At 35.2% G+C, this 121,896-nt stretch overlaps 4 protein-coding genes, 1 long non-coding RNA gene and 1 pseudogene across 11 annotated transcripts in view; 3 read left to right on the forward strand and 3 right to left on the reverse strand.

Moving 5' to 3' along the window:
- Positions 1-494, reverse strand: part of LOC18437470 (uncharacterized) — a 4,511-nt gene extending 4,017 nt beyond the window's left edge. Inside the window, exon 1 of the mRNA XM_006847678.4 lies at positions 426-494. Coding sequence (XP_006847741.2) covers positions 426-459 — 34 coding nt within the window. The 5' untranslated portion in view covers positions 460-494. The remainder of the gene's footprint in view (positions 1-425) is intronic.
- A 30,746-nt stretch (positions 495-31,240) lies between these two features.
- Positions 31,241-32,008, forward strand: LOC148778932 (uncharacterized). The gene has a single exon (XM_088855312.1). The coding sequence runs from the start codon at positions 31,241-31,243 to the stop codon at positions 32,006-32,008; it is 768 nt and encodes a 255-aa protein (XP_088711438.1).
- A 4,130-nt stretch (positions 32,009-36,138) lies between these two features.
- Positions 36,139-94,862, forward strand: GSL8 (glucan synthase-like 8). Of its 2 annotated transcripts, none has more exons than XM_011622908.3 (52): positions 36,139-36,379; positions 37,894-38,143; positions 42,463-42,560; positions 42,697-42,872; positions 45,252-45,375; positions 46,624-46,734; positions 46,934-47,059; positions 47,322-47,411; positions 50,125-50,222; positions 50,491-50,608; positions 51,649-51,777; positions 54,336-54,412; positions 54,496-54,574; positions 60,313-60,405; positions 60,549-60,651; positions 60,789-60,912; positions 61,055-61,244; positions 61,373-61,425; positions 63,343-63,403; positions 63,545-63,626; positions 65,397-65,446; positions 65,616-65,702; positions 65,850-65,935; positions 66,077-66,104; positions 72,632-72,729; positions 72,851-72,932; positions 73,056-73,225; positions 73,372-73,492; positions 74,109-74,206; positions 74,297-74,387; positions 74,515-74,675; positions 74,765-74,874; positions 81,070-81,204; positions 81,349-81,417; positions 81,525-81,699; positions 81,909-82,014; positions 82,977-83,096; positions 83,531-83,646; positions 83,731-83,814; positions 85,012-85,124; positions 85,516-85,568; positions 85,641-85,817; positions 85,923-85,970; positions 86,516-86,674; positions 86,883-86,996; positions 87,094-87,182; positions 87,339-87,497; positions 87,851-87,953; positions 92,907-93,026; positions 93,636-93,686; positions 93,825-94,007; positions 94,395-94,862. In XM_011622908.3, exons 2-52 carry the CDS (start codon positions 37,936-37,938, stop codon positions 94,629-94,631), a joined length of 5,733 nt encoding a protein of 1,910 aa, XP_011621210.1. In that variant the 5' UTR covers positions 36,139-36,379; positions 37,894-37,935; the 3' UTR covers positions 94,632-94,862. The 2 variants fall into 2 exon arrangements, with proteins under 2 accessions (XP_011621210.1, XP_088712241.1); XM_088856115.1 differs by lacking the exon at positions 36,139-36,379 and adding an exon at positions 36,429-36,525.
- A 2,021-nt stretch (positions 94,863-96,883) lies between these two features.
- On the reverse strand, positions 96,884-104,679 carry LOC105420198 (diacylglycerol O-acyltransferase 2D-like; annotated as a pseudogene). The gene is made up of 7 exons (XR_016047200.1): positions 104,670-104,679; positions 100,471-100,677; positions 99,343-99,449; positions 99,062-99,237; positions 98,759-98,851; positions 97,709-97,780; positions 96,884-97,045 (listed from the first exon to the last, which is right to left on the reverse strand). The product of XR_016047200.1 is annotated as a diacylglycerol O-acyltransferase 2D-like (transcript).
- A 1,943-nt stretch (positions 104,680-106,622) lies between these two features.
- LOC110006742 (uncharacterized) lies at positions 106,623-112,155 on the forward strand. 3 transcript variants are annotated; one of them, XR_002279978.2, is made up of 3 exons: positions 106,623-107,076; positions 107,826-107,943; positions 111,723-112,155. It is a non-coding gene; the product is annotated as an uncharacterized LOC110006742 (long non-coding RNA). The 3 variants fall into 3 exon arrangements; XR_016047859.1 differs by having other exon boundaries at positions 106,707-107,076; positions 107,881-107,943; XR_016047860.1 differs by lacking the exon at positions 106,623-107,076 and adding an exon at positions 107,395-107,503 and having other exon boundaries at positions 111,723-112,107.
- A 3,067-nt stretch (positions 112,156-115,222) lies between these two features.
- On the reverse strand, positions 115,223-120,989 carry LOC18428317 (diacylglycerol O-acyltransferase 2D). Of its 3 annotated transcripts, none has more exons than XM_006837352.4 (9): positions 120,463-120,989; positions 119,890-119,964; positions 118,247-118,332; positions 117,260-117,366; positions 116,980-117,135; positions 116,674-116,760; positions 116,439-116,536; positions 115,869-115,956; positions 115,223-115,589 (listed from the first exon to the last, which is right to left on the reverse strand). In XM_006837352.4, exons 1-9 carry the CDS (start codon positions 120,642-120,644, stop codon positions 115,488-115,490), a joined length of 981 nt encoding a protein of 326 aa, XP_006837415.1. In that variant the 5' UTR covers positions 120,645-120,989; the 3' UTR covers positions 115,223-115,487. The 3 variants fall into 3 exon arrangements, with proteins under 3 accessions (XP_006837415.1, XP_020519356.1, XP_020519353.1); XM_020663697.2 differs by having other exon boundaries at positions 119,890-119,969; positions 120,463-120,857; XM_020663694.2 differs by lacking the exon at positions 119,890-119,964 and having other exon boundaries at positions 120,463-120,739.
- Positions 120,990-121,896: the final 907 nt, after the last annotated feature.

A 121,896-nucleotide genomic window follows, 5' to 3' on the forward strand; every position in this document is an offset into this window, starting at 1 on the left:
AATCACAGGAATCCCAATTCTTTGTTTTTTTTAGTCTTACAAAAATCCCAGTTCTCAAGTAAAATTGCTCTAAATATGTATCATAACATCTTTTTTGACGTATAATGATCACAGCAACTTAAAAGGGACTTAATCTACAACAAAAAATCGCATGAGATTGCAGTGAAGCAATAACTTTGAAATATTAAACGAAAAAGCTAAAATTTTCAGCAAATATCAACATTAATAATGTATTAAAACCTTATATTTCAGATTCTAGAGCGCGTAAGATATGTAAAACCGTATAGAAAGAGCAATCAATCGAAGCCCCAGAGATGTGATAGTGCTCTGAAACACCATAATCAACATTGATAACATGCATTAGAAACCTTAGAAAATATGGTACAGCTTTGAAACCCTAGAAAATTAGGCCAAACTTGTCATACCAGAGTATGGAAGAGCAAGAAAGCAAGTAGCCATGAAAGCAGGCAACGAGTTTCAGACGAGCACCGGCTGAGAAAACAAGAATAAAAAACGAGGCCATTAAATATACAGAGCATTAAAAACTAACCCTTAATTTAGTAATAAATATCTATTTTAATCCTCATTTTCTTTTCTTTTTTTTATTTTTTTATTTTTTCGGTGGCGGGTGTTGAGGATTATACAAGGTGCTCTTCCTGTACAACTAAGGCACTCCTTAAAATGTCTTTTCTTTTTTGACAATATTTTTTACTTTATTAAACAAATCTACTCAACAGAAATTACATCATAAGAAATGGCTAAAGCGGGCAATAAAGCCCCTCCTTTAACAAGAGAGCCAGTCAAGAAATTCATCTAATGATAAACATGGCGAAACGAAATTGAGAGTGGAGCCACCACATCCATAATTTGCGGTCACCTAGACATCAGTTTCCAAGGAGTACGCAACTCCTTCTTGACCATCTAATTACATTTAAAGAGTCTTACTCAATAATGCAGTTACTCTCAAGGTTTCTAGAGATAAAAATTTTAATTCATTTGAGCAAAGCCAATAAGTCCGATTGGTTAGCCGTGGCTAAACCAATATGGCCAATATATGAGAAGATGACATCTCCAAAACAGTCACGCCATACACCCCCAATGCCCGTCAAACTTGGATTACCCAAATAACTCTCGTCAAAATTTATCTTAAAACCCCCCACTCTCTAGTGCCACCCAAATACTCCTTGGTCTCATCTTGACTCTACCCATCAAAACAGATTTGGAAAATTCAACATAACATCTGGTTATGAAATCCTCCAACACCCCACTTTAGTAACCAAGAACCATGACCAAATAGACAATTTGATTTTACTGAGCAATCTATCAAAAGATAGACTCTCTCCCTCAAAAGTCTGCCTATTTTTTTCATTCCAAATTTCCCATAACATTGCCCCTCTCAATATTTTCCAAACCAAAATGCCCACGGAAGATAAATGATTAAAGGCTAACTATGACACTATACCCATCACGGAATGGGACAATGAAGCATGAACCCCAAGTAAACTAAATAACCAATACCAAATTCTAGAAGCAGCGTGGCCGTAGATGAATAGATGATCTTCGGTTTCCTCATCCGCTTTGCACATCAAACAAATATTAAGTAAAACATTACCCCTCTTAATCAAATTATCTATTGTCAAAGTTTTATTTTAGATAGCTAACCATAAAAATACCTCCACCTTATGAGGAACATGCCATTTTCACACTTTGGCTGTAGTAAGTAAAGACTATCTCCATCTATCGTGGAAGAATAGCCTATAACAAGACTTGACCTAGAAAACCCCATCACATTCAACTTCCCAAATCACTTCATCCATAGCCCCCTGGGAAATATAGACCAAATCCAATATACCCATCTGTAGACATGAGGGTACATCCCTAGTATGAGGGAACACCCAAGTGGACCATGTTTGACTTACAATATGAAGGGATGTGGGGAAAGGTTACACCTCTTCATGTGTGGGTTACACCTCTTCATGAGGGTACACCTATTTATGAGGTTACACTTCTTCACGAGAAGGTAATTTCTCTCATTATAAAAAGTGGAGGGGTGGAGGTTTACAAAAAGATTACAATACATACAAGAATGGTGTGAGAGCTCCTCTTGAGAGATAGAGAAAAGTGTGAGAGAGAGTACAATCCCCTGTCATTTGAGATCTAAGTAGAGATCCGACCCTGAGTGATAAATAGTTGTGCATGAGAGTCGAGTTTTGACTGCTCTTATCGCATCTGTTGGAGTGTGCGTGAGTTTCCACCTCGTTCGGGATTTGCGGTGTGGAATTGATTTCGACAACTCTAGTAGTTATCGAACGTGCCTACGTGAGTTGATCATTCCTCTCCACATTTGTTCACCAAAATTGTTGTGCGAGCACTTAGGTATGATACCTGATTTTTTGTTATTTTATTTTGCTTCCACTTCGATCGTTGGACCGTATGTTTCCAACATTAGTATCAGAGACATCGTGAAGCCAGGTTCTTGATTGTGCTCGCGTAACCATTCCCGCATTACTTATGAAGGCTTGGCTGTGGTTGGCCTATGATGTTGCAAAGTGCACATAATGATTATATTAAAACCATAGGCATGTGCATTTTGCAATCTTCATAGTCGTATTGGCTTTATGCATGGGTTATGCAAGTTGAGGATCATGGCTAAGTAATCTTGATAGGCCCCATATGTTAAGTCGTGCATGGTGGGCTTTACTCTTTTTTTTTTGTATGTCAAGGCCGCATAAAAATAGCATTGTTTTTTAGTGGGAGTGCATCTAGAAAGGTGTACCGCTTACAAATTGTGAGGTATTTGAGATACTAGATCCAAGAAAGAAACTTGGTATTGATTACAAGTAAGAGTTCAATGTGGCCATACGAAATTTTCATATCAAGACTTTCAAAGGTCAAGTTTTTTCAAGTAGCTAGACAATTCACAAGCGTAAAAATGATAATCTAAGTGCCATCATGTATCAAAAAAACCATGTGATATCCATATTAATTAGTGCAATTTTGTTGTTTTGATTTAATTAGTGCAATTTTGTGGATTTCACTAAAGGTGAAAAGTTGAATGGGAGCAATTTTCCTATGTGGCATAGGAAAATACAGTACCTTCTAAATGAATACTGTACACTTGAACACCTAACTACCATTAAGCAAAAACTGAACAAGGTGCCGCTGAAGAACTTATCCGTGAATATGAGGCATGGGATAATGTTGACCGTAACACTTGCTTTACTTTATTAAGTGCTATGGTTGATGACCTCATTCGTAAATTCGAGGGATTCACCACAGCAAAGGCCATGTGGGTTGCGCTTCAGCAGAACTATGTTGGCACTTCTGCTGCTCGGTTACAAGTCTTATCTATGGCTTTGAGACATACAAAATGCCTCCAAATGTGTCGATGGCGGACCATATCCGAAAAATGTCTCAAATGATACATGACCTAAAGGCAACTGGAAACAAACTCAGTCACGAGCAACATATGCTCAGATTGCTTAGGTCTCTTCCAGAATATTGGAAAATATAAAGTCATTGATGCTACATAATGAAGTTGTAACAACTTTTTCCCAACTTTCTCATCACCTTGAGATAAAGGCTGAGTTCCGCTCATCTTCTGGAGTTAAAACCGCTCTAATTGCCCAATCCAGCAGGCCTCGAGGCCGTAAACCTTGAGGTAAGTTTAGAAATGGGGCACCTCAAAGGAATGAGTAACCTAAGAAAGAGACTAAGGAAAAGAAAAAGGTCGGGCATAGACGCGGGAGACGTACAAAGGACAAATTTGAAATAGCTTGCTACAATTGCGAGAAGAAGGGCCACTATGCACGTGAATGTCCCAAACCTAGAAAGGTACGAACTAATTTCCTTGGCTATGCAAATATTTGCACTCAAGTGCTTGTTGCTCATTCACAATTTACTGGGTGGATTATAAATTCAGGAGCGACAAGGCATATAGCAAGGGATCGATAAGGGTTCGTTGAGCTCCAAACTTTACCGGTTGGAAGTCAGAAGATCTTCATGGGGAATTGTGCATCAAAGGATGTGCTAGGGGTTGGAACTTACCAACTCTAATTCCAAAGTAGACGGACCCTTTTGCTCCATGACGTCCTTTATGTTCTCGGAATGAGAAAAAGTTTGCTTTCAGTTCTATGTTTAGTTAGAGACGGTTGCTTAATCAGTTTCATGCTTAATTATGTTACCTTTACATTTCCATATGATTTTCACTGTTATGGCCAAATATTTAATGATTTATTTATTTTGGATAATAATGATATTAATTTTTCCCTTCCTTCTACCTATATGACATCATCATCATTTTCCACCTCTTCTATTACATACAACTCCATAATGTGGCATGTTAGGCTTGCTCATATGGGAAAAGATAGGATGATCAAGTTAGCCAAAGAAAGATTGTTGCCTTTATCCAAAATATATTTCCCTATCTATGAATCATGTATAGCTGGAAAATCAACTAGAAAGTCATTTATTAAAGCAAAAAGAGCAATCGGTCTTTTAAACATAATACATTTCTGACATTTGTGGTCCATTTAATGAGATGGCCTGTGACGGTTCCCGTTATTTTATTACATTTATCAATGATTATTCTCTCTATGAATATGTATACCTAATCTCGCATAAATCGTAAGCAATAGATTGCTTTAGTCGTTTTATGCTATAGGTTGAAAATCAGTTGAGCAGGAGAATTAAGGTTCTCCGTACTGATCGAGGGCAAGAATAATTATCTGATCAATTTAAAAAGCTTTGTGAAAATAAGGGAACCCGAAGACAAGAGATGATGTCCTAAACTCCGCAACAAAATGGTGCTACAGAAAGAAATAATCGTACTCTGTTGGATATGATGAGGTTTATGATGGCTCACGTTAACCTCCCAATATCATTTTGAGGAGATGCATTCCTCATTGTGATATGTCTTAAATAGAGTGTCATCAAAATCCGTTCCCAATACCCCTTATGAGTTATGAACAGGTAGAAAGCCAGATCTTTCTTATTTACATCCTTATGGGTCAGCTGCATATGTTAACATCCCTTCTCAATTGATAGAAAAACTAGATAGGTGATCTCTCGAATGCATTTTTATTAGATATTCTGAGCACTCAAAGGGATATATATTTTGTCAAGAACATGATGGTGGTGGGATGAACGTAATAGAATCTTGCGATGTAGATTTTATAAATACAAAATTCCCTAATAAGAAGCGGTCTCGTATGTCTAAAGAGCTCTATGAAGAGGCTGAATCTTATACTGACGTTGAGATAGTTCCTTCACTTAAAGATAATAGTGGGAGTCTTCCCATGATTGTCAATGATAGTGGGAGTGAGCCAATGATTGAGAGAGCATATGACCCATATTGAGTCACTGACCTTGCTAGAGACACTTATTGAGAGTGGATCGGGGGTTAAACTTCAAAAAAGTCAACATGGGAAAGTTCCTCGTAGACACTTCGAAGTAGAGGGTCTCACGTGCATTTCACTTGATGCTGATGAGCCTAGCTCATTCCAAGAGGCCTTGAATTCTCCTGTTGTGGATCAGTGGATGTCTGCTATGAAAGATGAGCTTAGTTTTATGGAGCAGAATCAAGTCTGAGAACTTGTGGATCTGACGCCTAATAGAAGATCGATTAGAAACAAGTGGGCCTTGAAAATCAAGATAAAGGCATATGGAACTATAGATAAGAATAAAACTCGTTTAGTGGTGAAAGAGTTCACCTAAGTTGAGGGAGTGGACTACGATGAGACATTCTCCTCGGTGGTGAGAATGACATCAATTCGCCTAATCCTAGCAATCATCACATATATAGACTTGGAACTCTTCCAAATGGATGTATATACTGCTTTTCTAAATGGTGACTTAATGGAATAGATCTATATGGAGCAACTTAAAGGTTTTATAGCCCCTGACCTTGAGCACAAAGTGTGCAAGCTCAAGAAGTCTATATATGGTCTCAAACAGCATCAAGACAGTGGTATATCAAATTTCATAGGGCTATAATGACTTATAGTTTTGAAATTCTTCAAGAAGACCATTGTGTATATATTAAGAAGTATAAGAACAACATCCAGATATTGTCTTTGTATGTTGACGATATTTTATTAGCTGGGAATGATCTAGAGCAACTTGTTGCTACGAAGGAGTGGTTGTCCTCCAAATTTGAGATGAAGGATATGGGTGAAACGAGTTACATACTCAGTATTAAGATCCATCGAAATTGCTCTCAAAGGTTTCTTACTATGTCACAAGAAACATATATCTAAAATATTATTGAGCGATTCTGTATGCAAGACTCGAAACCCATAGATGCTCCAATTGAGAAACAGCATACTATAAGTCTTGACATGTGTCCATAGACAGAAGCTAAGAGGAGCAAAATGTATCGTGTTCCATATGCAAGTGCAGTTGGTAGTTTGATGTACACGATGCTCTGCGCGCATCCAAATATTACCTATATAATTTTAGCCGATATCAGAGTAACCCAAGACAAGGTCATTGGCAAGTAGTGAAAACCTCAAGTTAGATGTTATGTTTTCAAGGAACAAATTTGTGGTTACAGGAATACAGTGATGTTGATTGGGCCGCAGATCTAGATGAACATAAATCGACTTCAGGTTATGTCTTCTTGCTAGAAAGTGGTACAGTCTTATGGTGTAGCAAGAAACAGTCCTGTGTCACCCTCCCCACTATGAAGTCTGAATACATTGCTTGTAGTGGAACAGTATAAGAAGCCGTATGGTTGAAAAGATTCATAAGGAACTTAGGTGTCATCGCAACTAGTAATGAGTCTGTCACTGTATTTTGTGACAATACAGCAGCACTGCTTTTGCAAAAGATCCAAAGTACCATAGAAATTCAAAACATATTGATGTTAGACATCATTATATTCGAGATATTATTACATATGGACATTTGGTACTAACTCATATTCCTATAACTAAAATAGTGGCGTATCCTATGACTAAGGCAATTATCAGGACCGCACATCAGACTCATGTAAGAACTATAGGACTCAAGACCCTATGAGTTTATGTTACACTTTGTACCCGGTTATAATTGAATGTGGATGTTATTTTATTGATGGTTTGTGCACTTTAATACACACGGGAGCACAATAGTGTGATATCATCATTTAATTTGTCGGTAGGTCAAAGCTCACTACTCGCATGAGCTACCCTCAATTTTTGGGATATTGGAGGATGAGATATACACTTGATGTATTTATCCCCTCAACCAAAGGTTTGAGATGAGATTTCATAAGGGAATTGACATGATTAGTTCAAATTGACATCCTAAAGATCATGTAGCTTATAAGTAGCCAGAGATGAACATCAAGGATGTTCAAGTGGAGCGCTAGGTAGCGACCAGTTGCATGGCTGTAAAAATATTATAAACTGCATGGTGTTGATTCTGACACATATTTGATGTGATCCACCATGACGTGTGATTTATACCACATGTGTTATATAAGTGACCAAAACACCTACTCATGTGGAAAAAGAAAATCATGTTCCTTTTTTTTTTTGTGCCACTATGCGAGGCTAATAAGTAAGTGACCTGTGATGCCCTTATGAACCTTAGACTGCATTAGAAAACTTTACTTCAATTATTTACTTTGGCATATACTCCTTAGGATCAAGTATGAGACTCATCTGGGACGTTGTTGAGACAATGGTCGGAGTCAAACTAGAATAATGTATGATTGAAGGGAAGACCATTTGATATTACACTCTGTTTTGGTACCACAAGCAAACAGTATACATTACAAGCACATTGGCAGTGATTGTGTATGAATGGGCTAAGTAATCTTTTGAGCTGGGCTCATGAGGGATTAGTTGAGAACTTAGTCCGGTATGGTCAAATCGGGTCTAGGGCAAGTGGAACAGTTGTTTTTTTTTTTTTTTTTGCAGGTATTGGAGAGATGAGGTGTTCCATGTCAGCTGCTTGGAAACTTGGTATGGTTCTCTCTAACAGAATGTTCGCTCCAGTAGGTCGCACACCACATTTTTCCCTTTGTTTGAAAGAATACTAATGATGCGATAATGAGCGACAACTCTTAATTGGGCATATAAACCTCTCACATATTGGATGAGTGGGAGATGTAGACATGATGGTGCATCTCTAGTGTGAGGGAACACTCAAGTGGACCACACTTCCTTCACGTTTGACTTACAACATGAAGGGAGGTGGGAAAAGGTTACACCTCTTCATGAGGTTACACCTTTTCATGAAGGCTTTACACCTCTTCATAAGGGGGTTACACCTATTCATAAGGTTACACCTCTTAATGAGAGAGCACTTTCTCTCATTATAAAAGGGGGAGGGGTGCAGGTCTACAAAAAGACTACAACACACATAAGAAATATGTGAGAGCTCCTCTTGAGAGATAGAGAAAAAGTATGAGAGAGAGAGTACAATCCCCCTCCCATTTGAGATCTAAGTAGAGATCCGGCCCTGATTGATAAAGAGTTGTGCGTAAAAGTCGAGTTTGGACTGCTCATATCGTATCTATTGGAGTATTCGTGAGTTTGCACCTCGCTAGGGATTTACGGTGTGGAATTGATTTCGACAACTGTAGTAGTTGTCGAACGTGCCTACGTGAGTTGATCATTCATCTCTACATTTGTTCACCAAAATTGTTGTGTGAGCACTCAAGTATGATACTCGATTTTCGGTTATTTTATTTTGCTTTCGCTTCGGCCGTTGGGCTGTTTTTTTTCCAACACCATCAAATCTTTTTATTGAAGATAAATATCTTCACTCAGCCTATTATACGGGAAATTAATACTCCAAGCAGCACGGAAAACCACTCAGTTTAACCATATCATAAACTTTAGCATTAGGTTGTGAAACCTTAGTAAAAAGTTCCAGGTAAGTAAGCTTCAAAGGGGCATCACCTATCCACTTATGGTGCCAAAAAGAAATATTATCACCACAACCAATATTCCAACGAAAGTAACTCGCAATCATCAGTCTGCACCTGTAAATAGGCTTCCATAGAGAAAGAACTCCTTTAAATTTTGTTTTGAGATATTGTAGAATGTAGAATGAAGGTGCACCTCTAAAGTACTTTGAAACAACATGGTCATCTCGATATCAAGAGGTCTAGATATGGACGAAAAAAAACTCTCCAAGTCTTAAAAATAGTATATCTTGCAACACATTTTCAGGAGTGTCCATTTTCAAAATTTTCATGTATTTATATATCTTCTTGTTTTGAACTATTTTTTGGAGTTTAAAATTTTATAATTAGAGATAAATCCACCATCCAGAGAACTTTTTATTCCAAAATTTTATCTCGTAATAAAGTTTAGGGGTGCACCTTAATTTGTTTGCTTGAGGTTACAACCTTATGCAAACCACACCCATCTAATAGTGCAATGACCCTTTTCTTTTAAATATTTATATGCAATGCTCTTACGCAAATTACAATTTTTTTAAGTAAATTATATTAAATTTTAAAACACTGTGTAAATTTTTTGATGCGGTTTTCGTAAAGCCCTAGTTTATGAGAATTCGTAGAGCTGCACCTCAAAAATCTGTATGGGAAAAAAATGAATCCAACACCAAAAAATGTTTTGATGCTCTACAAATTCATATCCACACTAGATTATAGAATTTGAAACCCCAAAAATAATGCAATGTAAATTTGGTAGATCTATGACACTTGAGATGGATGGTCTAGATAAGAGTACGACGATATGGGTTGAAATTTATCATTTTCAGATTCAGGATTCTTGAAGTGTAAATTATCCATTTGCTAATTTTCTGGCGTCAAAACTGCATTTTCCAATAAGATTTGGGTAGGGCTAAAAATGGGTTGGGCGACTAGCCCTATGTGGTCCGAGGGCAAGGCCTGGGCCTATCCAACCTGGCCCGACCCTAGCAGGGCTAAATCCGGTTCTATGGAGATAGGGGGTGGGCTACGACCAAGGTTGGCCATGCCCAATGCTGGTTTGTTGCCACCCTTAGATTTTGAGGGGGCTTTGGGAAATACTTGTTCTTTTAGGGCAACGGTTTCATGCAATCGTTGTATAGTAATATGAAGCAACAATATTAAAAAACCATCTTTTGGCCATTTGTTTGATCTAATTTTGAAATATACACTCTTTTCATTATAATGAACAATCACAAAAAAAATAAAAAATTGAAAACACAAGTATTTTTTTAGCCCAATTAATATAGGCAGTTCATTTTGGTGAGATGCTTAGATCTAGGCCTTAGAAGGATTTTTTCATTTTTAATTTTTTTTGGATGGCTTTATTATTATTAGATGAACAATGTTAAAAAAGAAAAAAATGATTTTGAGTTTATAAATGCCAAGATCTTGAAATTCACAAAATAAATGGTCTAGATTCATTTTTGGAGATGACTCATTTTGACCATATTTAGGGTTCAAATTGAACTTTTTTTTTGAGGGGGGGTTGATTATTGAGATGAAGAGAGTGTGTGTACAAAATTTGGGTTTTATACAAATACCACAAACATGATTTTCTATAAATGTCGTTGCATTACTATGATACAACCGTTGCATTGGATCATTGCTCTTTCAAATAAAATAAAAAATTAAGATAGCTGAAATGGAAAATTAGATAAAATGAAGGAAATAAAAAAGAGTGACATCAACTCGAAATATTTAATGCAATGTTAGTTTGTATTGATGTTTGGTGATGTAAAATTACATTGTAATGAACTCCTTAAAAAGCCTTGTACATACGGGCTTTTAGGGACATAAAAGATAAAAGGTTCTATTGGGAAGTTAAAAGATGTATATAATTTTAACTCAACGAAAAATAAAATATGATCGCATGAACTCGTCGAAGAAATAAGGGTTTGAATTTTTCAAATACATATATGCCAAATAAATTGTCAAATTCTTGAATTTTCTTAAAGACTATATTTTTTGGAGTACAAGAAAGCATGCATTGTTCTATGCTTTGTGATCACATTAGATTAATAATTCCAAACTACCCTCAATCTTCTCCATAGTTCCTGTCAGTGCTTCAAAATTCGATGGGGTGGATTGTTCACCATATAGATCCACTTAGAATTGTCAGATTAATGATCCAGGTTGGTTCCAATATATGATTTGCATGTGTGTGCGCTCCAGGTGATGTTTTTTAGGATGGGACCAAGCTCAGACATGTACAATCCATAATAGGTTCAGTCCCAATTGATTTTTTATCCAAGTTAGCTATCCAGATCGGAAATCGTCGAGTCTTAAAACATATATTCCTATAAAAATCAATTTAATGACTCATTTTTAGAGTTTAAGGCTTAGGGGTGGCAAAGGCCGGTTCTGGGCCAACCCTAGTCGTAGCCTGGCCTTAGTCTCTACAAGATTAGCTTACGTGTGGCCAAATCAGACGAGGTCGAAGAGGCCCTAGGTCGAGCCCGATTGGGCCAAGGATGGGCTGGGCCAAATGCAATAAAAGTATTTATTTTTTTTTTACCTCGCCAGGGTTGGGCTGGGCCAGGGATGGACCACCATGGTTGGGCCATGTCAGCCACAAGGTCGGCGTGATTCAACTCAGCCCGGTTCGTTTTTCCCCTTTTTAGCGAGGTCAAAATATGTGGCTTTTCTAATCATTTTTACATGTTATGATCCGTCCTCTTGAAACCCACGATGAACATCATGGGGAAAAAGGGGTTTGGAGCACTGAAATTGTCTCATCTCGAATGCCATTTCATCATGTAGTTTGATCATCTATTTCGATGGACCATAGATCAATCACATTTACAATATTTCAAGTAGAGTTGGTCGACCATAGCTGGGTCCAGCTTTAGATTGTTTTTTTTTTTTGATAGATCAGTAGAGAAAGGGTTATCTAATCTGGGTAGAAATATAACTCAAGGCGTCACGTTATTACACCCATCAGCCTGATCTCCTATAACTCGAGTCCATTTTTAAAGGTCCAAATTTAAACATACGCCTCAAAACAAGCAAGTTTGTGTCAAGTATAGGGGTTGGCACCTGACCATGTCCAGGTTCAGCCTAAGACGTTCTCAAGTCAGGGTGTGTTGGGGCCTACATTGCCTAGGCGGTTCTAATGTTACCGAGGTATGGTTTTGGGTCCACCACCTGAAGACAGTGGCCCCGCCCGCTCAATTCAGGGTCCAAGGCACCTTGACCTAAAAAGTACTTGGGTTGGGTTCCGAATGCTACCAAATCGGCCGGAACCGACCCAATTACAACCCTAATTTTAGAGCTCCAAACACTTTTTTCCATGGCGAAAATAGCTTTGCAGTGTATATAATGGTTTTGAGTCCCATAAAAAATAATAAACTTTTAGATTGTGGGAGGGGGTGATGGGATTCATTATGCAAAAACTGTACCCTTAATTAATACCTCGTTAGTCATAGTTAAATCCAATTATTTCCATTGGTCTCCTTGTCTTCGAGTTGGCGCTACTCTCCCCATACCCACCATTCCAAAAAGAATTGCAAGGTATACCCTGGGCTATAAAAATGTTCTAGAATACTTTTAAGCCTGTCCGTCAGATATATAAAATTGTTATTGGAGTGCAGGGCTGTAAACTTATTGGGCTAAGACCAGGACGGTTCTGGTCTGATTGGGTCCTAATTAGACTTAGATATGGGTCGGGTCTAAGTCAATTGGAACCTGATTTGACCCACTAAGTTGATTTGAACCCAGACTTCACCCAACCTGACAATATTAGGGATGGACCATGACTAGACCCAGGTGGGGACCAAGTCATATGGACATGAACCTAACCTCTTGGGTTTGGTATTTGGATCTAGACACAGACCTAGGTCGGGTTGACTGGTTGGCCAGCAGATTGACCCAATCTGGTTGGCACCTCTAGAGAATGTATGTACCATGTACAAATGATATTATGGTGGAACAATATTGCTTATGGAACCTCTCTTGCCATTACAAATATGACATTCCAAGTGATGCCAAAAAGTTATACATGCTCCAGCTAGAGTATACTGAACATTTAGTCCCTTGGGTAAAACTCTCTGTATTAGTACGTTTAAGGTCCTTAATTTGGGGATGTAACCTACTCAACTTAGCCACTCACTTTCATACGGGCCCTATGTGTTCCTAAAAAATAATATATTGAGATTAAATAGAGAACATCCAATAGGAATTTTTTGTTTTGTATACTCTATTTGGACCAATAAAATCAACAAAATAGAGTAGAACAAATTTTTTTATAATATATTTCAAAAGTTAAATTTGTGATTTGTATATATTTTTATATTTTTAAATCTAATCGAATTTATTCAACGAGTGGTCAGACTGATTTTGACAATATCTGATTCATTAGATATTTGATAACTGGTCCAATATCAATAATACATGTTTCAGATTTAACTTTTACTTTCTAGAGCTATCATTGCTCTCTAGCATTCCTCTTTTGAAATAACATTTCCTCTATCCACATGCTTGTGGATCATTGGGGATCCTTCAATTTTCACTGTTATCTTTTGCTCAATATTCTATTGGGTGAGGCTTATATAAGCTGTCAACCTTATACTATTGAAGTAAGGTGTACTTCAAAACTATGCCAAAAATTACAATTTTGGTGCTTCAAATCCTTGCAATGATATGAAAATCTATTGTTTCCCTCAATTATGAAATTTAAAGTTCCAAAAATGATGACAATCGAGCAAATCTATAAACACGTTAAAATCTTGAAAATTGACGGTCTAGATAATGTGTTAGAAGATGAACTATTTTTTGGACTAGAAATCCTTTTTTTTTTTTATGTCCATGAATCTCGAAGTCGAAATGACCGATTTGAAAGTTTTCCAACATAGAAACAACTTTCTTTGGTGGATTTTTTAGGTTCACCTTACTTGTACTGTATAAGGTTGACACCTTATATAAACTTTTTCCATATTTTATTATACGAAGAGAAAGGTTATTTTATAATAAGATAAGGAGGCTTGGTCAATTAAACAAATAAAAAAAAGGGCTTCCCTTTCGTTATGTCCTCTTTAACTTTTTCAAAACTAAGCCGAGGATTCATTAATTTTTATAAATAAAGATTGTATACGAGATTATTTATCTTTGATACAAAGAGATCACAAATATCTCTAGCCATCTAATTTTAAATTGGACAGCTTATGACAGAGTTATGCTCTATCAATCCCATTCTTTTACTCCTTTACGTGAATCCCATTCTTTCACTCGTAAAGAATTTCGAGTAGGGTTTTATGTGCCATGTGAACGAGTCGGAGGTTTATGTAATTTATGAGATAATTTTATAGTTTAAACCAGGATTTGAAAACTCGTCGAGTCGAGACGGACTCGTCCGGTTCGACTCGAGAATCGTCTGCAACCGAGCCGGCCCTACAAAAAAACCGGGAATCGCCCTTGCCCAGAGAGAATCGGGCGATTCCCAATAGTGAATCGCGAGTCTTACACGTGGCCGTGGGAGAACCGGGCGATTCTCAATAGTGAATCGCGAGTCTTACACGTGGCCGTAGGCTATTCACTATTAGAATCACGAGTTTTACACGTGGCCACCTCACGGGAGCAACACGTGGCACTTAAAAAACCTCCACACGTGGTAACTCACCTCACATGTCGGCCCCATCGCTTTCTACACGTGCAATGTATTATCTATTACACATGAATATATAGAGAACAAAGCAACACTCATCCTTCAATGTGGGATAATTCTCAGAAAAAATCATTAAAGCAAGACGATTGAATATATATTATTATAGAAGCTAATATATTCACATTAGGCGACGTGGCGGTGTTGCTTGATATCTTTGCTTTTAAGGGGGAGGTCTAGAGTTCGAACCCCTTAGCGCCCGAGTCCTCATTTTTTGTTGTCAAAAAAATAAACAAAGGCAGAAAATACTGTTATAAAAAAATAGAAAAAACAAAAAATAAAAGGCTTTTCAAGATAAAGATAAAAAAGATAATACAACATTTTTTTATTTTTCTTGTAAAAAAAATACAAAGTAATATAACAAGTAGTTCTTGCAAAAAAATTAAACAAAAGGCATAAAAAAATAAAATGTACTTTGGCAACATCATTTTTTTATTTTTCTTGTAAAAAAAAATAAAAAGTAATACAACAAGAAAAAAAAATGTAGTACAACATCTTCTTCTTTTGTCAAAAAAAAAAAAAAAAAAGATAATTAACAAGTATCATATCTTTCTTGTAAAAAAATAAAAATATAACACAATAAGTATTTATTGTAAAAAAAATAAAAGGTATTTTTTAATACAACCTAGGAATAAATGGTCTGATTATATTTTTTATTTTTATAACATGATGGTCTTTAACATAAATTTAGTAATATTAATTTAAAGATAGGATTCATACAATGAGGCCATTTGAAATCTCTCTCTTTCTACTAAGTAGTACTAACAATCTCTTCTACTAATTTATTCTACAAACCTAAAAAATAAAAAAAAATTGGTACGCATTCTAATAATTTAGACATTGATAACCAAATCTTTTATTTTATTTATTAATTTTTGTATTATAAATCATGTAGTGTACTATTTTTATTACAGTTGTCAATAATACATTTTAAATTAGATGATATTATAAAATATTTTGGATTTGTTATTATTTATATAATAAAATAATTATAAAATATTGTTGGTATATAATATTATAGTTAGTTAGGTTGTAATAATTTGGGTTTTTTTAGCGGATTAGGGTTTTCCGCCAATTCGAGATTTTAGTGGCCAATTTTTCATCGATTTAGTCAACTCTTTATTGTAGTCCATATATGATTATATACTTAATCCATGATAATTCTATGATTTCTTTTGTGCGACGTAAATTTAATGGTCAACATAAGTTCATATAGGGAAAGAACATCTCAATATTTATAAATTGATGAAAACAATGGAAGTTAATAATGTAGTACCCCCATTTCTTATTGGATTCCTAAAAAACAACATTTATAAATTTTAATAATTTTTTTGAATTTTTTTAAAGCTTAATCCTAGCGATTCGGCCCGATTCCCGATCCGAATCGGTGTTTGGGATGTCCGATCCGGGTTATTGATCCGTTTTTTAAACCACTGGTTTAAACCAAGAACCGAATCATCGAGTCAAAGAAACATGCCTAAGATAACTCATGAAAATGGTATCAAGTCTTTCCATGTGTCTTTTAATAACATTAAAACCAATATTTCTTAGGAATTAGAATTGGGCTTTGGTTTCTCAAGTTCGCTTTTTGCCACTAAACTACAAACAAAAAAATAATAAGGACTATCTACAAATAAACCATTTAGTTTTTTATATAAGGAGGTCACAATCATTTTTGTCCTTTAAATTTCAAATTGGGTGATTGTAAGAGTGTCATGGAATATACACAAAGTTCCAAAAAATATATCAAACTTCGGGACTCACCCAAAGCGACCCAATTTGCCATCTAACGAAATATTTCCCATGGTTTTTTGAGTTTAATCAAGGTCTTGTCCAATTTTTTTGAAAAATTTACTCAGATTTCCCTTTTTATTTTTATTTTTATTTTTTAAATAGACCATTCTCACAGGTTCTATGTTGCAAATATGTGACTCTTTTTTATTTTATTTTATTTTATTATGTTTTATGTTTATAGGGTTCTCTGATGCCTCAACTATTGGATTGATCCATTTTGGGGATGGTTCAACATTGGAAACATTGAATGACCTATTACCTAGTATATATATTTTTTTATTGCTATGATATTTCCAACATCGGATGACACTAGAAAAAAAGGGTGCGGTTTGTATAGAGCCTAGGCTCTAAACAAACAAATTAGAGCCTACCTTCAAATAATGTAGAGAAATGTGGTCTCAATATCAGATATCTTTGTGATAGCCTTAAAATATAGTTTCATATTTATTGACTGTCCAAAAATGAGGTACAAAATACACTATTTCTAAAAATTAAAATCCATTATTTTCTCATGTCCATGCATCTTGATGTCAAGATGATCAATTTGAAGATATTTGGGCATCAAAACAACCTCTTCCAGTGAAATTTTTTAGGTAGGCTCAAATTTGATTGTTTAGAGCCTCAGCTCTATATAAACTTTTCCAAAAAAAAAGAGGGTGCAGTTTATATAGATCGTAGGCTCTAAACAATCAAATTAGAGCCTACCTTTAAAAAGTGTACATAAATGTGGTTTCAATATTGAAAATCTTTGTGATAGCTTTAAAATATATTTTTATTTTTATTTATAAAGTTTAAAGCTTAAAAAATAGTGTAGATCGACATATCTATAAAAACTTGAAAATCGTGAAAATTGACAGTAAAAAAATACATTATTTCCACAACTTGAAATTCATTTTAACTCCATATCTTTAACAACGTAACATCTAATGCAATAATATCTAATTAATATCTAGTGTAATATCCAACGACTTTGTGTTTGTCCACCCGACGACAAAGGCCTGTAATCTTGTTTTACATGCAAAAGGCCAATAATTTTCAACGCCCAGAAAGGCCCACAAATATTCAATGACATTATGGACCTTCGTGGCTAGGGAGAGAGCACAAGGTCATTGAATATTACCACATGAGAACTTTGTTGGGCTAGCCTAATGTTAGAGATCTAGGACTAGAATTTTTATTTTTTTAAAATGCAGTCTCATGTTAGAGACATTAGACTTACATATTTCCTAATAAATATAATGTATAGGGGTGGTTTAGACCATCCTATAAATGTGTCGGATTGACATCTAGGGCACCAGACAACCCCAAAAAAACAATAAATAAAAAATATAGGGGAATAATATCATACCACAATGACATTGTAATTTAATGAAACTACACTCTAAAAAACAATATTTTGTGCATTTGTATGACCCTGTATTTTGCACATACATTATCTTCATCTCAATAATCAATCATAAAAAAATAAAAGTCAATTTGCATTCTAGATATTGTCAAAATGAGTCCCCTCAAAAAATGAATCGAAACATTTGGTCAAGATCTAGCATTTTTATAAATTGAAAAACATTTTTACAAAATTTATCATTTAATGATAACAAAATAATGCAAATGAAAATTGGAGTTTATCTTTTATTTTTATTTTTTAATTAGGAATATGAAGATAGCTAGGATAAGGATAAAGTTAAGTAGGAGGAGAGAGGATTTTTAGTACATATTGTTAAGTGGGAGATTTAAGGGAGAATAAATTATGATAAAGATATAGGAGGTTAGTTAGATAAATGAACATTTAAGGGAGATTTAAATATGAGAAAGATATGAGAGATTAGTTAGACAAAGGATAAAGGGAGTACGTGAAATGGGGGAGTTTCCTTCATTCAATGGATTCCACGTGATGGGTGAAAGATAGACTAATGTAATCTTGTCGGGGAATTTTTTTTTCTTTTCACGCCTTTTCTTTTACTTTTTTTTTCTTTTGGCAAAAGTCACTTACAAGTAGCCTTATTATAATAACTCTTGCTTCAAATAAAATTAAACTAAAAATTTCAAGATATTAAAAACCTTGATGTCATTAAACCAATTTTCTTAAAGCAAATTAGAATTACACAATTCTTATGCTTGGGAATATAAAACTAATATAATTAAATATAACAATAAACAAAAAGATAGTGTCGGAGATTACCTCAACTGGGCTTATTACACTCTACACCGAGCCATCCGATGGTGCAGGATCAATGGTCAACTTTTAATCTCAACCAAGAAAACACGTTTAAGCCAGGCTACACTAATTAAACAATAACCCTTTTGATCACAAACTCAAGCCCTAGAAGAATTCCCTTAGTAACTTAATTTGAGAAAACCCCTTTGATCACAAACTCAAGCCCTAGATGAATTCCCTTAGCAACCTAATTTGATAGAGATAGATTCTCTTTTTGCTATGCTCATAAATCTATAGTTGAGAGATAAGAGAGATAATAACTCCATAGCCTAAACCTTTTAGATATTTCATAATGTGTGAGAGAGAGATCAAATATAAGAGAGTGGGGCATGCCCCCTTTGGGTTTTCATGAGAGAGAAACTTTATTAGGAGAGAGATATAAATATAAGGTGCAGAGATTTTTGGGTAAAGACAATCCATTTTTATAGGCTTTAAACAATATTAGGGTTTTTTATAGTTTTCCTTGGGTTGTCTCTTTTTGTGAGATTGAATATGAACCATTAATCTTGGGTGACTTGTGGAGTGAGAGATTTGAGCAATCCATTCAATAGATGAACCATCAACATTATGGAATATGCTTTATTTTACCATTACTCCATCAATATAAATCAAATAAAATAATACTAATCATAATGTTGTGTTTTATCTAAGCCTTATCAAAAGATTCGTGCAAACCTTCTTTAACCACTTATCCCATGAAAGAGAGGCGGGCCACCACATGTGAATAGGAAACCCCAAAATTTGGGGTGTGCCACCTAGTGGTGGATTTGTTGCCCCCACAAATTTAAGGCATGGTGGGCCCATGTGCACAGTGGCTCCCCAATGTTATTTTTAAATATTTAAATATTAATAAATGATTTTAGAATTAATTGAATATTTAAAACATTAAAAATCAATATCTCCATTTTTTATAAATCTAAATTTTATAAATAAAATATCCAGAGATCTAGAAAAATTCAAATAATAATTTTAAAATCATATCATCATAAAATAAACATAATTAAAATCATTAGATGGGATAAAGATCCATATGATCTAGTAATAAATAATTAGGGGCACTTCACCTTCAACTGTAGACTATAGTCCACACTTGCTTTATCAACCGACTTAGTGTTTTTCATGACCCACAGTCCATACAGGGGCTCATTAGTGGGTCACCAAAGTCTGGCCGATGAGCCAAAGGGCAATCTTAGTCTGTGGATTTCAAGTTATCCCTTAAAGACGTGTCAATGTCACTTAGACCTGATGCGACCACAACTCCTACGACACATAGGGATATCTCTCGTACAGGCATAAGCTTTCTGAAAGATGGTTCGCTTTTTCGAAACGGTCTATCATTATACATGTCGTGTAATGGTATATGGATGAGGCTTTGACCCCCGTATCTGAAGGTCATCATCACATAATCCCTCGGCTTACTCATCCGGGTATACTCCGACCTTATCAAGGGATGATTCATTAGAATCCTTATTGGTTAATTTTTTATGCCTAAGTAACATAGGTTTTTCCCAATCGACTGGCCTAGACCGTCAAACACAATTCGGTATCAACAAACATCGTTTGCTTAATATGGTATACGAGGGACCACACTCCCACTGAATTCATGTTTCACTATATCATTTCATTTTATAAGCACTCATAAGGCTTTTAATGGCCACACTAATCTAACAATGGGTAGAGAGAAATTTAAATGAACTAAAAAAATGATGAAGAGAGAAAATAAACAGATGAAGAGATATAAAATAGGGAGCTTGGGAAAAATGTGGAAGTTAGAGACATATAGTTTTATGAGTTCTTTTATTTCTTTTGGTATATTTAAGGGAAGTTAAAGAGAGTTTTATGGGTTTTTTTTATTTCTTATCTTGTATTTAAGGGAATAAAGTCCCTCATTGTAAAGATCAAGATTGAAATTGCCTAAAGCTTGGTATTGTGAAAAAATTGTTTTTATGGATGGATTCCCTTGCAGACTTTGAAAGAGGGTATATTTTCTCAACCATTTTTTTTTTTTTTTTTTATTATTCCAATTTTATTTTCACCCTGCATCGCAAAGCTATCTACAAATTTTGGAAAGGAAAAACGCCTTCTAAGGCCTAGATCTAAACATCTCACTAAAATAAATAACTTATATTAATTGGGCTAAAAAAAACTTTCTAGGTTGTATTTTTAATCTTTGCTTTTTTGTAACAGTTCATTAAATAAAAATAATATATATCTAAAAATTGAAGTCAAACAAATGACCATAAACGATTGCTTCATTGTATTACTATTATTGCATACAATCATTCCCCAAAAATATAATAAAAAAAAGGCCTTATGTTTGCAACACTAGACTGGTGGCAAAACTGAAAAAAGAAAAACAAAAGACCTCAGTGTAAAATTATCAAAAAAGTGGACCAAGCCATAATTGTGCTAAAAACCCCAGCCCGTAGTTATTATTTTTCTTTCTAGTTTTACCATTGGACCCAGTTTTTGCAGGGGCACGACATACATAATACATTGCATGCCTCATTTTTTTGTATTATGTCTTTAATTTGGATTGTGAGGATTTGTCTCAAAATTAAAGTTAGAGAGTAGAAATGATTTGCAAAATGTCGACCACAATTAAATGGCACACACGGCAACAAGTGCGGCTGAGATACTTTTCATTTGCAATTCGTTGCCTGATCGAAGTTATGAAAGAAATACCTATATAATCTTTTTGCCGAGGAAATACAAATTTTTTTTTTTAATAATAATCACCCCTTATAATTTTAGCAACAAGATCAGTCACAGATGATCTTATTACAAACAATAGAAATTTCAAAAATAAATAACACATCGATAAAATAAATCGCAACTACTTGATGTCATTCATACAACCTAATTCTGTGCTTGAGAATATAAAATAAAAGAACAAACAATTAAAAGAAAAGATGCCGGAGATTACCTCAACCGGGCTTTTTACACCTCACACTGAGTCATCACATCTAATGGCGCGAGATCAGCAGTCTAGCTTAAGTCTCGAACTGGGAAAGCTAATTTCGGCCAAACTAGATAACCACCCTTAAATCTCTACAAAACCCTAATTCCATAATAATTAGGCTCAAACTCTAATTTTTCAAACCCTTAGATTAGATCATGAGAGATAAAGAGAGTCTCTATGTTGGGGCGTGCCCCCTAGGGTCTTTTTAGGAGAGAGAAAGTAGAGAGAGAAAATATGAGAGTAGAGAGAGAGGCGAGGCCCCTAGGGAAGAGAGAGAGAGAGTTTATGGGAGAGAGAGAGGTGTGTTGAGATGGGGGAGAACACCCTTATTTATAATGAAATGTAAGTCTAGGGTTTCTTTAGGGTTTCCCATAGTTTGCCTATTTTTTGAGATTAAATATGGATTATTGATCAAGGTAACTTATAGAGTGAGAGATCTAAGCCATCCATTTCATAAATGAGCCATCAACATTATGGAAGGCGCATGAACCATTATCCCCCTTTCCTTAAACCATTTTCCCATCAATGTATTTTAATAAATTAAATCCATTAAAGATATAGTGCATACCATAAATTACATAGTCCATCTCATAATTTCCATAAGAATATTTCAATAATATTAAGTCAAGATATTCCTTCAATAATCAAGATAAGATATGATCAATATTTCCTTAATCAATATTTAACCATGTGCTACAAGATATAGTTACCATATTTAATAAACTTGAAGACAAAGCAACAAAAGAAGGTATCCAAGGGTGGCGCGTGCCACCCATGTATGGTATGTGGGGCCCCACCTAATACCCACATTGTGGGCTCATGTGCATTATGGGCCCCACGTATTTTTTTTTAATATTTTAAAATTAAACAAAATGAATTTTAAAACATTATAACTTTGTAAATTAAACATTATAACTTTGTAAATTAATAAGTCAAAAAATAAGAAATAAAATATTAAATGACTTATAAAAATTCAAATAATAAATCTAAAATAATTTAATAATAAAATGAACACAATTAAATTAATATGATGGGAAGTGGATCCATATGGTTCAGGAATTCAATCAACGATCACGAGATACTCCACTTTCAACTGTGGACTATTGACCACACTTGCTTTATCGAACCGACCCAGTGTTTTTCATGACCCACAGTTCAAGCAGGGGCTCATTAACGGGTCACCAAAATCTGGTTGATGAGCCAAAGAGTCGCAATCCCAGTCTGTGAATTACAGATCCTCCCCTAGAGACAAGTCAAGATCACCACGATCTGATGCGACCACAGCTCTATGGCGCATAGGGGTACCTCTCGCACATGCATATGCTTTACCCAAAGGTGGATATCTAACTTTCCCGAACGATCTATCTATATGCATGTTGTGTGATGAAACATGAACGAGGTTTTGACTCCCGTCTTTGTAGGTCTACCATCACACGGTCACACAGTCCATCAGCTCACTCATTTAGGCATAAGCTCTGACCTCATTAAGGGCTAATCCAAAAACCCTTCTCGGTTTATTTTTTATGTCCAGGTACCATGGGTTTTCCAACCGACTCGCCTAGATCATCAAGCACAGTCCGATATCCGTAAATATCGTTTAGTATGGTCTTCGAGGGACCACACTTCCACTGAGTTTTGTTCCACTATATAAATGTTTTTTATTACACACTTATAAGGCCTTTAAATGCCACATAAACCCAACATCTCCCACTTGGCCTTTGAAGGCCTTGCATTCTTTTTTCCTCACTTTCTCTTATCCCCATCTCTCTCACATGTTTTACAAAAACATTAAAGATAACTCCTTTAGTCAGAGGGTTTGCAATCATCAAATCTGTAGATATGTAGCTGATCTCGATCTCTTTCAACCTCACCTCATTTCTCAGATGATAGAAGTATAGCTTGATATGCTTTGAACTCTTGTGAAACTGAGGCTCCTTAGAGAAACAAATAGCCGTCGTGTTGTCGTAGAAAATTCGTACCGGCTCACAATGTACAGGATGGAAATAGTTGATTAAGAAACTTATTAATCCATACAGCCTCCTTGGCTGCTAGACAGCATGTCACATACTCGAATTCGTGGTGGACAAAGCCACAATATCTTGTTTATTTGACTTCCAAGAAACTACATCCCCTCCAAGCATAAACACATACCCGGATGTAGACTTCGCATCATCTGGATCGGTGAGATAGCTTGAATCTGAATATCCCTCTATTACTATTTCAGTTCTCTTTATATGTGAGCGCATAGTTCATGGTCCCCTTTCATTATCTAATAATTCTTTTTACTGCTTTCCAATGCTCCTCTCCTGGATTACTTTGAAAACGGCTCACCAGACTTATGACGAAGGACAAGTCAGGCCTTGTTCCCGTCATGGTGTACATAAAGGACTCAACTGCGCTCATGTATGACACTCTCTCCATGGCTCTTATATTTATGTCTTCGGTAGGACACATTTTATGACTAAGCTTCGTCTCTTTGTCAATTGGGGTTGACATGGGCTTACACATACTCATATCAAACATTTATAGTATCCTCTTACAGTACATTGCTTGGGAAAGTTTGATAGTCTTCTTTCTCCTGTTTCTTATTATCTTGATGTCCAACACATACGAAGCTTCTCCAAGATCTTTCATATCGAAGTGTTGTGCAAGAAAATTTTTTGTCTCTACTACTAAGGCAATTGAGCTACTAACAATTATCATATCATCTACATATAACGATATAAAGATCACATCACTGCCATTGACCTTTTGATATATGCAGTAATTCTCATTATTTGTAGAGAATTCTGCAAGAGCAAAGGTCTCTTGGAATTTTATGTATTACTGTCGCGATGCTTATTTTTGTTCATAAAAGGATTTATTAAGTTTGCATACAAGGTTCTCTTTCCCTTTCTCCTCAAATCCCTCAGGTTGGGTTATGTAAATTTATTCTTCTAAATCTCCATCTAGGAATGTTGTTTTTAACATCCATTTGATGAACCTCAAAGTCAAAATGGGCTGCTATAGCTATAAGGATTCGGATGGATGGAAATTTGACAACAGGGGTAAAAGTTTCTTCATAATCTATCTCTTCTTTCTAGGTGAAACCCTTTGCAACCAACCTAGCTTTGTATTTTTCTATTTTCCCTTCAGAGGTCAACTGTTTATTGAAAATCCACTTACAACCAATGGCCTTACGTTTTTCAGGTAGAGGTACTAATTCCTATACATGATTTTGATTAATAAAAGCATACTTATCTTTCATGACTTCTACCCAGTATTCCTTTTCAGGACAGGTCAAGGCTTCACGGTGAGTTTTAAGTCCTGAATATAGATTTTCCCCAATCTTATCAAAATGTTCTCCGAGGTAGACAAAATGTTATAGGTAAAGAGGTAGTCTACTTACTCGGTTACTTCGTCTTGGTTTAAGTAAAGATTTATTTTCTTTTGGGAGTTGAGAAAGAGGTTGGGTTGGTTTAGAAGTTTCAGGTTCAAGATCTCGAACTACATCATTGTTTTTTGCCTCCTCATAGAAGTTGGCTTGTTTTGAACTCTTCCTCAAAGAAGTGAGCATCGCGGCTTTCAATAACCGTATAAGTTTCAAGGTTGTAGAATCGATACCCCTTACCATGATCTGAGTAACCAATGAAAATGGATTTGACAGTTTTGAGTTGCAATTTGGTTCTATTTTGATGTGGGATAACGACATGGGCTGAACAACCCTAAACTTTCAGGTGTTCAGGGGAGGAAGTACGATCTGTGAAAATTTCGTGAGGAGTAAGTGGAGCAGCTTTTGTGGGAGTTTGGTTAAAGATGTAACATGCCGTTAATACGGTTTCTCCCCAAAACTCCAATGAGAGATTTGCATGCCCCATCATACTCCTTACCATTTTTATTAAGATCATATTCTTTCTCTCAGCTACACCATTTTGTTCAGGAGTATAAGACATGGTGTACAGATGGATGATACCATCTAATTCATTAGGGGACGAGGCATAAGCAATGTTCTCTTTTATTTCAATAGTAAATAGCTCGTCTACAAGTCGTTCAGTCATGATCACATTTTTTCCCTTCTTGACCACCACTTTCTCCCTAATGAAAGTGGTTATGAATCCAGCATAGATATCTTATGAATCGAAACTAAGCACTTCCTCATATCAGGAGCATAAAGTGCTTGTTTTAGGATCAAGGTACTCCCACTATTTAATTTCAGCTCAAAATCTCCAACTCCAAGTGCATCAGTTTCCTGATTTCCTCCCATATAAATATGCTGATATCCTAGCCCCAAGGGAGTGAAAGAATGGTAACATTCCTTGGTGTTAGTGACATGGGCCGTAGCTCCCGAGTCAAGACACCAAGAAGCTTCCTTGCGGTCAGCTAGCATGAACTCAAAAACCACACATGCCAATTCCTTGTTAGTTCTACCAGATTTGTTGAACCGGCAACTATTGACTATGTAACCCACCTTCTTACAAATAAAACAAGTTCGAGCCTCTCTCTTTGCTCTCTTATTTTCAAAATCTCTTTGTTTGAAATATCATTTCTTCTCAAAAGTATTTCTTCCATTTTCTTTCTTAAATTTAAAAGATGGTTGAGATTTTACCATATGCACAGCATCCCTTGGGGCTTGCCTTGAACTCCTCATTTCTTCTTCAAATTTGATGGTCGTGATGAGTTCCTCCAATTTTGGTACCTTTCTTCTAGTAGAGATAGAAGATATGAAAGTCTCCCATTAATTAGGAAGATAATTCATTAAATGAATCACTTGCATAGATTCATTGGGCTTCATGCCTGTAAATCTCACTTGTAGTATAGATTGACTCGTACTTAGAAGCATACAAGTCAGTCATGGCAAATAAAAGAATGTGCTTGCATCTCAAGTTCCTCCACTTTCAGTTGGCGTACTCATCTTTGATTATTTGAGATGAATCGTCAGTTGAACGTTGAGGTCGGTCCTCAAAGAGTACCTCATGCAAGTTTTCTTCATAGAGCACAATTTTGATTTTCCTTTTTCATGAAGCAAAGTTGGTCCCATCAAACCTTTCGGTTTTCAGGATTTCAGATATGAAGGTACGAGCAACCATTATATTTCCATTCTCAATCAAAAATAAGAAAATACTTATAATGACAATCAAGTAAAACTAGCTCTGATACTAATGAAAGAAAGACCTATGTAATCTTTTGTCAGGGAAATACAAATTTTTTTTTTAATAATAATCACCCCTTATAATTTTGGCAACAAGATCACTCACAGATGATCTTATTATAAACAATAGAAATTCCAAAAATAAATAACACATCAATAAAATAAATCTCAGCTATTTGATGTCATTCATAATACTTAATACTGTGCTTGAGAATATAAAATAAAAGAACAAACAATTAAAAGAAAAGAAGCCGGAGATTACCTCAACCGGGCTTTTTACACCCCACACCGAGTCACCACATCTAATGACGCGGGATCAGCGGTCTAGCTTCAATCTTGAACTGAAAAAGCTAATTTTGGCCAAACTAAATAACTACCCTTAAATCTCTACAAAACCTTAACTTCAAAATAATTAGGCTCAAACTCTAATTTTCCCAACCCTTATATTAGATAATGAGAGAGAGTCATGTTGGGGCTGCCCCCTAGGGTCTTTTTAGGAGAGAGAGTAGAGAGAGAAAATTTGAGAGTAGAGAGAGAGAGGCGTGGCCCTTAGGGAAGAGAGAGAAAGAGAGTTTATAGAAGAGATATGTGTGTTGAGATGGGGGAGAACACTCTTATTTATAGTGAAATTTAAGTCTAGGATTTCTTTAGGGTTTCTCATAGTTTGCCTTTTTCTTGAGATTGAATATGGACCGTTGATCAATGTGACTTCTGGAGTGAGAGATCTGAGTCATCCATCGATAGAGGAGCCATCAATATTATGGAATGTGCATGAACCATTATTCCTCTTTTCTTAAACCATTTTCCCATCAATATATTTAAATAAATTAAATCTATTAAAGATATAGTGCATACCATAAATTGCATATTTCAACTCATATTTCCTTAAGAATATTTCAATAATATCAAGTAAAGATATTCCTTCAATAATCAAGATAAGATATGGTCAATATTTCCTTAATCAATATTTGACCATATGCTACAAGATATAGTTACCATATTTAATAAACTTGAAGACAAAGCAACAAGAGAAGGTATCCAAGGGTGGGGCGTGCCACCTATGTATGGTATGTGGGGCCCTACCTAATGCCCACATGGTGGGCCCATGTGCACTATGGGCACTCGTGTATTTTTTTTAATAATTTAAAATTAAACAAAATGAATTTTAAAACATTATAACTTTGTAAATTAATAGCTTCATTTTTTTATAAACCCAAAAATAAGAAATAAATTATCAAATGACTTATAAAAATTTCAATAATAAATCTAAAATAATTTAATAATAAAATGAACACAATTAAATTAATGTGATGGGAAGTGGATCTATGTGGTTCAGGAATTCAATCAACGATCACGAGATACTTCACTTCAACAGTGGACTACGGATAACACTTGTTTTATCGAATCGATCCAGTATTTTTCATGACCCACAGTCCAAGCATGGGCTCATTAGCGGGTCACCAAAATTTGATTGATGAGCAAAGGAGTTGCAATCCCAGTCTGTGGATTACAGGTTCTCCCCTAAAGACAAGTCAAAGTCATCACAACCTGATGCGACCACAGCTCTGTGACGCATATGGGTATCTCTCGCACATGCATATGCTTTTAACAAGTTATCCATGCAAGCATAAGAAATTGCCAAGTATCCAAGAAACAACCCAAAGACTTCATGACCTAAGTTTCAACAAATTGGGAATTATGAAAATTTATGAAAGGCGAAAGAAATAAATACTTTTCAAATACAAACTTCTCAAGCAAAAATTAGGTGACCTGTTCAAAACTCCAACCCCCCTAAATAGAGACAGGGGTGTAGAAGGGTCGGGTTGGGTCCAGGTTAGACTTGACTCCGACAACTCTAAGGTCAGACCAAGCTAGGTGGGAAGGGTCGGGTCAAGGTTAAAATATACAAAAAAAAATTGAAATATCTAAAGTATGTGTCACAATATTAAATGTATATTTACATATGAAAAAGAAGGGGTCGGCTTGATTAGGTCATGGTTGGACCCGAACATGACCATACTCGACTCTTGGTCCATACCAATTAGCCGATCCCATAATCAAGCCTGAGAAGTTGGTCCCTTACTCAAGCCTAGGTTGGGTTGATGATCACGTTTGCAGCTTGACCTGACCCTATTGACACCCTAAGGGAGATATAAATGAGGGTACGGTTTTTGTAAAGTGGTGGTCTTACGAAATTTGGTAGCATGTACTTCAAAACTTGGTTGGAAGATGTACTTTTGTTGCAACCTCTGTGAGGAGATGCAAATGCATATGTGCTATTTCTTCTGCATTTGAAAGTGAACTCAAAGCCCATAAAATAGTAAAAGTAGTGCATATATGAATAGTAAACTTTCGAAAAAAATATTACAAGATGGACTATTTTTAATGCATTTTTGTTCTCTCTCTTTTTTTAGTCCATGATTATCTCTCTTTTTTTAGTCCATGATTACCGAGGTTGAGATTATTAATTTATGGATACTTAAATGACATTTTATAATTAAATTTACCGAGGTTGAGATTATTAATTTATGGATACTTAAGTGACATTTTATAACGAAATTTAAAGTGTAGATGCAACCTTACCAAAATACTTTTACATGAAAATTCCAACTGAAGTTCTAAACGCACTAGTCACCATCCATAAATCTACCTTCAAATCTTAAAACTTAGAGCATTACTTGTCCCATATTAACCCCCCTCTTTTGTTGACTCCACTATTTTTCTTTTTGATGCAATTTCTATAGGGCCTACGTTTTATAAAAACAAAGTAAAGCCCCACCTCAAAAAATGTTGTCATATTTGTTTCAGACTCTTTTTCGGTTTAGCCTAAAAAATTAAGCAATTCGGTACTTCGGTTTATTTGGGGAAGATTTATGTTTTTTTTTATATTTCAAAATAAATAAAAATATTTTTTAATTGTATAAAAAATTAAAAATTCAAAATAACAATATATAAATTTATTACTGGACTCAATAATAAATAAAATGATTATTGTAATACTTTTATTTTTAATTTAAATTGTTAATGCCTTTCGAGTTAAAAACATCATCATCATCATTTTAACATTTTTCCAATTAATTGGGATTGACTACATGAATCTTGATTTCTTCATAATTTATAATGGACTTTGACAAAATTTTACGTTGGCTGCCTATCTAATACAACCATACCTTTTTACCTGGGATGGGTTAAGGGAAAGTTTCGGGTCATCAACCTTCTCAAATCAAGTTGGGAGCATGATAATAGAAATTTAAAAGTACTTAAATTGTTCTTTCAAATTTAAAAATATCATTATCTTTTTTACTTTTGACTTTTTAGACATGTAAAACTAATGTGATATGGCTTGTTGCACTTCTCTTTGTAGTTTATACTTTATACGTATCAAAATAGGTCAGGTGCATTTTCCGCTTTGTAATTCTTTGGTGGCCATTTTAAGTTTTTTTGTCTCTGAAGATCTTAGGGGCGTTGCTGCCTTCTTGAGAAGAAACTTGTTGAAACAGGAGACCTCCATTTTGCGAGACGTGAACTATCGGACTACCACCATTGAGGCAGGGACATTTTTATGTGTGTGTGTGTGAGAGAGAGAGAGAGAGAGAGAGAGAGAGAGAGATGGCTAATATCTGTAGATCTTTTGCGAAGGTTGTTCGGGGCGATTCTTTAGTTAGTATTAATCGTGAAGGTGTGAATTTGGTGGAAAATTCTTATCAGATAGCTGATCAATGGTGGGTGAAGGTGGATGATGAAATCTGTAAAATCAGGAGATAGGGGTTGTGACCATCTCTTTTAGGCTCTTTTTCTCCTCCAATTCAAGATCTGAGAAGGCTAGATCATTGGGCCTGGAAAAATTGGAATCTGGCTTAAAAACCTGGATATGTGTTTTTCCTTAATAGTTTTGTTTTGTTCAATTTGTCTGATCATATTGTAAAGAAATAGCTCTTAAGGAAAAACATTGGAGATTCAGAGGCAGCCTGCTAACTTTGCAAGATTGGTCTAAATCTTTAAGTTTTTCAAATATTGTTAAAGAAAGATCTGGATTAGAGTTAAGAAAGAACGTCCATATTTGGTTTTGATTCAAGAGACCAAAATCTCTAATATTTTGTTTTACCATGTTATGTCTATTTGGGGTTTTAGACCTTTGCAATTATGTGTAAAAGAATCTGTTGGTGCTTCTGGGGGTATATGGATGTTATGGGCCCCTCTGTTTTGGTGTGTGAATGATCTTCTATCAATATATGGTCTATTTCGTATGTTTTTCTTCATGTTAATTATGGTTGCTGTTTGTTGATTACAAATGTGTATGGTCCTAATGAAGCTAGTTCAAGGCATGATTTTTGCAATGAACACTTTAATAAGATTGGGGGTTTAGTTTTTCTACCTTGGTGTATTGGGGGTGATTTTAATGTGATTAGATGGCCTTTTGAATCAAGTGTAGAGCACATGATTGACTCTTGTATGTAAGGTTTTCTGGTTTTATTTTTGATATGGAGTTGTTAGACATCCCTGCTACTGGGGCCAAATATACATGGTCAAATAATTGTTTGAGTCATCCTATAATGACTAGGTTAGATTGTTTTCTTGTTAATCAGGCTTGGGCAAAGCTATACATGAGGGGTTCAGCTCGTGCTCTTCCTAGAATGTTTTCAGATCACTGTCCTCTGTTGTGGGAAAGTGATGTTATTGTCTGTGGTAGGGGCTATTTCAAGTTTGAAATGGCTTGGATTAGGGATAATGCTATGGAAGGTCGGATTAAGAATGCTTGGAACAATAAACGTAGTCAGGGTTGGGTTGGATTTGTAGGGGCTAAGGAGGTACACAGTGCGGAGCAGGAAATATTGAAATGGAAAAATGATAATAAGGTGAATTATAAACTGAAAGCAGAGGAAACCATGAACAAAACTAGAGAGCTATATCTGAAGGAGTGGGAGTCTGGAGTGTTTGTTCCACAGGATTTGGTGTATATAGACTCTCTCAATAAAGAACTTCATGATTGGATTAGGATGGATGAAACATATTGGAGACAAAGATCTCGTGTTAAATGGCTAAAAGATGGAGATTTGAATACTAAGTTCTTTCATGCAATGGCAAGTGCAAGAAAGAGATCCAATAGTATTCAAGGGATTAAGTTGGAAGGTGTGGTAGAAGGTGATGTTTTAAGTATGGAAAATGCGATTGTTAACCATTTTCAACAGGCTTTTACTGCAGAGAAGATCCCTCTTACTGATTTAAGTCAAATTCACTTTTCCAAACTTGATGGGGTTTGGAGGGATTGGCTCGAAAGACCTTTTTGGGAATCAGAAATTAAAGAAGCAGTGTTTAGTTAATCAGGAGATCGTGCTCCTGACCCTGATGGTTGCCTTTTAGGTTTTTATCAACACTATTGGGATATTGTGAAAAATGATATATGTCATATGATTGCAGAATTTCATAAAGGTGTGGTTAGCTCTAATTTAAACTCGACTTTCATTGCCCTTATTCCTAAAAAGGGAATGATTGAGTGTTTAAATGACATTAGACCTATTAGTCTTCTTACTAGTCTTTATAAGATTCTTGCTAAATGTCTAGTTAGAAGGCTTAAGACTGCTCTCCCAATGGTGATTAAAGGGCCTCAATTTGCATTCATTCAAAATAGACAGATTACTGACAGTATATTGTGTGCTCAATAACTCATCAGTCCTAGATCTTCTCAAAAGAAAGAAGGTATTATTTGTAAGCCTATAATGAGGTAGATTAGAATATACTTTATAAACTTTTAATGTTATAGGTTTTGGGGACAAATGGATTGGTTGGATCAAAGGTTTTTTAGAAGCTACAAATTTTTTGATTCTTATAAATGAGAGACCGAAAGGATTTTTGAAAGCTTCTCGAGGGATTAGACAAGGGGATCCTCTATCCACTTTTATATTCACTACCATGGGTGAGATCTTCAATCTATTACTTTCTTCTATTGTTCAGAAAGGTTTGATAAGTGGTTTACAAGTTAAAAAAAATAGTTGTATGGTATCCTATTTACAGTACGCTGATGATACTTTAATTTTCAGTGGGGTTATTCTGAAATCTCAAATCTTAAGATGTTTCTGAGGGTGTTTGAGGTAGTAACGGGTTAGAAAGTGAATTTGAAGAAAATTAGTATTATTGGGGTGGCTTGTGAAGAACAGAAGGTGAAACAGTGTGCTAAGCTATTGAAATGTGAAGTGGGTAAGTTCCCTGTTAAATACTTCGGCTTTCCTCTTTCTGGTATTAATAGGGTTTGGCTCTTTGGGATCCTTTTATCCAAAGTATGAAATATAAGTTAGATTCTTGGAAGTTCAAGTTGCTATCTTTGGGGGGTAGATTACCTTTACTCAAATCAGCTTTATCAAATTTACCAATAAATTTTATGTCAGTTTTTCTGATGCCTAAATCTGTTTCTAAAAAGATTGAATGTATCATGAGAAGATTCCTTTGGAGAGCATTTGATAATAAAAAGAAATATAATTTGGTGAAGTGGGAAAAAGTATTTAGATCGATTTATGTTGCTGGGATGGGGGTAAAAAATATAAAAGCCATGAATAAGGCTTTGTTAGCTAAATGGTGGTGGAGAATTGTGAATGATAAAGATCAGTTGTGGAGGCAAATTCAGGTGGAAAGTATGGAGAAGACTTAGAACATGGTATTGTTGTCAAAGGCCGCAATGATAAAGGTATTTCGATCATGTGGAAAGAGATATTGAACTATAGAGAATTCTTCATCAATAATATGAGATGGAGGGTTGGGAATGGAGATAATGTTCGATTTTGGCAAGGGAAATGGATTGGGGATAGGCTTTGAAGGAGTTGTTTCCAAATCGTTTTGCTAAAGTTAATTCTAAAAGCAAGATGGTTGGGGAATTAGTTTTTGGACGGTGTTTTTCTGCATAATGGAATATTAGTGTTTCTTATAGAAGGGTATCAAATGAGGCATCAGAGGAATTTATTCAAGGTATGAGTCTTTTACAACAGTTTTATTACTGCCTAAATTTGAATGATAAAGCAATATGGGAATTGGAAAGATCTGGTCTATATTATGTGAAGTCTGCATATCATTCGTTTGCTATGGATAATACTGCATGGTTTGAGAGATAAGTAGGTAAAATCTGGAAATGGCACATCCCTTTAAAGGTTAGAGCATTCTTAGGGTTGCTTAAGATGCGTAGAATACTTTAGATATATCAAGGAAAAGAGGAGTCGTTGTGGTTAACTACTGTATTATATGTAAAAATAATGAAGAAAATATTGAACATCTGTTTATAGAATGTAAATATGTTCAATCTGTTTGGAAATGGGCGATGGATGAAATTGTTTTTTGTGAACTTGTTCCTGTGCACACGAATGATTTGTTTGGAGACTGGATGGTTGGTGGTTTGAGTAAGAAGGGTAGAATAATATGGAAAATTATTAAAGCAACTGTTTGTTGGGAAGTACGGAAGGAAAGAAATAGGTGTTGTTTTGATAGTAAAAGGAAAACAGAGGCTGAGCTGATTGATGATATTAGAAATATGGTGGCTGATTGATTGTCCATTAAAGAGGAATGGAGGGGTGTCTCTCAGGTGGACTTAATGTATAATCTTTATATGCTTATTAAGGAAAAGACAAATATGAAAATCATGATGGGTTTATGGTCTAAACCTGAAGAATGGTCGATTAAGTTGAACTTTAATGGAAGTTCACTTAGTAATCCTGGTCTAGTAGGGATTGGTGGTATAGTAAGAGATGATAACGATATTGTTTTACTTGAATTCTTTGGTCCAATTGGTGTTGCTACTTCTAATGAAGTTGAATTAATTGCTGTCTTGGCTGGTGTTAAATTGATTAGCAGATTTGAGAAACCAATTATAATAGAAGGAGATTCATTGAATATTATTCATTGGATATTGGAGAAAACTGAGTACCCATGGAGATTTCGTTATTTGTATAGTTGAATGGTTGGATTGCTGTGAGAATTTGAATTGTAGATTTGTCTATGTGTTTAGGGAGTGTAATATGGAAGCATATGGTTTAGCAAAGAATGGGGTGCACACTACAAAATGGATTGTACTGTAATGTGCTTCATAACATGATTGGGTGTGGTTTTATTTTGTTTTTTTAAGTCTCTTGTTTTTTGTTTTTATTTGTTTTCTGGGTCTGTTGTACTTTGACTATTTGAGTCTTGGAATGAAATTTTGGGAATGTTTATCAAAAAAGAAATTTATTTGTATACGTCGTACTCATATGGAAAGTTTTAATAGAAACGAATGAAGAAAACTCTTCCTTTTTGGTTTGCTTCGTTGGTGAGGCAAAACCCCAAGACTTCTTCTCTTCGCCCGAAGAGAAGCAAACCTAACAACATTGACTTTGAAACTTCCATTAGGAAAGCACTTTGGGCATCGAAAATCTTTATAACAGTTCTAAAATAAAAAATTGACACTGACTATAAAATTAGAAGTTCAAAATATGGTATAAATCTTGTGGATTCGGGGATACTTATTTTTAGGGTGAAAAGGACGGTATAGATAATATGTTACAATATATTTTTAAGGCTTGAAATTCTAATTTTTTTCACGACCATAGTAATCAAGCCCTCTAGATAATCGATTTGAAGATTTTCTGATACCAAAATTGCATCATTCAATAACTTTTGAAGTGAGGCTTTACTTTTTCTTAACAAGGTGCAACCCTATCTAACTATTTCGGCAAAATAAATCTCCTTTATGGCTCTAAATCCTCATTGGAAAAGCAATTTCGGAAAAAAAATCTCCACTATGGTTCTAAAATCAATTTCTAACACAAAAATTAAAAATGGAACTAAAATAAGTATACATTTTGCGAATATGTGAACAATTATTTTTAGGGCGAAATGAACGGTTTTGACCTTTTGCTAAAATTTACATTACTTTTAGGGTTTGAAATTGTAATTTTTTTTCACAACCATAATGTTCAAGATGAGATGATCAATGTAAAGGTTTTTCAATGTTTGAATTGTAATTTTTGATGCGTTATTTTGATAGGGCTACCATTTTCTTTTTTCTTTTATTTTAAATGTATACTTTTGTAAAAAAAATTGTTTCATGTGGGTTGGACCGCATTTCTACAATATGCGGTCTAGACATATAAAGCATCCATCTTAAAGAAGCTGCAAATAGGTGGTCCATCTAAAACAAGTGTAACTAATGGTCCAAATATTTTTTTAATATAATTATTATTTCTAAATTATATTTATTTATTTTCATATTCACAATCTTCATGTTAAAAATTATATATTCTTTAAAAATTAAAATCAAATTATATTTAAAAACTATGTTTATTGCCAAGCCCGTATTTCTACAATACGCGGGCCGGCCGCATAGAAACCGTATCCCTATTAGAAAGGGTCGTTGGAATTTGATTGAGTTTGTTTTTCTAAACGTTTGAAAAAAGAACATAAAAAAGCCTTATGTAGGCCCATGGATATATTCTTTGAATAATAATTGCCCTGATAAAATACTTTAATTTCGGATACTACTCCTCGATAAATACTTCCCCGTATTCTCCACGCGGTTTTTCATTTTCCATTTTCCGCCACTGTTTTTCGCCCTCTGATCCCCGCTGTTTCCTCCGATCTTACCTCATTTGTGCCTTAATTTTCACTCTGTTTCTTTTGATTAAGGGGTTTCTACGAAAGCTCTAAATTTTCCTGTTTTTTTCTCGGCAAAAGCTAAGGTGAGCCCATTTGTGCCCTATTTCTTCTTCTTTTTTTCTTCGCATGTTTACTTTATTTGTTTGTTCTTCTTTTCTATGGGTTCTCGGGTATTTCATGAGATTCGTGTTCATCTGATGTAATTTGAGTTCATAGGGTGATTGCTACAGTTGCGTTTCCTGATGCAGTTTTAAGTTCATTTAGCTGATGCCATGGTTTACTATCTCCGATTTTTCGTCATTTTTCGTCGTAATTTAGTTACAACTATTCTATTGAACTTCATTTGTCTATTTTTTAGTGAGTTAGAAGTCTTGATGTTTAAGCAGAATTTGTTTTTCTGGTGGTTATTCTGCGATTTTGTGTGGTTGTAGGGAATGCTTGTGGTTTTTATCTGGTTCATTTTATTGCTGAGATTTTTTTTTCTTTTTATATCTTTCTTCTTATCTAGGTTGTAGTTCTTATGAGATACGAGGAGTTTAGGGAAAAAATTGGCTTTTGTGCTTTTCGTGACAGATCTAGTTTTGGCCATGACTTTTTTTTTTTTTTTTTTGCAAATGATTTTTTTTTCTGAATTATTTTATTTTGGTTGTATTTTTCTGCTATAGTGAATATTCATTTAATTTTCCAATTTCCATGATAATCATTTATTTATAGAAAGACGATTATAGCAGCGTAATATGTTTTTTTTGGTTGTTCTAGCTTCTTCTTTTCTTATTCTCTCTTTCCCTTCTTGTATTTGCTACTTTTCTATCAGCTGTACTATTTTTATGTCCATTTCTCTGAAGAGTTTATACCATGAGCTGGTATTTCTTTTCCATTGAGTTTTATCACCTGTTTTGCATTTATTAACATCTATGTGCTAAATTTATTTTGTGGAGACATTTCACATGTTCAGTTGCTTATGACAGTTTAAAGTTCAAAGTGTAATGTGTTTTGGTTTATTTTCATCTATCAGAAGAATCTTTGCTTTATTAATCAAGTCCTTTTTGTAGCAATTATTCTTTGTTTTACATTGTTGGTGTACTCGTGTTTTTGTTTCTCATCATCATTTTTATTTTTTATTGGCTCCAACATTGCTCAAAAGGATGGTTGTGACAGTTTAATGGGTTTTGTTCTCCTCAGTTTAGACACTGAATGAAAGAAAGATTTCCCTATGCTTTAAGTTTGGATTATATTCGCTGGTCATTTTTGTTTTTCACTGTCACCCCAAACTCTTGGATTCCCTTCCTATTTTCTCTTCCATTCTATAATTTTTTTAATAAGTAGTTCATTTTGTTGCGTACTCCATTGTTGGAGCTCCTGCCTTTATTTCGGCCATTTAGTACTCATCTTCAGTCTTTCTCTAGCTCTCACTCACTCACTGACTCATGCACTCATTCATTCACTCACTCACTCACTCACTCATTCTCTCTCTCTCTCTCTGTTATTTTGATTGGGATGACTCCCTCTCTTCTCTATTTGGATAAGCCATTTTCATTCTCTCTCAATCTAATATTTTTATGCTATTTTTTTCTGACATTTGAATGTCTTGGTCAAGGTCCTCTTCATTCAGATGAACTCCTAGTTCAGGAATTTAGGCATGGAGAGGGTACAATCAAACTGGGAGCGCCTTGTCCGGGCAACCTTGCAGAGGGAGCAGCTGCATGGATCTCAACAAGGGCTTGAAAGGCCTTCTAGCGGGCTTGCTGCTGCTGTGCCGCCTTCTCTTGTGAAGACGACCAACATCGATGCAATCCTTCATGCTGCTGATGAAATCGAAGATGAAGCTCCTAATGTTGCTAGAATCCGTAAGTGTTGCACGGTATATGTGTTCATTGTTTTATTATGTTTTATTTATAAGATTGGTTTATGCCTTCATGAACATGTATTTTGTGCCTACACGCTTTTAGTTGTAATGAGATTTATCAAAAGAAGAAAAGCCCGAACATTAGTGAGATCCCAGTTGTACAATGGATTACGGTGTGCTCATATATTTTTCCTTCATTTTTTTTGTACACAGAAGCATTCTCACACACACGTGCATGCCACATCGCATGCACATGCACACTCATGAGATGTACTAACCTGTAAACTCGATGTTAGCTTGGTTATTCATCTATGAGTTTTTATTTTCTGCAGAAAAATTAAGCATCTATGTTCCGCTTTATATACGTGAGTAATAGGGGTTTAGGAAGGGGGGAGAAACCATGGAAGTGCACATACAAATCTTTTACAATCTTAGAGGGCATTTGGGTTTTGGTATAACGCAATCCTACATTTCTCCCCTTTCAAACCTCCTCATTTATGTAATCATGAAAAGGGGTCTGAATACAAAATAGTGAAGGAAAGGGCATGGGGTGATCTAGTTTTAGATTGTTCTCAGTGAGGATAATGTCTTGGAATGTATACACAACACATTGTTGGGCAATTGGGTCGGAGACCGCCCTCATTCAGGTGATTTTATCATGTAACTGGATAGCAAAGGCGTAAGAGAAGGAGAGGAAAACTGTGGTTGAGGATTTTTCAATATTTAGTCACCCAAATCGTTTGAAGAGTGTTTTCCCTGAACTTATGATAAATGTCTGTGGAGCAATGCCCTTGCATTGGCAAGAGGATTTCTGTGCTGAACTCAAGGGTGCTGGAAATAATTGGTCAAATCCATGGGGCATGGTTGTCTGTGGTTGACTTTTGTGTCATTCGGGATATTACTTGGTTTCGGCTCTCTCTGGAGCTTAATCAGTTAATTATTGCTTGTAGAAATATAAAAACTAAGATAATTGAGCTGATAATGAAGTCATGGTGCTTTAGTGTGGCATGGGGTTTGTGGTGGCTCTCCTCATAACGATTTATTGTGATAAACAAGCTGCTATGTGCAGTTGCAAATTCCATCCCCTGTAGAAGTAAAAAATAGATAGAAGTGGGCCATCACTTTTTTAGAGAAAAGGTGGTGGAGCTGGAAGTGAGACATCCATGACATGGGAAATAAATTGTCTAACATTTGATGAATTGGATTAACTTCTTTACAACCTTAATGTAATAGATATCCATGCACCAGCCTGAAGGGATATTTATGTCCATGACATGTTCAGATGGCAAGATTCTTTGTCCTCTTACCTTTTTATTTGATATTTGATCCCAAAACAGAAGGGTATTTTGGTCCTTTTGTGTCTTTATATATATATATATATATATATATATATATATATATATATATATATATATATATATATATATCATATCAGAGGCCCTTGGATTTCATAAAAATATTGCTTTCTTCTTAACTCTGTGGTTTCTTAGAATTTTTGTATCATAGCCTATATGTGAGATTCAAACTTCTGAACCAACAATCAAATACTGACACCAGATGGTAAGGTATAACTCATGTTCTGTGGCACGACGAAGAACACCATAGTATTCTCTAAGCCTATTAGAATGTTTTCTTTGTCTATGGCCAGAGTCCACACCTATGTAACTTATGTTCGTCCAAGAAATATGTTCCTAAACAAACAAAACTTGAGTTCTCCTTGGGAAAATTTCATATAGACCCCTAAAAAAATTCAATTTCGTAATAACTCATCTCGCATTTTCCCTCTCCCACAGCATTAAACTTTAGGAGTATATTTCACCCCACCCTCTCCTCACTTCCCTCCCCTTTCTTCGTTATGTTTACCACAATAACTGGCCCAAACAAAACACAATTTTTTCCCAATCCAATGACTCTCTTGCTCTTGTCCCTTAAAAAAGCAAGTGATGAAAAAGAGAGTTATTGAGTTGGGGATGGCTAGCAAGGTAAAAATAAAGAGGGAAGAGGAGATATGTGAGGAGGGGGTGGGATGATACATCATCATCATCAAAGCCTTTTTCCAATTAATTGGGGTCGGCTGCACGAGTCTTGGTCCGCCATTATGGTCTTTTAAAGGCTATACCCTCAATGACGGCATAAGTCCCCATATCTTTTTGGATTATTCAAACCATGTCCTTTTGGGCCTAACCCTTGCAAATTTCAGTCCTTCCACTTGAACTAATTCACACCTCCCCTCTTAACATGCGTTGTACTTGGTTGGTGCCACACATGGCCAATCCACTTAAGTCTACTCTCTCTCATATTATCTCCTATTGGTGCCACACCCAATTTATTATTAAAAAAATTTTAAAATCACCAGACTGATGTCATATGCCGTCACAGTTCATTGGTCCCGACGTCAGATATCATTGTCCATTACCATTTGATTATTAAAATTCCATTAAACAAACATGCTGATGTCACGTGATGTCATCAGAATTTAATTGGGTGGACTTGCACGTCACCCCACTACCCAACGATCAATTGCTATCAATGTTGTTACAGGTCCTTTTATATGGCTTTTGCGTCCCACATCTCTTCGATGTGGGACAATTTTCATAGCCCAATTGTCACATTGAATGAGCATATAGATTAATACTTAGGTAGGGATGGCTGGGCATCAATAAGAGGGGTGTGCACCTGGCATTAAATTACATGATAAAAAAAGAAATAAAATTATTGAAAATAATAATTGGGTGATAGCGCCCACCACCCCTATCTTTCACCAAAAAAATTTAAATTTACTTGCTAAAAAATCAAAATAAAGAGACTAATACTATTAGGCTATTATCTCATGGGATATTAATAAAAGCAAAAAATAATACTAATATTAGTTTATTGAATATTAAAAAAATATTAGTTTATGAGATATTTTAAGAGGGAAAAATAACACTAACTTATACCACTTAAGAATTATTTTTAAGTTACTTTATCAATTACCCTACATTGCAAGTAATTAATTAATTTATTTTTTAATTGTATTAAAATATAATTGTAAATTTATATTTTTGAATTCTATATTTCTATCCACACTAATTATTATATATTAGATTTATTTATTTGTGAGGGTCATACCCTTGTTTTTTGAATTACGTTTATTATAATATTGTAATTAATAATTATACTAATTACAATGATAACCAAGCCTTATATTTTATTTATTAATTTATTTACATTATAAATTATTCAATGTATTATTTTTTGTTATAGTTGTAAATTAGATTTTTTAAATTAGATGATGTTATTAGACAAATTTCAATTTTGTTCTTATTTGTATAGTAAAATGATGATAAAATAATAAAATACAAACCAATAATTATAATTTCAATGTATAATATTGTATTTAGTTAGGTTTTAATAAATGTTTGATGATAATCTTCATATAGGGAAAGAACATCTCAATATTCGCATATTGTTGAAAAAAATAAAAGTTATTAATGTAGTATCCTCATTTCTTATTGGATTCCTAAAAAACAACATTTATAATGATTTTTAATAATTTTTTTTAATTTTTTTAAGGCCGAATTCAACCGATTTGGTCGATTTCCTATCCGAAATGCAGATTCAACGGTCCGGATGGGTTTTTGGGATGCCCGATCCGGGGCACCAATCCGTTTTTTAAACCATTGGGTAACTTATGGTTTTTGGTTTTGATGGATGGTGTTACATACTTGTACATTTTGATCTTTATTCTGTGAAAGGGTTAATCTCCTTAGAAAAAAAAAAGAAAAATGGAAAAATGAAGAAGAAGAGAGTGTTTCCCAGTTGATTTTTAGGATATAGTAAAGAAGCTGGTCTGTATTTTGGTGCTCGTTGTTCCAAATTATCATCTATTTCTTTTCCAAAGGGGCTATGTAAGACTGGGTTATTAGTCCAGCATGTTAAGTGGTGAAATTCAGTGACACATGTGTTCATAATGTTGGTGTTGTCCCTACCTAACAAGTTTGTATGCTATATTTGAACAATATTCATATTGTTTTGTCTAATGTCATATTTGTTTCATCAAAACCAAAGCATGTTTTGTTTTGTCTAAACGAACACATTGATACTTCACTGCAGAATCATATTTACAACTTGTCGGTCTGTTGGCTCTGTATAACTGTACTTTTAGGCTGATTTGATTTTGTACTATCTGTATATCATATATTACAATGACTTGCCCGTTTTTTTTTTGATTATCCTTCACTAGGGAAGGAATTTGAATATTTTCCCTCATAATATTTGAATATTTTCACCCATAAGATTTTCATTTCGTTCCTGAGAGATCTCCCTTCTCTTCCACAGTTTGTGAGCAAGCTTATTCAATGGCTCAAAATTTGGACCCGAACAGTGATGGAAGAGGTGTACTACAATTCAAAACTGGGTTGCAGTCTTTAATTAAGGTATTTTCCATAGCACAAATAACCGTAGTTTCTGTGTCAATAAGATGAAATTATTTTCTTTTGTATTACCATGGATTCTTTTGTAGCATTCCATTTGGTCTTATCAGTTGTCAACTTCCTTTTGGATTTTATGCAGCAAAAACTTTCAAAGAAGGATGGTGAAAAAATTGATAGGAGTAGAGATATACAACTCCTATGGGAATTCTACACTAAATACAAAGAGAGACATCGAGTAGAGGAGATCCAGAAAGAGGAGCAAAGATTGAGGGAGTCTGGTGTATTTAGTGGTGTATTTAGCAGTAACTTGGGAGAGTATGTACTATTCTTGGTCCATTATATAATTTTGCATAAAAATCTGTTATCTGATGGGCATTTTTGGTTACCACATTCTTTCATTGCGGATAGTAAGTCTTGTTAAATGTCATTTTGTCCTCTAGCATCAGCAAATGCCTGTGAGGGAAGATGCATTAGCTCAATGAACCTTTGCAGGCATTGTCAAATTCGATAGTAAAAGTTGTATATCTCTTGTTTACGCACCTCTCATGAGTAATGCTTGTTTAGCATGTACGAATTTCTGGAAAATTGTAGAAATATATTCGAGTACTTTAATAGATACATTTATTTATTTGGTATGTGGTTGGCCAAAACTGGTCATTCTCATTCTTGAGCTGTAGAGTTATTTCTTTGTTTGAAATTTTGTTATAGACACTAAGACGGAGGTGTAGCATGTGTCCTTTAAGAGCATGCATCTCAATGAGTCTGTTTATGCCTTCACAATATATGATAAATAAACTATTCTAACATCCAATTTTTGAAGTTCTATTATATTTAAAAACAAAATGAAACATTTGGTTATTGAATTTGGTATTGGGGGGCAAATGAAATTTGGGCCGCCAGCATCTGCAATTCCTCCAATGTGGTTGTCATTGGCGTCACTTTAGCATTAATTACGGTCTTGTGTAGCGTGAGTCCTTTAGGAACTTGTATCTCAGTGAGTCTGGTTATGCCTTCACAATATATGGTAAAATAAACTTATCTAACATCCAATTTTGATGTTTTATTATATATAAAAAATGAAATGAAACATTTGGTTATTGAATTTGGTATTGGGGGGCATTTCACTGGCATTAGCCGCCATATGTAACTCGAAATCCCTTTTGGCAATGCCTTCTAATGATTCCAAGAAGAGACAATCACAAGAACCATGATGCATCTTCGTCAAAATGTTCTCCCAACTAATTGGGGTCGGCTACACGAATCGTTGTCCTCCATTCTGTTCTATTAAAGGCCATATCCTCAGTGAGGCCATAAGTTTCCATATCTTTTCTTCTTATTTCCAACCATGTCCTTTTGGGCCTATTTCTTGCCTTGTTTGAGCCTTCCACTTGAACTAACTTGCACCTCCTAACAGGTGTTGTACTGGATCTTTGCCACATATGGCCAGCCAACCTAAGTCTGCTCGCTCTCATTTTATCAACCCACCTAAGTCTACTCTCTCTCATCTTATCGCTTATTGGTGTCGCACCAAAATTTTTTCGATTGTATTCATTTCAAATTCTATCCCTCTTGTCTTGCCACTCATCGATCTCAACATCCTCATCTCCGCTACACTCATTCTATGTTCTATAGGTATATTGTTTTTTTTTATTAGTTAACATTCTGCCTCATAGAGCAAAGCTGGTCTCACAGCTGTCTATAGAACTTGCCTTTCACCTTCATTGGCATGCGGCGATCACATAAAAATCTGGTTACACATCTCCACTTCTCCCACCCAGCTCTAATTTTATGTGCGGCATTTTTCTTCAATCTCTCTATTTTCTTAGATTATCGACCCAAGATTCGAAAGTGTACTCTTTTTGGTATTTTTTGGCTGTCAATCTTATTTACTTCCTAGTCTCTACTCCGATTATTACTAAACTTGCATTCCATATACTCTATCTTAGTCTAGCTATTTTAAAAACTTTAGATCTAGAGCATCCCTCTAGAGTTCTTTGTGTTGATGCTGTTTGGGTCTCATAGATCAAATGTCATTGAAAACTCACTCATCTCTTCACTAGTTGTTTGTACACTGATTAATGGTCCATCGTGCATATCTCTCACCAAGTCGATGTAGTAGACTCTTTTCTTTTTCTACACCCACCAATCAAATCTCGAGGTAATCTATCATAAGCTTTTTCTAGATCAATAAGGTCATGTGGAGGTCTTTTCCCTTCGCCCTAAACTTCTCAATCAGTTGTCTAAGTAGGAAAATAGCCTCGGTTGTTTACCTCCTTGGCATAAAACCGAATTGGTTTTCATAAGCACTCAGATTATGATACCAAAAGTGTTCTATTGACCAACTTCAAGGCACCATAAACCCTCTTTTCTTGGGAAAAATACTATTCGCTTTCATTGCTATAATAGTGCTACTGTGTGCGATTTTCGTGTGCATGGTTTTTTTTTCTGTGATATTTCCCTGAGCTAGTGTGCATGATGGTGCAGAAACTTAATATGTTGGCTGCTTTTGTGGAAGTCAAATATTGTGTTTCTTCTAATCTAGTGGTAACCATGCACGTGGTGTCTAAGGACATCTCTGTTTTTAAATTTTGAGACTTATATGCTTGAGTACTAGTTTTAGTTCTTCTATTATTCTTTGTACTATTTCAAAGAGATATTTCTTTGTGCTACTTCATGCTGCATTTCTTGTGCCAGGAGGGAACGTCGTTCTAAAGAAATGAAGAAGGTTTATGCTACTCTGAGGGCCTTGGTTGAGGTTATGGAAGCACTTTCCAAAGATGCGCACCCTGATGAAGTGGGCAGACTGGTTCATGAAGAGGTACTTTAAGCAATTACTTGTCCTTATTGTTTGCTCTGTTTTCATTATTATTACATGGTCAGTATTTTCGTTTCATGGCAAGTTCAATTACTTCAGATGTTTAGATGTTGGACACTGGAGCCAGAAAATTACCTGCTTTGAATCTGAAACCTTAACCGATGGGAAGAAATTTTCTGTAGGAACCATTGATTCAGTTGCATTACTCTTTGATGTATCTGGATAGATTTGTAATGAACATTGTGGCCATTATTAGCCAAAAGAATATCTATGGTTGCAGTCCCTCGGTTTTCTTGCTATGTTGTGCCCCTTTACTGTTCTTGCTCCTTAATATGTTGGTACTTTACCATCTCAATGGAAATTTGCTTGATTATATATTTCATATTTTTGAGAACCAAGCCCAAATAGTTTGGATCAATGTTCACGAAGGCGGAGGCGCCTGCCTAGGCAGTTTGGCCATCTTCGCCTCCCCCTTGGGATGGGGGCAGTTATCAGTTACACTTTGGCTATGGTCTATTTAGTTCGAAAATATTTATATTTTTTATTTTGTGTTATAGTCTATTTATTTCAAACAACAATATTCCAATAACTTCAAATGCACACATGAAGGAATACATAATGTTTTTTTACTTCTTCACACAAATTCTTTGTTGTGTAATTCTTCCATATATTGCACTGATCCATATAATTTCTTATAATTTTCTGTGGGTTTTAGCCATATTTGTTAATTTTCTTATAATAATCTCCCAGCTAACCAAACCATGAAACGAACCCTAATTTGTGAGGGTTCCTTGCACATGCAGTACCACATATCATCAAGATTGGTCCTTTAAATCATCAACCATCATTTCAAAATCATGTTTAAACAGTAAAAGAAGCCATCTTTACGAAATAATCAACGGAAATCACAACTCAATTCCTCAAATTAACCATTAATTGCTTATTTACCCTTGGCCGAGGGCACCCTAGGCCAAGTTCTTCCAAGGTTCCGCCTAACCAGATCAAGGACACCCAGGATGCTCGCCTAGGCGTTTTGACTCCGAATTTTGGAACAATGGTTAGGACAAGGCTCGAATGATGACGATGATGATATTTCATATTTTGGAGAGGTGTAAGCTCTTGTTAGGAGTTTGTTGTCATCTCACTCCAGAATTCAGATTTGCATGCTAATGGGTTTTATATCTTATTACTGAGCATATGAGCTCTTTTATGATGAATTTCCTTGTTACATACTTTCTGAACTTGTTGCAGTTAAAAAAGATAGAGCAATCTGATGCGACACTGAAGGATGAGCTCACTCCATATAACATTATCCCCTTAGATGCACCATCACTAACAAATGCGATTGGAATTTTCCCAGAAGTAAGTCTTCTGACTTCACTGTATTGGTGTTGCGTTTGCCAGTGAATATATGCTTCCTAAAGAGTTCCCCATTTGGAAGTTTTAAGAAACCACCAGTTGGTCTATTGGGAACTGTATATATTACACCTAGGTTTTTTTTGTATCTAGGATGCAAAATTTTTTTGTTCATCTAGATCTTATTTATTATTGTTGATTCCAGGTGAAGGCTGCAGTATCTGCGATACAGTATACAGTGGACTTCCCTCGGATTCCTGCTGGTTTTTCAGTTTCTCAGTTGCGAAGTTTAGATATGTTTGATCTCCTCCAGTATGCCTTTGGCTTTCAGGTTTAAGTATATGTATCACTTTTTGATTATGTTAATTATCCTAATATTTCTTGATAATCTCTGGCTGCACTTTGTCAGCTGATAAGGATATTTAGCTTGCCTTGGTTATTACTTTACCTCTTTATGTAAACCACTTGATAAAAGAATATGCCTTTCAATGTGCAGTATGTATGTCGGTTCTGTGATATTCAATGATTTCTCCTTCAAAAGCCATCCCCAGTTAGTTTTTTTCAGATGACTTAAATGTTTGGTTCTTCTGTAGAAAGACAACATCCGCAACCAACGAGAGAATGTGGTTCTTCATATAGCTAATGCGCAGACTCTTCTTGGCATTCCTGAAGGAAATGATCCAGTAAGTACCATTTCCATAATATTGTCATGACTGCTTCAATTGCTAATATGTGTGACAACAATGTTGTATGTAGATAATGCAGACCGATCCTTTTCAGTGGGATACTTTGTCCTATTTTGTACAAAATTTTCAGACAGCCCATGTTTGGGACATGTTTACATACTGAAGCCATATATCCTACTTCCACAGTCTTGTCATGACACAGTCATATAAACTTGCTGATGGTTTGTAGCACCATTTTGTTACTAATTTTCAAAATTACAAAAGTAATCGAATTTGCAGGCGCCAACAGAGATGCCTAGATGGCATCTCAATGGCCCTTAAAAGCTTCTTATTGCCATGATATACCTTAGGGCATGAAAAGTGCGGATTCTTGGATTGATATAAGCTTCCCATGGCAGTACTAGAAATGGATTACTGGAATGTCTTAGTGTATGGATCGGAAACGATTCAGTGAGGCAGCCATTTTGATTTACGGGAATCATGTTGGCATGTGTTATCCAGATGTTCATGGATATTGATGTGAAATGGATTACACATTTCTTATTCTGGCAAGCACGAGCAGATGAGAGAAATTCCATAGCAATGTGGAAACATGAGTAAGCACAGCAAAAACGTGAGGATCAAGCAAAAACGAAAAGAAAAGAAAACAACAAAAATGGTGTACAAGAAAAGAAAACAACAAAAATGGTGTACCTATATTTGTATTGGGTTACTGTTTTTTTTATAAATTGTTGAAGTTAAGCTTGTCCATTTCTGAAAGGCATTTGTGATAAAATGAGTTTCCATGTGCATTCCTTTTTCTTTCTAACCATGAGTTTAGCCTTTTGGATGTGGATGCAATTCATGCTGCATTGTAGAAATATGATTTTGGTTCCTACTATCAGGCTGCTTGGTGGTGTGCTACATTTGTGGCCATTATTGATTGGGCTCTAGAGGTGGTTGTTTTAGAATTTTGGGATGAAGTTTACAAGTGCATGTGCGTATGCCCATGTGCATGTGGATGCTTGTATGGGTTACTGTTTTTTTAAATAAATTGTTGAAGTTAAGCTTGTCCATTTCTGAAAGACATTTGTGATAAAATGAGTTTCCATGTGCATTCCTTTTTCTTTCTGATGATGTGTTTAGCCTTTTGGATGTGGATGCAATTAATGCTGCTATATGGAAACATCATTTTCGTTCCTGCTATCAGGCTGCTGGGTGGTGTACTATGTTTGTGGCCATTATTGATTGGGCTCTAGCCATTATTGATTGGGCTCTAGAGGTGGTTATTTTAGTATTTTGGGATGAGGTTTACAAGGGCAAGTGCATGTGTGTGTGCCCATGTGCATGTGCATGTGTGTGAGTGAGCCCTTGCATCTTTTTTTTTTTTTACACTGTATAGATTATGAGAGAGAGCATATGGACCCTGTAGGAGAGAGAGTTCTCACATCAAACACTTGGAGGACATGTTCATCTTTTTCTTCTTCTTATATGTAGAGAGAATATGATTTCTTGAGAGAGGGGGTCAAGTATTGAACACTTGGAGGTCGTCTTTTATTTCTTATTATATGTATAGAGAGAGAATATCAGATCTTGAGAGGCAAGAGAGAGCATATGGGTCAATGTGTGTGTATGTGGGCATGCGAGAGAGAGAGAGAGAGAGAGGGAGACCTCGTAACGAATACTTGGAGGCCAATTGCTTTTTCTTCTTCTTCTTTTATGAGAGAAAGTACATGGGTCCGTGAGCGAGAGAGAGAAGGGCCGTAATCATTTGTACAAACCTTGACTAGTTATTTATTTTTTAAGGGAACTTATGTGATAAGATGAGAGATAGTAGGCCTAGGTGGGCTGGCCATATGCAGTGCAGACCTAGTACAACACCTGTTAGGAGGTGCTAGTTGGTTCAAGTGGAAGGCTAAAAAAAGATTAAGAGGTAGGCCCAAAAGAACATATTTGAAAGTAGTGGGAAAAGATTTAACAAAATTTAGGGACTTATGGCCTCAGTGAGGGTATGGTCCTTGATAGAGTAGAATGATGGACCGGGATTCGTATACCTGATCCCAAATAGTTGGGAAAATGCTATGATGATGATGATGAAGGAGACTTATGTAATTTTTTCCTTTTTTATTTTTTATAGATGGTGATGATGATGAAGGGGACTTAATGTAATTTTTGCCTTTTTTATTTTTTATTCCAGGGATAGCACTAGGCGTATATGGTTATGGGGGGCTTAGAATGCCCTCCTAAACCCTTTTCCCCCTATTTATTGGGGAAAAAGGACCTTTTTTGACCTTGGCCTAGCGTATTTTTCTTCCCTCAGCCAAGTTGCATCTAGATGCCCTTCTGAAGGGGAGTGCCTAGGGAGCACCTTGGCGCCAGGAGCATGCCTTATGGCGAGGCCTTGGGCTCTCAAGAGCATACCTGCCTAGGGCACGCCTAGGCATTTTAAAGCAACCAGGCGGCCAAATTTTTCAACATTGTCCATATTAGGGGTTGGTGGGGGGTAAGAGCAGTCAATTTTTTGGTTTCTCGTACTTCATGTCGATTTGCGCATCATTTGATGTCTTGTCCCTCCTTGGCATGTGAGACACATGCGCACATGTACACAAGTCAGCATAAACATGTGTACATGAACTATTAAGTGGCATCAATATTATTTCATTCCAATTTATCTATGCTCTAAGGATGTAGAATTTCTTAAGTAACCTTTTTTCCATTTCTTTCTTTGCAGAAGATAGATGAGAAAGCGATCACTAATGTTTTCCGGAAAGTTCTTGATAACTATATCAAGTGGTGCGGATACTTGGGCCAACGTCCTGTATGGAATAGGTATATTCTTTACATTATCTTTGTTTCCTTGTTATCATTGTAAAAGGACTGATTGGACCACCCGGTCTGATCGAATTGAACTGGATATTTTTCCATGTTTTATAGTTTTTAGTGTGTTTTGAAGAGTTGTGGACTTTTTTCCTCTATTAGACTATCGATCAGTTTGGACCAGACCAGGCTAATCACCAATTGGACCTCCAGTCTGGTCCTTCTAATTTTGCTTGTTACTGTAATTAGTTTCTATTTTCTAACCATCACCACATTTTAGCTTGGAAGCTCTGAACAGGGAACGCAAGCTTATATTCCTTTCTTTGTATTTTCTCATCTGGGGAGAAGCAGCTAATATTCGATTCTTGCCGGAATGCATCTGTTATCTATTCCACAATGTGAGTGCTTTTCTTCCTTATCTGGGGATCACATACTGTTGCATTTGGATTCAGTTAATGAATTTATGCTGTCATTTTGTTTTTGTGTAAGCACAAACACACTTGCAGTTGTATGTTTTTGTTTGTATATTACTGCATTATGTATATAACTTTATATTTCTGCGCTATAACTTTCTAAATTAAATATATTTCTGTATTATGCTAAGAAGATCATGATGCACCCCTCTCTTATAAGAGATTGAGATGCCTAATCCTCCACAATCTGCATTGATTATGTTGTATACTTGTATCCATGTCATATAAATGATGTAGTCTTAGGAATCAGGGATGGGTTTGATTTGTGAAGGTGTTGACAAATGGAACTATACATTCCAAGTTCATAACCTACTGCTGAACTATCTTAAAAAAAGATATAATTTTGACAGTTTCTGATGAAAAGTTAAGTGCTAAGAAAATGATCTGAGCATGACAAAAGGTCTGAAGCCAAGAAACTGCTTCCTGGGAGTCACTTTGATGATGAGATCTGAATTACTCAGGCTGTTGACTTGAAAAGATTCTCCATAGTTCATAACTTCCAGGGTAAAGAGTGAGAAGGGCTAGGGTATTTTGCAGGATCTTGAGGAATAATTTGACATTCATTTTCATTCGAACTAATATGTTTGCATTTTTTTTTGCTTCTAAAATTATTTATTGCAGTTGAAAGGAATGCAGCAAGGTAAAAATCATACTTGGTAATTTGTTAGTGTTCCTTTATCACATACCTTAACATGGTACAAGTTGATCAATTGTGGAGCTTGACTTGCCTTTCTCTGCAACTATAAGATCATGAACAATTGCCTTGTACTGGATCTAAAGTGTTTCTTTCAGATTTGTGATGTTTATATGTCCCTTGTTTCACTGTTTTCATGTGAATTGTGGTTTATCATTCTCATTGATTTTGTGAGTTTATTTTCTGTTCTCTGAGATCAAATGATTTTCGAGTGTATTATTGATTTTACCATCTGGGTTACTTGGTTTGACGTGATACCTGAGTGCTGCAGCTGGCAAAGGATTTGGATGTGATATTAAACCAACCTGAAGCTCAACCAGCCATGAGTTGTACAAGTGAAGATGGAAAAGTGTCTTTTCTTAAGGAAATCGTCATCCCTATCTACGATACAATGGCAGCGGTAGTGTATCTCCTATCTTATGTGTATTCTTTTGTGATGCATGAAATTGATACCTCATGAGATTCTCTTGAAATCGAGAATCTCATGGGTATTGTTGTACTTATTGTTATTGTGGTTAATTGCAGCTGTTTGTGGGCACTGACTGACCTGTTGCTTTGGAATTTTAACTTGGTTAATTTGCATTTGTCCTATGGAAATTCATGTATGGAAGTGTGATACTTTGGTAATTGGACAATCCATTGTTGCATTGAAAGTTTCCATGGCCTTTCAAGGATGTGTTAACATTTTCCAAAGACCATTTTTGACAATTTTTATGAGGTGTAGCTTATTGTCCACCTTTCCGAAACATGACGTGTTGGTGACCTCTTATAAATTCTTTGTCCATTGCTTATTTAATTTCTGGAATTTCATTTTTGAGAAGGAATCCACATGTTCCATTGAAACTTAGGTATATTTTTAAGTGCTTACATAATGCTGAATGCAGACATTGTGAGTCTAATTACCAAAGAGTATAAAAAATGTGGCGGTGTTCCCCATTGACTAGAAGCCATAGTTGAGTGTACTGGGAGCACGAGGATCGACTCATGCAGGAACCTTCCTAGGTTGGGAGCACATTCTATACAAATTTTTAATTTATAAATAAATCTTTCAGAAAAATTAAAAATTTAATAAAAATTTTAAAATTCATTCATCGCACATAATACAATAAGAAATGGGCACACTAGAATTTTGCAATAAAAAAGTAATTATTTGAATTTTGTTTAGTTAATAATAATATTTTTATATCCCTTTTTGGTGTAGTTTATGTAACAATGATCCCACAAAATGCAATTAAAAAAAGTATCCTGATACACATCGGGATAACCAATAACGATACAACAGAGCTAAGTTTTTATTGATGAACATAGGCTTTGTTTACATTTTGACACTTTACGACATCCAAAAGCATAACAAGTTGCTTTATTTGCAAATTTACACTTTACAACATCCAAAACATTAGAGAGAGTAGAAGAACTTTCAAAAAAAAAAAGAAAGGAAAAACATTAGAGAGAGTGTAACATTCAAATGAATCATCTTCTTTCCCTCCTCTTGCCCTTTCGAGTAGCTTGGAGCGATCCTTGAAAAGTGGGGATCCAGATCCAAAAAGTTGGGAATAGAGATCCCTATCCATCAGGCAGATTGCCCCAAAATCTTGGAGCAGAATTGACACCTAAGTTATGCGATCCCTGTAACAATGCTAGAAACTATCTTAGAGTTCCCTTTGCCGGCTAATCCATGGTGAGCTTCTCTTCGCATGCTTAATGGATATTTGCTTATGTTAGTTGCTTCATCCTATCAATAATGGCTTTTGGCCTTTTTTTTTTTTTTTTGAAACTGTTGACTTTGTATTAAGAATAAAAGAGATTACATTATATGAAAAACGCAAACACTGAAGTGTTGTGCTGATCTCAACAAAAAAGAAGAACAAAGAGAACCATTTTCACTGCTTTTTCAATGCATATAATTTGGGAGAATGGCAGAAAAGAAACCTAGTTGAAACGGTTAAGTCGTAGGCAATGAGGCTCCTTGTTTAGCTAGGTTGTCAGCCGCTTGATTGGCCTTCCTCTAGATATGAGTCTATGAAACCCGAGTATACCTGCAAATGTTGAAAATCTCATAAAAAATGGACCAAGTCTCCAGGGGGGTGGTGCCTCTTGGGAGGCCCAGGAGAGTGCATTTTTGGAATCCCCTTCCACGGTCAAAACAGAGCTCCATTCAGGGTTGAAATTTTTCAAGCCTTCCAATAGGGCGCAGGCTTCTGCCATGGTGGAATCTGTTATGCCGATTTGGGACGAAAAGGGAAAGAGGGAGATGCCCAAATTGCTTTTGTAAATACCCCTGACACCTGCCGGGCCCATGTTGCCGAGGGAGCAACCATTGAAGTTTAATTTGGTCTGGCCTAGTTAAGGGGGTCTCCAGAGGGAGGGGCGAGTGGCCTGTCTTAGGCGATGGTAAAGAATGGTGTGCCAATTAAGGAGGAAGTGGCAGGCCGAGAACAGATTGAATTGTTTGCTGTTGGTTGCCCTAATGATAACCAGGGACTTGATAGATACTTTGGGCCTTTTGCTATCATACATGACCTGTTACTTCTCTATTATTACTGTAATTATTCCATGGAAGAGCTCCTCTTGTTACACTTCCCTCTCATCTCAACATATCTCCCCCCACCTTGCCAACCTCTCAACAATTGTGGTGTCATACCTGGCTTGATGTACTTGTGCTCTGACTCCCAATGAGTAAGATTATCTGTCAAGGGTCATTTCTAAACACAAATGGTACTTGCCATTAAAAGAACTACTAATCTGGATTTCAATATTTCTTAGTAGTTTTGGCTTTTGTCCTTTGGGAACTTCTATTTAAGATGGTTCAGATGTGATTGAGAGTGATTGTTTATTTATTTGTTTCCTTGAATTGTGCTTGTTCATTATAGGACAAAGCTAGAGCAAACTTAGATATTGTCTGTGTCATTTCCTAGTTATGTTTTTTTCTTTTGGCAACATATGCTATTAAATGTACAGGAGGCTTCAAGGAATAATAATGGAAAGGCAGCTCATTCAGAATGGAGGAACTATGATGACTTCAACGAATATTTCTGGTTAGGCTCTGCAATGTTGAAAACTTATTTAGTGGTTTGTTGTCCTATAACCTTTCCTTTAATTCTTTATTTCTATCTTGTAGGTCATCTAATTGCTTCAAATGGGGCTGGCCATTGCAGAAAGATCATGCTTTCCTTTTCCATCCAAAGAAGGGGAAAAAGGTTGGTATTTCATAAATATTGTTATTTCCAATGTTCTTTGTTGGTGCTTACGTTTTTCTCACAATATCTGTGTGAGGTTTTTGGAGATAGATCTCTTAGAAAGAATAGCAACTGTGGCTGCATGAGAGTGGAAGAATGAGGGGAAAACTTATGTATTTATATACGAAATAAGTTACAAAGGACAACATTGTCATATAGACTAGTCAGCTCTAAAGAATAATAAAAACGCATGTGTACTCAGTGCATATATAGAATAGTACAACAAATGCACATTCTCTACACTCTCCTTAAAGTTGGTTGTTGTACGTCATGCATGCCCACCTGCCTCGTAATGCCATAAATCTGGTCTCAACCGACTGGCGTGGTAAAGAATTGGCTAATTGATATTCAGCCTTGGTATTTGGATTTAACATCTAGTTTTCCTGGTAAAATGGCCATTCAACCTTGATGTGGTTTGTTATCTTGTGGAAGACGGGATTTGTGGCAATGGAGATGCCTACTTACTTGTCACATTGCAAAGCTATAGCAATATGATGTGCACACCCATATCACTTAACATCTCACATACTAGTGATGCCGTGGCTCGATATTCTGCTTCTGCACTAGGTACCATGACTACACTTTGCTTTTATTGTTTCTCCAACTTACTGAATTCTCCCCCCCCCCCCACCCCCCCCGCCCCCCCTACACCCAGTACGTAGTTGATCAACAATCAACTGGTCAGCACCTGCCGTAGCTGCATAGACCAAGAGAAGGATTGTGCCTGAATAGAAGTCCCTTATTGCTCCTGAATTGATTATCAGTATTGCTTCTAAATGTGAAGATCGTGGAGTGTGCATGAACTGGCTAACCCTGCTAACTGCATCAGTCTCCTGATAATCAATTTGTTATTCTGGGTGAAACCTTTGATTACAATTTGGGCCTTGCAGCATTCAATACTTCCATCATGCTTAAGCTTGAGTCTGAAGCCCATCGGCTCCTTATTGTCCTCATTTCAAAGGGGAGAGGTACTATGTCTCTGAAGAGCTTGGATATCTTCTCCATTACTGTTCTCCAATTCGGGGTTTTTCATGACTTTCTCATAAATAAGTTGTGGGGTTTGAGACAATATTTGAAAGAAAGGAAAGACCTATGTTAGAAAGAAAGAGTGGTATAAGAAACAAACCATTCCATTGGATGACAAACTCCTTTTGATTTTCATATTGCAACTGGAAGATCCATGTGAGATGGAGAAGTTGTAAATGGTGAAGAAAGTTCGGTCTCAGTCAGCCCACGAGAAGGTTAATCCCCGGATTATCAGTCGCTATGATGTCCTTAACAATGGGTTGCCTTTGTCTTCCTAAATAGGTCAATATGGGCCTTTCTGTGATCTATGCGCACTACACTGAGGTGTAGAAGAGGCACTTCCTCTTGTCCAGTCTATGGTCCTCCCCCTGAATTTCAACTTGAAGCTTGCAATCCTTTTTGGAAAAACTAACATTTCCAAAAAGGTTACATGTCTCGACCCCGAAAGTTCCTTCTTTTTGGTTTGCACTTTACTGAGCATGCATCCAACTCGTCCCTAGCTGTCTCATTAAGGTGTGCAACATGTTAATTCAAAGGCATGCGTATGAGGCAAATTGGGTGCTTTCCTTGTTAATTTTTCTTGGACTGTGATGACCAAGAGCTCGTGTGGGCAATCTATCCATAAGATTAGTTGGCACTGACAGTGAACTTCTTACAAATTTTCTGCTTTGCAGCACCATTTTTTGTGGTGTTGCAGGATATGAGGTCTGATAAATTATCCTATCTTCTTTTAAATATTGGGTCATGTTCCTGTTTTTATACACTGTTCTATTATTAGTCCTAAAGGTTTTGACTTTGTCATTGAACTATGCTTATGAAAAACCTTAACAATTCCAAACACCTCTGATTTGGATTTTATGCAATAGACTGAAGTAGTGCGCGAGCAATCATCACTGAAGAAAACAAAATATTGTGCGCAGGTGATAGAATTCGCTGGTGCAGGACTCCACACTTTGGAATGAATTAGAGAAAACAAATTTGAACAAGGCACTCCATTTTTAATGAAAGGAAAACAACAGTGTTTTGGAAATTGACATGTTCCCATTAAGACACAATATGATCTGGAAAAGAAACTGAAGGTAAAAGATTCCTAAGAACTTGACTTGAGGCATTCTTTAAATGAGCTCGCCAAAGGCCTCCCTCTTTATTATCTCTGGATACAAAACCTACTGGTGCTTTCCCAAAGATGTAGAGTCCATTGTCCTCATACCCCTCCCCAATCGTCTTCCTGGTCTTCAAACTCAGAAATCACAACAATATGGTGAAAGTTATACTACTACAGTTCATATTTTTTGTAATGCTGCTGACAGATAGGAACGACCCCTGGAAGACTTAGAGTGGGGGTGAGGATAATGGATCCCTCACCTTCAACGGATGAAGAGAGCGATCAGCTAGGGTAACTGTATTGGAAGCAAGGTTTCTTTGATTGAGATTAAATAAAGGAAACTCACTAGTCATATGCTCTGTTGCTCCAGAGTCAATGACCCGGTTGGCTGATAGATTGTTTAGTGATTTCCTTCTCTGAAAAAGCATAATGAGTTGGTTATTTTGTCATGTAAGGACTTGTTTGAGGAATCTATTACTGGTGGACTGCGGGCTTGGTTGGTGGTCTTGTTGGTTATCCATGCAAGGCCCAACGGGCCAACACCTATTCCTCATGTTTTATAATCGATTGCAATGCTAACATTTCGGTCTAGGTGCTGTACCCCGATTACGTGCATGTTCACTCCTATGTGCTAATTAAAAATCTTTCACAAAAGCCAGATTAGGGACCTTCGAAGCGGCCCTCATTACTTCTTTGCATTTTTCTTCTCTTTGAAGAAGAGCGTAGACAAAGTTGATTGATGGTAATTTCTTAGCAGAAAATATATGTGTTCATACCATCTCATAATCGTCATTAAGACCATCCAGAGTTTGAAAATATGCCGGGCGGTAGGCCACTTACATGGTGAGGGCTCATAAAGTTTGAGTTCCTCCCACATGCGTTTATGTGATCTGTAATATTCTTATAGAGATAGGTCTCCTTGAGAGCATAAGACTTTATCTCTAGAGTTGATACACTTGAGCAATATTAACCTTCTGGGTCCTTTAATGTGTCCCCTATTTTTTTGGTTCTGCTTGAGGAACAACAATCAACTTGTAATGTTTTCATCAATAGAGTTGAGAATCTATGCCACAAAAAGTGAATCTGATGCCATCTACTCTTCATATGTAGGGTCAGACAGATCCAGGGCACTTGGGTTCTCCTTATCTGAGTCCTTTTTTGTGTTTTCACTAAGCATCATTGTGATGTCCTTGTCCCATGTTAAATTGCTGCATGAGGATGAATTCGTTTGATTTGCAATTTCATGTATTAACAAATTTGTCGGAGAATACCCGAAATGGTGCTGTAGACTGGGATAATTGCTTAACACCTCGGATCAATCCTGATTTTTTTGAGCAAGATGTAGGTATTTGATCACTACAAAAGGTGTGCATGTATTGATCACTGCAAACCCTAAGAATCCTTCCTGACTTAAAATCTGGGCTCTGGAATTAAAAAAATGTGCCTTATTACTACTTTGATACCATGTAAAGTGTGTGGTGATAAATCTCTGAGAAAGAAGAACAACTGTGGCTACAGAGGGTGGATTAAAAGCAAAGAACGATGCTAGCGCTGTTAGGTTAAATATTGTGGATCATTCTGCTTAGTTTCCTGCTCTATATACTGTAATGTTTGATCACTTGAAAATGACGCTTGGAATTTATGATTAGTAAACAAGCTCTTTCTTTTTTTATCAACTTCAGCATTTTAAATTTTTTTTCTGTAGCTTATATTTAAATCTGGAGGCCATTATACAACATGGAATTCCTCACTTAGGAAAGAAACAAAATGCAATTCCATGCTTATGAAAGGAACCTTTGTTTACCATGCTCTCTAGTTGTGTCAGGCATATATGTTTAAGAGATCCTTACCTAACCATACCATCTTTTAGGACATTGACCTACCTACGTTTGTTATGGAGTTCAGATCTCTATCAGACTGACAATTGCGTTAATATCAGTGAACACACTTCATTACGACCACAAGTGGCCAGCACCTCATCTATCTGATAGAGTGCATGACAGGATGTCCTTTAGTAGGATCTTGAAGTTCATGAAGGAGCTGGATTTCGTTATGTATGGGTCTATTTTGTTGGGATGGAATGTGTTAGTTGGAGGATAGGATTTCTATTTCTGCAGCTTTTGTAGCGATTTCCTTCGATAGAATGTAAAAACCTCATTGGAAACACCCCCTTCAAGAAGCTAAACTGCATGTACACGGGAACTCAATCCTTAGAGCACCCCGTGCTCTGGAAACAGTTGGAAATAGGCACAACTATTTTGAGACGTGTAACTTCACATTGTGGTCTAAAATATTCATTCTCAAGGAACATGATCTTAGGATTTGTGTTCTTTACAATTTTCCTACTTGTCTGATGTAATTTCACGATTTGCTTGTGTTTTGAGTTTTTCTCAGTGTTCGCACAATCAAACCGGAACGGTTAACCTGACATGGGAAAGCGGTTTAACTAGCCTAACCGGTAAATCGGCCGATTCAATTGTTCTAACTGGGCAAGTCTTGGGCGGTCAAAAAAGTATTAAAAAACATAAAAAAGATACAATTTTTTTTTATTAAAATATGAAAAGCATATAAAGATTGATTAAAACAAAACACATTCAAAGGAAGTTGAAAATTAATGAAACAATGGATTTTCAAGAATCGATTCGTGCCTACGGGTATTTTTTAAATTTTTTTAAAAAGATGGAAAAGTATAAAAGTAAGTATTAATGACCAAAACAATTTTTAATCTTTAACATAATGTAAAGAATATTAATTAATGCATTACAAACCAAATTCCTTATTTTTGAGAATTTATATAATTTTTTTTAAACACCCAAAACCGAAATTGGCCATTGGCCGGTTCCGATCTAACTAGGTGGTTACCGGTTAGATCGCCCGGTTTTTCCAACAGTGGTTTTTCTACAATTCACCTTTCACCTTGCTGGGGATCTTTTCTGTTATACGCTCTTTTTTGGAGATGTCTTTACATTTTGCTTTTTGTCTGTGGCCATTTCAGTTAAGCATAAGTGCTGTATTTGTTTGCTAAGAAAAGTCATTGAGTGATAATTCATATTGTTGTTTCTTTCTAAAGACGGGGCCTGTTTCCTGCTCTTATTCCTTTTATTAGGTAGTTTAATGGAAGGGGATTCACCTTTTTTCATGTTTGCGTGATAGTGGTAGTTAATGTATTTGGGACTTCTTTACAAACATGTCTTGTGTAATAAATGTTTTTGAAAAAAAATATTTGTTTTTGTTTTGTGTGTTATAAAGAACTAGTTTGCATGCAGACTTTCGAGTGCATTTGCTTAGTTATGGATTTACATCCTGACTTTTGGACTCTAGAGTGGGTTGCTCACCAGTTTGCTACTGCTTTATATGGCTGAATTTTTTATCAAAGTGCATCTAAATTGGGTAGCTTAGTTTGCAATTGTCTGCAACATGGCTAATGGCCTATGCAGAATTCCCCATGCATTTTACTTTGGTCAAATGTAATAGTACTTGTCATTCTGGACACGTCTACTTTTGTAAATTATTCATCCTATTTCTTTTTCTTTCTTTTTTGTTAATTTTTCTTCACTTTGTTGAACAGACTGGCAAAAGTAGCTTTGTAGAACACCGTACATTTCTTCATCTGTATCGCAGTTTTCACCGTATGTGGATTTTTTTGGCCTTAGCCTTCCAGGTTGGTACTTTTCCCATGTATCATTTTTCTTTTCTTTCTTCTTTCCTCTTGGAGTATCTATTTACAGCATTGAGCCATCCTTTTCCTTCTAGTGGATATTGATGTTTCTTATGGTTCTATTGGATCTTAATGGTGATACTCAGGCTTTGACAATTGTTGCTTTCAAAGATGGGCAATTCAACCGAGGTACTTTCTATGAGCTGCTTAGCATTGGATCGACATTCACTGTGATGTGCTTCATAGAGAGTATGTTTTTTTATTCAAAATCACTGAAAACTTCCCTTTTTCATTTGCAGACTATTACTTCGTTCTTATGTGATTTATGACTTCTTCCATATGTCTTCACCAGGAGGTGCACTTGCACTGACAAGTTTCGTATGCAGGTTGCTTAGATGTGATACTTATGTTTGGGGCTTATGCTACGGCTCCGGGTTTGGCTCTTTCAAGGCTGTTTTTAAGATTTTTTTGGTTTGGGAGCTGTTCTGGGCTTGTGACATACTTGTATATGTGAGTATGATTTTTTTATCTCTTTTTTTGAATGTTAGTGTCAATGTTTTATTTGTAAGTTACTCACGTTTCTGTTTATGTAGTTCCTTTGGAGCATTAAGTTTGCTTATGGGTTATGTTGTCTTGGAAAATTGAATTGCAGAAAGGTTATGGAAGAGAAAGATCAGCCCAACTCAAATTCATTCTATATTCGGCTTTACATTCTGTTGTTGGGGGTTTATGCTGCCACACGCCTCTTTCTTGCATTCTTACTTAAATTTCCAGCTTGTCACACTGTCTCTGATAAATGTGACCGATGGTCTTTCTTTCAATTTTTCAAGTGGCTGTATCAGGTTAGTGTTCTATAGGGTAGTGTTCGATATCTTCTTGAGCTTGCAACTGTGTTTGGTTTAATGCTATTCGATCCGAGCGTCTGGTCATGAAGCAATTTTCTCATCATAGTGAAAATCTTTGATGTCAGGAACGGTATTATGTTGGGCGTGGCCTTTATGAAAGGACAAGTGATTATTTGAGGTTGATATTCACTTTTAAATTGTCTCATTTCTCTAGCGTTCTTGGCAATCCCTTCCGATAACTGTTACTTGGTTTTTTTCTGTTTCATAACTTGTATCATGACATTAGCTTTTATCTTCAATTATTTCATTTGTTTTGATTATGGTGTTTTGCATCAAATTCTTGCTTTTTGCTGATTGCTGTCAATTTTCATTCTCTCAAAAGGGAAAAAATACTACTGGCTATTAACTAAAGAAAGAAATATAATCGCAAGGGAATAGATGTTAATGGTATAGCTCAATTGTTAGTTATGGATGAGGTTCTAGAACAGAAGATTAAATGGCAAACTTTATCATTAGCCAAAGAATCTGTTTTTTTATTGATATCCCTAAAATATGTTGAAAAGAAGCATATAAATTGCCAGCACACAATGACTGAGAGCATAGCAAGGTCTCATGCCATAGGGACTTTGATCAAGTTCTGGGAGAACTAGAAGACTTTCAATTCTTTTAGCATGACTATGTGGACTCACAAACTCCTAAAGTTGTTAAGAATGCCTCTAGCATCAGGGTTGAATGGAAACGGGCAAGAATTATCTCTTAGGCAGATAAGGACCTTGCTCTTACTTTTTCCATGCTCCCTTAGACTGCTTTGTAGGATGACATAAGGGGAAATGAAATTGAGTGGTGCAGTTTAAATCATCCTTTTAGTTTTCAAGGAAGGAATCCTGCTTGAGAAAGCTCCCATGGGTACTTTTCATGGATCCATTCTGTGGGCTAGTTAATTTTCTCCCTCCCTCAAAGATGATTGTCAAGAAGCTGGATTTATGGGGCTGGAAAGCTCTAAAGAGCGATTATCATTTACCAGTTCTTGATGATGTTTTTACCCCTTACTTAAGAAGCAAGAAGGTGGGTTATGGAGGTTGGATGAAGTATACCACTAGTGGCAACCTTTTGATCCTGTCGGAGGGGATGTTCCCACTGACAGTATGGATGTGAGAGTTGGATGCTTTAATGACTTTCGAATTGGAATATTCCTTCCCTTATTTTCCTGAATTTCTACTTTGAGCACGGAATTTATCTTCCATAGTAAGTGTTGGCTTGAATGTCGGGATGCAGGGGTGACAAGGTGAAATACTTTGGTTATGGTTCTGACTGTTTGTAGGACATATTCTTGGATTGGATATGTTTTGGAATGGTAGGTTTACAATTACCTTTACGGACTTCTTAGGGGGCCAAACATTTCATCAAATATGTGTTGATGGCATTGCTAAGTATACTGAAAGCTAAGGGTAATGAAAGCAAGCTTGAAGGACATCCAATTGGTGTTGGATGTTAACAGCTCATGTGGATGTGAGGGGGAAAGCACTGTAAATGGTCTCTTATGAGGAAAGGTTCTGGAGCATGGGAGGGATATTTCAAATTTGTGCACATCTCGTGGTATTGTTAGCTTGAAGCATGTGTGGTTGAAATGTTTTCTGAACGAGCTTGAGGGACATGACATAAAACTAAAAATGGCGAACGTACTACTTGAAAAAGACTGAATTCTAGGGGCTGTTTGAATGTGAGAAAAGCTGGTTGGGGCAAATACCTTGTATGTCCTGAATGTGAGGTTCAATGAATATTTTATGATGACCCATTTATGTGATGGTCATTGGTAGATTTAGTGTCGTTTGGTTGATAAAAATTTCCAAGTTTGCTTGTAGGGCTGAATGCTTTCAAGAATTAGGGTTTGTATCGTGCATTTTAGTGCATCTGGAAACAAAATACGGCGCATTCTTATGATACAAATTGTTACTTGGAAAAACTTTTTATTAGGAAAAAGTTGGCATTATTGATATGTTATGTTCTATATATCACAGTTCCAGTTTTTTTGTTGATTTAGTTTTATGACTTTCCATTGAAGTAAAATAGACGTCGTCTCTCTCTCAAAATGCAGATACTTGAGTTTTTGGTTGGTGATTTTTGTGTGCAAATTCACATTTACATATTTTCTCCAGGTAAGCAACAAGCTCTGTTTTACCTGAATGTTTTTCTTTTTCAGGATGTTGCGAATTGCTTTACAATATAAATTAATAAATTGTGAGTGGCTGGTTATGAGCAATTTGATTTCTGTTATTTATTTAATTTTTTTTGTGCAGATTCACCCGCTTGTAGGCCCAACCAAAATAATTGTAAATATCCCCAACTTGCCATACTCGTGGCATGATTTTGTGTCAAAGAGTAAGCATAATTTATTTGCTCCTTTTTTTATGGATTCTTAGGTTGTGAAAAATGAAACAATTTTCTTTGCATGAGCTGTCTGTTTAAATAATTGCAAGTAATGTGTATATTCTAGATAGTACATTGCAGAACATTGCTATTGAAATATCTGACACTCTACCTTGACGTAACAAATCAATCTGATGTGGGTTGAGAATTTTTTTTGCCTCTCTATTTGTTGGATGCCTCAGGTCATGTAGTTTAGGAATCCCTCTTTCTCTCTCCCATCTTTCTCTCTCTCTCTCTCTCTCTCTCTCTCTCTCTCTCTTCATTGAGTGCTTTGGGTAGCTGTTTTCAACTAAAGTTGAGAAGGTCAACTTCTCAATCTGTAAATGGGAATTGAGGAATATATATGACCCTTGTTGAACCTTGCACAATGTGGTTGGTCTATTATGATGACCAAGATATTTGACTACCCATCGTTTTTACGGAAATATGGCTATGTCCACTGGAGGAGGAGTTGTGGAATAATTTCAATGTAAAATTTATTTACTACCCATTTGCCATTTGGTTTTTGGGGCCTTTTGGATGAGACATGAGCTATTATGCTTGTGCTTCCATGCTGGAGTCTATGCTGATACTAGGCGATCTCAGAATTTTTGTTCGCCTGATGCCTGGGCACTCCAATTGTTGAAGGCAAATTTCTTAATGTGATTAGATGGGTCATCGGTGAGGAGGCCGTCTCATGCTACATTGATTCATTGTAACAGTAAAATTCTGGCTCTAAGTTTCCTTCAAAGATGTGCATAGGGGAGCCAATGATGCGGTTTACATGTTGGCTCAGATTGGGGTCTCCTGCATGGCTCTGAGCATGGGATTTTTTTCTTTCCGTTGATACACTTGTAAATGGACATATCATTATACTACTTTCTGTAGCGATAAGTTTTAACTATCAAAGGAAGAAATAGATAACATTTTGTCACATGTGCTGGTCCCCCTCTTCTTCCTCGTTCCCCATCTCTCTCTCTCTCTCGCTCTCTCGTTTGTTTAACGTTTTCAATTTCTCATCTGGCGAATGAGGTGGGATAAGATTTGTCATATACTCATATGTACTTAAGGTGTATATTTGTTGATGCTTTATTGTTCTTAGGAATTTCATAATAGAAAGCCTAGATTAGGAGTTACCTTATTGTTTTCTGAAGAAGTCCTAAATGTGATGCCTGGTCACATGTACTTTGGTATGGAAGTTTTTGCATGATACTGCAAGTGTGGGGTTGCTTGTTTCAGACCCTTTTAGAGTCCTTAGGAGGTCAGTCGTTCCATCGTTTCACATTTGACTACTTAAGATAATTTCTTTTCTTGTCCCTGTGATACTTTGGAATTTTACCCATTTCTTGAAGGCTGATTCCATTCCATTTTGAGTTATTCATTCAATCATCTATTGCATCTTTGTTTCCTTTTTCTTTAGGCATCTATTGGATTTTAATTTATGTTAATGCATAATGTGTTCCTTGTATGAAAAATTTTCTCTTGCTCTCTTCGAATTCCTAGGAATTTTTCTGCTATCTTGTCTATTTTGTATTTGTATCTTATGCTAGCAATTGGGAGTTCAGGATGTGACCAGATTGTTCATAACTTTTAGCTTATAATTTATTATTATTAATTTTTAATATGGTTTTAGCTTATAATTTATTGGTTAAAATATTACCTCTTTTTAGAAATCCTTGAGGGAATTGACAATATTTGCAGTTGACTTGTGTGCTATGTTGCTATGTTTTTATAATTTTGCAGACAATCATAATGCACTAACTATTGCTAGTCTTTGGGCACCAGTTGTGGCGGTGAGTACCTCGCTTTTCTATGTTTTCCTGTTCCTTGATGTGATTAATTGCAGACATGCTTCCAAAAAAAAAAAGAGGCTACATGATAACTGGTCATTACACACTTTTGTCCCGTAGTTTTCTTGTTAGGTCTTGATTCTTTGAATGAAACACTTGTTGACATTTGTAGATCTACATATTGGACATACACATATGGTACACACTTCTATCTGCTCTTGTTGGTGGCATTATTGGAGCTCGTGCTCGATTGGGGGAGGTATTTGCTGATTTTTCATCATTTATTCTTTCAAGGGTTTCTTAAGCATATTGATTTTTGTCTTATGATTGTTTGTTTTCCATTGTGGCTATCTGCTTAATTGGCTTTCTTAAGAGAACTATGTTTAACCTCATGGGTGGATTACAGATACGCTCCTTAGAAATGTTGCGGAAGCGTTTTGACAGCTTTCCTGAAGCGTTTGTGAGAAACCTTGTGTCTTCCAAATCAAAAAGGTGACTAATACCTAATACTCAAGTCAGGGTACAATTAGTGGTTTGTTATTTGCATCAAAGTATAGATGGTAATTTGTTAAACTTAGTTGGTTCTTATTTATATCACAACTGATATATACTCGGACTTTTCTGTTTTTGCAGGTTGCCTTTGGAGAGCTCTAACACTCAGGTAATTATTCTCAACATTTCTCTTTGGTATTCTTATCCTTTAGATCCATTTATGTGCCTCTGGACTATGTTAATTTTGAAGATGATCATGTAAATTCTTTTGTCTTTTTGTTTTACCTTGATTTTTGTGTAGAAACGTTATCTACATATTAGTGGGGAAGCTTTTAGTGATGAATGATGAACACAGTATTTAATATGTGCCATAAGTCTCGGAGCTTGCTTGAGAGAACTCAGCTTAGGTACAATCTTAATAGATTCCTTCCCCCCCCTCACTCTTCCCTTTCTTCCTCTCTCTCTCCCTCTCTCTCTCTCTCTCTCTCTCTCTAGTAGCAATGAGCATAGCAATTAGATTAATAGGGTGTTCGCTAGTGTATCATGGCTCAAAATTTGTCGTATTAATCGTGTTATGAGAATCACATTTATAGTTTCAAAAAGCGCTAGGTGAGTCCTAAGCGGCCTGGGGGGTCCAGGCTGCCCAGTGCCTAGGCGGGCGCCCAGAACCTAGGCGGCCCAGTTGAATCCAAAAAGGATTCTACAATTGTATATTGTATAAAATATAAGAATTAGGTATTTAGGGCATATCAAAATTCAAAGTATACTACACATTAGCATACACTCTATAAGCATAAGCATAAGTCTGTCCATATCCAATTAAAACTTAAAATTTACCAACCAAATTACCAACCCAAAGTTACCAAATACCAAACCAGAAGAACTACAAATCCACTAATCACAGTACACAACCAAGAGGAAGAAAACAAAAATGAATGTAATACTTGAAGACTCAATAGAATCTTCAATAGTTCAATCAATATTCGAACTTCAAAGTTGAATCATTATTCAACATTCGTCAGTCATCATTAGAAAAAGTAGGGTCAGCTGCGTTTGCATCATATTCATCGCCATCGGAGTCGTCACCCTCCTCCGTTTCTTATGAATCTACCTTTTCTTTCTCCTCTTCCTTCACCCTCGTTCCCTGTGCAGAAGATCTAGTGGCCCTAGAAGGGTCAACTGATGTCCCTGAAGCATCCATGATCATATCCCATTGTCAATCCTTTCTCGGCCTCCTCATCATCATCATCATCAACTAATCACTCCATGGCATTGTCTATATTTTTTGATCTGATAGGGTCTCTCTTATCTCTCTTAGCAAACCTGTCCTTCAAGAATCGATTATACTTGACATAGATTAGGTCATTTAGCCTCTTTGATTCAAGCCTGTTCATTCTCTTTGTATGAATCTAACAAAATCAAATGAAACTAATTAAAATCTATAGTTCATGTATTATTAATAGAATTATAAAACTTACCCTTACTACCTTCCCCCTTCAAAAGTAATCCAATTGCGCTCACAACCGGATGAAGAAGTGGTTAGGTTTAAGATCTGAATGGCCAACTTTTGTAAATTTGAAGAACTACACCCATGTTGGCTCTACCAATTGGCTGCAAAGATATAGAATAAACCATAAATAAATAATAGAATTATAAAAATGAAACTTGATTACTTTAACTTGATGAACTTAGGAATATATTATTACTACCTGGATCAATTTTGGCCATTTGCCTCATCGCCAGTGGACTCCCAAAGGACTTTAATAAGCACTTGTAATTTATCAGCTCATCAGTGCATATAATATCATGGATATCAGGATCAGGGACTAACACATCTACACACTTATTAAATTCGACCATAATTGTGTCATTTGTTTGTATATCCTTGTTAAGATAAAAAAAAGCTGGGTTCAAATAATAACCAATTGCATGCAATTGCGGATGTAGCTGCCTATCCTACTTCTGATCAATAATCTCCCAAACAGGCTTGTAGCGGTTCTCATCATCATCAAAATTTGGGCTTTCTCTATTTTGCTTTTCTCCATTGCCTCTTATATGTAGCCCATAGAAGCCTTGTCACAATCAACCATGTGAAGGACTTTGACAAGAGGAAAGAATACCTTAAGAGCGCCCTTCACCCCTCACCAAAAATCCTTAGAAACGATAATACTCTCGCCTTCTTTCCAACCTGATCCTTGGACCACTTGCATGCTCTCCAGTCATCCTAGGTAAACATCTGCCTCAACTGCACTCTTCTCGAATGTATGCTATCTAGGCAAAGTACCAAGTCGTAAATCTCGTGACCCCAGGCCTCACAATATCTTTCTTCTTTGTAAATCTACTCATCATGCTGAGGGTGAGATGTTGGCCATAAATGAAATTTGTAACTGACTTTGCCTTCTTCACTGCACCTGATATCTCGGTTAAACCGCCATGAGCCTCAAGCATGAGATCTATACAATGTGCTGCACATGGTGTTCAAAATATTCTAGGATAAACTATGCACAACAAATTAGCTGCAGCAACATTAGGAGCTGCATTGTCTGTGACAACCTGTACAACCCCAACCTTGTTGCTTCATTTCTCTATAACTTGGAATATGTAATGGGCATCATGGATATGATCAGAAGCATCAATAGACCTCAAAAAAACAGTCCGTAAAGGACAATTTACAAGCAAATTCATCTGACTTTTTATCTTCCTAGCACTCCAAGCATCAGTCATAATAGTAACCCCATATTGAGCCCATGCATCATTCATAACTTCTACAACTTCTTGTGACGCTCATTGCTTTATTCAAAAGAGGCTTTGAAAGCTCATATGGGGTTGGGGGTTTCATCTCAGGCCCAAATTGGCCAATTGCCTCTACTGTGACATAGAAGCTGCTTAGGCGACCGGTATTGAAAGGAATGCCCGCCTCATAAGACCATGTAGCAACATAATAAGCAACTCTATCTCTCTCTTCTCTCTTCATTCTATTTTCAATGGTGGTTTGCTTTTTTGTTTTCTCTCCTGCAACCTCAGGGTCAGATCGAGGCAAAAACTATCCATAGGGCCTCTAACCTGAGGCTTCTTACTCCCAGAACCGGAAGCAATTACAACTCCCTTTCCCTTCCCCTTAATAGTGAATTGTTCTACCTCTTGACATCTCTCCCCAATCCCATCCTCATCACTATCATCATCATCATCATAATTGACCCGAACCCCAGACTTAATCTCTGCTGTGGAGACAAATCTCTCATCTTTTTTTATTTTAACCGTACTAAAAAAATTGGTTATTTCCTCTTTAATACCATCAAGAGTCTTTTTACATGGGGCAACATCCCCCCTGATACCTGCAAGATGTTTCTTGAACCAGTTTATGCCCCTTTTGTATCATTCTCACAAAACATGTATCTTATGCAATTTTTATCATTAGGATTTGGGTTGTTGCCATATTTCCAATTAGGATCACCACTCCTATTAGATCTCGAAGAAGACATCTCAAAATAATATAACTTATTCAAGCAATAAAAAAATCACTTACTTTGATTGCTCAATCTCTAAATGTCCAAACTTTCACCTTATAGATGCTTCAAAGGAATCAAAATCGTCTAAAAAACCCCCAATAGATTTATAAAACATCAAAATTAAATCTCATATCAATGGGTGATGTTTTGATCAATTTCTCATAGCTTTGAGAAACCCTTCGATTCTAAAGAAATCATCAAAAACTTGTTTTTGGGGGGTTTTCTCTTTTTAAAATGGGCTCTAATGAGTTTTAGGTTTCAAATGAACCTAAAACCCCTATTTTTGGCCCCTTGGTATAAAAAAAGGGACACAAATAGCCCCCACTGAATACGTTTTTCGCCTCTGAGCAGGGTGCTGGACCTGCGTGGACGCCTAGGCGGTTTCTTGGGCGCCTAGGCTGGTGCCCAGGAACCCCTGCTTTTTTTGGGCACTTAGGCTTGGGCGATGCGCCCGATCCCGCAGATCCGTCGAGGCGGCCGTCCAGGTGCTGGGTGGTCTACTTTTTGAAATATCGATTACATTTTATGTATGTATTGGATCTATTTTTGAGCCACTCCTTCATGAGTGGAGCCTTTTTGTGGCGTGGAGATCTATTTAGTAGGTGCTCCTTTATGAGTGGATCCTTTTTGTGGGATGGCACTGTTGCTTCAAGAGCTGGTGTTTTCTTGGGTCTCTGCAAGAGTATTGGTAATTGATTCCTTGCTTGCCCCTTCTAATTTCTCTACCAATGCGTCATAGGTGCTTTTTGTGGTCTTTGTTGATTTCTTCAGATGGGTAGGATTCTCTTCTAGTTTGCCAAGAATCACTTTCAAATCAATAAATAAAACCTTCTAGCCAGTCATGAACTTGTGAAGAGTGTCTGAGAGAAATCTTTGTATTATCATGTGATTTGTCTCCTTTTGTAATGGATTTTGTCAAGTTTTTTGAAGCAACCAGGGGACACCTGAAAAGGTAAGGAAAAGAATAGAGGCAGAATGAAAAAAAGAAGATGGGGGAAGAAAAAGTGGTAGTGTTAGAAGAGTTCAGGGGTGCGAGGATACTTTTGATTCTCTAGGAAGTTCCTCTGTGCCTAGGCTTTTCAATCTACCTCGTCATTAACTTTTTTTAGTACATTGGGTTAGAGTTACGAGAAAAAATTTCCTCCATGGTCTTGGCTATTGAGCTATTCTACTGGATATTCCATCTTTCTATAGACTAATGTCATGATCCTAACCGAGTCAACTTCCACAATCAAGTACTGAAGAAAAGAAATGAAAACTGTGGAACTGTTGCAAGGATTTTTCCTCTCTACTTCCGCAGCATCACACATACTCCTTATGCCTATGAAGATCTTGAGACACTTTTTGTGTGTGAAGTAACGAGATCTTGAGAGTCATTCTGAAGCAGTCTCTACATTGATGTCAAATGGCCATAGATTCCCGTCAACGGTCGAAATTGAGTTTAGGTGGTTGTCTAATAGCTTGTCCAACATTACTCATAAATGTCCATTTGGTTGGTCACTTTGCTTTGGACTCTATTGAGACCTGAGAGTTGCCTTCAAACTTAAGTTTAGTTGGGTGAGAAATTGCTTACTGCATTGGGCTGTCGTTGGATGTCCATTTACGTAACAGGCCTTCTGATGCGTGTTTGTGATACTGAATGCATTCTGGACTCGTGTGGTTCACTTGTACCATTTTTTGCGAGCTATTGGATTTCGTATTGCCGTTATGGGCAATACTGTTTTATACATATAATTCTCATTTATTCTGTTGCTTTTACTTACTATCTATCCTGTGGTCTAGTGTTTTGGAGCTTTTGGGCTTACATCCTAGGTTGCAGGTTCCTTCATAGTTCTGAAGAGGGAGAAGAAGAGAAAGTAGCCTTTGGTCATGAACTGCTTTGCGCTAGTGCTCATTTGTATTAGGTTATTGTTACTGATTACTAATTTGTTCAATTATTGTTAATACAGCCGCATATTGAGGTTATATGAGTATTTTACTGTTTAGTGCTTTTCTTAGATTTACATCTTATATTCTTATGTGCACGTCTGTAGTTGATGCATGTATGTTTACATTGTTATGCATGTTTTACATTTGAAGAAGGAATTCTGTGTCTCCTAAATATTGTTTAAATACCTAAAGGACCTGGGTCTTACGCCATATTTGTTTTTCTTGCAGTGTTTGAAAATTCAGCCGCCCAGCCGCTTAGGTGGCTAATCGCCCAAAACGCCTAGGCGGAACCTAGGTGGGGCACCTAAGTGGCTTGTGTCTAGGTGCCCGCCTCGGCAGGCAAAGTGCTGCCTAGGCGTCGCCTTGATGCAGGTTGCCGAGGGTGGAAAAATGCCCTCGGCTATGGTAAAAATATTAATTTTCCCCACCTAAAAAGGGGGGGAAAAGGTTGTGGGGGACATTCTAAACCCCCAAAACCAAATCCATACTATCTAGAGAGAGAAAAACCTCTATTTTGTGGTTCATCGAAAGATTGATAAATTTTCAATTTTTTTGATTTCTTCCGAAATCAAAGGCAATCCTTCGTGGTAGTTTTGGGAGCTTCTAGTGGTCAATAGTGAGGAGTTTGGTGATCGAATAGGCGAGGTTTGGGCCGACATTTTCATTTTGATAGTTTTAGAGCATTATGCTATTATGATTTTTGAATAAGGGTTGTGATGGTTTTTACTATAATTTATTATGTTTTGAATCATCTGATATTTTTTTACTGTTTTTTACCTTATGTGATATATTTACATGTTTATGGTTGATAGATTTATTTATATTCACTTTTGGACGATGAAATTGGTCCTATATCGAATTCTTTTATGAATAATTGGTTCTTATTTTGTACAATGTGTGATGTTTTGATATCCTATTAGTTTTGTTTTACATTTTTGATATTTTTATATAGTTGTAGATGGAACATTTGCCAATTTGGACTTATATTTTGTGAATATTCATAAACTTTGGATGAAATTGATATTTTGTGAATATTTGATATCCAAAACCAAATTTTATAAAGATGTTAATTAATAAATAATAATTATATTATAAATTATATCTTAATTCTTTTGTGAGTAGTCCCTACCCGTCCCTGTTCCTAGGTGGGCGCTTGGCCGCCAGTCCCCCAAAACACCTAGGCACCCGCCTGTGCTTTCCTAAACATTGTGATTTATAAATGGTTCTTAAAGCATACTAAATGACTGGTTTACTTCAGGATTCACCATTCATAAACAAGATCCATGCAGCCAAGTTCTCTCCTTTTTGGAATGAGATTATTAAAAGTTTGCGTGAAGAAGATTACATCAGTAACAGGTAATTCATGCATCTAATTATAAAGAGACCTAAGTGTTTTGGGGTCATATTGATCTGGATTCTACTAGTTTGGTTGTGAAGTACTTATATTGCTGTTGTTTCAATGCTTTTGTGTTTTAAGGGAAATGGACTTGCTTCTTGTTCCTAGCAATTCTGGAAGCTTGAGGCTTGTTCAGTGGCCATTGTTTCTATTATGCAGCAAGGTAAATCCGTTGCAACTTCCTCATTCTTTCGATGAATATAAATTTCTTAATAGCATGAAACTCATTGGGATCACAATTCTATCTCTGAGCCTATCTTTTGAACTTGATTTTTGGCATTTCCAGATTTTTATGGCAATAGATTTAGCGGTTGATAGCAAGGAGTCTAGACTCACTCAGTTGGAACTTTGGCATAGAATCTCGAGAGATGAATACATGGCATATGCTGTCAAGGAGTGCTACTTCAGCATAGAAAAAATCTTGCTATCGCTTGTAGATGGTGAAGGGAGACTCTGGTAAAAATATTTGTTCTTTAGATTTGTGGCTTCTCAAAGGTGCCATTGTATTAATATTTCTGGACATTTTCTTTCTGTGGCCCTTGAGCATGTGGGCTATACTTGAAGAGTTTCGTGCTGATTTTCTTGTTTCTTCTTGAATTTAGGGTTGAGAGGCTTTATCGTGAAATCAATGGAAGTATTGCAGATGGTTCAATTCTTGTGAACTTAAGGCTTACAAAGCTTCCATTGGTTGTGTCGAGATTTACTGCACTGACGGGACTCCTTGTAAGTCTTATGTTACTTTCAATGTGAGACTGTAAAATTATTTGGATGCATAGAAATAATATTTGACCTTCACCTTGTGTATTATCTGGGGTAAAATTCTATGTTAAGACATAAGACGTAAAGTGCTTGGGTTCTTCTATCTTGCCTTTAGCTGTTACTCAAGGGATGTGTCGAACGGCTGTAGTATTCATGTTTGCTGACCAGTAGCTTCAGAGAGACTTGTAGATCAACAGACACACACCCTTTTGCATAGTTTGTTCACCTAAGCAGCTCATGCAAGAGCTGATCGTGTTATCTCAACCTTAACCAAAATGAGGTGGGTGTAACATGGGCACATCGAGATTGTCAAGACTTGGCTACTTAACTCGATAGTTCGAGAATAGCCTCATAAGTCTTCTGAATCAGTCTGGTCTGTGTTCTTTATAAAGTTTTTCCGATGGATAAAAGCTTTGATGTAAATGTAGAAAAAGAAATCTATATATGTTTTATGAAGATGACGTATGAAGAGCTTGTTCTACATAATTATCACAGGCTTCTACTTGTAAAATTAGATTATTGTTTGGATGACAGATAATAATTCCTTTGAGGAATGACACAAGAGCTTCTTTCTTTGCAGGTACGGAACAAAACTCCTGAGCTTGCAAGTGGGGTTAGTAAAGCTGTTTATGAACTTTATGATGTTGTTATTCATGACCTCCTTTCAGATAGTTTGAGGTACGTGAGATAAGCTTACTTAATGGTTCAATAAGGTTTTTTTTTTTTCTGGACGTGTATGACTTTCTATGAACTATTGTATTTCATTAGGGAGCAGTTTGACACATGGAACATTTTGGCAAAAGCTAATAAAGAGGGCCGTCTCTTTTCCCGGATAGAATGGCCCAAGGATCCTGAAATTGTAAGCCAATGATGAGTTTGGTTGTTATGAATTCTGATGGATGCACTTTTGGAACCCAATTTAATTGTGTTTTGTGTGTGATATATATATATATATATTTTTTTTTTCCCCACTTTGTGGTGGGCAGAAGGAGCAGGTGAAGCGGTTACATCTGCTTTTCACCGTGAAGGATTCAGCTGCTAATATTCCAAAGAATTTAGAAGCAAGGAGGCGGCTTCAGTTTTTTACAAATTCTTTGTTTATGAAAATGCCTCCTGCAAAGCCTGTTTGTGAAATGATTCCATTCAGGTGGCGTTGAAACTTAAGTACATTTGGTAACTCTTTTATGATATTTTTTCTTCGTGGTAACTAACTCATCTCGTTTTCATTGGATACAGTGTCTTTACACCATATTACAGTGAGACTGTGCTTTATAGTGCCCATGATCTAAGTCAGGAGAATGAAGATGGAATCTCTACTGTCTTTTATCTTCAAAAGATTTTTCCAGGTAATGCAAACGTTTTGTGCATTGTCCTGATTATGACAACCCCAACCACCAACTAAAAAACAAAAAAGGGTTTAAGATCTTATTTGCTTTTGTTATCTTATTTGCTTTTGTTAAGTAATATTGTATGGTAGGCGGCACCTAGGCAGCCAAGGGGGTCTAGGCTGCCCAGCATGTAGGCGGGTGCCCTAGGATTTTGGTGACCCAGCTTTAGAAGGGGTCTGGGGGTGTTCAGAAATCCTGTTTTAGGGGCATCTTTTGCACAAAAATGCATATAAATGAATTGTTTTTATACGTTATATTAGAATCATGCCAAATCCAAACCAAAGTATCTGACAAATTGAGAATAACACATTAACACATCCTAAAATATTAAAAGCCTATAATCCAAACTCCAAAGTTCCAACCAAAGTATTAGATTATTGATACATCCCTTAAATCTGCTATGCAAGCCTCCTTTTCTGCCCTTTTTATGTTTTATCGTATTAAAAAATGTTTAATCTTCTCGCTGATGGCATCAAGAACCTTCTTACAAGGGGCAACATCCTACCTAATACCGGCAAGGTTTTCCATGGACCGTTTTATACCCCCATTAGTATCTATTCCACGATAATTACACCTTGTACAAGTTTTATTATGGGATTCGTTTTATAACCAAACTTTCAATTGGGATTACCACTTCTAGAAGAACTTGAAGAAGACATCAAAATGACAGGTAAAATCTCAAATACGTAGTTTCTTGACTAACCTTTATACTCGATCTTCAATCTTGAATGTTTGAGATGTTTTCCAATCTCAAAAGCTCGCTAATAAACCTCTAATAAGCTTTCAAAATCGATAAAAGTGAATCCAAACAAAAGGATGTTGTTTGGATCAATTTTAAAAAACTTTGAATTTGAATTTCTATCCAATCAATTTTTTTTTGTGTGTGTGTTGGAGGGAGGATTGGGGATTGTGGTTGTATTCTCTTAATAATGTCTTGAGCCTCTAGAGACCTGGCGTCTAGATGGCCTGCCTAGGCTTGCCTAAGCGTTGTGTGGGCTATTTTTTGAATCGCTGGTATGGGAAGTTGATCACTTGAATTCCATATTGCATTAGTAAGCGATAATTATGAGTTCGGTGTGCATGATAGCAACTTTGTGTAGTTGCCCTTTTTCTCTCATGTTATATGTAGCCTGAATGGAGTTTCTAAGTTGTCTGGTTAGAGGGCAATTGCTTTTCTGTTTTTTTTTTTGAAGTTGGTTGATTGTGTTAATACGGTAAAAAATACATATCTATCTAATCCTAAAGATGGCAATCCCACATGCTCAGACAACATAATTTGAAACGGTGCCAAATTACATTAACATAAGAGAAGAATTAATATAGAAAAGCGAAGGGAAAATTACATTAAAAAGGTTGGGCAGAGCCCTATATAAACTGAAAAGGTACCAAATCCTGACGCAGAGGCTGGAGCAGAGGGCCTTGAGGTGTGTGGCTTGGACCTCATATAGCGAGAGCAGACCACGTCATGCTTAAGACAGTCGAGTAGGGGCCTCTGCTAGCAGGTGAAAGAGCTGGTGCCAACACTTGGCAGCATAGTGTGGAAAGAACCCCACTGTATTATGCAAAGAAATCCAGGGAGCCAAGCATGAGGAGTTAGGTGTTTTATAAGGCGAGAGGAGGGTGGGTGAGGAGGTGAGAACCCCATTGTACTATGCAAAGAGATCCAGGGATCCAAGCGTGAGAGGAGTTGGAGGTTTTAGAGGGCGAGAGGAGGATGGGTGAGGAGGTGAGAAACCCGCTGTACTCTGCAAAGAGATCTAGAGGGCAAGAGGAGGATGGGTGAGAACGTGACCGGCATTGAGGTTTTGGAGGGAATGTTGACGAGACAGAAGGTATTTCCGTCCATAGTCATTGAATTCGCTAAACCAGACACCTTCCTAAATTCCCAAAGCAGGAGACCCCTCCCTAGTTTGTCCTTTTTCCTTTCCTTGGAGTTGAGAGGAGATTCCAGGAAATGGGCACGAGTACAGAGAGGTAGAAATTAGAGGAGTGGAGACTTAAAGAACTGGGGAAGGTGAAAAGAGAGGGGGTGTGAGGGGAGAGGATATAGAGGGGAGCTGCAATAACTTTAGAGGAAGAACGAAGGCGGGACAAGCGTGGTCTATGGGAAATAGGTTAGAGAGAGAGGAAGAGGTGAGGGAGGGAGATGGGTTGTGAGTGAGCAGGAACACTGGTGCATGGTAAGAGGTTTGGTATGAGAAAGGTAGGTGATTTAATGGGGATTGAGGATGGAAGAAGAAGGTGAGGAGGGAGGTAAGGATCGCAGTGTTGCGTACCTGAGTTTGATCGCTGAGCATTGAGAACAATCCTGAGGTTGAGTGTTTGCAGACGTGAAAAGTGGACGCAAGATGGAGGTCAGCCTTTCTCTGGTATGTTTGCGATCGTATATCGACGGTGGTTTGGTTTGGCAAGGTAAAATGATGGCCCGAAAGATCAAAATGAAGCTATAGGCCCCATGAGTTTGAGCTTTCTAGAGGGCAATTGTTTTTGTTATGTGATGCAGGAAAATTTGGGGGAACAACAAAATTAGCAAGACACAAAGCCAAACAAAAGCATAATTCAAAGAAACCTAGGGTTTCTTCTCCATAACCCAAGCTGGGGTTGCAAAACGCTAAGCTTTTATCTCTTTCAATTTCTAAAAATCATGTGGAATGACCCTCTCTCAAGGCCCCACACACCTCTAATATAGTACAGTTTAATATTTCAAGTACAAAAAGTGTCCAAACAAATAATACATTGACCCATATATCCTAATTTGACTTAAAATTTGTAACGACAATTTTATTTATATGAACAGTACTCATGAATCGTACTCATGAACGGTATTTGTGGATAGTACTCTAGAAATAAATAAAAAAATAAAAACCTTAGAATACCTAAAAAATAAAAACTAGAAATAAACCCTAAAACTAAATCTATAATATACATCTTTCGAAATTGAATAAAAATTAAAAATAAGAAGAATTTTGCCTTCCATCATTCTCCCCTGGTTGGAGAAATCTCGTCGAGTTTTGAAGTGTGCTAAGTTGAATTCAGCATCAAAACCACTTTCTTCAACCTTCTTTTTCTTTGGCGTCTTAGATATTATTCGTGGTAAAGGGAATTTCTCAAGAAATGGATCTTGAATCAATGCAAATTTATCAAATAGGGCTATCCATGAACTCCTATTGAAAATCATGTGGGAAACTTCAAACTCAATTTTTTGTTTTCTAGAGGTTTTTTCCAAATCTATTTCATTATTTTTTGAAACCTTGGCCACAATTTGCAGTTTATTAGTCGACCGCACTTCCACTGCGCTAGTTTGAATTCAATGTTCGTAATCTCTCTAATGCTCCACCTCTTCGATATTAATGGGATCTTCAAAGGCCATGAGTGGCATTTGACCTCCTACTGCCTCGTCTCCATATTTTTCACTCTCTCCCAAAATTTCGTCATCATCATCTTGATGCTTCTTATAGATTGGATTTCCTAAGAGATCTTGTTGTTCATTTGAGTATATATTGAAGATTGGTGGTGAATCCGAATCTACCACCTGCGGACTTTTGATGCAATATGTGCCAAAATCAAGATTCTCATCCTTCAAATCGAAAACCCTAGACTTATATTCCCAATATCTAGATCTGTCACTATCCTCATCACTTGACTCCCCATGCAGAGCGAGAAAGTGAAAAAGGCTTGTACTCAACATCCATTTTGGGTTAAAAGATAATCATAGCTATTATTGTTGCTCGCTAATTGCTGCATCTCTATTGAACTTGCCTTTTAAGTTCCTCAATTCTCTTATCTCTGGGATCACAGAGCGGAGCTATGAAAATCATCCTACAGCCCAGTCTCATTGCCTTGGGTTTGCTGAAATCACAAATCCTAGGGAAATAATCAACAAAAAAAACTGCTGAAATCATCAAAATCTAGGTTGTTTTGGTAAAACTTTGGCCAAAATCAGCAAGCCCTTGGCCCCACTATAACTTCCCCGTTTTGTTGTTGATCTAGGGAACCAAAAAGCAATGCTACAGTAATGCCCCGTACACTGCTACAGTAACTTTGGTAAATTGCTATAGTAATTCTCATATGCCGCTACAGTACCTTCGTGTAGATCGTGGGCTCTGATACAAAGTCACCAAGAAACAAAGCCAAACACAAGTACAATTCAAAGTAACCTAGGGTTTCTTCTCCATACTCCAAGCTAGGGTTGCAAAAGCCTAAGTTTTTCTCGCTTTCAATTTTTAAAAATCATGTGGAATGGTCCCTCAAGGCCCCACATACTTTTTATATATTATAATTTAAGTTCCAAGTATAAAAAGTGTGCAAACAAATAATACATTGACACATATATCCTAGCTTCACTTAAAAATTGTAAAGACAGTTTTACCCCTGTGAAAAGTACTATGAATAGTAGTTGTGAATAGTACTCGTGACGTAAATAAATAAAAAAACCCTAGAAGCTCTAAAAAACAAAAATCTTAAAAATAAAGCCTAAAACTAAAATTATAATCTATATCCTTTGAAATTTAACAGAAATTAAAAATAAGAATAATTTTGCCTTCCAACATTATGCTTTGTCTCTGCTGTTATTTTAATGTATTTATCACTGGGAATGATACTGACAATATCCCATTTTCATCTATATGATATGAACATGGCCTTTGGCCTAGATATGTTTTTTGGGTATGAGGATAGTAGAATTTCAACTTGTGAACTTGGTGCTTCTTGGTATATAAGACTATCACTTTCTTGTTTCATGGCATATATGCACTGACTAAAACCTGTAGTCCAAGGCCGAACAAGGCATTTTGTTAAATAAAATTCCTTGTCGTTTCCATTTTCTGGACAAAAAATTTCTGATGATGTTAAGTTGCAGTTGACATTGGGAGATCTAAGCATGTTGGGTGATCCCCGAGCTCTTTGAACCTTGGGAAGCTGAAATGTTCCACTTCTTGACTGGGAAAAAAACAATTCCTATAAGTATAATCTCAAATAAACCCTCAGGTCTATGTAAAGCTGATGGACCCCCTCCAAATTGGAAGAGAGGGACGTTTAACCCGCCTCATTACCTTTTTCTTTGTCCAAATTACAATATTTATCCTTTTCTTTGTTCTAATAATCCCATCATCGAAATGCTAGAAAAGAAAAGCTACCTCTCTTTCTCTCTCTTTCTCTCTCCAACTCCATCACTCGTGGACCACTTTTCCTGGTCACTCTCTGTCAAGTCTTAACCTCCAATGAAGCCCCATCTCTCTCTCTCTCTCTCTCCAACTCCATCACTCGTGGACCACTTTTCCTGGTCACTCTCTGTCAAGTCTTAATCTCCAATGTAGCCCCATCTCTCTCTCTCTCTTGAATTTCTTCTTTTCCAACCAAAGGCCTATGCCTTTCTATATGATCCCCTATGTATCTTTTTCCAAGTCGTATGATCTCTCTCATGGAACTCCCAATTTTTTGTAACTGCTAAGCAGAAACTGAAAATATTTTTTGGTGGTTCCAATGGAAAATCTCTAGGGTTGACTTAGATAATTCTAGCTCTAAAAAGAAATCTCAAATTCGTGATTTTGAAAACTGAAACCTTTTACTCCCTTGTTTAATTTTCATTAAAGCCCAAATATTCCCAAGTACATCCATTATACATTCTTTTGGGAGGGACCAAAAGTGAACCTTTCCAGTAAGACCATTTGTTCTTCCAGCTGCTGTGCGACTATGACGGTGCCTGGTATCTGCTTTGTGTCAGTGCTAGTCCTTAGAGTGAGGTGTACGTGATATTTTGGTTTCTGTAATTTTTGGAGGTAATCATGGACATATTTGGTTGAGATTGTTTAGTTGGTATGTGTTGAGGTAATCGCGGACATTTTTGGTTGAGATTATCTAGTTGGTACGTATGCATATAGCATGAATGCGCATGGCAAGGTTGTTGTCTTCCTTCTTTAATCCTTATTGTATAATGGCATTATGTTATTTGTGGCATCCAAGTGCACTTGGGCGTGTGTGTCCATGTGTGTACCCTGGTGGTCATATGATGTGAATGGTCTTAAGACCATCTTATCAATTTCTTGTTGGCATAGTGCGACCTCGTTTATCTATTCCTGACATGACTACGTCTAGAAAATCTGGATTTCTATTCTTTCGTTTTCTGCTTTTTCACTTCCTTTGGTTTTCTTTTAGATGAATGGGCCAATTTCTTGGAGCGAATTAAGCGTCAGGATTCGGAAGCAGATGCCATTCTCCATGATGGTTCTCCTAATGCCTTGGAATTACGATTTTGGGCATCCTATCGAGGCCAGACTCTGGCCAGAACAGGTTAATATCTTTCCTCAAGTCTATTTCTGATGCCACTCCACATGGATCAGCTCAGATGCCTTGTAAAATCATTCCTTCTTTGTTTTTGGATTTCAAGTGGTGTCAGATATTGCTAAATGGTGTTTTTTGGCCATGGTGTTGCAGTTCGGGGAATGATGTATTACAGAAAGGCTTTAATGCTACAGAGCTATTTGGAGAATAGATCTCTTGGAGGTATTTGGTATTCTTATTTTTCTTTCCACTTCTGCCCTTACTCATGCTTCCAGATTCATGACTAGTTTTTTGAGCACTCCTGATTACTGTTTCTTCTTGTTTTGTAGAAATTGAAGATGGTTATTCAGGAAATGATTTTACAAGTATGGACTTTGAGCTGTCTCCTGAATCACGGGCACAAGCAGATCTGAAATTTACTTATGTAGTATCTTGCCAAATATATGGACAACAGAAACAGAAACGAGCCCCAGAGGCTGCTGATATTGCTCTTCTTCTGCAGAGGTTCTCTTGGATGCGTATATTTATTTATTGGATTTGGGTCTAAGTTCCTTTTTTATGCTCTTGTTATCTTCAAAGAAATTTGCATACTTATATTGAAAATGGACGTTCTTTTGCTGATTCCATGTTAGTATTCTGTCATGTTCTCAGCTTAACCTTTAGGTTAATTACCTAGAGTAATATATTACTTTCTCTTTGATCTCGAAAATCAGGAATGAGGCTCTTCGGGTTGCTTTTATTCACACAGAGGAGAGTGCTGATGGATCAAGAGAATATTTTTCAAAGCTTGTTAAAGCCGATGTTCACGGAAAGGATCAGGTAGTTTTGTTTTTGTTTTATCTATGCCATAACTTATTCATCATATAGCCAGAGCTTCCATTATAAGGTACATCTAAAAAGGCTTTACAACTCTACGAGTGTAAATTACTGTTGTCATTCCAAGAGTTTGTAGCTCTGCCTTTCCTCTCTAGTCTTTGCTGAGCAACTGGGCAGTTTACCAACTTATGTAGTTGTACACGTGGTAATTTGAAGGAGATGCTCCATGGACCCCTGATATTCAGTTTCTTTCATCTTGCTTCTCTGTCAAGCACAAAATTATAAAGCGCTCTGGTTTTCTAGTGTTTCACTTGCATCATTGTGTCAAATATACTTAAAACTACAAGACCACCAAGTAGTTACAAGAACGATCAACAATCATCATGACAAGCCCCTTGTCTTTTGGCAAGTTTCTTTGCATCCGTCAACGAACAAGAAAGGGAATGAGGCTGGACCTGCTCAATATTAATTTTTTTTAGCAGATTTGCAGCTAAGACATGATACAGGAGTTTGATATTTTGACTTATGTTTGATATTTCTTCCCAATTCGTATGTTGTATAGTTTTGTAAGATGACTTCTACATTAGTGTTCAATGTATGTTTGTGTTTAATATGCATAGTCTTATAACATTGATTTATTCTTCTCATATTAGTAATATAATATTCATTCTGGATTTAATTATATGGCAACATTTAGAACATTAGTTTAGAGTATTATCATATATGGTTCCTAGCTCTTCGAAGCCTTCCAGGCTGTTAATATTGACGAACGAAGTCATAGAATGCGGCGTTTCAGATGACATGTGGTTCTTGTTAGCAACTCCGTGCTGATCTGGTTGCCTTGATTTCTTTTGTTTCTCTTCTTAGTTTTTGTTGTATTTTTTATTTGAAGTTGTACATTTTTTAATGTTATTCTGGTTGGTATGGAGTTTCATAAGTATATAATCCCTTTATTTTTCATTTAGGAAATATACTCCATCAAGCTACCTGGAGATCCTAAACTTGGAGAAGGAAAGCCTGAAAACCAGAATCATGCTATTATATTTACTCGTGGAGATGCCATTCAAACAATTGACATGAATCAGGTGGACCTTATCATCCTTTTACCTTGAATTCATGTATCGATCAGGATCCTTGGAGTTGTGATTTACAATGTTTCCATTTTTTCTTTTGAATGGTTGAAAGAAAAAAAAAGGGGGAAAAAAAAGGTGGAGGTGGCCAGTCTACAATTTTATTGCAGAAGCAAATGTAAAAGTCTTGCAATTAATTATAACTGTATACAAGGCTATAATGTCTTATTGAATAAATGACTTCTGGCTTATGCTGCTTGACACATACTGTTTAGTTGTAAGCATTACACAAATATATTTATCTAGTGAATACGCTTTGAAGGACAGATCTTTTTTAAGACTGTTTGGAATGTTATACTGCTATGAATATGCAAATAAACAATTGTTCATGCTGCTGCATTAACATCTTCTTTCTGATTTGTGTGTTCTGAATTTTTTATGATGTACAGGATAACTATTTTGAAGAGGCTTTGAAAATGAGGAATCTTCTAGAGGAATTTCATAGAAATTATGGTCTTCGAGCACCAACTATTCTAGGTGTTCGAGAGCATGTTTTCACTGGAAGGTAGGCCAGTTGCATTTTCCTTTTAGTACTAGGTAAATTTGTTGAGAACCTCGATTTATGTTGTGTTCTTTATTGAATTTGCAGTGTCTCCTCCTTGGCTTTGTTTATGTCCAATCAAGAAACTAGTTTTGTGACTTTGGGCCAACGTGTTTTGGCAAATCCTCTCAAGTAAGCTAATGTCAATCTGACTTTCTCTATATCGACAAAATTCTACTTGTTTGCAGCCCACTACTGCCTTATGCATTTTCAGCATAACTCTCTAGAGCTTTGCGTTTTCTTTCCATTCTTGTGCTGCTCCCTTCTGCTATCTTGCTATAGGTTTTTGATTGAGCAATTCCTCTTTGGGCCATCCATCCACGTTTATTTTGTCTAGACCCTGCAGATTTAAGTACAGTTTTCTATTTCTCATCGTTTGGATGGAACAAAACAATTTTCTAGACGCACTAAAATTGCTTTGAATTTTAAAGATTTGGGTCATGACTCATGACTTAGCTTGTTAGGAATCCCAGCATCATAACCATATTTGGGATAGAGAACCAAATTAGGAGAGGGAGGAAACAAAAGCGTTAGGGGGTTTGTATGGGGGGGGAGGGGGTTTAGTAATCAGAAGGATTAGAGTAGGAAGCAGGGTGAAGAGGTTTGGGAGAGAATGTGGTCGAACATCAAGGTGGGAACTCCCATTTGGGGTGGTTTTGGTTTTCCCCTCTCTCTGGATGCAACTAAGCTGATACCAGCATCATGTGGGTATTCTTGAATAACTTATAATTGAATGCTGGATGCTATTAGCTTAGCCACTCTTTGTGCTTCCTTCTATTTGCTTTTGGAGAGATCCAAGTTACGGATTAATTAAATCGTCCTGTAGTGTATGATCTGATTAGTTGCTTGGATTACTTTGTGGAAGCATAAATCATCACATTAACAAGATAAAGTATCACTAGTTTTAACATTCATAGTTAATGCAAAGAAATTCTTTTGGGGCTATATCATGTTTTCAGATAGGTAAGGATGAAACAAGATATATGAGAACCTATTTATGAGAAATACAATAACCTGGGACACAAATTCCCCTTCATTAAATGATACAATTATGCACATACCCCCCAATTTTTCCTACACTGTTCTTTGGTAAATGAATATGAACTCGGAATGAAAGTCTTAGCCTGCATTGCTAGAACATTTGGTGTCATAGAAATTGCATTATGACTCTGCTGCTCTTTCAACTTTTGAAGAGAGCCTTTTTCTTTTGTTGAGTTCCTTACATGTCCGATGTTAGTATAAACTGCCGGAAAAGAAAAAAGAAATTATTTATTTTTAATTTTAATTTTTAGCTCAGCATGAATGCTTATCTGAATCTTGTTTCAACAGGGTTCGAATGCACTATGGCCATCCAGATGTATTTGATAGGATCTTTCACATTTCTAGAGGTGGCATTAGCAAGGCATCCCGTGTTATCAATATAAGCGAGGATATCTATGCTGGTAAGAGTTTTCCTGGATCTTTTCTTAATGTAGGTATCTTAAACGCTTCTCTGTGGAGAGGCTCATATTGTTATTGGTTCTGGATATTCTAGGTTGCTGAGTCTTCATATATTTTGGAGTCATTTGATATATTTTATGAGAAGCATTGATGCATTGCATTAAAGTTTAGTTCACCTTGGGCGCATCACAGTTGATTATCTAGAGAATCTGGATATCTAGAGAAGCATGCATCTTTCCACATTAAGGTTTCCTGTTTCCTACATGTTTCCCTGACCCATAATATAGTGAAACATGCCTCCTTCCTAGAAACAGCCTGACTTGTAAAGTGCGTTAATGGGTTTCTGATGCATCTAATATATTAAGTTCCTTATAGAGCTTTATAATGGTGCAGGATTCAATTCCACATTACGACAAGGAAACATCACACATCATGAGTATATTCAGGTATACCTGTCACCTAATTGATATTTTGTTTAAGAGCTATAGTTTTACCTGATTTGTGATGCCTTTGCCTAGGTTGGGAAGGGAAGAGATGTTGGCCTGAATCAAATTGCGCTGTTTGAGGGGAAAGTAGCTGGTGGAAATGGGGAGCAAGTCTTAAGTAGAGATGTGTATAGGCTTGGACAACTACTAGACTTTTTTAGAATGATGTCGTTTTATTTCACCACCGTGGGCTATTATGTCTGTACTATGGTAGGGCCTTTCATTTGCCTCCGTCTTTCATGCATGCCGAAAACTGGTTTTTGTTGCTACTACTATTCTTCGAAATTTGTGACATGTTATGTGGAATGATTGCAGATGACTGTTCTAACCGTGTACATATTTCTTTATGGAAGAGTATACCTGGTAAGTTTGCATGATTAGAACTTGTTTGGATAATTTTATCTGGAATGTTATCTTGAAATTAATGGATAATTTTATTTTTGTTAGCTGTTTGTTACATATCTTATATCATGGATAATGTTATTAAATACTTGACTTTTCAGTGATTTCGAGCTATTTTTAGTTATTTCTGGCCAAGAAAGTAAAAACAGTTTTCGAACAGATAAACTTACAAGCAAAACTGCCAGTAAGTTTATCTCAGATAACTTTACAGTGGACATAGCCAAACAACAGATTACTCATTATCAGGATTAACTTTATTGAGACAGTGAATTATCGGTGGTAACAAGTACATCCTAACTGGTTCTTGAGGTTTTTGTTTTAATGCATGACATAATAGGAAGTTGATTATAGAATAGGGTTCATGTTCATTACTGTCATGCTTTTCCTACTATAGCGATTTTGATATTTTTCTCTCAATCTGTTTCTTTGCATGCAGTTGTCTATTGCTTTCATATGATTTAATATTGCAATGTTTACCTACTGGCTAAATGCTATGCATCTTTCAGGCCCTTTCTGGATTGGATGAGGGCATTGCAAGGCAAGCTAGGTTGACGGGTAATACCGCACTGTACACGGTTTTAAATGCTCAATTCTTGGTCCAGATTGGTATCTTTACTGCAATCCCAATGATAATGGGTTTTATATTGGAGCTGGGACTTCTGCAGGTCCGTCGACATGTTTTTACCTGATATATTTGTAGATTATCAATTGATATATTTTTGTGTAAATTAGTATCTTTCTATTCAAGATTTGTGGTAGTCTCTACTCTCTCTTTTCTGATGAAAGAAAACGTGGCGATTTGGTTGCTTAAATCTCTCTTCAGAAAGAATTGCAACCAAAATGTGTTTCTTAGTTCTGATGTTTTTATTTCAGGCTGTCGTTAGTTTTATAACCATGCAACTTCAGCTGTGCTCTGTATTTTTCACATTTTCTCTTGGGACAAAAACTCATTATTTTGGCCGCACGATTCTCCATGGAGGTGCAAAGGTACTCTTTCTTTCCTTTCTGTTATATTAGGTTGTGATCTTTTATATGTCATATCTAACTATGGTAAATCCAAATTTGGACCTTTGACAACTGACAGTACCGTGCAACTGGGAGAGGCTTTGTTGTCCGGCATATTAAATTTGCAGATAATTATCGACTTTACTCCCGAAGTCATTTTGTTAAAGCGTGAGTACTGTTTGCCTGTTATACTCTGACTCATCCTTACTGTGGGCTTTGCTTTTTGACTTATGCCTAAATGTGTCAAGGTAGTTTATTGTCATAACTTTTTGCTTAGTTTCTCATGGTAGTTTATTAGCTTATGGTGGAACTTATTGGATGCAGGCTTGAAATTGTTGTGCTTCTGATAGTCTATATAGCGTATGGCTATACAAAGGAAGGAGCGATTACTTTCATCCTTATTACCCTCAGCAGTTGGTTCCTAGCCGTTGCCTGGCTTTTTGGTCCTTATATTTTCAATCCATCAGGATTTGAGTGGCAGAAGTAAGCATCTTTTCTTTATCATGTGATCAGGATAGTCTATGATATTTAATCTTACAGATCTTCAAATTTTGAATATGTTTGAAGTGCATGAACTTTACTCAAAAAAATATGCTTGAAGTGCAGTGTTTGCTGACTTGGGTGAGCTGACTCGGTCTTCCCCGGGTCATCTATACTGAGATTGGAACACCATAATTGATTTATAACTAATCATAATTGATTTGTAATTGATTCAATCTTTTGAATAAATCAACTATATGATTATTATTTTTCTTATGATTTTAGTAGTTTTTTATTTTATTTTATTTTGTTCTCATTTTCTGAGAAAATGATGATCTTGCTTTGTGAAACCACAGGACTGTGGAAGATTTTGATGACTGGATAAATTGGCTTCTTTACAAAGGTGGAGTTGGAGTGAAAGGGGAAAATAGTTGGGAAGCTTGGTGGGATGAGGAGCAGGTTAACTTGATTCGCCTTGACCTTACATTTGTGCTTTATAGATTGTGCTACACTAAGCCAATTTTACTATAAATTTTTGGTCCAAGCCATATGTTTGGGTAAGGGATGGATGCAATGTTGTGGCATTCAATCAAACCTTACACTCAGCAAAAGGTAACATGGTCTATTGTGGTCCTCATTCAAATTTTCTTATTAAAATGTGGCATATTAGGTGAAGGGAGTTAGGTACCTTATGAGAAATGTAGTATCATCATCATCATTGTCCAAACCTTATCCAATTACTTGAGGTCGGCTACACGAATTCTGGTATACCATTCTGCTCTATCGAGAGCCATGCCCTCAATCAGACTATAAGTCACTATATCTTTTCTCGCTCCTTCCATGCATGCCCTTTTGGGCCTTCCCGTTGCTCTTTTAGAGCCTTCCACTTGAATTAAATCGTCCCTCCTAATCAGTGTTGTATTAGGTCTATGCTGCTCATGGCCAACCCTCCTAAGTCTACTTTCCCCATCTTATTGCTTACTAGTGCAACCCATAAGTTCCCTCGTATGTATCCATTCCAAACTTTGTCTTGCCACTCATTTATCTCAATATCCCCATTTTAGCTACACTTATCTTCTGGCTAGTTTGTTTCTTGACTGCCTAAAATTTTGTCCCATAAAGCATGACTGGTCTTATAGCCGCATTGGTATGTGGTTATCATATAAAACTTCAAATGCACATCTCCACTTCGCCCACGCAGCTGTAATTTCTATTCGCAATATCTTCTTCAATGTCTCCATTCTCTTGGCTTATCGATCCAATAAATCGAAAACAATCTCTTTTGGGTATTCTTGGCCATCAATCTTACCTACTTCCTCGTTTCTACTCATTATTATTAAATTTGCATTCCATGCATTCTGTCTTAGTCCGGCTAATTTTAAAACCTTTAGATTCTAGAGCATCCCTCTAAAGTTCTGACTTTGCGTTGATGCCTCCTCTAGTCTCATCATCTGCGACAAACATGTACCTAGTTAACTCATCCATAACCAAAACAAAGAGATATGGGCTTAATGCTGATCCTTGATGTATTATTGAAAGCTCACTTGTTTTTCCTCTAGTTGTCTTTACACTGATTGCGCTGCCTCGTACATATCTCTCACTGTGTCAAGATGTCCTCTAGTGACTCCTTTCTTGTTAAACACCCATCAAACTATCTAGGTATGCTATCATTTGCTTTCTCTATATGAATGAAGACCATGTGGAGGTCTTTTCTTTTCTTTTTAAAGTTCTCAATCAGTTGCCTTAGTAAGAAAATAGAAACTTCCTTTGCATTGAGCCAAATTGATTTTCTTATATGCTTGTTTCATATCTTAGTCATTGCTCAGTCACACTGTTTCATAGTTTTATAGTGTGGCTAGTAATTTTGATTCCTCGACAGTTTGTACAGTTTTGTATGTCTTCTTTGTTCTTATACATGGGTACCACAATACTTTTTCTCAATTCTTCTGCCATTTTCTTTGTTCTCAACATCTTGTTGAGAAGCTTGGTTAGCCACAAAATGCCATTCTCTCCCATGCACTTTTGAACTTCTATCCCGGCGCCATTTGGTTCTAATGCCTTTCCTATCTTCATCTTTCTCAAAGCTTCTTTCACTTCATATATCCTAATCTTGCGAATGTATCTATGACCAGTGTTTTAAAATGCGGGATGCGACCTAAAGCGTTAGAGGGGCCGATGTGGCTCGATGCAGTCTGGATGCAAATGCATCCCGGCGATGCGGTCAATGAATATAAAAAATTCTAAAAACGTAGGTTAATGCATAGAAAAAAATATGAAGGTGATATATATGATAGTAGGTAATTAGTGTATTCATTAACTCCAAAAGTATTAGCTATCGGAGATTTTGTATCCACTATCCCCTGATAGCAACTAGAAATTTGAAATTAGCTTCATAAAACATTCAACAATTAACAACCATAAGCACAAATCTACGACCACAAACTTTAATGTTACAAACAAATTTTATAAACTTTTTAGTCTTGATAAGAGTCCATGAAGTTCTTCAACTCGATTTGTATTGTAAACTTTATAAATTTATAAAAATGTTGTAACTTTACGGTATCAGATCATGTTGAAGATCAATAAATTTTAAAGTCCATGAAACTCTTTAAAGTTACAAATTTTATTTGCAAAGTGCATGGAAGGTTCTCTTCGATTGGTAACTTTTTAATCTTCATGGAATTTTAATGCATTTAATAAGATTTTAGTATTTTTCTTAGCATTTTTACACTTTCCTAAGTTTTGATCATTTTTATTACATTCCCAAACTTTATTTATTTATTTATTTATTTGATGTTGTTGACTGTTGTATTAAGAAGAATTAGAAGGGTGTGCAGAGGAGTCCCACAGACCGGGCCTCTTGCCAAAAGAATAGGTTACCCTAGAGGAACAAAAAATGGGTTGGGTGCAGTACCAGCGCCCAAAAGGAAAAAAGAGAGTCCAAAAGTGAGGTAGTACATTCGCCCATTTCAAGTAGGAAATGAGAAAGAAGCCAAAAAACCTGTCTTTCATTGAACCCGAGGTGTTGGGTGATGCTCCATCTTTAGCCAATTGATCCGCCAAGGCATTGGATACCCGCCAGGTATGCCTCCATAAGACGGCCATATCCCTGAAAAGGTGAAGTAATCTTGTTCTAAATCGAAGCTAAATATCGGGGGGCGGGGGGTTGCTGCCCATGTGATTTGTATTTTGTGCTTCTCTTTCCACGATTAGTGGTTGACCCCAAGAGGGGTTGAAGAGCTTTAGTCCGGTGAGGAGAGCCATTGACTCAACAAGTTGGGAGTTGGTGTGGCCAATGTTCCCAAGCTTTATAACATGATCGTTTTTTGCCAATAGCCTTTTGAACTTTATCACATTACCATCAAGTTTTCTTATTAGAATTTCTTTCCCCTGTAGATTCTCGTAAATTTCTTTCACCACTTTCCTAATACAATCAGCTGTCTCATTTCACATTACTTAGTGCTCAGAAATCCAGTTTTCTTCTTTTACAAATTTATTCTTCATTAAGTCTATTTTCTCTAGTTTTAAATTCCACCAACTAGTTCTTGGACACCTATTAATTTCTCCTCTTTTTTTCCATCTTTCTATGTAGACTTCCCTCACAATGAACCTTTGTTGCGTGGTCAAGCTCTCTCCTAGGTTAGTCTTACAGTCTTTACATGGTGGTCAATCTACCTTCTTAACTAGAAAGAAATGTAGGTGGTTTTTATGTGATCCACTTTTTTAAGTTATTAAATATTCGTCTCGCTTTTTAAAGGAGGTTTTATTGCTAGGTCGTAAGCCATAGCAAAATCCAGAATAGCATCACTTATCTCATTTCTTTGCCTAAACCATATCCTTCATGTACCCTATCATATCTTCTACTATGTTTTCCAATGTGGCCATTTATGTCATCTCCTAAAAAGGTCCTCACTCTATTGGGTATTCCTTGGACTAGTCTATCTATGTCCTCCCAGCATTGTCTTTTAATTCTCTCCTACAGTCCTACCTGTCGTGCATAAGCACTAATTGCATTAATTACCTCCTCCCCCAACACAAGTTTAAATAATAGGAGCCTATCACCTACTCTCTTAACGTCAACTACTTTGCCTTTTAAAATCTAACTTTATGCTTATGTCATTTCTACTATTATCCCATTCTATATATGACAGTTTATATCCGTCGATTTCTTTAGCTTTTGCCCCTTTCCACTTAGTTTCCTGTAGGCGTGCTCTGTTAACTGTCATTTGACTCATTGTATCTACTAACTCTATGCTCTTACGTGTTAGAGTTCATACATTCCATGTAGCTAGACAAATCTTATTTTATTGGACTTGCTTCTTTACCCGCACTTATCCAAAATTGGCATGGGAACCCTTGCCTACTTATCACCACAATCAGGCATCGTTACGGTGCGTCTTTTAGGGAACCTTTTCTCATTTCTCACTACACCCGGGTTCTGATATAGCGGGTCGCTTACAGGGAATACCCTAACGTGAACATATAACATAGGTTTGAGATTCATGAAAAGATGTGGCAATGTTTTATGCTGGCTGCCACGCCTAACACAACCCTCCTATGTTACCTTGGTTTGGGACCAGCATGATCGGCTTGGGGACCAGCATGACTGGCTTGGGATTGGCCATGGCAGAGTTTAACAATTGTAGTATAAGTAATTAAATAATAACTATGAGCGAATGGGCTTATAGCAATGGTATAGGTCAACTAAGAGTTTGAAGTTGGGACCTAATGAATGGGTGTGATAAAATTTACCTACGTCACTTAGTTTAGCATGCAATAAGAGAAGAAATTATATTATAAACAGGAAGACATTATGAGGAAGATTACAAAAGAGTTCTAGGACCAAATGCATGGAGTATGAAGACTCCTACTCTGCTTCTCAGTTTTGTGTGTAATAAGGAAATTATATTATATACATAGAAAAATGTTGTTAGTTTATTCAACATGGTGCTTGGACGGGCATGCTTTCCTGTACTAGAATTTTAAGTGCTAAACACTTTAGATATGCATGAGACATGATACTCATGTGGGTATTACATGTAACACTAGCTAGAGGGATTTTTTGGCTGAAATATAGCACATATTTGATTTGGAAAATAAGTTCCTATACACCTAGAGCCACCATCCACCAAATGGACAGCTTATGTTCACCAAAAAAGTCACTTGTCCCCTTTTCCCCTACCCTATTGATCACTTAGATGAGATCCTGTGTGCAAAATTTGGGGTCCAACAGACTTCTTTTCGAAGTAGCTTACACTTCAGTATAGCCCATTCACTTATATAACAGGTTTCCTAGAAATAAATAGGCATAGTATTGTATTGGCTGAGTTTTTTTCCCTTAAATGCTTGGTGACCATGCTGTATATTTCATGTTTTAAACTTTACCAATAGTGGTGTGTTTGTTTTTGATAGATGCACATTCAAACATTGAGAGGTCGTATTCTGGAGACAATTCTGAGCTTGAGGTTTCTCATATTCCAATTTGGAGTTGTTTACAAGCTCAACATCACTGGAAAGAGTACTTCTCTTGTGGTATGCTTCTTGGCCACCTGTCGTCTTGTATCCTCATAAACACGGATGTTCTTTTATTTTCCATTTGAGCCATGTTGTGTAGAAGTATTGCCGTGCTTTATATAAATTGGGTGCCATGCTTTATATAAATTGGGTTAATATTACATTTTTCTAGGTAATTCTATCTTGGATACATTGTGATAATGCATAATGTCCAAATAATTTAAATTCCTTTGTTGTCAAGTTATGACTTGTGCCACCGGCCATTATGCTTTGTGATGCTTTCACCCCTGGCTTCCTCGCATTGACAGAGTACAGAGTGAGAGAGTGCTGATCGTGTCTGAGCTTTTGTGGGAGTGAGAGAGAGAGAGATCTTGTAGGGATTCAGATCTTTGAGTGTCATTGTCTACTTTCTACCACCTCTATAAATGGAGACTTGTGCAAGGTTCAAATGGACTCGTGCTGAAATTTCCTTTTTTGGATGGAATTAATTCTCATAAGAAAAGTAGCTTCTTCCACTGCAAAAAAACGAGTCATCTTTCGGCACTTTCTTATTTTCTTTTGCTTTTCCTTTCCGTGATTAGTGTTGAGTATAATAGCCATAACTGACTCAGTACTTGTCATCTCCAGGTTTATGGAATTTCATGGGCTGTATTATTTTTAGTCGTTTTAATATTCAAGGTTTGTGCTTGTTATTTTAATTTTACTTATTAATGTTATCATCTGAATTTGTATATATTTGTTCTCAATTGTTTTGCTGAAACATCATGCTTACAAGTGAAACTTTTTGGATTATAATTCCGGTTTTTGACTAAACAGGGTCTGACCTGTAGCCCAAAAAAGTCAACTGGTTTCCAGTTAGGGATCCGGTTCATGCAAGGAACTTTGTTCCTTGGAGTGATAGCTGGTGTTGCGATTGCTGTGGCTGTCTCACCACTTTCATTTACGGATCTGTTTGCCTGCATTCTAGCATTTGTGCCAACCGGTTGGGCCATTTTATGTGTAAGTTGAAGTGACCACATAAATTATTGTTTGCATGAGCATCACACTGTCAAGGCATGCTATAGAGGCCCGCATGGTACTTGTATTGAGAGAGAGAGAGGGGGGAAAGTGTGTGTGTGTGTGTGTGAGAGAGAGAGAGAGAGAGAGAGAGAGAGAGAGAGAGAGTGAGTGATTTGAGGGAATCAAGTGACACTTGCTGTGTGCATGTGTTCTTAACATTTGTATTGGGCTGAATTGGATGTGGTCATGCATGTTAGCCCAGGATCAAATCATCTCTCTCTCTCTGTTGTCTGTGTATTTTTATGTGTTTCTTGCCATCTTGTCTGCATCTGCATGCATTATGAATGCCTTTACTGAGTTTCTCTCTCTAAAAAATTTCATTAACAGCTCGCAATCACGTGGAGAAGATTCGTAAAGAGCTTGGGCTTGTGGGATTCAGTTCGTGAGATTGCTCGACTCTATGATGCTGGGATGGGGATACTCATATTCTCACCCATTGCCTTTCTGTCGTGGTTCCCATTCATCTCCACCTTCCAATCTCGCCTCCTCTTTAACCAGGCATTCAGTCGAGGCTTGGAGATCTCCCTCATTCTCGCTGGAAACCGTCCAAATGTTGAAACGTGATTTCTCTCCCTTTCTATCATCAGCACCAATCAATGTCTAGAGGTTTTTTCCATTTGGCTTTCTGTAAGAGTGGAGCATGATCTCTCTCTGTCTCTCCAGGTTATTGTAGGAGTGGAATATGAACTGTCTCTTTGATTAAGATCGTTGAAAATTGTGAGGTGTTTCTCTTTTCGCTTTACGTGGGGGTGGAATGTGTATAAATTGGCAGGAGTTTAATGATTTTTGACGTAAGATTTATTTGTTTTAGAGAGGGTGGGGATGAGGGAGGGTTCTCCTATGTTTTATATCTATGTTTCCATCTTACACATTTAAAGGCTTACTTATGTTTAGAGAGAAAGAGATAAGAGAGAGAGAGGTTCAGGAGAGAGGAAATAGTCAGGCTGGAATAGTTTAAAGAGAGAGAGATGGGGATAACCGTCATAAATAGCCCCCTGGGTATATGCAGTTTTGTGATAACTGTTTTTATAACGTTACTGTTTGTGGCACGAATTAGAGCTCAAAACATACCTTTTTACTGATGAATAAGAAGACAACAGGACCAAGAATCTATATTTTAAGAAGACAACAGGACCAAGAATCTATATTTTGTTTTTGATTGTCATAACAAAGATGAACAATATATTGTAAACCATGTAAATTGTAAACTTACAGGTGCAAGCAATTGTACATATACGATTAGTTTTTCAAAGTTCCTTCAGCTGTGCTTCCTGTTTTCCCAAGAAAATGAAAAACCCTTTTTTTTTTCTCTAAAAAACAGGTAGGGGCTTTTCACAAATCAGCCTAGTTAGGGCATTCTCTCAAACACCACTCCAAATTAGAGAGAAAAACCCTTTCAAACTATCTCAAATCAGCATCTCATCTTTCTTTTTTCTCTAAAAATCGTGTATTTTTTTGGGATACCCACTTAGTGTATGTGTATTTAATGAATAAACTTATATCATATATTTGTCACCATACCATGGTTTAAGTGTTTAATGAATAAATTTATATGGTATATTTGTTTTTGCTGTGTAATAAGTAGGTGTGATGTTTTTTAAAGTATTTAACGAGTAAATTTATATGGTATATATATTTTGATATGTATTAGTTAATTTTGTATTTAATATTGACTGATTGGATGAGACTTATGAGGTATCTAAATTAATTGATTTAATTATATTAATCTAGTAAAGTTTTTATGGATGGATTAAGTATCATAATTTTTATTTTTTAGAAATTCAAAATTTTTAATATTTTAAATATATCCGATTTTTTAGACTAGGCCGTTCCGTTATATTGGTGATATCTTTATATGAAGTATATTTGTCGATATGTATGTTTTACCCGATTTATTCATCGGACTTTTTAAAATAAAAACGATTTGTTTTTTTATGGTGAATTGATTTATTGATAGTCCTTGACTTACCATGCTGTGCATTAGACGCGTTGGCTTTTGACTCTTTTTATCCTTCTACTGGGAGATCTCTCATTTTAAAAGGTATTGAATGTCACCTTTAAAATGTGTACAGGATCATGTCCAAAAGGAGATTGACACTCATGCGCCAAATTTTTAGATTGATTTTTTTAACACCATCAATCAAATAATCTGAAAATGTATTTGATTTAAGCACTATTTTTAAATTAAATAATCTTCACTTAAATAAGATAGGAAAATAGTTTGATAGGGCTGTAGCCTTATCAAAATAAGTAAAGCTTCACCCCATAACTCATCAAAAATTGCAATTCAAGTGTTGGAAAAGATTTAAATCGATCATTGCAGCATAAACATTGTTGTGAAAAAAAGATAAAAAGGATTTCAAATTTTAAAAATAGTGTTTATTGCAACAAAACATGTACACGATCCATTTCGTATTAAAAAATAAATGTTCATTGATCTGTAAGATTTATACCATTTTTTATTTTCAAATTTTGTTGCCGGGGTTTAAAATTGACTTTAGAGCTATCATAGAGATTTTCAATGCCGAAAGTGCTTTCCAAATAAGGATTTGAAGTGATGCTTTATTTTGTTATCATAAAGCCTGTACCCTATAGAAACTTCGCACATCTCAGGGTGGCGATGGATTTACAGGGATTTGTGATGTGTTTGGATCCTGAATTACTCAAAAACGAGGGCAGATTCAGATTACGGCCAGCTCACCAAATACTTGATAGTGCGAAGTTTATACGTAACATTACGTTTAAGTTATTTTAAACCTATATTATGAGGGCTCTTAACAGATGAAAAAGTACTTTTTTTTTTTTTTTGGACAAGAACAAGTTAAATATCTTTCAACTTAATATCAACATATCCAGCTGCTACCTTATGTCTTTGAAATAGCTGTTCGAGTTTCGAGACGAACATATCCAGCTGCTACCTTATGTCTTTGAAATAGCTGTTCGAGTTTCGAGACGAACGTGGCGTGAACTTTGGCTACCTGCACAGGCAAAACTCTAAAACTGAATAGGAAGATGATGATTGAAGTACCATGAAGTTCTAAATAGAAAAATATCTTTATATCTCCTATTTTTAAGTTTCATTTTTTGATAAATCCAATGTTTCAAAATATATCTTTTAACCTCTGGCCACTTTAAACTTATTTTTTAACCTAAACAAATATGAAAAAGACATGCTATTTTTAAACCCAATCATTTCTCTCTCTTCATTTATATAGTCCAAATTTCTATCTCTTCTTATATCTCTCTCACTCTCTCTCTCGAAAAGCTGTTGGATTTTAGATATCTCTTCCTATATCTCTCTTCCTATGTTTTTTTTGGATTTTAGAAATAGCTGTTGGATTTTAGAAAATACATGTCTTTTTAGATTTATTTGGCCAAAAAAAACATGTTTAAATTAGCTCAGAGAACTAGAAGAAATAAAATCTACAATTTTAATGCTTTAAGATACCTTTTAAAACTTTGGATCTATTGTGAAATGAAACTTAAAAATAAAGGGTATAAATATGTTTTTCCTTCTAAAATATGATAAAAAATGATAATTCTTATAAAACTAGCAACAAATAACATCCGTGTGTGTGCATGCATGTTTGTGAAAATGCAGCTTCTTCAAGGGAACAAGCACTTATCAGAAGTTAACTCACTTCTTCGTCAGAGGGATTTGGGTTTCTCTTCAGCTCAATTGGGGCATCGGCCGGCAGTATGGAATATGCGTTCTGGGAAAATTATTCACTAGAAACTTGCAAAGTTGTAGACTTGAATAGTTACCAAAAGCACAAGCACTCACCAAAATCAACTACTACAAAGCAAATGACATCGATTTTAAATATCCACGCCTGAAAAATCTTAAGTGAAAGACTATTTCAGGGAAAGCAAAGAATTCATGTTTTTCTAATTGTTAATAGTACCTGCAAGTTACATTTTCACTGAATCCTTTATATACAATCTTTACAACAGAGATAGTATTGAAAGAACATAAGGTGTAAATGCTCACTACAAGATAAAGTTCCCACCTAAGAAACTTTTAAGATAAATGCTTAAAACCAACAGCAAAATGAAAAAACTGCCCCAAATTTGTTGATACTACTTTGGAGATACAAAAGATTTCAAGTCAGCAAGCAACCACATACAACCTTTCAAAGACAACCAAGATAAGCAAGTGGAGGGATCCTATTTTTATCTCCTCCTAAATCAAATAATTCCATAAAAATTTACAAATTAGAGATATATCCAAATATTCCCCAGTACAGCAAGGGGGCAAATCGGATTGCTCTAACTACGCGCGTTTATAGATCTCCCTTTGGTTTCCACCAATTATAAACATTGGTTTGTAAGATAACAACCAGAACAATCATGTCTCTGTTTATGAAAAGGTATTGTATAAAATGAGATCATTTACTTTTGATACAAGGCTTTCACAATTACTTACAACAATTTGATGTGTAATTTGATACCTTGAGTGTGTCACAAGGTTCGAGAAAATTTCTTTTAAAGTTTGAGCTTGGTCAATGGAATAAATACCAACTATCTAATTTTACATCCAATGATCAACATTAATTGTGACTACCTTGTACCAAAGATAAATGACCTCATTGTATACTTTTTATTGTGGAAATACTCATTCGATCCCTCTTTCTCACACACTCACATGCACAAACACATGCACAAAAACATAATACATTTTATCTTTTGACCTGACCAAAGCAAAAGCGAAAGACAGGGACTAAAGGATGTCCCGTCTCCATAGCAACGCACACAAATCCATGCCTTTTCTTGAGGTATACAACCTGTAGACACAACTAGATAAGAATTATGATAAACCTTGCTTCAGGTTTTACTTAAGCAGCACAAAAGCCTCCCACAAAAGAAGGAAAACTGCAACAGTAAACCCAAGAATTTATAAATTTCATTGAAATCATTATCATGTTTAACCCACAAAAGAAGACAAAGTTTCAGATATATCTAAGTCCTGAACATGACATGGTATCAGAACAGACCTCAGAATCATGCTCCATATAAACTTCTCATGAATACCACCTGGAATAACAATACAGCTATAACCAGCTTCCAAATATTTAATGAATTTCTTTTTTGTGGCAGGGACAAGTCCAGCCCATGCCGCTACTTGCCGTAAAATGGGCAGATAGAATATCTGAGTAAAGCATGAAAATGAATGAAATATTCAAGAAAGCATCTTAGAATGATGAAAAATATGTTTACATATTGAGAGTTTTGTCATAACAAAATGGTAGTAGGGGTTTATAGAAGACAGGCTTACAGCATCACTTGCAAGACACTTGGTCTTAGAGAGTGGCATCAAGCCCATAACATTCAACAGGGAGAGACAACCAATTGGAACAATTGAATGCAGTTCTCCAGCAAAGACTGCACAAAATAAAGAAAGCCATTTAGTTATTAGAAAAGATATTATGCTCCTAAACTGTCCATTTACTCCCTCAGATAAAGCCCCATTAAGGCATAACTTTAGGACCCAAAATTCTGAGGATGTAACCTCTTCAACCCATAGATTAACTTCAACTGAAAAACTATTTATCCTCTCAAGTAGGTCGTCTGACTGATGGAGTAGATGTACACTATGCTCCTATGGGAGCATAGTATAAGCGCTTTTTAGTTATTAGGATGACAATCACAATCAAGATAAGCTGGGATACTGGTTTTGGTTTGAAGTAAGAGCTTCCATTCATATCACAAGGACTACTGATTAAATGTTATAGTCATCAAATCTCTGGGTACCAATGTTCACAAAATCTGATCTTTGGGGAGCATGAATTGGTAACAAAACTGAGTATTAATAATCCCATATTGTTATGACTTCTACATATCCAATTCTCACAAGCAATCGGCAAGGTGACCCACCTTTAAGAACTTGCATGATCAGGACCAGTCCAAAAAGTATTTTCATTTTGATATGATGGGATAAAATGTCGACAAAACAATCAAAGGAATACGGTTAAGGTTTCCGGCAGTCAACTCCACCGTAAAATCCATTATTAGCCAAGGAATAGCAAATCACCAACATTTCTTTGGACATGATAAAACCACGATTTCAACATGTTGCTGATTTCTCACTTCTTTTTCTATCATCATCATCAAAATCTTTTCTTAACTAATTGCGGTCGGCTACACGACAAATCCTAGTCTGCCATTCAGCACTATTAAAGGCCACATCCTTGAAGCCATAAATCTCCATACTGTCACTTCTTTTTTATAGTTAAGAATCCATGTATCATGTCAATGGGAAGATATCTAATGAGAAAATGAAGAGGCACTCAGTTTCTTAATCTATCACTTAACAGTTAATCTACTAATTTGAGAAACCAAGGCAATCATGATACCATTACTAAGTAACATTCAGTAAATGATCAAAGAGATAAAAGATAAAGACAAGATGACAGTACAAGAAGGGCAGATAAGAAAAGGAAAACAAAACTAGTGAATAAATCAAGAATACATGCGAACAGAAAATTCTGGAGTAGATTACCATATGCTTGGTTTGGATCAAAAGAATGCATATCCTCAACATGAACAGTAATAGGAAAGTACCCAGGCCCAATACTCTCCAATATATCTGATACAAAATATACAAAATATTCTCAATAGCAAAGCAGCAGCAGTCTTAAATTGTTCATTTATTATTGCTCTTTCAAATTAAAGCAACAAAAGACTATAACTGATACATTAGGACAAGAAGTTCGGAACAAAAGCAGCCCAGTTTGAACCATGCAAAATCGACAGATAAATAGACAAAAGAGGCCACCAGATAGTAAATATTAATATAAAAGTCATTTATATCAAGCATAGAACCATTGTCTATGTAAAAATTTGCAATGTACTGGAATTGCAGAAACTAGGGGCACGTTTATTTTTCTTAAAGATATCTTCCGGAAACTTGAATGTTTTCAAATCTTCTAAAAAGAAAAATGTTTTGTTTTAGAAGGTTTAAATAAGTTATGGTTAGTGTGTTTGGTAACTTGTTGAAATGTTAAAAAGTTATGGGTACTGTATGGAATTGTATAGAAATGAGATCATTTATCTTTGGTATAAGGTGGTCACAATTGATCTTGACCATTGGATATGAAATTTGATAGCTGCATTTATTCCATTGACCAAACCCAAACTTCAAAAGAAATTTTCTCAAACTCGTAACACACCCAATTGTGATCTTTTTGTATCAAAGGTAAATGGTCTCATTATATATAATCCCTATAAATATAATATATATACCATAATATAATATATTTTATTAACTCATATTTATATTATATATAATATATAATACAATATTTATTATAATATAATATAAGATATTTATAATTATGTATAATATATTAACATAAATACAAAATATAATATAAGTATATATTATAAGAGCAATGACACTATGAGACCCTCACACACTCATGTGAGTAGGACCCCAAAGGATCACCATTAAATTTTGAAACAGATCTCTAGAAAAGTTATGACACGGGTGTGGAAAATGTTGTTTTAAGGTTGAAAATCCCTCTAATTGATCAAAGATGTGTGTATATGGAGAAAAGAAAATATTTTGAGTCCCAAAAATAATGCATCTTCGAACACATTATTTAGACCGTCTAGTTTCAAGATTTTCATATGTTTATAGATCTACTTGATGTTCAACATTTTTGGAGTTTAAAATTTTATAATTAGATACAAAAATAGATTTTTAGATATTCCTAATAATTTTTTACACAAAAATTATATGGTAGGATAAAATTTGGAGGTGCGCTTGAATTGGATTTTTTAAGGTTCCAACCATATGAAAACCACAACCAAAAATAAATTCTAAAACTTTAAAATAATAGTTTTATTAAAAAACTATTTGCGACCGTTAGTTTGCATTGTTTTTTGATGGACGACCTTTTTGCAAAAGATGGAAAAACTAAAAATGTAGTCTCCGCCGGATGAAACACTTTTCCTTCATAAAAAGAATAAAAAATAAGCTGGACACTTTACGCCCAATTTTACTCTGATCTGGAATCACATTACTCAGCGCAATTAAGATAAAGAACCTGTAATATCACAATAGATCTTCATAAATTCCCCAAAAAAGTCAAAAAACAAGAAGAATAAAGATAGCCCCCACTAAAGCTCATCTCAAACAAATTCATTTACATCTTCCAAGCAAAAATTTTACCATTAAAAACATTAAAAAATTTTAAAAAAATACTATAAAAACTATTTAACATTTTACCCATATTGCTTGATATAATTTTAAAATACCCATAACAAAATATCCATTATCATAAGCTAAAACAGCTCCCTATGTGTAAAATGTTCAATAATGCATAGACATTTTGATAATTTCCTCAAACAACATAAGAAAGCAAAAAAAATACCATACAAACATATTTTACATAAAGAAAAGCGAAAATTAATCATAAAAAGTCCAACAAAACCCAATAATTAATACCTAAACTCTATGAGTATATACTTAACATAAGAAAGCAAAAAATTACTACCTAAATTTTTTTTTTAAAAAAAAAAACAAAGAAGAAGAAGCAAAAATGCACCATAAAAAGTCCAACAAAAGGCAATAATTAAAACCTAAATTTTTTTTTGGGTAAGTCGATGGAGGAAAAGGCCCCCTACCCGATTTTTCATTAATAGAAAAGGGATATAACGGTATGATACAATCCGATGGCAATTGCGTCAAATCATATAATAAAGTTATTATACAATCTTATAATATAATAGTTGCGTCGAATCATGTAGTAAAAAAAAAGAAGAGAAAGTCAGACAGACGACTACGCAATCAAAACCTAAACTTACTTGTAAGTACTTACAAGACCGCATATTTGACAGGAAAGAAGAGGAAAATTAAAGCCGTAATTAAGCGATAAAGGTGCAAACATCCAAACCCAAGCGTAAATGGCTACGAGTGTATGGAACTCGGAATAAGTTTTCGATGTTATGAGGGTGTAGTCGCAATTTTCGAACTTGTGATCCCAGTTTGAAATTACTCCATATGTCCAAAGGGATTTTCCAAAAAAGATAAATAAATAATGATTTTGTGGGAAAGGGAAAGGGAGTGATAGTATTTGTAGGGGAGAATGGTTGATCAAATTGTGTTATAAACTAGCATTAGAATTGACATGACATGCCTGATTAAATAGAAAGTTAATGCCAGCATGTATTCTTCCGTAGGGCCATATTGTACACTTCCTGCCATGGTGGAAGACTTGCTTCGCAGTTTTTTTTTTTTTTTGAAAAATACCTTCGTAGATCTTATTTTTAAGTTTCATTTCTCCAGAAATTCAAAGTTTCAAAATCTATTTAACGGTATAGAGATTATGTCTATTATATTTTTAGGTTTTATTTCTCCATAGATCAAAAGTTTCAAAACATATCTAATGGTATAGAGATTGTGTTTATTGTATCTTCTAATACCCTGGAACAATTTTACCCATTTTTATTTCATCTTTTTAGCACCAACAAATTTAAAAAAAAACGTTTTTCTAAACCCAATGGTTCTCCTCTCTCTCTCCGTATTTCTTCTAACTCTTTCTCTCTCTCCTCGTGTCTATCCCAAATTTAGAGAGAGAGAGAGAGAAGAGTTTGGGAGATTCATGGGAGAAAGAAAGAGAAACACATCAAGAGAGAGAGGGTTTAGAAAGGATTTATTTTTAAAATTTGTTTGGACTAATAAAAATAGATAAAGTTAGTCTAGGGGGTTAAAAGATATAATACATAGAATACCTATACCAGAACATAGGTTTTGAAACATTGGGTTTATAGAGAAGTGAAATATAAAAATAGCGTCTAAAGATATATTTTCCCTTTTTTTCATCTAAAATTTTGGGAACCACCTAATAATCAATGGAAGATTATTTTCAAAACAGAAAGTTTAAATTTTGAGTTTTCGAACACTTGGATCTCACCCTCTAAAATTGGATGGTCTCTATTTAATCATGAGATATTATTTTTCTCAAGCCCATACAGAGTGCAATTTAGACATGTTAGTCTATGAGTTGAGGTATTTACGTCCTCATGAGTTGAAGTTCTAAAATTGGGTGTGGTTTGTATACGGTGTCAACCTTAAACAATTAAAGTTAAGCGCACCTTTGAACTTTATTGAGCGACACATTTTGGGTGTCAAATATCCCTATGATGGCAAAAAAAATCGTATTTCACCCTCTAGTTATGAAATGTAAAATTTTAAAAATAGTGAAGATTGATGAGATTTATAAATGCTTCAAAATCTTGAAAAAGATAGTCTAGATTATGTGTTACAAGATGTACGATTTTTAAAACTTAAAATCTTTTTCTTTTTTTTTTTTCTATTATCTCCGTTGGGTGTTTGAGGAATATGACACACTTCTACCATATAAAGTTGATAGCGTGTATAAACTTTATCCTCTAAAAATAGTCCCACATTGAGTTTTGCCTAAGGAAGTAAACAGACATTATGATCCCACGGGAACATAAAATCTTAGAATATAAATACAGCATCACTTGTTTTTCATACACCATGTATCAATCAAAACAGTTGTTCAAAGTTTGATTGTGCATCAAACTTTATTTTGTCTTTCTCATCAAATAAAGTTTACGAAACCCATACAATACCAAACCCCATGATTGTATGGGTACAGAAAAATCAACCATAATAACCACTACCAACCGACCGGTACCTCAAAATAATAATAATAATAATAATAATAATAACAACATATATTATTTTGTATATGATATATATAGAGACTATTTACTTTTAATACAATGTTAAAATCCCTCACGTCTATTACAAATCAGGTGGTTGTGAGTTCAAAATTTAGTTGTGCATCAAATCAAATAGTTTTTCTTAATTAATGATAATAACATTTACCAACCATCATGACTTTGTGGTACAAAAAAATCAATGACAATAACGATTACCAACTGTCTTATACGTCTGCCCCTAGTTAAAAACATATAAAGAGGTCATTTACTTCTAGTACAATATTATAATCACTCAGATATGTCAAATATCATATAAAGTGGTTGTAATTTTACTATTGACTAGATTCAAATTTCAAAAAATATTTTTTAAACTTGATAATACACCCCAAACCGTCGAATTGTATATCTAATAGAAAGTAGTAATTTGTTACCTCCTTGTAACAAAGATAAATAGTCTCATAGTATATAATCCTATATGATATTTCCAAAATGGTGCAGTTTGTCTAAAATAGATTACTTGTAGAAGGTTACAATGTTTTAAACCATTCATTTTAGTTAGGGTTGCATGTTTAACATAATTTTCAGGTCACCATTAAAAAATGACATATCTTTTAAGATAGTTCCACTGCATCTAAACTAGACAGTGTAGATTGCAACCTTTCTTATATAAGTATGATTTCGACTTTATATAAAATTTTTCAATACAATATAAAGCATATGTGATCCCTATTCTCAACTGTTCAAACGGGATGGACAGTTGGATTGCTTGTATCATGATCTCATGCCAAAACACTTTTTTATTTTTAATCTTTTTTTTACATAGCATTTTTCAAGTGAAGTTCGGGGCATCCCTTCTTCTTATTGGGCTATACCTAGAAACAAAAAGTATTTCAGGTGAAAATAAATGACCAAAAAGGCTATGCAATTTTGAAGGGTATTCTAGTTATTTTTTGTCACCAAAATTATTTTTTATTATTTTTATCGTGTGCGTCTTTGTTAGATGTGTGCTAGCCTCAAATTTTGCTGCAAAATGATTTACAAAACAAAAACTAAAAGATAAAACATGTTGAGCCGTCAAATAAAGATTAGATGTTCAAAATCCAACTTGTGATATTGTCACTTAGGCCATTCTAGTCGTCTACTCAAATCGAACAATTGAGAGGGGGTCACTTTACTTTATATGTGCGGTGGCACCCCATGTAAAACTTCCCCATATTTTAGAAATGGATGAAAATAGAGGAAAAAGTTTATATATTTTTCTTTACTGTATAGAAGATATATACTCTCCTTTCTTTTTCCCCCACCACACCCCACTCTACCCCACCCCATCCATCCATCCAATTTTAATCAAGTGAGCCACGTACTATTTGATCTTGCAAATTATATGCATATAAAATTTGGTACATGCCATCATCTCAATCAAGCGTATCTAAAAAATATTTCGATAAAATAAAATGACAAGAATACCTCATAAATTTTTAAGGGAACTTTGGTCATTTTTTTTGTATTGGGAATATTTTATTTATGTTCTTTGAAGGTGCAAGTTTAAGATTAGAGTGGACGCCCAACTTTTGGTGTCGAATGTTTTGTATAGGGGAAATATATCTATTATATATTAAGTGCAAGCAACACCCTCCCTATTCTCTCACCACATGTCCCACCATATTAATAACTCTCTTTTTCTCTCTCTCCCCATATCTCTCATGTGATGCATATCATCTCTTACCCATCCCTTTTCTCTCTCATCCCATTCTCTCCCTTCCTCTCTTTCTTGTAATAAATCAATTTTTTAAAAATTTCTATCTTATTTTCTTTCTCCTAATAAATCTCTCTCCTCCCCTACGATTTTCTCTCTTCTCTATCCTCACCAATATTCACATGCATCTCCACTATCTATCTTTCCGAATGACTCTTTTAAATCTCTTTCCACCATATTTATCGCTCTCTCTCCCTCTCTTCCATAACGCCCTATTTCTCGATCCCTCTCTTTCCATAATGGAGTCTATTCTCTCTCTACACTCTCTTCCTCTTTATCCCATATTTCTCTCTTTCTCTCTTTCCATAATACCCTATTTCTCTCTTCCTCTCTTTCCATGGAGTCTATTCTCTCTCTACACACACTCCGTCTCTCCCATATTTCGATCGCTTCCTCTTTTTTGATAACGTTATATTTCTCTCTTTTCTTCTTTTCCTCTACCATTCTCTCTCTTCCTCCCCAGTTTCTCACTCTACCCCCTCTATCATGAAACACACTCTTTTTTCTCCTATTCTCTTCTCCATAACCTTAGATATTCATTGTAATGGCATTTTCAAGGTAAATACTCTTCTTTTTTTTAAGTATTTTTTTATTGCTTATTCTATCATTTTCAGTCTTTTCCATCACGTTCTCTTTTGTTTCTATGTAGTGTTAAGTTTTTTATTTAGATTATGTGGAATTGAGTTCTTTTTGTTTGTTTCTGTAGATCTTTCAGTGATCTACAAACTAAACCACCTTTCAGTTTCTTATTGCTTTTGCCTATATTTCGATCATTTTCATCATGTTCTCCTTAGTTTTTATGTGAAATTGATTTTTATTTTTTTGGAATATTATGTGAAATCGAGTTATTTTTTGTTTGTTTTTGTAGATGTTTGAGTGATCTATTGAAGCCCTAAAATGATTTGTTGATTGAAGCTCGGCAGATTAAATTGTTTCGAAATGATCTCAACAAATCTATTGTGAAAGCAGAATTATGGGTTTTCAAGTTACGTAATATTCCATTTTCTCTGCATTATTTTTTCCTACATTTTCGATGTTTTCCATCACGTTCTTCTTAATTTCTATGTGGAGTTTTTTTTTATTTTAACATTATGTGGAATTGAGTTCTTTTTGTTTGTTGTTGTGAATCTTTCGATGATCGACAATGTAAATAACCTTCTGTTTTCTCTACATTTCTATGCATTTCTTCATCGCTTTTGCTACATTTCGATCATTTCTATCGTGTTCTCCTTAGTTTATATGTGGAATTGATTTTTATTTGTTTAGAATATTATATGAAATCGCTTTATTTTTGTTTGCTTTTGTAGATATTTGAGTGATCTATAGAAGCCCTAAAATAATTTGTTGATTGAGGCTATGTAGATCAAGTTGTTTCGATGTGTTCTCAACTGAACTACTATGGCAACAGAATTTTGGGTTTTCAAAGTAAGTAATCTTTTGTTTTCTCTGCATTTCTATACATATCTTCATTATTTTTTTATACATTTTTTATCCTTTCCATCATGTTCTCCTTAGTTCAAAGTGGAGTTGAGGTGTTTTATTAATAATAATAATAATAATAATAATAATAATATTATTATTATTATTATTATTATTATTATTATTATTATGTGGAACTGATTTTTATTTTTTAGAATATTATGTGAAATAGAGTTATTTTTGTGATATACAGAAGCCCTAACACGATTTGTTAATTGAGGCTTTGTAGATCAAGTTGTTCGAGATATTCTCAATTAATCTATTGTGACAATAGATTTTTGGGTAATATTTGCAATATTGATGAATTTTTTATCTATTCTCATTCATTTCTTTTGATGTGTCTCATTTTGTAGATAAATCTCTGATCTCATGAAACCTGTATTTCTTGATTAGAGCTCTACAAAATATCATTTTTGTTCTTATTTCACTGGATGTAAAAACACCTCTTTTTAGGAACTAATTGAATTGAATTCCAATAAATAAATAAAACTATAGTATTACTATTTATTAGGTAATTAAAAAATTTGTATTCTTGAGTTAGTACTAATATTAAATATTTGCATTAACTCAGATAACATTTGTATTAATTCAGATAATAAAGGTGCTTTTACAAATTTCTTCGTTTGCATTTTTCCTTGATTAGGGATTTTTCAAACTATTCGAATAAGGTATGATTTTTGGTAATTATAAAAATATATATTCTTGAGTTAGTACTGTATATATTAAATATTTGAATTATTTCATATAACATTTGCATGTGTGACTTTGAGGTTAGGAATTTTATTTTTGAATACTTATTCCATTGACACGATTCATGGATCTAATGTGAAAACTGATTTTTGGATAGTATTTGTAATATTACGTATTTTGTAATCTATTGTTAATTATATATTACATATTACATAATGGTAAATATCTTTTTTTTTTGTAGGAAAAATATATTTTAAAACTAATATAATAATTTTATTTTTCTTTTTTTTTGTATTGTCTATTTCTTTTGCATCTTCTGATATTCGCAACAAAATTGGAACAAAAAAAAGTTGCAGACACCACAATACTATTTTTATTTTTCTCTTATTTCTTTCGTTTTTTTAATTTTCAAATTGATATTTTCTTAAGAACATAGTTAATACTATTGAATAGGAATTATATTTGATAACATAAATAGAATTTATATGGATTTGTCTTAATACAATATTTTCAAAATAATGTATCAAATTTATAATTATTTGATGCAACATTCAATTTTAAAGATAAATTCTTTCATTTTTAAAAGTTTTTAGTCTCCATGTAATCTTATTTTATCACAAATAGTATCTGACTTATTTATTTATTTCATGGTTAAAAAACATATAATTATGTAATAAAATTATTCAATTATGAGGATAAATTCAATAATATCTAAAACCATATTTTATTCAAAATATTTTTTAATAATAAATATGTTTAAGTGATTAATATTAATATTCAAAATATATAAGTTTTATACATTACATGAAGTACAGAAGCTTGCCCAGAATAAATAAAGGGGGATGTATCGTATAAGTCAGGTCAATGTCCATCTTTAACAGGAACATAAAAAAAAAGGGATATGTACTTTTTTTTTATAGAAGTGATCACAATTACTTATCACCATCCGATGTAAAATTTGATAGCTTGAGTGGATCACACAATTCGAAAAAAATTCTTTTGAAGTTTGAGCTTGGTCAATAGAATAAATGCAGCCACCTGATTTCATATCCCATGGATACGATTGATTGTGACTACTGTGTACCAAAGGTAAAAAGAAAAGCTTATATAAGGTTGCAACCTTCAAATGTAGAACTACGGATGCACCACAAAAATCATCGGAAAATGTTGTTTTAATATTGAAAATCCCTCTAATTGATCATCTCGACATTCGAGATGAATGACTATGAAAAAAATAAGGATTTTGAGTCCCATAAATGGTGTATCTTACAACACATTATCTAGACTGTCCATTTTCAAGATTTTCATATATTTACATATATACTTGATTTTAATCATTTTTTAAGTATAAATTGTATAATTAGATATGAAAATAGATTTTGAGTTAATCCTAAGGATATTTTACATCAAAATTATATGTTATGATAAAATTTGAAGGTGCACCTTAAATGGATCGTTTAAGGTTGCAACCTTATGGAAACCACACCCAAAGGTAAATAGTATCATTCTATACTTTCCATAAAAAAAAAGGGCTCGACCAAAAACTAAAATAAAAGGTATAAGGAAACCAAAAAATAATCACTTTTAAATTTATAGTGTATTTTTTTATAATATTGATGATCACCACAGCCTAGATTATGGATCCAAAATCCATGTTTTAATTGGATTATAGAGGGGGTCAGAGGTGAATAGATGAGTCCATCGACTTGTAGAAGCCACACCCTAAATAAGAACTGTTACATGAGACAAAGTTACATGGTGCTTAGAAAACAGGATCGAACGGTGAATCAGACACCTCTTGGGTGTGAGAAGCGGCCCATAAAATAAAAAATAAAATAAAATTTACGTATATATCTCCTATATTTTTAAGATGAAAGTTTTTCTTAATATTTTATATTATATATATGTCCCTTTTCTTAGAAACATATGTAGTATTTTAATCTCTCTTTTTTATTTATATGATTATATGATTGAGCTCAAATTTTGGAGGCCTATACTTCTCACAATAATGCACTCACAATAATGCACTCGTAAAAAGTATAAAAGTAATAATTTTAATTAAACAAAGCAATCAAAATACCCTTAAAATTTTTATAAGATATTTCAAGTCTTTTATTTTTATTTGTTTATATTTTTATTTGTTTATATTTTGTACTTCTAACAGATGTAATGGATATGTCCATAATAGTGATAGGTATATGGATATACAAAAATTGAGCTCAATCTAGAATAGAAAAAAAGAAGAACATAAAATTGGAATACAAGATGTATACTAGAGGTATTTTTAGGGATTATCTACTATGAGACCACTTATTATTTATACAAAGAGGTCACAATCACTTTTATTTTTTAGATGTGAAATCCAATAGTTGAAATTGTCTCACAACATTGAAGAAATTTTATTTTGGAATTTGTGCACAAACAATTACACAACTTCAACTAAATCTAATGGTTAATGATGTTTATGACCTCCCTATATGAAAAGTAAATGGTCTCATTATATAAATTTCCTATTTTAAAATTTAAAAAAGTATAAGAAATATTTGTGTAAATTTCCCAAACAAAAAATATAATGTAGGGGAACACTTGGCTCGTACATGTTAGGATTCATCAATTGATTTAGTTCAACATGGAAAATAGAATTGTCTTAAAAAAAACCATTTATCTTTTATACATTGCAGCCACAATCATACTCACTAATTTGATGTCAAATTGGATGGCTTGGGGTGAGTCAAGAAGTCCAATAATTTCTTTTTTTAGAACTGTCTAGGGAGAGAGCTAGATATGCTTGAGATAGATATGCTTATAGGTTGCCAGTGTATGGAAGCTTCCAGTTCCCAATAAGGTGAGATGTTTTATTTGGTTGCTAAGTTTGACCAAATTGTTAACTATTGAGGTGTTAAGGTAAAAGTAAAGTTCTCACTAATACTTATATACTATGCAAAGCAGATGTCAAAACAACTGATCATTTGTTTCTTCAATGCCAATATACTGATTTTATATGGAGATGGGTGATGGATGTGTTGGGTATGCAGTTAGACAACAGTGTTATGAGAAGACTCAGCCGAGGCGTCTCGGATTCGACTGAGTAACTCAGGGCAAGGCGAATTTTAGGCTGGTATTTTTTTTGTGGAGTTCTAAAAAGACAGTTGTAGGCCTCCAAGAATCGAACCCCACACCTCTTGCAAGGAAGCCTCTCAGATTTGGCCGAATAACTCGGTGCAATGCAAGATTTGGGTGTGTATTTTTTTAAAGACCGTTATTTTTTTTAATATGATGGGAGTTCGAACCTCACACCTCTTGCAATGAGGCAGAGCATAACAAATACGACATTAGCTATTTGATTGTAAAAGTTACCCGCTATATATATATGTGTGTGTGTGGGAAAAAATGAGATTAACCCACTAGCCCCTATGAACATATAAGCCCAACGTATCAGATTAAATCTGAGCCAATCTAACGATTACAGATATCTGGTGGTGTATGAATTTTTATTTTTTTTCTACAAATCCAAATCACTTGAAATTTTAGACGTGTGTTCATCAAAAATAAGTGAATCTTAAAAAAATATCAAAAAAATATTTTACATGAAATAAATTGACCAAAATACCCTCAAAAAGGTTCGAGGGGTATTTTGGTTATTTTATTTTTGCGAATAATTTTTTTAATATTTTTATTACCTAGATTCAATCTAGGCCATTTGCGTATAGTCGTACAACAGTGACTCATATATATATATATATATATATATGGAAAAGATGAGATTAGCCCACTAGCTCATATGAACATATAAGCCCAATGGCTCAGATTGAATCTGGGCTGATCTGATGATCACGGATGTTCAGTAGTGTTTGATTTTTTTTTTTTACTTTTTACAAATCTAAATCACTTGAAATTTTAGGTGTGCGTTTTTCTCATCAATGTGTACTTAATATTCTGTGGCCGATTTAATGCTCACAGATGTCGGATAGTGTTTGAATTTTATTTTATTTTTTTTTTCAAATCCAAATCACTTGAAATTTTAGGCGTGTATTCTTCTCATCAAGGTGCATCTAATAAAAATATAAAAACAAAACAATTCGCGGAAAAAACATTGATCAAAATACACCCTGAAACTTTTCGGGGGTATTTTGGTCAATTTATTTTATATAAAACTTTTTTTTGATATTTTTTGTAGATTCATCTATTTTTGAAGAACACGCCCAAAATTTCAAGTGTTTTTTATTTGTAGAAAAAAAAATTAAAATTCAAACACTATCGGACATCTATGATTGTCAGATCAGCCCAGATCCACTCTAGGCCATGGGCGTTTACTGTAGCAGTAAGCACCTGGGCGCACAACATCTTTTCCATATATATATATATATATATATATATATATATATATATATATATATATATATATATGAAAAAAACTGTGATTATCCTAATAGCTCATATGAACATATGAGCCTAACGTTCCAGATTGAATCTAGCCGATCTAACGAACACAAATATCCAGCAGTGTTTGAATTTTAATTTTTTTTTTTTTTACAAATCCAAATTACTTAAAATTTTAGAAGCATGTTCATAAAAAATAGTTGAATCTTTGAAAAATATCAAAAAATTTATTTTACATAAAATGAACTGACCAAAATACTCCCGAAAAGTTTTGAGGGTATTTTGGTCATTTTATTTTTTGTGAATAGTTTTTTTTATATTTTTATTAGGCGCGCTTCGATAAGAAGAACATACGCCTAAACTTTCAAGTGATTTGAATTTGTAGAAAAAAAATTAAAATTTAAACACGAAATGAAATCGTGATCATCAGATCAGCCCAGATTGAATCTGGACCGTTGGGCTCATATGTTTCTATGAGCTATTAGGCTAATCCCAGGTTTTTCTATATATATATATATATATATATATATATATATATATATATATATATATATATATATATATATATATATATATATATATATTATTTTGTCTTTATTTTCTTAAAAAATAAAAATAAAAAAAATGAGTGCACTCAATGTCGGTGAGTTACTTGGATTCGCCCGAGTACTCGCCCAAGTAACTCACTGACCAATGGACTCGCCCAAATATATATATATATGGAAAAAGTTTACAAAAAGTTGCAACCTTAAAATGTAGAATGACAGATGCACCTCAAAACTCCATCAAAAAAGGTGTTTCAATGTTGAAAAACTCTCTAACTGACCATCTCAACATCAAGATGTATGAATATGACTAAAAAGAAGAGATTTTGAGTATCAGAAATAGTGCATCTTGCAACACATTATCTAGACCGTCCATTTTCAAGATTTTCATATATTTATAGATCTACTTGATTTTAATCATTTTTGGAGTTTAAAATTTTATAATTAGATATAAAAATAGGTTTTAAAATAATCCTAAGATTTTTTTATACCAAAATCACATGTTATAGTAAAATTTGGAGTTGCGCCATAATTGGATTGTTTAAGGTTGCAACCTTATAGAAACCGCACCCTATATATATATATATATATATATATATATATATATATATATATATATATATATATATTATATTTCTATCTTCATTTTCATAAAAATAAAATAAAATAAATAAAATTGAGCTAGACTCAATGTCGATGAGTTACTTGGATTCAACCGAGTAACTCACCCAAGTAACTCACCGACCAATGGACTCGCCCAAGAATATAGAAATGTGGGTGAGTACCTTGGCAAAGTTGTTTCTATACTCTGGTTGACAGTTTCAATGAATGTTATGGATCGGTTTCCACAGTGGGGACTATAATTAAAGGTGTGGTTGTTTGGGAAGTATGTAAGGAGAGAAATAGAAGATGTTTTGAGGAAGGGAGTGCCAAGTAATGAACTATGTGAGAAGATCAGGGTGATGTTTTTGAGCATCAATCAGAAAATTTTTGGGAATTGCAAGAATGGAGCTAATGTATTACACCATGTTATAAAGTTTAAGGGGAGGACACAAAAAAGGTTCAATGCATGGGAGGCACTGGAAAATGGAAATATAAAACTGAATCTTGATGGGAGTTCTTTCAAAAATCCTGGTAAAGCTGGTGTAGATGGGGTCTTAAGAGATCATGAAGGGGTGGAATTGAAAAAGTTTTGGGGCCATTTGGGTATATGACTGCAAATGCAGCTAAATTACATGCATTGATGCTAGGACTGAAAATAGCTGGGGAATGTAAGATGCCTGTAGTTGCTGAAGGTGATTTTATGAATGTGATAAAATTGCGTAAAAGGCTGATGGTCGCTGTGTATGGTATGAGAGGAGATTATGGACATAGTTAAAGATATGTATGTAGTTAAAGATATGTATGTGAGTTATGGACTAAATTAATTAGGTTTTGCAAGAAAAGTAGCTTATTTGGCTACCAGAAAAAAGAAAATAAAAGAAAAGTAGCTTCTTAAAAAAATGGTTTATTTTGTAGCATTTTTTGTATTGTTCATTTGAATTCTTTAAAGACCATAAAATTTGCACTGTTTCAAAAGCTCCAAATTCATGGACCGAAGGGTGGGAATGGGTCTCAAAAAGTAGGGTGGACTCACTATTCGGCCAACCCACCAAATACTCCATGCAAAACATTACATATAAGTTATTCAGATCTACATTATGAGCGATTTTAACTATTGAAAAAATATTAGTCAGCAAAAAGGCATGTCAAATAACTCATGATGTTTTTTTGGCAAAATTTTACGTTCGCCGCCTACCGAACATGCCCTTTTACCCCGGCATGGGATGGGTTAAGGGAAAGCTTAAAGTCATCACCCTTGTTAGACCAGGCATGTCAAATAACTCTTAATTGAATATCAGCATGTCCAGCTGCTGCCTTGTGTCTTTGGCATAGTTGTTCAAGTTTCGAGACAAAGAGGGCGTGAACTTCAGCAACCTGCTCAGGCAAACCCTCCAGTCTCAGCAAGAAAGATTTTGATGCAAAACTGAATAGGAGCAAACAATACATATCATGCACATATGCTTCATACACAAAGCAAAGGGAAAACTAATGTAAACCCCATCAAATTTATATCAATGATTGAAGTACCATGAAGTTATAAAATATGATATGAAATGCAAATTTTTATAAGACTAACAACATCTTTGTGTGCGTGAGTGTCTGTGAAAATGGAGCTTCTTCAAGAGAACAGCCACTTATCAGAAGTTAACTCACTTCTTCTTTAGAGGGGTTCGGGTTTCTCTTCAGCTCAATTGGCCTCCCGACTATGACATGCATCGGCCGGCGGTATGGAATATGCGTTCTGCACAAATTATTCACAAGAAACATAGAAAGTTTTAGAGTTGAATAGTTACCAAAAGCACAATCACTCTATCTTTACGAATCCACACCTGAAAGTCTTAGGTGAAAAGCTATTTCAGGGAAAGCAAGGAATTCATGTTTTTCTAATTGCTAATAGTACCTATAAGTTACATTTTTCACTGAATTCTCTGTAGACAATCTTTACTGTACAGATAGTATTGAAAGAATGTAAGATGTAAATGCTTGCTACAAGATAAAGTTCCCATTTGTGAAACTTCTAAGATAATTTCTTAAAATTAACTGCAACATAAAAAAAAATGCCCCAAATTTGACTACTTTAGAGATAAGATTTCAAGTAAAGAAGCAACCACATACAACCTTTTAAAGACAACCAATATAAGCAAGTGAACGGATCCTATTTTTCTCTCCTCCTAACTCAAAGAAATAAAGAACCCCATAAAATGTTACAAATTAGAGATATACCCAAACATTCCCCAGTACAACAAGGGGGCAAATCGGATTGCTCTAGCTATGCGTGTATATAGATCTCCCTTTGGTTTCCACCAGTTATAAACATTCGTCTGCACAATCACAGCCAGAACAATAAGCAGGACACTACATGTTTCTCTCTATTTATGAAAATATTAATTTCTCTTTTTCTCACACACTCACATGTACATACACATGCGCGAAAACATAATACATTATATCTTCTGACCTGACCAAAGCAAAAGATAGGGACTAAAGGCCGTCCTGTCTCTATAGCAATGCGAACAAATCCCTGCCTTTTCTTAAGGTAAGCAACCTGAGGACACAACTAGGTAAGAATTAAAATCCAGAATAAACCTTGCTTCAGGTTTGACAGTTAAGCAGCACAAAAGTCTCCCACAAAAACAGTAAAACTCTTAAAGTAAGCCCAAGAGTTTATGATTTCCATCAAAATTATTATCATGTTCAACCCACAATAGAAGAAAGGTTCAGATAGAGATCAAAGTTCTGAACATGGCATGGTATCAGCACAGACCTCAGAACCGTGCTCCATATAAAATATTTCTTGAACGCCACCTGGAATAACAATACAACTATAACCAGCTTCCAAGTATTTAACGAAGTTCTTTTTTGTGGCAGGAACAAGTCCAGTCCAGGTCCCTACTTGCCGTAAAAGGGGTGGATAGAATGTCTGAGTAAAACATGAAAATAAATGAAATATTTGAAAAGGCAACTTAGAATAACTACAAATAAAGTTTATATACATAGAGTTGTTTCAAAACAAAATGGTATGGGTTCATAGAACACAGGCTTACAGCATTACTTGCAAGACCCTTGGTCTTAGAGAGTGGCATCAAGCCTGTAATATTCAATAAGGAGAGACAACCAATTGGAAAAATTGAATGTGGTTCTGCAGCAAGCACTGCAAAATAAAGAAAGACTTTTAGTTTTTAGTATGAAAATCAGAATATAAGCTGAATACTGCTTTTTGTTTAAAGCAAAAGCCTCCGCTCGTATAGCGAGGACTAGTGACTGAAAAGCCAAGTTGTCAAATTGCTGAGTATCAAAGTTTTCTGAGAGATGGATCCAGCATAAAATGAAATCTTTGAAGTATCAATTGGTAACAAAACCAAGTATTGCTAATGCCATCACATTATGACTTCTCAATATGCAAAGTATTCGTCAGAGTAACCTATTTCTGGAAGTTGCATGAGTAACCTATTTCTGGAACTTGCATGATCAGGGTCAGATGTCTAACTTAGCCACAAGAACTACGCACTGAAATTTACTTTTCTTTTCCAAAATGTAAATTAACTTAGATATAACAGGATAAATGCCAACAAACTACAAAGTATACATGTAGCAGTAGCCCAATCAAGGGAATATAGATTGAAGTTTCTGATAGTCAACTCTACTGTAATCCATTCTCTAGCCAAGGAATCACAAATAGCCAACATCTCTTCGGATATGACAAAAGAACCAATTCAATGGGATACTAATCACTCGCTTCATTTATATAGTTAACAATACATAAATTATTAACCTAATAAATCATGTCAACAGAAAGATGTCTAGTTGAGAAAATGAAAAGGCATTCAGTTTCTTTATCTATTGTCTAAGTGTCAATCTACCAACTTGAGAAACCAGGCTACTCATGATATCATCACAAAGTAACATTCAGTAAATGGTAAACACCTAACAGGAAAAGACAAAAGAATTCAAAGGCAAATCAAAGAAGGAAAAGAAAACTAGCAAATAAATCTAAGAATACATGTGAACAGAAAATTTCTGGAGTACATTACCATATGCTTGGTTTGGATCAAAAGATTGTATATCCTCAATGAGAACAGTAGTAGGAAAGTACCCAGGCCCATACTTTCCAATATATCTGATCCAAAATGAAAGAAATTTTCTTAATAACAAACAGCAGCAGTCTTTAATTGGCTATTTAACATTGAAATTTTTAAGTAGAGCAGCAACAAAAATTTCCAACCAGAAAACTAGGACAAGAAGTTAGGAATGAAGCAGCTCAATTTGGACCATTCAAAATAATGACAAATAAATAGACCAGTGTTTCAATACTCGGCCAAGTCCACTCGGACTCTCCACTTGGAGTCGGCCGAGTAACTCGGCTTAGGCCTATGGCCAAGGCAAGACTCGCATGGATTTAAAACTTAAAATAATAATAATTTTTTGTTAAAAATCGCTATAATATGATTCAGAGATATATTGTTATATGATTTTTATGGTTTTTATGATGGTTTGGATATTTTTCTTGTTACATGCTCCAATTTGTTTGATTTTTCTAATATATTTCAACGTATAAGTCAAAATTTCAAAAATCCATCTTTTATATACTTTTTTCATCTTTTATAAATTTTTAAGAATTTCTATTACTTATTTTACATTTTTTTATTTTTAATTATTTTTAACAATTTTCTTGACATTTCTCTTTTGAGTATATGGCCATATTTTGTCCATGTACATGACTCAGCCAAGTCCACTCAGACTCAGCTCAGTTACTCAGCTCAGGCTAATGATGAGTTCGAGGCCCCAGCCAATTTTAAAAGCATTGAAATAGACAAAAGTGGCCACCAGACTGTATACAAATAGATCAGAAAACTGGCATAAAAGTTCTAGGGAAAAAAAGCAATGTACAGAAACTGCAGATTCTAGAAGCAATAAACAATTGAATAAAAATGTCTATTTCTTTCCTATTCAAAATTACAATACTTAACAGAAAAGAAAACCATGTATTGCTTGTTTTCTTTTAGTTTTATTTTATTATATTTATTTATTTTTATCGAAATCCTCTTATAAACAGCTCTTCTAACTTAATGTGAACCAATATTTCCTGGCAAAAAGAATAACATAATAATTTGAGCATGGTACCTTGTTCATTCCTTTAGTGTTGCTGCTTCACATAGTACATTATCAATCAATATTAGCCTCACATTTTACAATTTTTATAATCTCAAAACTAATGCCGTTACCATAAACAATAAAAAGCATTAATATTATCATTGATTCTAATCTTGCTATTGGCATTTACAATGCTTTAGAATTTGATCTAAGAACATAGATCTCATCATAAAACAGGTAAAATATATGCAATTTTTTTATGTCAATAACAAAATATGCAGTAAATTCATACTCGTGCATGTGATAAAGACGCACTAATTCAAAAAAAAAAAAAAAAATATTTAAACCCTTCTAAATCCCTTTTACCGTCTTAAATATTACTTCTTCAACCCAAAAAAACCAAAAAAAAAAAGAAAAAAAGACTAAGTCTGTAACTTTGGTATCAGAAAAAAATCGAAATGGATCACCTACTTATTATTCTTCATCTAACAGGCAAATAAAGGGGCATGAATTACATTAATTAAAGCAAAAAAAACCCAAAAACTCCAGTGAAACAATATTAATCATAAGAATCAAAACTAACCTGGCCACTCTACCCCCAAATTTACTCTGATCATCAACTGGAATCAGAGTGTTCAGCACCATTAACATAAATAACCTGTACTATCACAATTAACCCTCATAAATCCCACAAAATAGTAAAGTAAAAGAGAAAACGAAAACTTCCATTAAAGCTCAGATCAAACAAATTTCTCTCACATCTTCCAAGCAAAAAATTTACCATAAAAAATTATAAAAAGGATAAAAAAATTTCATAAAAACACTAAAACAAAGCGAAAATTCACCTTAAAAATATTAAAAAACCCAATAATTAATACCAAAAAGAAAATGTATACTTACAGGACCGTATATTTGAGTGGAAAGAGATTAAATATCAAACAAAAAAAAAAAAGGAAAAACCCCCACCAAAACTCAGATCAAAGATATTCATTCACATCTTCCATAATAACATTGAAAATCTCCAAAAAAAACCACAAAAACACCCAAAAAATGCCATAAAAACTTTAAAAAAAAAAAAAAGAGCAAACTGTCAAAATAATAATATAAAAACCCAATAGTTAATACCCAAAAAAACAAAAGCATAATTATTACTTACAAGACCGCATATTTGAGTGGAAAGAAGAGGAAAACTAAGGCCGTAATGACGAGATTAAGGTGTAATGCTCCAAGCCAGAGGGTAATGGCTATGAGTGTATGGAACGAAGAATACGTCTTAGATTTTATGACCGTGTATTCCAAATTTTCAGACTTTTGATCGCATTTCTGAAATTCTTCCATTTTTGGAATAGGATCTGTTTTGTAGAAAAAAAAAAGATATTTGATCAAGGCCAAAAGACCAAGAGAATTAAAGAGACTTTTAAGAGTATTTATGGATAAGAATGCTTGATTAAAATTAGGGAGACAAAGCCGAGGGAAAAATTGTGTTTTATACTTTTTGGGAAAAGTTTATACAAGGTTGCAACATTAAAACGAAGAATTACATATGCATCTAAAAAATTCATGGGAAAACGTTGTTTTAACGTTGGAAGAGGCTCTAATTAATCATCTCGAATATGAATTTATAAAAAAAAGATTTGGAGTATCAAAAATAGTAAATGTTGTAACACATTATTTAAACCGTCCATTTTCAAAAATTTTACATGTTTATATATCTACATGATTTTAACTATTTTTGAAGTTTAAAATTTTATAATTAGATATAAAAATACATTTTTCGATAATCTTAATAATTTTTTACACCAAAATTAGATATTATAATAAAAATTTAGAGCTGCACCTTAATTGGATTGTTTAAGGGTGCAACCTTATTGAAACTGCACCCTATACTTTTATCACTATCTCAAAACAAGACAATTTTCGTTTGGGATCTTCGATTTGGATAGGAATCAATCAAGAATACAATTTTCGATTCGGATTATCGATTTTGATAGGAATCAATTGGGATCCAATTTGATTCTAAGATGGTATGAGTTTTTGTTCCCTTTAAATTCATCTCTTTAATATTTTTGCCCTTTTTTTTATCTTATCTAATTTAACTTTTAGTAGATTGTATCGAATGATACTATTTACCTTTAATTTAACGAGGTCACAATTACTTATACCTATCCAATGTGAAATTTGATTGTTTATGTGTATCACAAAGTTTGAGAAAAAATTATTTTGCACTTTGAACTTAGTTAATGAAATAAATGTAGCAGTCAAATTTTACATTTAATGGTTAGGATTAATTGTGACCGTCTTGTATCAAAGCCAAATAGTCCCATTTTATACGTTTTTTTTTTTTTTTCGAGATCCACTAAAATCCCACCCTGTAAATTCTTATTTAAGTTTTTATTTTTAATATTTTATGAATCACTAATTTAGACCGATCCAGATCACCAATCTAACGATCCAACACGGATAAGTGGTGAACAATCTGCTCCATCGATCTGCCTTTTGAAATATTGTGTATTGTTAAGGGCAAATAAGATCAAATCCCTGTGAAAAAAACAAGAATGGGTTAAAATAATTGAGGTTTATTTTTAAATTT

This window comes from Amborella trichopoda, chromosome 13 (assembly GCF_054954075.1).
Source record: "Amborella trichopoda isolate Santa Cruz 75 chromosome 13, AtrichopodaSantaCruz75HAP2 v2.0, whole genome shotgun sequence".
Classification (NCBI taxonomy): Eukaryota; Viridiplantae; Streptophyta; class Magnoliopsida; order Amborellales; family Amborellaceae; genus Amborella; species Amborella trichopoda.

What these genes read in the sequence shown, in the direction of transcription:
- LOC148778932 (XM_088855312.1), top strand. Translation starts at nt 31,241, where the DNA reads ATGACTAGGTTAGATTGTTTTCTTGTTAATCAGGCTTGGGCAAAGCTA.
- GSL8 (XM_011622908.3), top strand. Translation starts at nt 37,936, where the DNA reads ATGGAGAGGGTACAATCAAACTGGGAGCGCCTTGTCCGGGCAACCTTG. An exon ending in GCAGACTGGTTCATGAAGAG is followed by an intron (nt 45,376 to 46,623) that starts GTACTTTAAGCA and finishes AACTTGTTGCAG; the next exon opens with TTAAAAAAGATAGAGCAATC. An exon ending in CTCCTTTCAGATAGTTTGAG is followed by an intron (nt 74,207 to 74,296) that starts GTACGTGAGATA and finishes GTATTTCATTAG; the next exon opens with GGAGCAGTTTGACACATGGA.
- LOC18428317 (XM_006837352.4), bottom strand. Translation starts at nt 120,644, where the DNA reads ATGGAAGAATTTCAGAAATGCGATCAAAAGTCTGAAAATTTGGAATAC. An exon ending in TTTGGGGGTAGAGTGGCCAG is followed by an intron (nt 118,333 to 119,889) that starts GTTAGTTTTGAT and finishes ATTTTGGATCAG; the next exon opens with ATATATTGGAAAGTATGGGC. An exon ending in TGATCCAAACCAAGCATATG is followed by an intron (nt 117,367 to 118,246) that starts GTAATGTACTCC and finishes TTTATTTTGCAG; the next exon opens with TGCTTGCTGCAGAACCACAT.